Genomic DNA, 126,013 nt, shown 5'->3' on the forward strand with positions numbered 1-126,013 from the left:
GAGGAGTAACGAAGGACTTAAATATCGAAATACGCGTGAACATTGAGAAATAGCTTATTTTCAATTATGCAATGGACTGCTGCTACCCGTCATCTCCTAATTGTTGAAAAAAATATACACCAAATCAAAGTTAATTGATAAAGGAATAAAAAGAGTATAAACAATATAAGCCGAAATGACCATTTGAGGAGTTACGGCGGACCTAAATGCCAAAAATACGCGAAAAAAATGAAGAAATAGCCAATTTTAAATAATAAAATGGCCCATATTTTAAATAATGGAATGGACTGCTGCGACCCTTTAGCAACTAATCAAAGATAAACCATATACCTAATTCGAAAGCTTAGTACTAGAGGAACAAAAAGGTATATAGTCAACATGTTCCGCAACAGATATTAGAGGAGTAACGAGGGACATTAATATCGAAATACGCTTGAACATTAAGAAATAGCTTATTTTGAATAGTGAAATGGATTGCTGCAACCCTTCAGTCCATAATCAAAGCAAAATGTATACACCAAATTAAAGCTTATTGATAGAGGAATAAACTGAGTATAAACGATATGTGCCACAATGACTATTAGAGGGGTTACGGAGGACCTAAATGCCAAAATACTCATGAAAATTTAGAAATATCCAATTTTGAATAATGAAATGGTTATTTTGAATAATTGAATGCACTACTGTGACCCTTCTGCCCCTAATCAAGGCAAAATTCATACACCAAATTAAAGCTCATTGATCAAGGAATAAACTGAGTATAAATGATATGTGCCACAATGACTATTAGAGGGGTTACGGAGGACCTTAAAACCAAAATACGCATGAAAATTAAGAAATAGCCAATTTTGAATAATGAAATGGACTGCTGCGATCCTTTAGCTCCTAATTATAGATATACATTCTACCTCATTCGTAAGCTTATTAATAGAGGAACAAAATGTATATAGTCAATATGTTCCGCAACGTATATTAGAGGAGTAACGAAGGATTTAAATATCGAAATACGCTTGAACATTGAGAAATAGCTTATTTTGAATAAATGAATGGACTGCTGCAACCCTTCAGTCCCTAATTATAGATATACCTTATACCTCATTCGAATGCTGATAAAGAGAGGAACAAAATGAATATAGTTAATATGTTCCACAACGAATATTAGAGGAGTTACAAAGGACTTAAATATCGAAATACGCGTGAGCATTGTGAAATAGCTTATTTTGAATAAGTGAATGGACTGCTTATCCCCTTCAGCTCCTAATTAAGGAAAAAATTATACACCAAATCAAAATTCATTGATAGAGGAATAAACTGAGTATAAACAAGATGAGCCGTATTGACCATTAGAGGGCTCTTGATAAACTTTTGATTGAGGTAGAATGTATATCTGTAATTAGGGACCTAAATGCCAAAATACCTTTAAAAATCAAGAAATAACTCATTTTGAATAATGGAATGGATATTTTGAATAATGTAATAGACCACTGCAACCCTTCAGCCCCTAATTACAGATATACCTTATACCTCATTTTGCAGCTTATTAACAGACGAACGAAAGGTATTAAGTCAATGTGTTTAACAAAGCATATAACAGGAGAAAGGAAGAACATAAATATCGAAGCACTCATGAACATTTAGAAGTAACATATTTTGAAAAATTAAATGGACTGCTCCGACCCACCAGTACCTTATTAAAGAAAAAGTTGTAGACCTTTTGAAAGCTTATTAATATAGCAAACAAATGAATATAAACAACATGTGCCACAATGACCATTAGGGGTGTTACGAAGGATCTAATGCCAAAATGCGCTTGACAATTTAGAAATAACTAATTAATGGATTATTGAGAACCTTCAGTCCTTAAAGGGGCACTAGCTGTCAAATTTATGGTCACCGATTTGACTCAAATTCTCGTATTTGATTTATAACAATGTAAAACATTTATCCAAACTATCAAAAGTCTAAAATAAACAGTTTACAAAGCATGGGGTAGATAATATAAAGGTTCGTTTCGTGTGTATTTTAGTCCAGACGCCATCTAATTAACTATCGATTTGACCTCAGATGACCATATAAGCGAAGTAAACATAAATAAAGATATGAATAGATTAAATCAACACGTGCAATTGGAATTTTATAGGTCTGTTTGATTTGATTTTATTGATTAAAAATAGATTTTTCTCATTGTTTTTAACCGTATAAGAATGATTTTATGTGCATTGAATTAGTAATCAAAGGATTTACCGTAGTTTCACTTTCATTGTTGACATTCTTTTTCTTTAAATAACCATTACACGTACAGTGCATGCGTTGTCAATCTCTAGCTAGGGGTTAAATTGAAGTTCACATGAATACGGACTTAAAGAGGTCGACTCATTCACTTGCAAGTGAATCAGTAATTATCAATGTTTCTTCGCTTAATTTGCCAAATTTGAACCGTTTTGGCTGCAAAAAGCGAATTGTTATTTCACTATTTCACTTTCATTATTGATTGAACAGAAAAAAATCAAACTTTAGATTTTTTATATATCTCGTAGCTAGTGCCCCTTTAATTACAGATATACCTTATACCTCATTCGACAGCTTCTTAACAGAGGAACGAAAGGTATATAGTCAAAAAGATTCATAATGCACGAATTCTATTTTACAAAAATTGCAAGGAAGGGCAGCTAGAATTATTTTAAACGAACACAAAAGTCGTAAACCATCTATTGAACTATTTAAGGATTCTTAAATTATTGGTAAAATTATGACAGTTCTGCAACATCCCCATTTTGAGGGTAATTTCTGCTGGGACCAGACCCAAACATGCGAAAATCTTGCACACTCGTTGACGAGGTTATGAGGGTGAAACGTGGGTGGTTGTGGTTGTGGGAAAAAGTGGGGGGTCGAGGGAAAATGTGTCTTTGTGGAAGAAAGAAACACACACACAAAATAAATCTACAGATAGAATAAACACAATGGATAGTAAGATTACAAATATGTCTGATCATAGATAGAATACGACACAAGAAATGGAAATTCTGAAAAAACTGGCCGCTGTCAAGACCAATCGAGAACAGCGCTGCAGTGACGAGGAAATTCTCAAATGGCGAGAAGTAGGCCAGGACTCACCATTGTATTGTCACAGACATTAAAAATGTTGACACGAAGTTTGGGTGCTGTCGGAATTTCAATGGGAACTAATTGTGCCCCTCTTCTTGCCGACTCGTTTCTTTATTATCATGAGGCTGACTTCATACAGGAACTTCTGAGGAAGATAGATATGAAGCTAGCGATATCCTTTAACTTTTCGTTCCGCTATATAGATGATGTTCTCTCACTAAATAATACAAAATTTGGTGACTTCGTTGAACGAATATATCCCATCAAACTTGAGATAAAGGATACTGCAGATACAGCTAAGTCTGCCTCATATCTTGAATACATCAAGAAATTGACAATGAGGGTTGGTGGAAAAAAAACTTTACGACAAAAGAGATGATTTTAGTTATCCATATGTAAACTGTCCATTTCCTATCATAATTTCCTTGAAAAAGGATTGATACTCACAAGGAAGCTATTAGACCAAGAGTTCCAAATGGTGAAGTTGAAATCATCCTTTCGAAAATTTTACGGACGCCATTACGAGTTGGTTTGAATAACCGTTTCACAGATGATTATCGGATATGTTCCTTATGTCGTAACTACAGACTACCCTTTCCCTTTTCACGAATGTGACCTACTGAATTAGACTATTTACCGGATTTGATATAACATAAGAAACACGACGGGTGCCACATGTAAAGCAGAATGTGCTTACTCGTTCGGAGCAGCTGAGATCACCGCATGTTTTTGGTGGGGTTCGTGTTGCTTAGTCTAGTGTTCTATGTTGTGTCTTCTGTACTATTATTTGTCTGTTTGTCTTTTTATTTTTAGCCATGGAGTTGTCAGTTTGCTTTCAATTTATGAGTTTGACTCTTCCTTTGGTATCTTTCATCCCTCTTTTTTAGGTGTTTACGACACGTTGATTTTTCAGAATCTCCGCGTTAAATTGATTTTCTATAAATTCGACTCTGGTCTGCTGATGACAAGAAGCTAAGTGATTTTATTATAGGAGCATACCGAGGAGGGAAATGTTTTTGAAGGGCCTGTTAGCATCTAAGATCAGACCGGCTCCGTCGTGAATTTGCTGACCACCCTTCCAGTAGAGTCAAGAAGGTGATCCGGGGGTTTGAGGGTTTAATATAGAGACCGTTGCCACTGGGATTCACTGAGCAAACGCATCCACCAAGTTTCAGGTACAATCCAGATCTCAATGACTTATCGACGGCGACACCACCCAGACACCTCTAAGCTCCAACACCCATGGCTGGTAGAATGGTCTTTGCTATCATGGGGAGTGACCTCATTGCTAGCCCTGTCAGCATAGGTAGGAATCCACCTACTCTTTGCATGTTTTCCTTCATTTGGGTGGCACTCAATTCCAGTTTCAGAACACCAGCACCTTTCCGGAGAAGATTGGTAATCTTTTGAACCTGTCTAGAAGTGAGCCACATCTTGTTATCGCTTTGCATGCTTGCATGGGACAAACGAATGGAGACTGGACAAACTTTCTTGACAGCCCGTTGTAGTTTAGCAGCTTCAAACCATGTTCGTGATAAGTCATTTATTTATTAAGAAGATGAAAGAGGACGGTGAGATGTTCCTCCCTGAAATTGATGGGTCTAACGTCTTGATCGGTGAGGTACGTTTGCGTGGGATTGATCGTTTGCAAGGTCACTGGCAAATATACTAGGTTCTTGGGGTTTTCAATGTTCTTCATACCAGGATGGACTGCGGGAAAGGAGACTGCTGGGTAACGTTCCATGAATGATATCAATTTTCACAAGATCGCTGTTAATTCTCATGATATTCACAATGTGTTCATCTTCGGTGTAACCATTTGTAGCACTATCAAAAGTGCAAGGTCGTCGCTCAAATCACAAGACGGTGCTGAGACTGTTTTCATCGTCAAAATCCACTTGATAGCGTCTAGCTAGGGTCAAGGTTGCTCTCAGCGTCGAGCGGTTGGCATCGATGATCATCTTAGTGCTGTGCTTGTTGAGACAGAGTTGTCTTCGAACCACATAATTAATTCCATCTATACCGTACGAGCCAGTGCTTAACACTATGGGAAACCAGGTGGCGCCTTCGTCTGGACAGTACCTGCATGAATATTGGGGATGTAGCAATAGGTTTTACAGGTTCACCAATGCCATCTCGTAGGCCTTGGATTCCTTGAGTTGTACTGGGAGGGAGGGGTTGAATCGGGTAAGGATGCGGCTGTCTAGGGTTGGAATTATCGGCAATTCGCTGCAACAATGTGTTGTCCATTTATTTATGGAAGACCATTGTCACATACTTTTGCTTCCACTTTTCGGTACCGTCATACTGCTCCTTGAGTAGTTTACCCGCCGTCACTACGAACGCATAGACATCGGCGGTGAGACTGTCAAAAAGGAGTTGCAGGTGAATTTTATCCATTTACTTTTAGTACACGACGTTCATCTTCTGACCGTCGGATTGGAACTGTAGGATCCTGTTGGAAATGATAAGTGCAGATGCTTCGGTGTTGGCTGGAACATTACGGGCGAATTCGGCCCGGATCTGAATGTCTACCGTAGATTCTTTGAGACATTCAGACTGATGACTCACATCGATTACAAACAAGGGGTACAAGTCGATGAAATCGGAGGGATTAATACCACCATTACTGAGGAGACTGTCCATGTAGAATTTCTTTCTGAAGTCGAAGGCCTCTTTAAATACTCTGGCGATCCTATTTTCGTTGAAAGCTGCATTATAGTCGACTGCTGGATAACGTTCTGCGTTGGTGGTGGCGTAGATATTTCGCAACCGGCAGTGGTCGAACACGGCTGCATCTTTATTTTTTACCGGTCTGCAAAGCTACGATGTATCTCGGTTTCTCCCGACCGCTCTTGGTAGACAGACGCCAGTGGAACTGTGAGTTTTGGGAAATACCTATAGAATCACACTGTTGCATTATTCGGAAACCACAATCGATCTTACTCTTGCTCTGGATGATCTTGTACAACCGCAGTTTATCTTCAAGGACGGACGCGAGGAACGAACCAAGATATCTTACTCAGGTTGATTTTCGCCACGTCGTTGACGGCAACGGCTCTTAGGATGGCATTAGCGTCTGAGGCACGTACCAGTGACAATTCATAATTGAATACATACACAATCTTGATGTAATCGTCTGCAAAGCCTAAAATGTGTTTCAGAGGGATGGCAAACGAAAACGATTCTTTGTTGGTGGGCTTGGTGTATATCCATGGCGGGCTGCAAATTTAGTGTTCTCAGCCTCGGCATCGGTGGCAGAATACTTATACCACAGTTGGTTGAGACCCTGTGATTTGGAGAAGTCGTCGGGGTAGGTTAGCATTCCCAGCATAGTAGTGGCGATGCCGGGGTAGTTAATATGTTCGATCTGCTGACCAGAAAGCCTTTAACAGATGCTCTTGAAGTGATACATTATACCATTATGGGCGAGGGACAAATAATCGGCACTGGCATATACTAGTAATGTGTTATCATTCTTGAAAAGTCGACCTCCCGCCACGAGATAAATCTCGGCTGGGTGTAGGAACAAATACTGAGTTTCGATGTTGATTCGGATTTCAACGGAATTGTTCAGCTGGGCACCGGTTTGTGGTATGTATTCTCGAACCTGATATTCCTGAAAACTTTCGTCGATGGTCAATCCTTCGGTGATCGTAAGGATGTCAGACATAATGTATTTATTTATAGCGTTGGACGAAGTCGTGGATGGTTTTGATACCAGATCCGGAGATTAGATTGTTCAAACGAAATTTCTCTGCCTTCTTGCGTTGAACTATAAGGGGTTTTACTGCGTTTCCTGCGGTGGGTCACTTTATCATCCACATGGTCGACGGTTTAGGAGGCCCCGTTTTCAACACCTTTCAAGAGGCAGCACTCACAGTCTTACTTCCTATGATTTTGGCGGCAGAGGAAGTAAACATGCGCCAACCCAAACTGGCGATTGTGTCCCCTACTGCCGTAGGCATGCATTAGAGCGTAACTTTTCCTGATTTGCAACATTTATTCATAGGATACTACGATGAAGCGCATTACATTCCTCGATGCTGATATATCAACCCTTTTTCATAGCATCCATAATCCACACAATTTCGTTGCACATACCATTATTTCCTGCTCGGTATGCTGCGACATACAGTTCCAAGCGGTCGAGAAGCTGCTTGAAGTTTGAAGGAATAAACACGGTTTGCAGTCATCTGCCCAACTTATCCTTCTGGTAGATGAAAGACACGATTCCCTTCCAATTGTAACTCGCCTTCGGGGTTCTCAGGAGGGTAAGATTGCGTTGATACATGGGACCGGAACTTTTCAGGATCTCTACATAGTCGTCAAGGTCGTCCATGAAAATATCACCGCCGTCAACGCGGTTGACATGGGTGTGAGGCATCGAATCGTATTGGCAGAGCTTTAGGGTTGAGGAAAGCGCTCCACCTTACCATACTTGTGACAAGAATTCCATGCATCGAAATCACCTCCACCGCTATAGATTTGGTGGGGGATCGCGCGACCGCATTTCCAACGTATACTCCTCTGTTCTACTGGGTCCCACTCAAACTTGCATTTGCAGGGCTGGGGTTCCTCTGTGTCCAGATTTTCTTCATACTTGAGTTCCAGGAAGAAATCTTCAAACTGATCCATTCTTTATCTTATACCTCATAGAACTCATCTAATTGGCATCGGTATTTTCCTGCTGACTTGGGGCTCGTGAGATCGATGATGACAAATCCATAGGTTTCGGTCCATCAACACTTACGCAGAGCGTCGAATTGTGCCTTGGTAAGATCGTTGCAGTGGCAACGACGGATATTATCGATATTCTCGGCATATTTCTGAAAGAGACAATTAAAGTTTGCATTCTCACGGATCGATTGTCGGGACAGTTGGAAGTAATTTGTGCACAGGTAGAAACATTCAACACTATTTTGACAACCGCGAACATAGTAGTCTTTACACGTATTTTGCTTACTCAGCATCAAATCATCAAACACCATAAGGTTTTTGCTGGCGGGATCCAACTCTCGAGGATCTGCCACAATGCTCCCTTGCTCGAAGAAAAAAAGTATCGATTCCACTGGGGCGTCGGGTGTAGGTAAGAGATCCTCCACATTGGTAAACGAATAGAGTGATTTACACTGCATGATGTTTCGAATATCTTCATTCGAAATTCCTTACCCAGTACTCGCCGTATGAGCTGGTAGATGAGTTGGTGAAGCGATTTTCCAAACACATACAACTGATCGTAGTCAAGCCATCCATCTCGCAGGAGACGATTGTTGAGGAGGGTCGTTTTACCACAATCCGATTTTGCAATGATCAACCCTCGGATCGATCGCTGTGTAAGGAGATAGTGGTTGCTTCTTAGGGGTATTATCGCTCTAAGAAAGGTTTTCAACGTCCGTTCTTTAAAGAAAGCAATGATTTGTGTGCAATGTCGAGGGAAGACGGACATTGTTAATCTATGCGAGGCAGTGACCAGCAACGGACGTCGAAGGAATGTTTATCACTGTAAGGTTTGCGGTGCCAAAAAGTCCCAGTTTATCGCTTCCACATGTTCTGAGTTCATGAAGAAGATTATTGACCGGTTGCCTGTAGAAATGCATCTGCCAAAGCAAAATTTTACCAAAGCTCGATTCGGGCTGGGTGTTTAAAAAATGTTTGCTAGACCGATGAAATAGTTGAGAAGTTGCACAAACTCGTTCGACGCAAGTTTCAGAGGCGTCGAGTGGTGGAGTGTGGAATAGATGAAACTTGGGCTGCTGATCTCCTTGACATTAGTGCCTTCTCTCGTGATAACAAGGGATTCAAATTCATTCTGAGCATTATTGACGTGTTCTCCAACTACGGTTGGGTAATACCCCACAAGAACAAGAAAGGTGTGACGGTGCAGGATGCCTTCCAAGCAGTGTTCAAGGAGCGTGTATCCGAGAAATTGAGGACAGAAAAGGGTACCGAGTGCAACAACAAAGATGTACAGCAGCTGCTTCAAAAACATGATATCGACCTCTACTCCACCGAGAATTTCGACCTGTCCACTTTGCTACTTTTCAGGGCAATTAGTTTTTCGGTGAGATCTTTGATTTCCATTTCTATATGATTATACTCCGATTCTAAATCATCGATGTCCTTCATTCCATCCTACAATTGTTGGGTCACCCAACGTTTTGTCATAGCATCCAAACTGTCCTCGGGGTGTCATAGGCTAGTGAAGATTGTCGTGCATATCCAAGCATTCGCCAGATGGATACGCGCTTCCTTGCATGGGATCCAAACTTATCCATTTATTTATAGAGCGAGAAGATTGCCTGTTTCGTCGATTTTCCTTTTGTCAGCAACTTCAACACGTATAGATGACCGAGAGACCTCGTGGAAGGTCTGCATATCATTAGCAATAATAGGAGTCATCTTACAGGTAGTATATACATCTTTATAGGCTATGTTTGGCGGATGTATCTTAATTTTATCCTCAATGGCTTTCCTATCTTCCGATTTTTTCCTGCACCTTTTCCAGCAGTTGATCTTTCAATAGCCTGCTAACCGTCTGGTTAATAATCTCCTTCCTCGTGTGGTGTTTGGGACGACGCTTAAATTTGAAATTAGTCTTCGTGTCAATCAATTCAACCAACTGATCTTTCCTCAACCGGAAGTACCCTCGAATGTGGTTCATTTTGGCATAACCTCGCAGGGCTTTGACAGCTAACTCCAATGTTAGCTATTGGATCCATGTCTTTATCCTAACAATATATAATAACAATTTAGGTCATCCCAAACCACCATCACCAATTCAATGGTTTTAGACCAAATTTTCGGGCCCTAAAAAATCATATCCTAACATTTTCATTCCTACCGTCCTTATCAAAAAATATAAAAGTCGTGGTAATCGTAACCGGTGCATCTGGATTTTTTTCATCCCATAGCTCACGAGACCCATCGGTCTCTCTATTTGCACAGACGGTGGTCAGCTGCTTGTTTAATTTATCACACCCCTACGTGCGAATAGTTCCCCCTTTCCAACACAAGTTTATAATTTTGGCGGACCCAAACTTCGTGTCAACATCTTTAATGTCTTTGGCACACAAGGATGAGTCCTGGCCTACCTCTCGCCATTTGAGAATTTCCTCATCATTGCAGCACTGGTCTCGCTTGGACTTGACAGCGTCCAGTTTTCCAGAATCTCTACCTCTTGCGCCGTATTCTCTCTCTGATCAGACATATTTGTATTCTTGCAATCCATTGTGTTTATTCTATCTGTGGATTTTTTGTGTGTGTGTTTCTTTCTTCCACACATTTTCCCTCATTCTCAACCCCCACTCTTTCCCATCAACCCCAACCACCCACGTTTTTCCTTCAAAACCTCGTCAACTGTCGTGCGAGATTTTCGGATTTTTGGGTCTGGTCCCAGCAGAAATTAACCTCAAAATTGGGGTGTGGCAGAACTCTCATAATCAAATTACTCTAAATCAAATACAGAGTTATACAAATCAATTTTTTCTTTCAGTGGTCCAAAAGTGTGGAATTCACTATCGAGTGAAATTAAAAAATCAAAAAATATATCTGCATTCAAATACTCTTACAAGTCATTATATTTTCAAAAGAGAAATTATAAGTTAAGCCACAAAGTATACTATAGGTAATTATGTTGTTGGTATGTTTTGTTTATATACAGATCTATTGTTTACATGTGTGTACTAGGAGATGAATTGTGTTTTATTCATGTAGTTGGGCATTATCGAAAATTGGTTTATTCTAAATGAGTTAACTCTCTTTGAAAAAATATATTATTATTATTATTTATATGTTCAGCAACGCCTAATAGAAGAGAAAGGAAGTACCTAAATATCGAAAAACGCGTGAATATTTTAGAACAGTCTTATTTTGAATAATGGAATGGACTGCTGCGACCCGTCAACCCATTATTCAATAAGACGTACTAGTATAATGTGTTCTTTAATTAGGGATTGGTGGGTCGCAGCAGTCCATTCAATTATCAAAATATGCTATTTCTAAATTTTACGTGTATTACTCCTCTTATATGCGTAGCAAAACATATATTGACTATATACTTTGTGTTCCTCTATTGATAAGCTTTCGAATGAGGTATAAAATATATCTTTAATAAGGGGCTGAAGGGTCACAACAGTCCATTCCATTATTCACAATATTCATTTCATTACTCAAAATTGGCTATCTCTTAATTTTCAAATGTATTTTTGCATTCAGGTCCTCCTTAACCCCTCTAATGGCCATTGCGGCTCATATTGTTTATACTCAGTGTATTCCTGTATAAATAAGCTTTACTTTGGTGCACAAATATTTCCTTAATCAGGTCCTCCGTAACCCCTCGAATGGCCATTGCGGCTCATATTGTTTATACTCAGTGTATTCCTGTATAAATAAGCTTTACTTTGGTGCACAAATATTTCCTTAATTAGGTTCTCCGTAACCCCTCTAATGGCCATTGCGGCTCATATTGTTTATACTCAATGTATTTCTGTATAAATAAGCTTTACTTTGGTGCTCACATATTTCCTTAATTAGGTCCTCCGTAACCCCTCTAATGGCCATTGCGGCTCATATTGCTTATACTCAGTGCATTCCTGTATAAATAAGCTTTACTTTGGTGCACAAATATTTCCTTAATTAGGGGCTGACGGGTTGCAGAAGTCCATTCCATTATTCAAAATAAGTTATTTCTTAATGTTCACGCGTATTTCGATATATAGGTCCTTCGATTTTCCTGTAATATGTGTTGCGAAACATATCGACTATTTACCTGTTGTTCCTCTCTTCATAAGCGTTCGAATTAGGTATAAGGTATATTTTTCATAAGGGCTAAAGGTTCGCAGCAGTCCATTCCATTATTCAAAATATCCATTTCATTATTCAAAATTGGCTATTTCTTCATTTTCACGCGTTATTTGGCATTTATGTCATCCGTACCCCTCTAATGGTCATTGCGGCACATATCGTTTATACTCAATTTATTTCTCTATCAATAAACTTTGATTTGATGTATAATTTTTTCCTTGATTAGGAGCTGACGGGTAGCAGCAGTCCATTCCATTATTCAAAATAAGCTATATATCAATATTCACGCGAAATTCGATATTTAAGTCCTTCGTTACTCCTCTAATATCCGTTGCGGAACATATTGACTAGATATCTTTTGTTCCTCCCTTCATAAGCTTTCGAATGAGGTATGAGGCATATCTGTAATTAGGGACTGAAGGGTCCTAGCAGTCCATCCCAACATTCAAAATATCGATTTCATTATTCAAAATTGGCTACTTCTTAATTTTCACGACAATTTTGGCATTTAGATCCTCCGTAGCACCTCTAATGGTCATTGCGGCACAAATCGTTTATACTCAGTTTATTCCTTACTCAATAAGCTTTTATTTTGTGTATAATTTTTTCCTTAATAAGCAGCTGACGGGGTGCAGCAGTCCATTGCATTATCTAAAATCAGCTATTTCTTAATGTTCACCCGTATTTCGATATTTAGGTCCTTCGTTACTCCTCTAATATGCGTTGCGGAACATATCGACTATCAAACCTTTGTTCCTCTCTTAATCTGCTTTCGAATTAAGTATAAGGTAAATCTATAATAAGGGGACAAAGGGTTGCAGCAGTCCATTCCATCATTCAAAATATCCATATCATTATTCAAAATTAGCTATTTCTTCATTTTCACGGCGTATTTTGGCATTTAGGTCCTCCATAACCCCTCTAATGGTAATTGGGGCTCATATTGTTTATACTCAGTTTATTCCTCAATCAATAAGCTTTAACTTGGTGCATAAATTTTGCCTTGATTATGGACTGAAGGGTTGCAGCAGTCTATTCCATTATTCAAAATAAGCTATTTCTTAATATTCAAGCGTATTTCGATATTTAGGTTCTTCATTACTCCTCTAATATTCGTTGCGGAACATATTGACTATATACATTTTGTTCCTTTCTTAATACGCTTTCGAATGAGGTATAAGGTATATCTATAATTAGGAGCGAAAGGGTCGCAGCAGTCGATTCCATGATTCAAAATATCCATTTCATTATTCAAAATTGGCTATTTCTCTAACCCCTCTAATGGTCATTTCAGCTCATATCGTTTATACTCAGTTTATTCCTCTATCAATAAGCTTTAATTTGGTGCATACATTTTGCTTTGATTAGGGAATGAAGGGTTGCAGCAGTCTATTCCATTATTCAAAATAAGCTATTTCTTAATGTTCAAGCGTATTTCGATATTTAGGTTCTAATATCCGTTGCGGAACCTATTGACTATATACCTTTTGTTTCTATCGTATGAGGTATAAGGTTTATCTATATTTAGGGGCTAAAGGGTCGCAGCAGTCCATTCCGTTATTCAAAATATCTATTTCATTATTCAAAATTGGCCAGTTCTTAATTTTCACGCGTATTTTGGCATTTAGGTCCTCCGTAACCCCTCTTATGGTCGGGCATTGCGGCACATATAATTATACTCAGTTTATTTCTCTATCAATAAGCTTTAATTTTGTGTATAATTGTTTCCTTAATTAAGAGCTGACGGGTTGCAGCAGTCCATTTTATAATTCAAAATAATTATTCAAAATAAGCTATTTCTCAATGTAAAAATATAAATAAAATAAAAATATAATAACCATTGGTGAAGCCCCTCATAGAAGTATCCAAGTAAAATAAAAAAAATAAAAAGTGTCACCTTAGCGACAATATTTATATATCAGATTCCCAAATAAGATTACCATTTATCGCTGATATAAACTATTCAAAATAATTTTTAATTTTCAAAATGCAGACGCCTACAAATGGATAGATGGGGGCAAAATGTACAGCGGCAACTTTTACATAAATATGAAGGCTGGAAATAATGTTTATGGTATACGTTTATAATAAATATGATATATGTGTTCAGCTTTTACAAAACCAGAACGATGAGTTGGATGTTAACGTTTCTTAATTTTTGTTTTTTGCCTTTAAAATTTAGTTTGACTTTATTGGCTCTTTTTATAACTTAATTTGATTCGAGCGTCTTTGATAAGTCTTTTGTAGACGAAACGCGCGTCAGGCGCAAAAACAAACTTTACACCAGGGTAACTATCTTTGAAGGCTTTATGTAGATACCTTATAAAAATTTCCTGACTCCAGGCTACCAATAATTGATCTTACTCTTAATTTCGGTGTAAAAAGATATCGAAAACCTCCCACATTCCAGACTAGAACAACGTCCATTGAGACACCATGAATTCGGATTCCCTACCGTACCAATACTTAGAACTGAAATCACAAGGCAATATACGATTGTCATGCAAACGATAAAAAAATGAAAACAAAACGTTAAAAGTTACGACCGAGGCGCTTTTCTTGTTCAGGAACGCTCAAAGCTGAATATCTAAGGCCAACAATTAATAAAGAAAGGAAATTGTTGTTGATTAAAACGTTAAAGATGATCGTTAAAGATATATTCATCTACCGACATGATTGCAGAAAGTAACAAATCGTAGAGCAAAACAGAAAAATTTGAAACCAAATGAGATAATACAACGTATACTGAACCATTTTATTGCTTTTATAAAGTCCAAAAAGAACTCTAACCATACTATTTGACCTACTGCGAGTTGGTCGGTTTTTACTTTTACTCCTAAAATATGGGTGCTGGGTAAACCATCAAGTAAAATGGTCATTATCAGAGCCGTGAGTCTTGTTTCAAAACGAGTTCTCTTCTTTTGAGAAATATTTATTTTGTCATCCTATTTTTCACCTCATAGAACTGTCCGTACAGATCTGTGGTTTTATTGTATACATTAACTTTTATGTATCAGCATGTTTTCATTTCATTCTGTTTCGTTTCGTTTCGCAGTTTACAGGTACCCCTCTTTTTGCCCCTTTTCTATTTTTGATATTTTAATGAAAAGTTTAAAAAATCAAACATTCAAAAAGTGAAATCATCAAAATTGCACGTTAGGTTTAGTATTTTTAAAGTTTGATCAAATTTCTAAACTATCAAATTTAAAAATGATATTTAGAATTTTAATATTTTAATTATTTGGTTAAAATTTCTTAAAACTTTTATACAATTTGGAATTTTGATATTTTAAAACTTTGATTAAAATTCTAAAAATCTAAAATTACAAAAGTTTTTAAAACTTTGAATTGATAAGTGTTACACAAACCATTCGGCATATCAATGAACCCCAATAATTCAATTTTTTGTGAAATCAAACAAAGTTTAATTTTGGACCCTTTCATCGGGACCTCAATCCGGACCAATTTAAAAACGGGGCCCCAATCCCAAAACTTAATATACAGTTAGATTCAGCATATTAAAGAACCCCAACAATTCAAGAGTAAAACCTCTTTGAAATTGGTCAAGAAATAAGCAGTTAATATAAAGTACTAGAAAAATATTGTTTTGGCCCCTTTTTGAATCCTAATTACTAAGCAGTGAGGACCCCCCCCCCCCCCCCCCCCCCAATCAATCTCAACCTTCTTTTTTTTTGGTATGGAACCTTGTGGTACAATTTCATTAGGATCCATATACTCACACCAGGTGCACACAAGTTATTGTCTTGAAACTAAAAAAATACTTAATTTGGGCTCCTTTTTATGCCCTTAATTCCTAAACTGTTGGGACCATAACCCTCAAAAATAACACTAACCGTCCTTTTGTGGTTTCAAACCTTGTGTTTAAAATTCATAGAGATCCATCCACTTTTTATAGTCCGGAAACTAAGTGGCTACGGGCAACGCGGACGACGACGACGTGATACCTATATTTGTTTTGCGGTCGTATTTTTTTGCGATCGTATACTGACAAGTGGGGCGAGTTGGTGAATAAGTGGGGCATCTGGCATAATAACACCAGTTTGTAAAAAAGGAAAAGACGGCAAAATAATGGACAGCTATCGGGGTATAACGGTTTCCTCTGTTCTGGGAACACTATTTGAACATGCACTTCTTGAAAAAAATATAGATCCAATCTCGAATGTATCTTCTCAACAATTTGGTTTTACCTCTGGTCTTTCCCCCACCATGGCTGCTCTGTTGATATCTGAGGCACATATGAATGCAAAAAGGATGAAAGAAATTCTCTTCTTGACAGCATTGGATACTCAAAAAGCTTTCGACGTAGTCAACCACAGCATATCCTTCTTGATAAACTCTTTCAAAAAGACATTCCTCCTGAAATTTGGGAAACTATATACGAAATGTACAACGACCTGACTTCAAGGGTTAATTGGAAAGGCCAACATAGCAATAGCTTTCCAATAGCTTTTCCTTTGCAAATATTGGTTTATATCTGGGCACAAATTATGCAGGATGTCCTACGTGCGCAGATGATATCCTACTTTTATCTAACTCTGATGAAGAAATGAAAATCATGATCAATGTAGTAGACTCATATTCGAAAGAACATCAATATAATATCCACCCTGAAAAGAGCGTTCTCATTAAACAAAATGAAAATTCCAAAAACTCTAGGAAATCATCCATATGCTCCTGGTCTCTTGGGGACAAGTCCGTTTCAGAGACAGATAAGTCCTCACATCTAGGTATTATAAGATCATCAAAAAATGAAAATATAATAAATCTGAAAGACCGCATTAGTTTAGCCCGAAGAACATCCTATTCTCTTATGTCAACAGGAGTACATGGCACAAATGGCTTGAATCCAAGGATTTCCTATAGTATTTATAGAATCTACATATTACCCCGTCTGCTCTACAGTCTAGAAGTTTTACCTCTTACGATCAGCCAAATCAACGACTTGGGTGACTTTCATTTACTTAGTATCCTTCTTAAAAAATATTCAGGCTCTACCAACAAGAACAGCTTCGGATGCGGTATTCTCACAACTGGGTGCCCTACCTATAAAGACCATTAAGCCTTCTGCATTCAATCCTAGCGTCTGAAAATCAAAATCTTAGGGATATCTTGTTGCGTCAGTACCGGCTAGAAATTTGCAATGGAACTTTTCTACACAGAACAGAAAATGTCCTGCTTCAATATAGCCTATCAAGCATTGATGAGCTTCTAATATTTCTTCCAACAAAAATTAAATGGAAACAATCCGTCATACATGCTATTAATACATTCTGGAGTAATAAATTTAGATCTTTAAGTAGAGAAAAATCAACTCTGACTAGGGTCTGTGCTGACATTATCAATATAGGAGAAATACATCCAGTTTGGAAAACAGCAACAGAAATTCCGGGAGATACAAAAAAAGCCATAACAAAAGCTAGAATACTAACTGGGACCTACCTTTTACAAGCAACCAAAGCTAAATTTAAAATAGGAAGTGCGGACCCAATCTGCCCGTTTGCAAACTCGAGGAAGAAAACCTTCTACATTTCATAACTAGATGTCCATCTCTGGAAGGGGTCCGTAGGACTTTTTATGCCCCATTAAAACAGGCTGTTATAAATAAAATTGGGATTAATCAGTGGAAAACAAATTTTAGAAATAGGGAAACATTAAGCCAATTAATTGTTGACTGCAGAAAATTAGTGGGTTCTATACTTCCTAACAACAATTTTTTTTAAATATGGTTGAAACAATTTCTAGGAATCTGTGTGATAAATTACATCAACAGAGGTTAACTCAGATCAATTCTCTATCATAATTTAAACATCCATTAATCATCATATGGAATTGAGCTTTCTTTCCATCCTTTTCAGAGCACAAAATAGTGGCGTACATAAAGTTCAGTTAAAAGTGAGAAGTACATATAGAGGACAGTTGAGACATAGATCGATGTACTAAGGAAAACATTGTTATTAACAATAATAAACGTAATATGACAGACAATTGCTGTATCAAAGTGGTAGCTTATGTTCTGAATATAGAGACATGCAGAGGATTAATAGTGTCAGACCACGGTTTTACTAATGTCATAAAGTGAATCAGTGTAATTTTAGATTTTAGACTATTTTTTTAACGAAGTATCAAAGTGAATAACTTTTAATATTGTCCGTCGTCTTTTAATATATGCGTTTTATACTGTGATATAACAAAGTGATTTTAGCTGTATAAGTCCGTGTAATATAAGCCCACTGTGTGTATAATCAAGAAATTGATGTGCTCCTAATAACAGGAGGAAGTTACTGAAAGAAGAAGAAGAAAGAATGAAGAAGTTATTCGTAGACTTGCCCTGTAATGTTGGGTTAACTACGAAAGTATTATAATATCAACATTTTTTCCATGTGGATATTCTGCCAAGTCTTGACTTTTTTAAATAATCATTATGGTTGTGCACCTTATAAGCAGGAGGAAGATACAGAGGAGAAGAAGAAAGGTTTAGCACAGTCAGATAAGTTTCCTTCTCATTTCTATCAGGGCCCCTAGAAACGTGCCACAACAAACTAATTAACCTGAACTAGCTGGACCTCCCAGTTGACCAGAAATAAGTGAATACGAATGCAAGAAAAAGCAATCAGATAGTTTATGAAAGAATGGAAATAAAAGAAGAAAAACCGACAGTCTTCATTGCTATTGAATCAGGGTAAAATTCATACTATTAAAATAACACAGTTTTGCCTGCATTCAGAGAAAATTTCCTGGTGTAAACACAGCCATTTTTGTTAAAGTGTAACGTAAGGGTACCCAAATTGCACCGAGTACCCAAATTGCACCTATTTAGAAAAAATAGCAACAGAAATCTTACAAGATTTCCTAGAGACTAAACAATTTGTATTTTTATGATTTGATACTATGCACGTCTTTCAACATAGGTAAACATATTTAGATATACACAAAACGTTCACAGTATTTATCAACAGATGGACTGTTTACTGAAAAAGCAAAATGTACGAAAACGTCACCATGCGACGTCATCAAAACGTCATCTTTTTAAAATTAACAAATACAATATATTATAAGTATCCATTTCGTAAAATATGAAGAGTAAGCATGGACTAATATCCAATTGTTCAAAATATTTGAAGAAATTAATCAAAAGCTTGGTTATTAGACTTTTGACGGTGTGAATTTAAGCATGGATGCAATTTGGGTACTCCTCATTACAGAATCATGGATAGTTTGGAGGTTGATTCAAACCCATTTTTTTATGACTTAATATGGATTCAAAATTAAACTGGTGTACCTATACAATAAAAAAGGACAGGGCTACAAAATAAACACAGTATGGACATTTTTTTCTTGATCATAAAAAAAGGTAGATGAAAAAACTGTCAAAATAGGTGCAATTTGGGTACCGTCACGTTATAGATGAACCTTTAATAAACCCTCTTGCTGCCAAGTTTTTTTTTCTTGTTTTGTCGCGCCAAAAGCATCTTGACGTTTCTTATCTGTGACATTGCAAAACTTGTGCCTATCTGTAGAACTGTGCTATCCCGCCGTCCATAATTTTTCCCGCGTCAATGTGGCCGTAATTATGAAAACGATGTATAAGTAATTTTACGGAAGTTAAATATGCTCTAAGATTGTCATAAACAATGTTTTTAATACAAGATTATTTAAAAACACAATTTTTAACCTAATGGAAATATTTTTTTTTATCTTTCTTGTCTTAAAATAAAGTGAAAATATTATACCAATTGCTATACTACATTTACATGTAGCTTTAAAGGCGACTTTGTTTTATCTTTGTCAAGTGAAATGTATAAATGATTCTTAACCATAGTAAAATATTTATTCTCGTCTTTTTATTAGGTAATTGGTATAAATACTGTAAAAAAATCTCTCAAATCATTATATAAATGGCAAAACAACGGCACTCAATGAAAATGAAAATAAAAACAAGCATGTACAAATTCATAAAAATAAATAAAATCTCTGAGCAGCTGATCTATGATACTATGAACTACTTCTTGTTGTAAAGTATCAAACGTGTCATATAAAAATTATCATGATTTCAATCCTTGTTTCGGTAGGTGAGGAAATATTTTTTACATAAAAATTATTATCCATATTCATTTTGCTTATTTTTTTATCATGTTTACCATAAGTTTGTTGACCACTTATTGTTCAAAATTTTAGAGAATACAAATTTTAAAAAAACATAGTAAAAACGAGGAAAGAAATTCTCTAAAATGAATTTCTATTGTCTACAAGTGAACCTGAATCAATAATAATTCATTTTTTCATTTACTATGATAAAGTACACACTGTAATTGACATACACGAAATATCTTTAAATTTGTTAATTGATAAATTGTTCTCTTCTCAACGTTCAGTGGCAAATATTTCATGCAATATTAAGGACGTCTGAAATTCAATATACAATAAATCTATTGATCAATGAGTCCTACAAAGTAAAAGATCTGTGGTGAATGCCAGAAAAAAGAGGTTGCCACTGGGAAAGGATATCTATGATATATATGATAGGAATAGAAGTCACTGTGTCTACTACTAATTTAACATCCCCATTTCGAATGAAAATAAACATTTTTAAGGCAGTGCCTCCATGATAAAACAGATTTAAAATGTATTGAAATATCGTATGGCAATACAAGTAGATCGGTTAACATGTGTGTACTTTTACCCAAAAAAATCTCAATTGTGGTATTTGAGCCCTAAATAAATTATCCAGTTCTTTTAAATAAAGCGTGTATGGTGTATTGTGAATGAATATTAATATTTAACGTTATCAAGTATAACAGTTACCTTTTCTATGATTATTTATCAGGGATAAGATTTTTTCTTTATATGAGATATTCTGATTGATAGATGTACAAAAAAAAAAGTAAAACAAATTTCTCGAAAGAATGCAACATTTTTTATGAAAATGACGAACTAGATAATTAGTAAACAACTTAAAATAATTGTTATTATAGTTCTTACAAGCTTATGATCCTGTATCATTTCTTGACATCTGTTTTAAGTATATTTTTAAAGCATTTTATTCAGTTTGCTTCATTCCTGCCAAAATCGCCCTTTTGAAGCTGTATTTTGAACTTGTCAGTGCCCCTGAGTATTGTGACGTTACAATGGACCTTTGACGTTCTACACAATCAACAAGATTTGTGTGTAGAAGCCATAAATGTACCTTTGGCAGCAAGAGGGTTAAATAGTTTGTGTCATGTTTTACAATTCAGAAATTCTTTAAAAAAAAAAATTCTAGCAATGTGTCCAATTGCAAGAGACAGTGCAACAAATGCTATATATGATAAAAGATCAGAAAAAGCCTGAGGCCACTGATGAGTCATCAACACAAGTGCATCATCTGGAGGCTTCAGCTGGCTTATTAACAAAAAATGTATGCTACTTCAGCATTATGGATGTCACACTGAACTCCAAAACATATATACATTTAGTAATTAAATATATAAATGAACCAAAATTTACAAGACCATTAAAGGCCGGAGGTTCCTCACTAGGGACAGGTGTAAAAATGTGCCAGGGTTAAAAAACTAGTTTTGATTTTAAATTGGTCATTAGAAGAGAATATGGATCATGAAACACTTAATGAACAGAATTGAATCCACTCTTCAAATTCTGTTGATGATACATGTATATGTTATAAACTTAATGACTAAATAGCAACTTTTAAAATATGGTGTGAAAATAATGATATGATTCTAGATAATAAAAACTCCAAATCTATGTTAGTTCACATAGGAATTTTCAAAGCATATAAGAAACTTTGAAGATAGAATACAGTGGAATTCTTATACAAAATGTAAACAGTGAACAATTACTTGGCATCATAATTGATGATTGTCTTTCATGGAATCAACAAATAAACAAAGTACAAAAATGTATATATGTATTGTGATTTCAACTAGACTAGGTTTACTAAATCGATTGAAGCATTATATTCCAAAAAAAAGTTTATGTTTATTTTATAATAGATATGTACTTCCTCTCTTTGATTATTGCTGTACAACATGTACAACATGTACAATATGTACAATATGAACAGAAACAAGTAGTCTAAATAATGGTTAAAATTACAAAAAAGACCAGCCAGAATCATTCTTAACAAACCATGTGATACACCGTCAAAAACTGTATTTAACCAATTAGGATGGTTAACTTTTCAAAAAAGAATCACATATATCACAAAGGAGTATTAATGTATAAGTGTGTAAATAGTATTACATCTGATTATCTTTGTCAATTATTTTACAATAACCAAAATGTTTATGCAACATATTCTTTGCGTTCATCTGACAATAAGTCACAATAATTGTCTTTTCATACCTCGTCCAAGAACCAATTTTATGAAAAAAACATTTCAGTATACCGGTTCATTGGAACAGCATTCCTGTAGAAATCAAAAAGATAGAAATGACAGAAAACAACAGTTCAAACAAAGTTATTTTAATTTCTTGTTTAATTCCTAAACTAAAAATGTAATTATCAGATGAAATTTATCTATATTTTAAAAGATTCCATTTATTTGTCTTGTATATATCTGACATTAACAAAATATGTTTTTGAAACGATTCTGTATGTTTTTTTGCCATTTGTTTTGCATAAAAAGTTTTATGTATGTAAATGTATATATTATATTATTGTTATATTTTGAATTATTCAGAGGGCATCAGGGGAGATTAGTATTAAACTTACTGATTTTACCCTCTTTAAATAAAGCATTTATTATTATTACATTAGGATTATGTCATTTCAGTTTGTTAGAATCTGTCCAGGCAATATCAGCAGCTGAAGGATCTTCAGTATTTTCTCTACAAGATGATAAAGGATACACACCTGCTCACTGGGCATGCTTCAGAGGTCATGAAGAAATAGTCCGGTTAATATTAGACAGCAATGGACCTATAGATAAGCCTAGCAACAATGAACTAGGGGCCCATCCAATTCATTGGGCATGTGTGAATGGACATGTAGCAATAGTTGATATTTTACTCCAGGCAGGTGTTTCTGTCAATGTTGTTGACAATAAAGGATGTACACCTATAATTATGGCAGCTCAATATGGCCATACAGTGTTAGTAAGTTTCTTGATGGGAAAAGGTGCCAAGCCACATAATGTAGATGAAGATGGAAACAATGTCTTACACTGGGCTGTGTTTTATGGTAAGAAACAACATTTTTATTTAAAAAAAAACTGATTTGTTTCCCCTGCCCCCTAAAAAAAAACAAGAAAAAGAGACAAAAAAGAAACATGTCACCTGGTTGTTTTAGATTTTGCATATAATCATAGCATGCAATAGATATACTGTGGATTCATCATTATTTGTTAGATGCCAGTTTTCATGGCTTTCGTGGGTACAGTTGAACCACAAATTCAAATGTTCAACGAATTACAAATGTTCCATAGGCTTTGTATAAAGAGATTGGCAGACAACAAAAATCAAATCTCCACGAAAATGCAAGTTTTTCTTAATCAATGAAAATTAATACCCACTAAAATAAATGATTCCATAGTATATAGTTATTCAGCTGATCTGTTATATAATATTCCATCTTCATGCCTTATATACACATGGAAAAAAGTATTGCAACACCTTGATTTTTTAAAACTTGAAAAATCAGCCTCTTTTTTTGGATGAAATATAATAAAATACGTGTATAATATTATCGAAACATAGTTTATGATAACATTGGCATTGAAACGAACAAAAAATGTTTGAAAAAAAATGATTTATATAACCACAATTTTAATAACAAAATGAAGTGTTTTTTGTACAAAAAAATGCATTTTATAACTTTTACTGTAGTCGAACTTTACAATGTCAGACATTTCAAAATTAATCTTCAGATGACTGTTCACATCATGGTTGGTCGTTATACGCCAAAGACTTAGTACTTTGTGCGCAGCCTCCATTCAAACGGATAACCGCATCTAAACGTCTTCTGATTCCTGCCATAAATCGACTAATTTGTTGCTAAGGAAGCAGCAACCATTTCTGATGAAGGGCATTGTTTATTTCATGATGTGTTTGAACTGGGGTGTCCTTTCGCGCATTTTCCGCCCAAAAGTGTCCCAAACATGCTCGATATGGTTCAAATCCTGGCAACGATCGGGCCAAGGAAGATGAACAGAATTCCATTTGAACATTGGATCTTCCTCCACGATGCTAATTTCCAACTTTGACGAGCTCTGCACTACAACTGTGTCTTATCACACGATAACCAGTAGCAATGAGTCGATCTCGAACAGTTCTTGTTAAAAGACTCCTGTATGGCCACCACTCTCTTTTTAGGATTGTCTTGTATGCAATGGGTTTCCTTCTGACCAACCTTCATTATGCTTGATTTTCCCTAGCAAATGGTATAGGGGGTCTTCATTATCTCGGAAGGCCTTTAACAGTGTTTATTGCCTGATTTTTTATTCTCAAAACGACTTATAGTGGAATGGTGATGACCAACAATGCGTGCAGTTGTTAAGCGACACCCCTGCTTCTCTTATGCTGATAATCTGTCATCTTGCTGCAGTTAAGAGTTGTCAAGGACCCATTACAAGGTGTTAATCACTTTACTTTAAAAACTTGGTTATTTAAAGTGTTGAAAACATCTGTTTTGGTGTTTACGGGTACAGTAGCTGCATGCGCAGAAAAAAACTTATCGAGTCGATATTTATTGATTAAACTCAGGTGATACTTAAATAATGTTTAACTAGTTCTATTTTACCAAATTATATCACAAAAAAATAAAGAGTGTTTTTTTAATTTCAATTTCAATTTGGTGTTGTAATACTTTTTTCCATGCGTATATATCATGTACTGTGTTATGATGCTAGATGAAAACTGATGAGGAAAGGTAACACCTGGCAACCTGAAGCTTGATTTTGTCGAGCCTAGGTGTTCAAGTGGTCTAGTGCAACGGGCATATTGCAAGGAGATTTGGTGCCATGATATCCCAGAAGTGATCTAGTGACTAGAGAAAGTTGAATAAGTTCACTTCATCTTAAAGTAACCCGCTAAGCACCGGACATTGTATATGAAGATATATACATTGTAGTTTTGAAGACATGAATTCTTAACACAATCAGCTTATATAAATAATACATAATTATTGCAATGTTGTATTTTAAACTTTTAGGTCATATGGAACTAATGAGATATTTGATCCATTGTGGTCTGAATCCTAAAGAAATAAACAAATATGGACAATCAACATTACACCTTGCTTGCTTGAATAATAACTTGAAAGCTGTTCAGGAATTGCATGTTAAGGTTTGTTATTGTGAAATTCATATTAAATACAATCAAACTGTTTTGTTAATAAATATAAAAAAAGATGTGGTATAATTGCCAATGAGACAAAGCTCCATAAGAGACAAAATGACACAGAAATTAAAAACTATAGGTCATTGTATGGCCTTCAACAATGAGTAAAAATCATACCACTTACTCAGCTGTAAAAGGCCTAGAAATGACAAATGTACAAAACTAGAAAACTAACAACATGAGTTATGTAAAAAAATAATGAATGAAAAACAAAAATGATACACCGCATCAAATGACAACCACCGAATTACAGGCTTCTGGCTTTGGACAGACAGAGACAGAATGTCTACATGTCTGACTGAAATTCTGATAAACACTCCTTGTAATCAAAAGAGTTTAATGCAGCAACTTTTTTGCACATGGGTAAAATTTGGATATTAAGCATGAAGTGTATCCTTGGCATAAATGCTGTTTATTTGTGTAAATAAAGGATTTGTATAGACAAATCTTTGTGTAATCTATTTGCAAATGGAATATTTAAATTTTTTACCATTTTACAGGACTTTCAATTTTTATTTTAAAAAAACAACCTGAAAATTATCACATTAATACAGCAATTGATTATTCTAAACTGATAGAGTATAAACAGTCAAAAATACCAAAAATTTCATTGTTATTATGCTGATCTTACCAATGTCATTGATTCGATTTGTTTATAATCTATCATGGGGATTTTGTTTTAAACTTGGATATAAATTTTCATTAATTACCGGTAGTAATCATGATCAGTGTATAATCAAAGCGCTCTGTTTATAAGAGTAAGTAAGCTTATATATTTTAATTGTTTAAAACTATCTTGAAATTGAATATTCAACCCATAATATAGAATATTTTCATTTTGTTGTGCCTATTTCATAGTCCTTTAAATTCCAAATACTGTGGATTAATTTATTTTCGTGGGTATCAATTTTCGTGGATTGAGGAAAACTTACATTTTCATGGTTTTGCCAATCTTTTCATACAAAGCCTATAGAAAATTTGTAATTCAATGAACATTTGAAAATCTTGGTTAACAAGTATTAACAAAAGCCATGAAAACTGGCCATTGTATACAACGAATAATAATGAATTCACAATAGATCAGTTCTTATCAGAACAACTTGTTTTACAAAATTTATCCAGTAATTTTCAGTTTATGTTGTTTATATTTTATTCTTTAGCATGAGTTAGACATCAATAAAGCAGACACAGATGGAAGGACTCCATTGATGTTAGCGTCTGCTAGCAATAACACAGAAATGGTAGATTATCTACAAAAACAAATAAAGAAAAACAAGTTTTTTTCTAAGATAGATCTAATGTAAGTAGACATTATTTCATGAAATATTTCTTGTTTAATACAAAAAAGGTGAATCTCATCTCATCAAAGTGTTGTTTATACATGTATTTCACAAGTCAAGTGATTTGTTTGTCTGATAAGTGCTTACATTTCCTTTATTGAGTGTTGAATGAACTTACTTATAGATTGAAGGAAATTACAAGTCTGTCTCATACTGAAAGTATTTATGGACTAAGATTTCAGCTACATTATGGAACACTCATTATAATCACCTTTCCCTCCATGTTTTTTTAAATTTAGGTGGATTCATTATCCTTCTCAGTGAATTAATTCTAGTGGATTTTAGCAGTTTTGATGAAATTTTCAATGGAATCAAATTAAATATCCAATACAAACACGGATCCAGCCATTTTAAAAAGGGAGGTTCCCAACTCAGAGTAATGGGGGGTTCCAACTATATGCTCCCATTCAAATTCATTGATCGGCCAAAAAAAAGGGAGGTTCCAACCTCTGGAACCCCACCCCCCTGGATCCGCCACTGCAATAGATTTGTGAGCATTTATCAATAGCATGAAATCAAGTACCTTATGTAATTCTTGTTTACCTAAATCAAAATAATTGTAGGTCACAAAAATAAATGAATCCAAAGTTTATTAAAGTTGAACTAGTTAGAAAGAGAAATCAGTCTTTTTTCAGAGAAGAGATATAGACATTCTCAAACATCCATCTAATGAACATATTTTCATTCAAATTTCTTTAGATTCATTGATTTTCTTACCTTCAACAATTTTGGTATTTTGTGAGCTTGCACTTATGGTTAGGTTTTTAAACACAATACAAAATCCACTTTTGAAAATAGAGGTCTTTGACCTTTAACCCTCTCCCCAGTAGAAAATTAAGAAAAAAAGGAAAAGGTCTGACTTTATTGTGGAAAGATCCTACATTTAACAGGTGCAAAATTCAAAAATGATTTGTCAAAATGTATGTTTAATATCTTTTCGATTTTCTAGACTAGCTATATATTGGAAATCCTTAATTAGTCCAATTTTCTTCTATTCTTGGCCACAAATACATGAATGAAATAAATTACCTAATTCCCAAGGACCATTATCAAGCCAGATGTTCCTTTTTTATTTTGTTTGCTGCTTTCAATGGAATTTTAGTGTGTATACTATAACAATAAGGACAGTTGATGTGAAAACTTTATTTAAAAAATGAGATAACGAATGAACTTTTAGTTTAAACATAATGTACTTTTAGATACATGTAGCAGTGACAACAAATAATACTATTGTTGGTAAGGATTTGTTTTCTAAATAGATTTTTATATATTATACATGTATGTGCTGACAATAATACAGAGCATCTTGATTTCCTTGGCTTCAGAACTGTAAAATCAGTTATTAGTTATAGACTTAAAACTTGCAATATTTGTGAATTTAACTTAATGTTGACAGAATGGCATACCAGGGTACATATTATTTTCATTATTATACATACTGTGGATTCATTATTATTCGTTGGAACTTGGATACCAATTTTTTCATGGATAAAAAAGAACAACAAATTTAATTGTCCAACAAACTACATATTTTCTATGGGGTTGTATGCAGATTTTGGCAAAACCATGAAATCAAATATCAATGAAAATACAGGTTTTCATCAATCCACGAAAATTGGAATCAACGAAATAAATGAATCCACAGTAATGTTTGCTTAAACAAAAGTGCTGTGCATTCTGAAGCCAATGTATCTTCTAGATGTGCTGCATCTGAAGGGATTGTAAAATATTAGACTACTGGTAGTGTTTTATTATTGAATAGTTATTGGTAAGTATATTTGTTATCAATTATATGTTTTTTAATTGATCTTGTATACATTAAATGCTTGATGCTAACTTTGCTGCTGGATTATAATGCATTGCTATTTGGTTTATGCTTTTAATTGATTTGAATTCAAATAACTGCTTAATGGCTGTTTCATTTTATGATATGTTGCACTTTGGGAAGGCACTTTTGGATATTTTTTTTTTATATTTTGAATGCATTTTCACATGCAAAGCAAGGTACAATTTCCACATGGGATTTCAAAGTGCCTTCTTTTTATGAAGATTAAACATGTTTTAATGAAACATTCCTAATTATTTGCTTGCTTGCCATGTTTTTACACTATTGAAATTGTTTTATGTTTGCAAAAAAGTTGACATGTTTTGATGAGTAATGAGTAAGATAGATGCCAACATGATATTTCAAATACAAACAGTATTCCATTTAACTTTTAAGTAGATTGGTGTATTTGTTTTTTGCCCTTACTTATGCAATTGAATTCAATATTTTATTTACGTCTCACCTCATGTATAAAATTACACAATACATTTATAAAAGATACATTTTGTATACATAGGCCAATCTGTACAGATTTTTGAGAGACGATAATCAACTAAAAATCTTAAAAGAACTTGTCTAAGATCATTGTAAACGGGACAATGTAAAATAACATGATATTCATATTCAACAGTATTATGGGGATGTCTGTCAATGCTAAAGTTTTTAAAGGATTGGAATATATTATCATTCAATCACTTCATTCACTGGCAGATCTAGAAATTTTCATAAGTGGGGGCCCACTGACTGCCTAAGGGACGCTGCCATTTATACATTTTGGGAAAATTGTCAGCACAAGATCTTACACAAGTCATTAGGGAGGATATACAATGTATGTTTCTGACACAACCACGATCCAATGTATTGTTACTTTTATACATCCTTCAAAAGAAGTTTCTGGTACACAACTTTTACATGTTAAAATAAAAAAGAAAGTCTTACAATGCTATTTAGACTTTGTTGAAAATTAATTTTTTATTTTGCTATTTAGTACTGTAAATTCAGAAATTATTGCGAGGTTTTTATTATTGCGAATAATGCGACAGAGTTGTAAACGCAATAATTAAAACTCGCATTTTGTAATATCTTAACTAAATTAAGCATGACTTTTCTCAAAATCGTAATAATTAAAATCGCATTTAATTTAAAATGACAAAATCGCAATAATAAATGAACGCAATAATTTCTGAATTTACAGTATTATGATATTTATATATTATAGAAATTGTTTTCAAGTTATAGATTGTACAAAATCAGATTTATACAGGAGGATGCACAAAGTATGTCCAGAATAAATGATTACATTTTATGGAAAAATTGAGAAGATAGTTCTTGTTAAATACTTAATGGAAACAAAATTTAAAATAAATTTGACTTCTGCAGCCAAATTGTTGCTACATAGCATGAAAAATAAAGGAAAAAAAAACAATTAAAAAATTTATCTCCCATCATAAATATTTTGTTTAGACCTAAACCTTTTTCTATGTTAGCAATGAATGTTTTATCTTATATTATTTAATAGAGTTTTTACCCTAAAATAAAGTAGCATGTATGTCCTCATTTGAATGAAATTCTGAAACAAATTAATTTTATCAAAGTTAAAATCTTTACCAATCATTAAAAGTCCAAGATAGCGTTTGCATTTTCCATTTTTCAAAACATTCTGTATTTTGTAATAAATATGATTGGCTATAGTCTTATAAAGTACAGTTTAAAAGTTAATAAATTTATATGCTTCCTTTGCTTATTGGATACTAGCTACTTCAATGGCAATCATATCACAACTTATTTTATTTATATTAAAATGCATTTCGTCATATATACAGTGTTATTGGTTGGATTATGCGTCGTAAAGTTAAAACAAATATATGCATCTTTAAACAAAAAAGGTTCAGTTATGATTTGTGAGTAAAGTTATCTGTTTTCTACAACATGTTTTTAATTACAGATCTTTAGCTTTTAATACACTTGGCAGTGGAAGGAAATCAGTTTTGTTTTTCATGATTAATTTTCTGTGTTGGGGCTATCCAATGTATGTTGGACTGGTAAGTTAAACTATTTAAAAATAGAATGCTTTTATTTATACTTTTATTGTAAGTACATTTTGTATGGAGCATTTAATTCTTACAATACAATTTTTATGCTGCAACCATGAAATTAAAAGTTATATCAAACTTTTCATTTTTTTTTTTTTTTTTTATGCAATGTTTTTTTTAGTTATTGCACGTGAATAGATTAAACATGTTCAAAATGGGGACATTGGAATAAGTTCCTTTATTCATGGTAGAAATTGTAACAGTAATAGTAGATTTACAATATGGTCTTTGAAGGCAAGAAATCAAAAAATAGAAAATAAATTAAAACATTCCTGTATGAAGGGTTGTAATTGGATGGTCCTTCTTGTAGTAACTTTCCTTATAAAAATAAAAGCAGCATAATAGTATATTACCGGTATTTCAAAGTTACAAATACTTTGTATGAGGTAATATTTTCTGATTTTCTATTTTCAGTGTTTACCATATACTTGGTCTGACTTTCCTATGTTACATGTGGTGTTTCTTTTTTTCAACATTGTATTGTGGATTTGTTTGTTCCATGCCAGTACAACAGATCCAGGATATTTACCAAGAAATGTACCAGAGTATGACATGGCCATAAAACAGGTAGGTCTGATTATCAGGATTATTGAAGCATACTTTCATTAGTCATGATAGTGTAAATAGAGAAAGAAAAAATCACACCCCTTCCAACAAAAATAAGATACATTAATTGATAAATAGTTAATTATTTAAAAAAAAAAAAAAGAAGTAATAGGTATTCTTAAATTGAAAATAATGAATATATAGAATAATATAAATATTCAGACTCAGCTTAAAATGTCAAATCTAGAATTCATGTGAAAATAATGATAAGTGACAGAAAGGATATCCAGAGATTTTTCTGTATTATTAACCCTGTAACATAAAATGAATAATCATAAGGGAGGATAGGTTATGTACATGCTACCTCTAGGGTAGAGAGCCATATTCAATTGTCTTGATCTAGAAGATGTAGAGGGGAGTCAAGGGACACACAAAATATCTCTTCTTAACTCTGTGGACAAGTGGTATAAGTAGTCGGACTACTGTATCACTAGCCTGTCAAAACTGAGATTGTGAGTTCAATTCCTGCATGTGGCAGGTGAGCTGAACTTAGACTATAGATTTTCATACTGAAGGTCGTGGATATGTTTGGGCACTTAGGCATCTTCCAGCAATGAAAAGTGACAGCTATGAAATAGCACACAGTGGCGGATCCAGAACTTTTCCTAAGGGGGGGGGGGGGGGGGGGGGGGGGGGGGCCGCTCCAGTCATGCTTCAATGATTCCCTTTATAATCAACCAAATTTTTACCACGAAAGGGGGGGGCCCGGGCCCCCCAGGGCCCCCCATGGATCCGCCTATGGCACAATAGTGTTGAAAGTGGTGTCAAACACCAATCAATCAATCAATATAATTCTTAAAGATTTTTTTTTTACTTTATTTTGCAGCTAGTCATTTGTAGTGATAAAACTGTAGGACAAAATTTACTCTGTACACTGTGCCACACATGTCGTCTCGTTAAGCCACTACGATCCAAACATTGTAGAGTTTGTAACAGATGTGTAAACGTGTTTGATCATCATTGTCCATATATATACAACTGTGTAGGATATAAAAATAGGTAGGTTTGGATATTTATCTTAGCTGCTGTGTTATTAAGTTATTTTTGTATATTTCTTCTGAAAACTTTCTATTGATCTTTGAGTTCTAAATTTACCTTTACAATTTGTCTTGATACAACACCTTAAGACTATATAACTAATAAGTTATTACATCAAATATGGCAGATTATTTCTTTGTTCATTAAATATATTGTGTGTATGATTTTTAAAATAGCACATGAATATTGAAGAGACTTTACATAATGACTTATGGGTAAAATAGGTCTTGTATGTCTATATATATATATATATATATATAACTGCAGTAAATCTGTAGCTAAAAGTTCAAGTTTAGGAGAACTCGGTAGTAATACCATAATGACTCATCAGCATAATTTGAGGTACAATTAACTATTGTTTGGTACATAGTAATAATGGAGAGAGTGAGTCTTTACTTGCTGTTTCCACCTTCAGCAGCATCAACGATTATTTAGGAGAACAACAAGTTTATGAATATGTTACAAAGGCAAGACATATCTCTGTGTTCACAATTGAAGGTATTTATTTCTATACCAATTTTATTCTGTCAATTACTAGAACATAACGTCGAACAAGGTATATATTCTCACAGACATTATATAGTTACAATGTTCACAATGTCGCATCTTTTTCAGGGGATCTTTTGCATTATTTACAACCTGTGTTTCTATAGTTTTGGCTATCAGTTTTAAGTTGAGCCTTCATACTGTCAACAACTATTTGGAATGGAACTGGCTATACAAGTTCTATGTTCTCCTGATGGGATTCTATGCTTTTTCAGCTTTTGGACTTTTTGTACTAGCGGTAAGTTTTATAACAAGTTATGATGGTAAGTTTATGGTAATAAAGTTTCAATCAAATATTTTTAATGAGTTAATCCTCTTTGGAAGTATTAAATCTATATCGGAAATTGCTCTCAAGACTTCAACTCGCTAAGATAACATAAAAAATTTAAAAGAAGAAAATACATTTTAGTTTAGTAATTATTGGCATTTGGACAGATAAAATATGTGCAACACGGGGGACACTGGAACTTTTCTTTTATTGTTTTTTATGTTTTTTTTTATGTTTGTTCACACTGAAATATTCTTTGAAAACAAGTTGTTTTTAGTAATAATGTAATCTGATTGTTTTCTGTGATATTGATAATAAGATGATGAAACTGTCGGTTAAATTCAAACTTTTATATTGCTTTTAAATGTCATTTAAGTTCTAGTTTACACATGTTAGTTTTTGGCAGACACGATTTTTAAAAAATTAACATTTTTCCAAGTGTAACAAAGAATCACACATTAAGGAAGTAAACACAAATACTGAATAAAATGGAAAATGGAAATGTGGAATGTGTCAAAGAGACAACAACCCGACCATAGAACAGGCAACAACAGAAGGTCACCATTAGGTCTTCAATGTAGTGAGAAACTCTCGCACACGGAGGTGTCCTTCAGCTGGCCCCTAAACAAATATCTATACTAGTTCAGTGATAATAGACGTCATACTAAACTCCAAATTATACACAAGAAACTAAAATTAAAAATCACACAAGACTAACAAAGGCCAGAGGCTCTTGACTTGGGACAGGTGCAAAAATTAAGTATTTTTCTGCCTTAGTATTGTATATTTTTTATGTTTGTACTTTCAGATTTATAATGCAGCCATTAATGTGACCACAAATGAAGGTTTAGCTTTTAAAAAGTATGCCTATATGCAGGATAAATTTGGAAGAGTGAAGCGTCCTTTTGACCAGGGTGTTGTCAACAATTTGCTGGATTTTTTTCATTTAAAGAATCTATCTGAAGAAAAAAGTTTAGATCAGATAACAGTGACTTAGTTTTTATCTTCATGAGTATTGTATGTGTGATATGTTTTAACTGTAAAATGTCAAGAACAATTAATTGTCTTTTTGTATGAATACATAAGATGTATAAACAAAGAAAAATCAATGTTAAAGCATCCCATCAAAACTCATATACAAACATTTATAAGATGGGAGGGACACAAATAAAATGCCAAGCTGTTAATTGCCCAAGATAATTTATTATTTTTTCAGCACAGACAGTCAATCCTGATTGATATTTTGTAAATGAACAAAACATTTAAAAAAAAATCATGGATATTGTTCTGTGAACAACACATGTCTGTCTGGCATTGTTTATTTGACTGTGACTGTATTTTGATAGAATATTGATGTGAACAGAGTCGCTAGAATGTATATTTCAATCATGATAATGCTGGCTATTGACAGGATGGTACAATTTTGGAATAATAGTTCATTATCATCACTACCTACCCAATGGAAGTATAAAAAAATGATTTATACAGATTAGTCCAATCATTTTATTCGTTCAATTTTTCTCTAGCATATTTAAAAAAATTATATTTCACACAACTTGGTCCTGCAATCAAAAATGTTAATGCATTGTACTTTTAATATCACCATGACAGTCTAAAATTGTTGTAACATGTAAACTTCAAAATATTAAAAATATTCATGGTATTTTTCTAATTTCAACAGGTCTTATTTTTATCCCCCCGCCATAGCGGAGGGGGCATAAAGTTTTACCCTTGACCATCTGTACATACGTACTTATGTACGTCCAAAAATAGGTTTCCGTTCTATAACTTCAGTTTTCCTCAACCAAATGTTATGAAACTTATACACAATGCCTATTACCACAAAACACAGATCAAATTTGAAATTTAATGGGGTCACTTTAACCTTTCTAGAGTTATGCCCCTTAAAAAATGGAAAAATTGCAACATTTTTAGTTTCCATTCTTTAACTTAAGTTTACCCCTACCAAATGTTATAATACTTATACACAATGCTTATTACCACAAAATATCGATCAAGTTGGAATTTTGATAGTGTCACTCTAATAGTTCTAGAGTTATGCCCTTTATAAATGGACAAATTACAAAAAATTTAGTTTCCGTTCTCTAACTTAAGTTTGCCTCAACCGAAATGTTATTAAACTTATACACAATGCTTATTTCGAGTTAAAATTTTGATAGCGTCACTCTAACGGTTCTAGAGTTATGCCCCTTTATAAATGGAAAAATAACAAAATTTTGAGTTTCCATTCTCTAACTTAAGTTTGTCTTAAAGAAATGTTATGAAACTTATACACAATGCTTATTACCACAAAACTCCAAACATTCCAATTTTTTGGTGGCGTCACTTTGACTGTTCTAGGGTTATGTCCCTTTATAAATGGAAAAAAATGCAAAATTTTTAGTTTATGTTCTGTAACTTTAGTTTGCCTCAACCATACATTATGAAATCTTTACACAATACTTCAATTTCAAATTTGTGTAGCGTCACTTTTATCGTTCTGTCCCTTTATGATGATGTATGACAGCTAGGGCATCATCTTTGTTCATGAGGACACATTTTCCATTTATTTACTATGCTGTCTAGTTTTGGTTATGAACAGGTAATTTATACCATTTAATACTGAAAACTTCAGGAATTTCCTTATATAGATAAAAACATTTGGGAAGATGTGGTATGATTGCCAATGGGAAAATTCCCTACCTTGCTAAACACTAATCTGACTTGACAAATTGTGCATGCTTTAACTTTGTTTATACCTGTTTATTTACTTTTGACTTTACTATTTATCCCTTATTATTTTTATTATCTGTGTGTTAGTATTCAGGTATCACAGATAAAATTTATTCGTTCATTGTGTGTTAATTTGCGTTATTTGATTGAGTTAAGCCTTCCAATTGATACTTTATAGTGTGCTTTACTATGTTGTTATGTTATATTATTGTTCCAGAAAAAGGAGAATGTTTGATACCATTAAAACGTTCAATCCCGCTGCAAATTTGTATCTGTCCTTAGTCAGGAATCTGATGTACAGTAGTTATTGTCTGTTTATGTAGTTCATATGTGTCTTTAGTTTCTACTTTTTATATAGATTAGACCGTTAATTTTCCTGTTTGAATGGTTTTACACTAGTAATTTTGGGGCCCTTTATAGCTTGCTGTTCAGTGTGAGCCAAAGTTCCATGTCGAAGGCCGTACCTTGACCTATAATGGTTTACTTTTATAAATTATTACTTGGATGGAGAGTTGTCTCTTTGGCTCTCATACCACATTTTCCTATATCTATGATATGCATTTCCAAATTTATTTTCTTCTTTAAAAAAGGAAAGTCATGTAAAAATTAAACTTTAGTGAAAATATTTCTTAAAATCATATTTGGAACATCTCTCTGGAGAAAAGCACATCTGGTGCAGCAGTATTGGTACTATTAATCTTTGCTGGTTAACAGTTAGTCTTTGGGGTATCACTAGCCATGCAGCTTGTACCTTGGTTCTGAAATGAAAACACAGATTTTGTTAAGTGAAATTTCTTTAAAAAAATTTGGACATCATTTTGAATTAAAACATCAATCAACATAGCTCTGATCTTTGGCCCTCTTTGGTTTTATTTGTTCTTCAATATAGGTATTTGATTTTGAAATTTTGAACATTTAGTCCTCGATCTTCATTTGAAGAGCTATTTTAAATTATTGAAAAGCGCATCTGGTGAAGTAAAATTGTTTGATCTTTGGCTTATATCTCTATTTTGTACAACTCGAACACAACATTTTATCTATGTTAACAACATGTTAATGGTGATATAGTTTATTATCAGAACAATCAATTTATGCACACAAGTATACACTTACAAAACAGAATAAAGATGCAATCAGAAATTGACTAAATACGGCAATCACTCTTAAATTAAATTAAGAAAACTTCAATCTAGACCAATACATACACTTTTTTACTTGGATTTGCGTTTCACAACAGTTCTCCATTTTCCAAAATTATTGTCCCAAAAATTAAAACTAATTAACAGTAAATATTTAGAATGCCTCGTCAGGTTATAACTTAACTCATGATTGTATAAAAGGTTAAATTTGCAAAATATATAATCATGGCATTGTTCATCAGAACAGGCTCACATAATATAATACATGTATAATTAATATTTCAAACGTAATAATATAAAAATATACTTTTAAATTTCGCATGAAAAGTTGGGAAACATGTGAATTATAGCAAAAACTTTCATCACTTCATTGTTAGAATTTAGGGTAGAAATTCATATCTAAAACTCTCACAAATAAATGATGCAAGTTTTTTTTTTTTTTTTATCTCTTTGCAAATGAAAAATACAAACCAAATGGTTACTATGAAAAATGTTGAACACCTAAATCAGTTACATTAAACCGTTTCTTTTCTTTTAGACTGGATTCTTTTTCTTAGGTTATCAAAATGGGCAGAAAACCTCTCTAGAATCTATTGCACAGAGGACTTGTATGGCAGAACACCTCTCTAGAATATATTGCACAGAGGACTTGTATGGCAGAAAACCTCTCTAGAATATATTGCACAGAGGACTTGTATGGCAGAAAACCTCTCTAGAATATATTGCACAGAGGACTTGTATGGCAGAAAACCTCTCTAGAATCTATTGCACAGAGGACTTGTATGGCAGAAAACCTCTCTAGAATCTATTGCACAGAGGACTTGTATGACAGAAAACCTCTCTAGAATATATTGCACAGAGGACTTGTATGGCAGAAAACCTCTCTAGAATCTATTGCACAGAGGACTTGTATGGCAGAAAACCTCTCTAGAATCTATTGCACAGAGGACTTGTATGGCAGAAAACCTCTCTAGAATATATTGCACAGAGGACTTGTATGGCAGAAAACCACTCTAGAATATATTGCACAGAGGACTTGTATGGCAGAAAACCTCTCTAGAATCTATTGCACAGAGGACTTGTATGGAGGTCTTCATTTCTGCATTCATTAATATGTTGACCTGTTTTCTGTTATCTTTTTATCTTTTGCATCCCTTTATCTCTCTTTTATCTTTATTCTTTATTCTGTTAACCCCATTCAGACCTCAAATAGAGACCACTCCTTCGACCTTCAAGCTTTATGGTTTGTGTCTTTTCCCATATTAATCTTGAAACAATTGGTGTATTTCTTCCATATAAAAACCCTATTCAGATCCTCAAAATAGATCCCTTTCCACCTTCAACCTTGATGGGGTTTTTTTTTTTATTTTATCTTTGCCCATATTTTCTTGTACAAAAAATACTTATTTTGTTATAAATTTATTTAACTACGTTTCAATATTATTTTACAAATATTTTTTCATATTCTATTCAACATAGGAGGCTGATTTTTCAAGTTGTTGCAAAACTTTTTTCCATGTGTATAGAAGAAGCATGGTCTCTATTTCATTAGAACGACATAATAATGATACAGTATTTTTGTGACTGGATTTGTTCTATTTACACTTGGCAATAGTTTATTCGCGTCAATCCTGAGTCTGTCCTAAAACTGATCATGTGGCTATATTAAAAAGAGACAAAAACACCAGAGTCCACCAAAGGAGTATTCAAACTAAAACAAAACGATAACAAACTGACAAGTCCATAGCAAAAAAAGGAAAACGATCAAAATAAAAACAAAACACAACAAAGAAAACTAATTACTTAGCAACACAAAACTTATGAAAGACGAGTGGTATTAGGTGCTCTAGTAGATCCTGCTCCACTCATGTCAATACAAACCCGATGTTAAGTCTGATTCTGTTGATAACATTATGGTTTCTGATAAAGACCACTGGCAACTTCTCCCTTTTCAAAACTTCGTCCCGTTGTTTATAATGCTCTTATAAGCTGTGGTTGAATATAGTATTTTCTAGAATGTGCTGGGAGAAGTAGACAATTAGACAATCCATATATATTGAATAGAAAAAATGCCGTTTCGCGAACTGTCTAAAGAATTAAAGGGAAGTGCATCCACTGTGTTTTCAGAGCTCCTCACCTACATAGTGCAGATAATACAAATTATGATTATCCTTTATATTCCATCTTGCAGTTCTAGCCAATCACCGAAATTTCTGAACTTGGAGCTCATTAGAAGGGAGGAGATGTTCTTTTAGCTTTAAAAATGATAATGGTGCGGTCGTGTCACAATCATCTATCTATCTCTGATATTGAATCATTGCCAAAGCTGCCAAGATCTTGCATTGGCACAAGATTAACCATAAGTTAGATAAAATTGAGAATGGAAATGGGGAATGTGCCAAAGAGACAACAACCCGACCATAGAAAAAAACAACAGCAGAAGGTCACCAACAGGTCTTCAATTAATGTAGCGAAAAATTCCCGCACCCGGAGGCGTCCTTCAGCTGGCCCCTAAACAAATATATACTAGTTCAGTGACAATGAACGCATACTAAATTCCAAATTGTACACAAGAAACTAAAATTAAAATAATACAAGACCAACAAAGGCCAGAGGCTCCTGACTTGGGACAGGCGCAAAAATGCGGCGGGGTTAAACATGTTTGTGAGATCTCAACCCTCCCCCTATACCTCTAGACAATGTAGAAAAGTAAACGCATAACAATACGCACATTAAAATTCAGTTCAAGAGAAGTCCGAGTCTGATGTCAGAAGATGTAACCAAAGAAAATAAACAAAATGACAATAATACATAAATAACAACAGACTACTAGCAGTTAACTGACATGCCAGCTCCAGACTTCAATTAAACTGACTGAAAGATTATGATTTCATCATATGAACATCAGGCACAATCCTTCCCGTTATGGGTTTAGTATCATACCATCATAACATATATGAGAAGAAGAGTTTACTAGAACATTTCAGGAAGGATGTGTTGAAAGTACAATTCCCTCCACCCTTCTTAAGGATTGTATGGTGAATGATTGAGAATGAATCTGAGATGAAGTCACAATTTTGCTATAGTGCATACAAGACAGATCTAACAATAGCTCATATTTTACAGTATAATTGATGTACAGAGAAGGAACAGCAACTCACAGGCATTAAGGAGACCACGAAACCCAATTTGCAGTGTTTTATTTAGGGATGTCTGTCTAACACTAGAAGGAGACTTCTTTGAGAAGGGCTACATGAACATTGCCTTATCATTCCGTATGACTGGGTGCCATAAGCCCTTCTAGAAGATGAAGCATTAAGGAAATATATAGAAAAACATGGGAGTAGTTTGTACGACAGTCTTAATGAAAAGCTTGTTTCCTACAGCTGCAACATAGATCATAATTCAACTGTAACGACAGTAACAACTTTTTTTTCCATAGAACAAGCATTTCACTCTTCCAGCATCCATCAGCTGACAATGCAGTTGAAAAACGTGAGTTATTTCACAGTAAAGACAGCAGGATTAAGGCAGCAACCATTTGATTTTCTGGGGGGGGGGGGGGGCTATGGTTTTTTTTGGAAAAAAAAGTTTGTTTCCAGTTTTTGGAGAAAAAAATAATTTGTTTTTGATTCTGAGAAAAAAAAATTGTTTGTTTCACCCTCAGCTGCCACTATATGTAATGCTAAAATTGAAAGAAAAAAATTGTTTTCGACTTGTCGCGAAAAAAATAGATTGTTTTTCGCCGCAGGCGAAAAAAAAAATTTGTCCAGAAAAAAAACCCATAGCCCCCCCAGAAAATCATATGGTTGCTGCCTAAGAGGGTTCCTGAACTTTCTTATTCTTTTGACCATATATACCATACTTTCATCACGAAAAGGAATCCAACTCCATCAAAAGCCAATTTCCCTTGGGAATTTAACTAAAATAAATGCAAAAGTGATTTGGCTGTTGAGCATTAAGGGCTTGAGAAAAGAAACCGAAAAGAGGCATCTGTTGAAAACGACAATATAACATGGTCGGTGGACCATGCCTCCAAAAAGGTGTCCAGTATTTGGTGTGAGTACTAGTGTATCATCGCTGTAACCTATCGGCTATTACCAAGTCCATTCAGCGGCCACATTACGGCATGTCATTGACGTGATTAAAAAACACGGTTGTATATTTGAATCCATTTCAAACATCTGTTATTGCTACTGATGAGCCAATCTACACATTAACAAAACAAAATGCAGTGACATTGACCCAAAATTATGACGAGGACAAGTTTATTCATTATGTCTTGGGGTTTGCACGTTGAAACGGCAGCATTTAAGACCATTGGTAATCTGCTTGATGATAATTAAGGAATTAACAGGAACCAAGTTTGAGGCAGAGATTGCTTCCTCGGGAACAACGTAATTCTTTTTGTCTGCATCACGTGTCACTTGGACACAGTAAATAACCAGGTTACAGTAAGCACACTCTACAAGCTACTTAAAGAAGCCAATAAGTGTTTACTTACTGTTTAATGTCAGAGGTCAGTGAACAAACTCAGGATGTGCTAAGTATCGTAGACTGGTTCGAAAGACGCAAAACTGAAAGTCCACAATTTCAATTCTGAATCTAATGTTGACAATTGAATTAAAAAAATGCACGATGAGACATGAAGTTATTTGATCCTACACATCATCAGCTGGCTGCAGAATTCCATAACGAAAAATTTATTTTTTCACAAATCTAATTGTGAATTTTCAGCGTTGGATAATGGCCAATTACATGAGCAAGCACATGTTGTTATCAAAGGTGATTGTGGTGCCATTGATGTGTCACTTGGTTAATGTTTCTCAGTATGAATCGGCATCTGAAGCCACGAGTGCCAATGAAAGTACCAGACATCACGAACAGGCAGAACACACACAACATTTCATCGATAAATTACAGAAGCTGTATACTGTTATGAAAGATATGGGCAATCTATAAATGGGAGAGACTGATGACCTTTTTACACTAGGTACATAACAAAATGTGTTGCCAACTTAACTATGCGGTATGGGCTTTGTTCATTGTTGAAGGCCGCACGGTGACCTATAGTTGTTAATTTTTGCCAGACTGACATACATAATAAAATGTTTTAACATACCAAATATAGTTGACCGATTTCATATATAATTAGAAGAAAAAAAACATGAGAAACTGGGAAATGGTTGTGTGCAGTAGAAAATTTATGGGTATGAGATTAACTTAAGTTGGGTCGACTGTATGAGAAGGATATATGACAGAAGGAAACTATGTCAATATATATAATGGAATTTGATGCGACTGTTATACAAGTGAGAGTCAAGTTAAGCTAGCTATAAAACCAGGTTCAATCCCCCATTTTCTACATAAGAAAATGCCTGTACCCTGAAGTCGGGAATATGACAGTTGTTTTGAATTCGATTGATATGTTTGAGCTTTCTATTTTGCCATTTGATATAAGATAAGATAGATAAGATATATTTTATTTCCAATTAAGAGCCCACAAGGGGCATTTAGAGAATACAAGTATAAGGAAAAAGAACATTGATTAGCATAGATACATCATATAATTTACATACCATGACAATCACGATACAATTAGACTGTAAATAATAAAACCCTTGGTCTATAATATATAAATATATTTATATGAGAAATTAATACATCTAACATCATATTGACTTGAATAAATTTTCCAACCGAGCATTAAGAATGATCACAGCTTAAATACATAAATATTTTTTTGCTGATATAATAATTGTTCTTGTAATCCTCGAGAAATCGTGGTACCGTCAACCCTCTATAATATAAACTTGTTTGATAGATTTAACGATGCCGCCGCCGGATCACTATCCTTATATAGAGCTTTCTACTGCTTGACAACGATTATAAATTTCGGAGGTGTACCTTATATGGAGGAAGTTATACAAATATCACGAGTTATCTACCGTAATGGGATTCTCCAATCTAAGAAAGCACAAAACGACCCGCATTCCACAGCGGTCTGTATCCAGTGGTGAATATGTATACAAATCTTTGAAAAATATCAACTACAAGCTATCACAATGAAGGTAACTATCTAAACAGTTTGATGTACTTTAATGGTCAAGCACCAATGAAAATAAAATATTTATATATACCCAAAAGTCGACACTGAAAGAGGTCAAAACAAAAGAGCATTTTGACTTTTTTTGCCATTTTGGTATAATTTTTTCATTTTTGTGTCTGGATAAATTTTATGATTTTCCGATTTCATAATTCTTATCAAGGTATGAAAATGTTTAAATATGCCAACCCTCCCCTTACCATTGACAATACATATATGGCTCTTGTGTAAGGTTTGTCAATTTTATTTAAAATCTGATATCTGATGGGAAAGCAAACTGGGATCAGATTAAAACAGACATAAATATGATAACAAAGGACATCCATAATCATATACACGATATGCCAATAGATAAAACCTGGCAAACCTTCAAGAACGGTGTACAAGCAACAATTGACACCAACGTACCATCTAAAATGATAAAGAAAAAGCACTCTGTCCCATGGTTAAACAGAAAACTGCGCAAAATGCTAAAACGGAAAGCTAGGTTGCACAAACATGCTAGAAAAACTGGAAGTTACAAAGAATATAAACAATTCCAAAAAGACTGCAAACGCCAATTTAGAAAAGCAGAATGGAACTATATTAATGACATCATCAATGCAGGTTTTGAAAAGAATAGTTCTAAACCATTCTGGAACTACATGAAAGCAAAGAAACAAGATAATATAGGAGTAGCACCACTAAAGTCAAATGGAGGCCTTACAAACGACAGCAAAGAAAAGGCAGAAATTCTAAACAACCAATTCAAATCAGTATTCACTAAATTAGATCCGAACTCACAAATACCACCACTAAAGAAAAGATCAACTTCAAATATTTCAAAATTGGACATAACATCAGAAGGAGTACATAAATTATTGAAAAACGTAAATCCATCCAAAGCAATGGGACCAGACGGAATACCAAACACTGTCCTTAAAACATGTGCAGAAGAACTCGCACCAAGTATATCCGCCATCTTTCAAAAATCAATTGACACAGGCACTCTCCCTGAAGATTGGTTAAGTGCAAACATAGCTCCAGTATTTAAGAAGGGGGACGTCCAGGCAGCTGAAAATTACAGACCAGTCTCACTGACCTGTGTATCATGTAAGCTTTTGGAACACATCATCTGTAAACACATCCTTAAACATCTGGAAAAGCACAAAATACTGACAAATTTAAATCATGGATTCAGATCAGGTTACTCTTGTACAACACAGCTCTTAGTCACAACAGAAGACCTACTAAAGAGCTTCGACAGTGGCATTCAACTTGATATGGCTATACTCGACTTTTCAAAGGCTTTTGATACTGTGCCACATAACAAACTTCTGGCAAAACTAAACAGCTTCGGAATAGATGGAAATCTGAACAAATGGTTAGCAGCATTTCTGCAAAAACGATCAATGCGGGTTGTCGTAGAAGGTGAGCACTCAGAATATGCCCACGTAGACTCTGGCGTACCACAAGGCACAGTACTAGGACCGCTGCTTTTTCTATGCCACATCAACGACCTCCCGGAAAGCGTAAAATCTCAAGTTCGTTTATTTGCAGATGACTGCCTACTTTATCGAGAGATCAAAAACACAAAAGACCACCAAACTCTCCAAGAAGATCTAAAAGCTCTGGAAGTATGGGCACTAAATTGGGGAATGAAATTCAACGCAAAAAAATGCTATATAATGAGCTTCAAACAAAAATCAACACACTTCTACCAACTAGACAACCACATACTAGAACAGGTACAAACTAATCCTTACCTAGGTCTTAACATATCTGATGACCTAAAATGGACCAGCCACATAGGGAAAACAACAAGCAAGGCAAGCTGTACACTGGGGTTCCTGAGAAGAAACTTACGCCAGTGCCCCCAAGAGTGCAAAAAACTTGCCTACTTAGCCATGGTTAGATCCGTACTAGAATACGGTGCTGTCATCTGGGACCCATTCACCATCAGGGAAATAGAAAAAATAGAAAGCATACAGAAAAGAGGAGCACGATTCATTCTGCACGACTATAAATCCAGAGACACCGGATGCGTCACAAATATGCTTTCTAAGCTAAAACTGCCACCTCTCCAAGAGCGAAGGAAACATCAGAGGCTGACTATGTTCTACAAAGTGGTTGAGGGATTGGTGCCGGCTATTGATCCAACAGATTATCTACAAAAGACAAGAAATAAACGCCAAGTGAAAGCAAAAAACTTTAGTGACTTCCAATATTCAAACATAGTGGAAAGACAAGAAACCAGAAATAGCAGATCGTATAAATTAATAGACTGCAAAACAGACATTCGTAAGAACTCTTTTTTTCCAAAAACAATAGTTGAGTGGAACCATCTGGACGAGGTAACTGCATGTCAAAAGACAGTTGAGGGTTTCATGGCTGCCCTCCAACGGTTGGACTAACCAACCCGCTCTCCTTCCAGTGCGCATATATCCGCGATCGGATCCTGCACTGTGTAACATACAGATACAGATACAGATGTCTTCCTATCTTATCTTTGTGAAAGTACAAAGAGAAAATACAAACGTGATTAATGTATTCAAACGCGCAAGTGACCAAAGTACATATGAGAAAATCAGTGTCAAGATGACGCATACTAAAGACTAAAGACTATCTTATCAACTCCATGATTTTTATTTTTCAGCAAATATGTACATTTTGATGATAGTATCATACATCCAATTATATGAAACGACTTTGTAGAGGAATGGATTTTACAGTTTGAATTAATTACAGCTTTTTGCTAACTGTACAGAAATTATAATTTGAGAAAGGAGTCTTTATCATAGTCAGTTCAATGCACATGGTCACAAGAAGTATGCTACCCAATAGACCACTTTTGAGTTCATCCGTCACTGGGAAAAACTTGTCAATTATGCACGCCTTTATGACGTCATTTACCAGATAGAAGGGGTGGCCTGTATCCCTGCACTATTACCATTCATCAAGCGTCTTAGTGAGTGCATTGTGCAGGATAAACTAGAAATAAAGTTTGTTTTGTAAGTACTTAATCACAATCCCCTAATGACAGCAGTGCTGATTGTCAATTATAAGAATTTAATTTGCCGACTAATTTGTGCAACATAGCAATGTAGTTTTTCAACCATACACTCAACATTGAACAGAAGTGACGTCATGTCTCTAAATGCACGAATGATGTTCACTAAAACCAGAGTTTTTGATGGAAATGCATTGAACTCGAAAGTTGTCTATTGCTGCAACTTATTGATAAAAATAATTACCAAAGTAAACATTTAAAGTGCCTGATATCACAAGGGTTAAAGACCCAGTTATCTTTCTCACAGGCCAAGTTATAGTATACAGAGGGAAATAATTTTTTTGTCATTTTCATTTTAGCGTGTATTTACATTGACCAACAAAACACTTGGATCCCAGGGTAATCTGATATATAGTTGGCAGAAAACTTTAGGCAATTATTTAGCCACAGCTGGGTAAGTAAAATACTTTATGCAAATTGTATTTTTTTTCTAAAAAAAACTACAAGAGATGAAGAGTAAGCCAAGATCATATGCATAGCTCAAACTTTGTATAAAAACTGGTGCTTCTTTCAGATAAAATATTTTTGTTAAATTGGCTGCACTATAGTTTCAGTTTTTCATAAACATGAAAGAGTCCACTTACAACAAACTAATGTTTGTATGCCCCACCTATGATAGTAGAGGGGCATTATGTTTTCTGGTCTGTGCATTCATTGGTTTGTCAGTCCGTTTGTCTGTCTCGCTTCAGGTTAAAGTTTTTGGTCAATGTAGTTTTTGATGAAGTTGAAGTCCAATCAACTTGAAACTTAGTACACATGTTCCCTATGATATGATCTTTCTTATTTTAATGCCAAATTAGGGTTTTTACCCCAATTTCACAGTCCACTGAACATAGAAAATGTGAATGCTAGTTGGTTATCCGTGTGCTGCAGACACATTCTTGTTTAATGTATTCATTGAAGTACAACATGTCTCTCAGGTTTATTTTCCTATCATACATGTATATATACATGGTATCGATCAAAGATACAAAATGCAATACAAAAATATATAATTTATTTACACTTTGAAATTCAAGCAATACGAATTAAAGAAAAAAAATTCCAAAGACAAAGGACTTCTACATATGTTGCATTTTTTTCTTCTTTCTTTTAATATTTCACTGAAAATCTTTTTCTTTTTCTTTAGAAATGACAATGTTGTTCGTCTGTATGACAGACATGGGGAGCTTAAAGAAGAAATCAACTTACCTGGGTGAGTAGAAAGATTTTCTCCTTTTATTAACAATTTATCAATTAGACCTTTTTAAATAATTTGGTTGAAAAAATGAAAGAAAAATATTTGAGATTCTCATGCAAAATGAATGATTTTATTGCTCATCTCTATATTATAAGACATTGATAATTTTTTATTGATTTGTATTTTTACAGGCAGTGTACTGGAATGGCTTGGGATAAAGATGGTGACTCACTGGCTGTAATTAATGATAAAAATGGTGTTGTTACATTGTGGGATGCCAACACTACCCGTGCCTCACAGATTGACAGTGGATTCAGGTATGCTCAGAAACAAAGAAGATGTGATATGGTTGTCAATCAGACAACTCTCCACAAGAGACCAAATGACACAGAAAATAAGTCTATATTTGTAAAGTTTAAAATGTGTTGTCACACTGACCAACTTTTAACCTTGTGTCTCCTTAGTTTACACTAAAATGTACCAATTTACTCTTCTTAAGATAACTGAATTAACTTTGATAATGTATAATTCTATTCAATACAATTAAGAACATGTGTTTCAATGAGACAGCTATCCAACAACTGAAATGACCTTGCTGGTATTGAGTGTTCCACTCTGAAAATTGATCATGTTGGTGATTGGAGGTGAAAAAAAAAATTGATTTACCAACCTGCCATATATTACATATATATGTAAAAATTCTAATCATGATGTACATTACATATGGAATATATCAAAAGTAAAGAACCCAGAATCATCAGCACATAACACTGAGAGATATTTCTAACTGATTCCTCTTGTGTGCTGTGTTTACATGATAATACACATTTTAAGAATTCACTAACTTATTCAGTCAGTAATCAAATAAAACTCCTGAAATTTTTCGGTTTTCTACCTCATCATTAATTTTACAAATTTGCTGTAACACAGTTACATTCATCCAGAAACCATGTTGTCTTCAACCCAAATTGCATTTAAATTCTTATAAATGTGTTTATTTTACTACCTGTATAAAACTATACTATATTAATGCATTCTCTATTGGTATGATTTCAGAGATACTATGACATTTCTGTTGTGGGCCAAGGCAGGACCTTACTTAGCTGTTGGTACAGCCAAAGGAAATTTACTTATTTATAACCACCAAACATCAAGGTATAATAATGTGTAAAAATTTAATTGCCTTTTTTTAAATGTTATTTATAATATTTAGTTTGAATTTACATTTTTTTTAAAGATTTTGTGGTATTGTCTACTTTTTCTTTTAGATGTTTCAGCCACTGGACCTGTTCAGTTTCTTTTTTATCCTTCTTATCTAAATGGATGTGAAGTCAAAATCATAAGTCATGTTAAGGGTAATAAAGAAACTGAAGACACTGTAAATGGTTTAAAACAACAATAATGTGAAATGTGTTCCCTAGTAGAATTTCTAAAAAGTATTCATATTTTGATTTCTTGAAACCCAGAAATGTTAGCATCAGTTCATGGAAATTACTTCTATAAAACATATTGCTATTTTAGGAAGGTACCCATTCTGGGTAAACATACTAGAAGGATAACATGTGGAGCATGGAGTAATGAGAACCTGCTTTGTCTAGGTAGTGACGATAATTCTGTCACCGTTAGTAATGTAGAGGGCGACACTGTACGACAAACATCACTACGGGCACCACCACAAGATGTGCAGTTCTCTGAAATGAAAGGAGATGAAAGAAGTCAGATTGGCGAGAACACTGTAAGATTGTTTGACTTATTTTTAATTCTGATGCAAATATTTTGTATCAATGGGTCTTTTTGGAATGCAAATATTTTGTATCAATGGTTCTGTTTGGAATGCAAATATTTTGTATCAATGGTTCTGTTTGGAATGCAAATATTTTGTACTGATGGTTCTGTTTGGAAATCAAATATTTTGTATCAATGGTGTTCTTTGGAATGCAAATATTTTGTATCAATGGTTTTGATTGGACAAGAACCTGCATAAAATTCTTTATCTACCTGTCTGTAACTGGAATTTAAAATTTTGCAATGTATTAATATATTATTTCTTTAGTAATTAACCAAAATTTACATTATTCACCTAAAATTTCTTAATGTCAAATTTTACATCATTCTTAATGGTACAAGAACCCTTAAAATGCCTGATTTTATTTAAATGACTGATTTGATTAAAATGCCTGCATTCAAGATTAATGCCAGAAGCATACCTATGATGCTACACTGTTAAGTTTCCAAAGAAGACAATATGGTTTTGCAGAATTTTGGTTATCAAATTTTACACTGAAATGATGACTAAATGACATTGTTAGGTATAGATTTATGAATATTCTTGGTGATCAAGCACATGTAAAAATATTGTGAGTTATATATTTCTGTATATTGTAGGTGAGTGTAGTGATAGGGAAGAAGACATTGTTCTTGTATAACTTAAATGATCCAGATAATCCAATAGAGTTGGCCTTTCAACCAAGATATGGAACCATTGTATCTTATAGATGGTAAGTACTATAGCATTTATGAAAATTAAATAAAAATTTCTACAGTAATTTGCTAACATTCCCATGAAAATTTTAAAATTGTTTGTACGTACATTGAACGACAAATTTATGTGACGTATAAAATTTTCTGACGTCAGACACTCAAATCAATAAATGTGTTCGTAGATAGTAGATGTTTTTGTGTTCTGTTAAATTGTTCCTTTTAAAATTGTTAAACGATGATGACTGATGTACCCATATTTTGACTATTATATTTATTGTGTCTGTTTATTTAACGCATCAATGTAATAATATCGGAAATTGATGAGACTGTCATTAAAGTGAGAGGGTTAGCGCTATAGAACCAGGTTTAATCCACCATTTTCTACATTTGAAAATGCCTGTACCAAGTCAGGAATATGACAGTTTTTGTCCATTCGTTTTTGATGCGTTTTGTTATTTGATTTTGCCATGTGATTATGGACTTTCCCAATTGATCTTCCTCTAAGTTCAGTATTTTTGTGATTTTACTTTTTGCCAATTTTTATTTAATTTATTTTCCTTGTCTAAATAAAATTTTGAGAAATTCCAACTCTGAAAATATATAAAAGTTTCTTATCATATTAAAATTAATTACATTATTGGAGAATTCATACTTGCATGTACATCGATAAAATTAAGAGTATATATATACATTCATATAGTTTTGGTTATTTAGCTAAGTTTTGCTCAGAATGACCCAAATTTGTCTCTGAATAACCTGCTGGCGTCATGCGTCAAATTCTTTTAAAAAATTACATAAAATGTTTTAAATTGAGACGCAAAAGTTTACAGGAACTTATTTGACTTAAAGTAACGGCTGACAAATTTGCATACAAGTGTAAAGATGTCTATTAGAATAAGACACATGGAGTTTTCTCATGTTGTATTGGTTACTTTCAGGTATGGGGATGGTTACATCATGATAGGATTTTCAAATGGTTTCTTTGTAGTGATATCTACACACATGAAGGAAATTGGACAGGTTAGTTTGATTGTCATGGTAACAGTATGAAAGATTAAAAAATATATCATTATTTTTATCATTATTGTGACACCATAATACTACTTTACAACTTCAAACTTTTTGATTGGTTTTCAGTGTTGCATCATGATTGAAAATCTTCAATCAAACTGAGTTTCAGTTCCCCTTATTTAAATAAAATTGTATAAATAAGTTTGATTGCCATTTGCAATATTTTTAAGTTAATTGTGATGTATGTTCACCCAGAAAAAAAGTTAAAATATCTGTTATATTATACATTTTATTAATTTTATGATTGCTTTATGGCATATTGCCACTTTCTATATATTTGAAGCCCTTGCACAATATTGCAATTTTTATGCCCCACCTACGATAGTAGAGGGGCATTATGTTTTCTGGTCTGTGCATCCGTTCGTTCGTCCGTTCGTCCGTCTGTCCCGCTTCAGGTTAAAGTTTTTGGTCGAGGTAGTTTTTGATGAAGTTGAAGTCCAATCGACTTCAAACTTGGTACACATGTTCCCTATGATATGATCTTTCTTATTTTAATGCCAAATAATGAAATTAGAGATTTTACCCCAATTTCACGGTCCACTGAACATAGAAAATGATAGTGCAAGTGGGGCATTCGTGTACTTAGGACACATTCTTGTTTTTTGTAAAATTGTTTTTAAGATCTAACACTTTATTTAATTGATTTTGAATTTACAGTGTGTTGTTAGATCAAATTTATTCATTCAGTGTATATTCACTTGTGTTAAAATGTCCTTTGATTGAGTAAAGCCATTTCAATCGATATTTTATAGCGTTTTTTTGTATGTTGTGATGTTACACTATTATTTCAGATAAGGATGACAGTTGGTACCTATTACTGCATTTGTTTGTATCTGTCCTAAGTCAGAAATCTGATGTTCAGTATTTGTTGTGTTCATGTGGTTCATAAGTGTTTCTCCTTTTTCATATTGATTAACCTGTTGGTTTTCCTATTTGAATAGTTTTACACCAGTTATATTGGGGCACTTTATAGCTTGCTGTTCTGTGGGAGTCAATGCTCCATCTTTGACCTATAATGATTTACTTTTACAAATTGTTACTTGGATGGAGAGATGTCTCTTTGGCACTCATACCACATCTTCTCATACCTTTATGCAGCAATGATTGAGAACTGAAGTTATCTGTATAGATGATGTAAACCACATACCTAGACCACTTGGATCACATGTCAGGCCAATAAAAAGTTTAGTTAAAAATATGTTTGGGCATGAAATATGTAACATAGTTTTTTTTCAGGGAAATTTGACCTGATTGAAGTACAAAGAACATTTCTAGAAAATCACTTGTAACTCATATACTATTCAGTATAACTTACAATCAAGTTTGATTACAGATTGTTCAAAAAAGAATTACGGTTTGATCAAAAGTTATCAAAAAAGAATATTACCTTTTCACTTTTGAATCAGTTTACTGACTAAATACTAGTAGTAAACACCTTTTATATTTTGCAATAGGAACTTTTTCAAGCCAGGAATCACAAGGATAATTTGACATGTATTGGAATATCCACTTCACTAAATAAGGCGGCTTCTTGTGGGGACAATTGGTAAGTATACATTTTTTGAAGCACAACCTTTTTTTTACTGTACTTTAATTCAATTGTTATTATGAAAAAAGAACAAGTCTTGCATTGACTATATTTTAATGCAAAAATTTTACGTAAGCTTTTATGTTACAATTATTTATCTATTCATTGAAAGTAGAAAAATTCAAATTTAAAAGCATTTTTTAAGAAAAAAACTTGAGACCTTATATAATTATATAATTCTTTTTGTATAAATTTAGATTAAACATAAAATTAATGAAATACTGATTTAGTCCAAATATTTTTATGCAGTGTGAAGATCCATGATTTATCTGATTTAAAAGAAATGTTTGCCATCATCCAACTTGATGATGAGCGTGGATTGGACAAAATAGGTTGGACAGATGACGGACAACTCCTAGCCGTCTCATCTAACCGTGGGAATTTACATGTGTATCTTACAAAACTCCCTATGTTGGCCTCCTGTAATCAGACAAGGATTGCTCATCTGACATCACTGTTAGAAGTTACAGTAGAAGATAATATCCAACAGGACCAACCAACGACCATACCTATAGATGTAGAACCATCATTTGTAGGACTTGGACCTTATCATTTGGCTGTTGGAATGAATAACAGAGCATGGTTTTATTTAATGGGAGATGGTGGTATGAAAATATCTCAATTTATATTTTATCTTTTTTTTCAATAGAACTAATTTCTGTTCTTTTGTTCACAGTTAAGGTACAATATGATCTTTTTTGTAACTCATACAACAGTTCTTTGGAAACAAATTGGTAAAGTCACAGACAAGACTAAGTTTTTACAAAAATATGTATTTTTTTTAAAATTTTAATATATTTTTACCTCCCAAATAGTATGATTTAATTTTGAAATATGTATATTTTAGGGATAGAGAAATTAAAAGATCGTGAATACCTTGGTACTGTCCAGTCTGTGTGTCTTAATGCTGATTACGCTGCAGCTAGGTTTGAGGGCAAAGTCCAGCTTCATATGGTAAATATAACATTCCTGATCCAGAAGATTTAGTTTTTACCATGCTATAAAAAAGAAGATGTGGTATGATTGCCAATGAGACAACTATCCACAAAAGACCAAAATGACACAGACATTAACAACTATAGGTCACCGTACGGCCTTCAACAATGAGCAAAACCCATACTGCATAGTTGGAGATGAATTAAACTTGAAATATAATTTTTCAGACAAGAATGACTATGCTAATTTCTTATTTGGTATAACTTTACCTAGGGCTACTAGTGTTCTACTCCAGAATTAAACAAATGATTTTGTACAGAATTAAATAGAAAGATTTGAAGTTGTTTTATTTAATTTCAATCACCATATGAACTGACTATTCCTAGTAACTACATTTCGTGTTGTTGTTGTTTTGATGATTGTAAATGATTTTTACTTTACGTTTCAATTTCCAGATAGAAGGTGAGACCCAAGGAACAACTGATGAGAGAGAAACCAAAATATTCCCAGAGAGAGACCAGGATGACAACAGAATTACATGTCATGCTATTACTCCAGAGTTCCTTATATATGGAACTGATGTAAGTCTGTCTTGTAAATTCTGTAAAGACAAAAGTTTCAGGTTTAAGGGGGTATGGGTGTCTTCCTCCATCTTGGATTGTAAAAAACAGAGAATCAAAGGTCCAGATTTTCCATCAAGTTAGCAAAATTTGATGCAGGAATGCAGATGTTTAATGTACATTTTCATTTAAAAGTACCAATTTATAAAAATATAACTTCTAAATATTGATATTTTTGCAAATGTTAAATATTTTTGGTTGTTTTTTTTTTTTTTAAATTGGCATTTTAAGGGGAGGTAACTCTAAAATAGTGCATTTTCTGAAGGATTCTGTATGGAATTTTCCTATTTTGTATTTTAGCCGGAAAAAACGTACGGTGACCCTATCTTTTCTTTTGATATTCTCAAAGCAGTGTCTGAAAGCTATCTTTTCCTGAAGTATTTAACAATTCTATCATTTTGTTTAGTTTCTAATCACAAAATGGTGTTTTTTCCTGTATAATCCATACAAAATGTGTCATTTTGTCCCGTCCTGTAGCTTGAAAAAATGCGCGGTGACCTATCATTTTTATTATATTTTTCAACATGTATCAATAGATAGAACGTTTTGGCAAAGTATGAACAAATTCTATCATTTTTATTTTAGACTCCCATACCACCTTAATGGAGTAATTTATTATGCTGAAAAATGACTGAAGATATGAAAAATATGGAGTTAATTTTGAAAGAGAACCAAATGTTTCTACACAAAGATTATTTGTTTAATTGAATTGTACAACACCAAAAGTGTTATATCAAGAACTTCATTCGATACATGTCCTTTAATGTCAATTTATGTGAAGAATAGTTCACAGTTTATATAAGTAGAGCTCTTTGAGTTTGTTCACTTGGCCACACACTAATTAATCTTAGTATTTCCTGATTCCAATGAAGTTTTTAAAAGGCTCTTGATATTTAGGTGATTTTTACAATGGTTGGTCCTTCATGCCGATATATTATCCCTTGCTATGGCTTGTGAAATATTTAGACAGAAAGCGCCAAACTGTGGTAAAATTATTATAAAAGATTATTAATTTATCATTGATTTATGTCTTAAACAGGTTTTTTGCATGAATATCAAATTATTTTTCAGAATGGAGGAATAAATTATTTCTACATAGAAGATTGGAACATGGTGAATGAGTTTAGACATATTGTAGGAATAAAGAATATCTTTCCTGACAGTAGCGGCACTAGAGTCATCTTTATTGATAACAAAAGTGATGGATTCGTTTATAATCCTGTAAGTAAGAAGATAGAAATTAAACTGATGTTCATTTTCTAATTTGATAAGCCTTTTTTTTTACATGCTTTAAAACTAAAGAGTTTATCTATAGCAGAATGATATCTAGTTTGAAGAACAATCAGATTGTGAAGTTATATGTACAGTACTTTTTAAAAAAAATCAGTGGCAGATAAACAAATATGAAAAATATTTGAGTACTGCTTTAAAGTTGAATACAATAGGGGTGATTTTGATTTTGAATAACAGGTACAGCTATATATTGTAGTTTCATAAGGATTCAATACCCTGGCAATCTATAGATATATATTGTTAGTATATTTATTTTTTCCAGTTGCAAGGGAAGACTACACTCATAACAGACCTTTAAATCTTATCCATCAACTGTATAGACCTAAAATGAACACTCACCCAATATTTAACAATTTTGACTTTGATATCTTTGCAGGTGAATGACCAAGTTTTGGATATACCAAATTTTCAAACAACAGCAAAAGGTGCATTGTGGGAAAACTGGGCTCCAGATAGAGTAAGTTTTCTTTATAGATTGTATCAGTGTATGATCTTATGATCAATAAGCTCACTTTTTTTTGTTTCGAGCACAATTATCAATAAATTTCGATAAAGTTGAATTACTTAAAAAATACGAACTAGCTTGAAAATATAAATTCTGAGAATGAATTGCCTTTCTGTTGATGATGATACTTATGTTACATTGATTTTATGATAAGAGATAAAGTGTTAATTAAAGGCCTCACAGGTAAATAAATCATGAGAAATTAGAGGGGAACTAGAGAAAATATGAAATATATTTCTAAATCAGTAGAAAAATGTACTTTTAATAACAAATGAAATGCTAGAAGAACTATAACTACATGAATATATCTAATTACAGGGTGTGTTTATCACCTATGATGATGAAAAGATTTATACGTATATGTACAGTAGAGAGAGTATGCATGGTAAGTTGTTTATACCATATTCACACAAGATTTCCTGCATGTAAGCTATACAATCAATACTTTACAGGTTTGTTAACATTCTCTTATGATTTTTTTTGGCCATAAAGACTAACATCGAAATTTTTCTCTCCCAAAAAAGGTACAGCCTCAGTTTTAAGTCCTTGCTATCAACATTTTTTTTAATGTTGAATAATTTTCAAAAACACAGGAACATACCTTGGTACCAAATATAGTGACGAGTTAACAATTTCCTGTATAGAACACTACAAAATACTACCTATAAAACAGGAGTCTGAGACTAGCTGTGATTATTTTTATTTATTGCTGGTTTGTGATAAATTTTGATAAATATTAACAAAATGTTCATGGTTTACACTGGACACTTAAGTTTCTTCTACCAAAAAAATTTAGGTTTCCTTTTACAAATAAACTAAGATATCCTCTTCCAATGAAGCTTAATGCAATGACAACTTTTTAAAGTATAAAATTGATCAAACTCAACAAATATCAGGGATAAGAAAATTTTCTTTTTCATGACTACTTACTGATAAACATTTCCTGATCTGTGAGAATTATGTTATTGATATTTTAGGACCAGTTGTGGAGTTTGTTGGTGAATCAAAGCTTCCCTATGGTAACATACCTATACTAATGTATGGTGGGGAGATAACTCTTCAGTCTCAGAGTGGAAGGTTAGCCACACAAACACTAGATACTCACTCAGCAATAGTTGGTGAAAACATAGAGGACAACTTAGGTCCAGATCAGGTGAGTTAGTGAAAGGGAGGTAATTATTAGTCATATACTGAACAAATTGTCTCAAAACCTTAGATATTTTCATAAAAAAAAGATTGATGATTGAATAAAAAAAGAAAATATCTTCCCAAGAAGCAGACAAGCAGTAGGCACAAAATATGGTTAAGGACATGGCTTTCACACTTGTTAAAGATGGTCCTACATGTATAAAAAATCTTATTTATAATTGTTACACAATGATTTATTGTCGAGCCTTCGACTTTAGTCGAAAAAGCGAGACTAAGCGATCCTACATTCCGGCGGCGGCGGCGGCGTCCATAAATATTCACTCTGTGGTTAATGTTTTTGAAATTTTAATAACTTTCTTAAACTATACTGAATTTCTACCAAACTTGGACAGAAGCTTCTTTATGATCATAAGAAAGTATCCAGAAGTAAATTTTGTAAAAATAAAATTCCATTTTTTCCGTATTTTACTTATAAATGGACTTAGTTTTTCTGCGAGGAAACATTACATTCACTCTGTGGCTAAAGTTTTTAAAATTTTAATAACTTTCATAAACTATCCTTGATTTGTACCAAACTTGGACAGAAGCTTGTTTATGATCATAAGATAGTATCAAGAAGAAAATTTTGTAAAAATAAATTTCTACTTTTCCGTATTTTACTTATAAATGGACTTAGTTTTTTTGCCAGAAACAAAACATTCACTCTGTGGTTTAAGTTTTTAAAATTTTTATAATGTTCTTAAACTATCCTGGATTTCTACCAAACTTGGACAAAAGCTTGTTTCTGATCATAAGATATTATTCAGAAGTAAATTTTGTGAAAAAAAAATTAACTTTTTCCATATTTTACTTATAAATGGACTTAGTTTTTCTTCCAGTTAACATTACCTACAGTCTGCAGTTAAAGTTTATAAAACATTTATTAGATTCATAAACTATCCTGGATTTTTTTACCAAACTTGGAAGCTTCTTTCAATCAAAAGACAGTATCGAGAGGGAAATTTTTATTGATGTTTTTCCTCATTTTTGTTGAGTCTACGATTAACAGCAAAAGTAGGCGAGACACTGGGTTCCGTGGAACCCTTACGAATTTTATTTATATCAATATTGTATTATAAATTTCTTATTTCCAGATAAGATCTGCACTAAAGCAAGGAATTTTACTGAAGAGGTAATTTTCTATTGGAATAGGATATCAGGGATCTCCATGGCCTGTTTAACGATGGAGCCCCGCCATCGTTCAAATGTCTTGCGCCATCGTCAAATGACTCGCGCCATCGTTAAATTGTCTTGCGCCATCGTTAAATTGTCTTCCGCCATCGTTCAAAACTTCATCGTTTTTTGTAGCCCGACGCCATTTTTTTTATCAATTATAATCAAATGCATGTAATTGCATAACCCTTAGGCTTTTTATGTTATAATCCAATACAGTTCTAACGCCTGAGGGATATCCGGATTAAGATCGCTAATTACTTGTACCTGAGCTTGTACAGGTAGATCAACAAACCAAACAGGAGAATACTATCTGAGGATAGACGATCCATTTGTCGAAGTAATCAACTAAGTTTCAGCAAATGATTATGATCATTTAGATTAAATAAATAAATTAATAAATTAATCCAGTTACAAAGAAAACAGTTTAACAAGTCGAACACGTGCTTTATTTTGACTTACGCAATCAGCATCCCCCTTTTTTAAGAAGTACAAAATAAGACGCAAAACAGTAAATATTATTTCATCGTAAATAACTCGAGTACTGCTGTAACGATAATTTAGAATTACTTTAAAAGTTTAAAAGTAAAAGCTTAAATATTTCCTGTAAAGAAATATCGTATCTAAATTCCGAATTCATTTCGTATATTACAATCAAATTGATACATCCGCGTTTCCGGGTCTATTCAGACTCGAAAGATGCATGTTGCACAGCATCAATTTTTCCAGATAGTCATTAAAAACCTTTTCATTTGTCGACGTTTGCTTTACAAATCTCTTTAACCTTTTACATAACCCGTACGAATTGTTTTGTTGTTGCTGCAAATCAGCCATACCGGTAATGGGCTCTGAATTTGACAGTGTCCACGAAAAATAAGCTCCACATTAGATGATTTTTAACCCCCATAACAATTACCAAAAATAAAAGAAATCTGCATGGGGACCTTCATGACAGCTTTTGGTCATTCTCGACTAAGGGGGGGCCATGATGACTTGGCATTTAAATGGTTAAAAACGGCAATAAATGAAAATATTGATACTTCTAATTCTATAATAAAAATTCAAATAAATATAATTTAAATAAGCAATGAATTAGCATTTTCACCATTCCTTGTATGGAGGGATAAAATACTTCCGATCGCGCTACACTGTACAGCGTAGACAAGGTTTGTAATGGTGAAAGTTCCTCCATGGTTCAATTTTCATCCATGGAGATCCCTGGAATATGTTTCATCCATACATAACTATATTTAATGTTACTGTTTTTTATATAAAGCAAAACAAACTTTATAGATTATTTGACATGTATATATTACAACCTTTATGTAAGTTTGAACAATTCTTCTTTTACCCTTTCCTCCATGGATTTTTTTTTTACATACTAGATTCGCATAGGATTTTTTCAATAAAAAAAATTCGTTAAGTTTAAAGTATTGATGCATTGTGAAAACAAATGAATTCAGATATTCTCATGGATATCCTTTTCATATTAGATACAATTTTTTCTAAATCTGATCCAGACATTTCGTAGTCAGAGCATTTCAACTGAGGTACTACACAGGCGTCAAAAGGCGTCATTATGGAGGAAAGGGTTAAATCATCCAGGGGTTGTGAGTTTTAATTGATTAGGATTGTCAGTTCACTACTGAAATTTGGCAGTTCTTTTGAGGCACTCCAGCTTTCTCAACCGATAAAACCTGACTGCCACAAAATTCTGTTAAACACCAATCAATCAAGAAGTCTTCCATACCAGAAATATAGGTCTACACCATTTTCATTTTAATGATTTTTTATTATTGTCCAGTCATGCTAGTATTTATTGTCATTATACAAATTATATACTATTGTCATGTATATTTATCAAATTGAATTTTAGATTTAAGGATTGTTGGACATTCTGTCAGAAACTGAATGACATTGTAGCTTGGATTGATCTGGGAAAAGGAGCTCTAAAGGCTCTAGAGGTGGACTTTGGTATGTTTTACAATATTTTGACATTGGATTTATTTCAGCCCTTCAAGGGACATAAGCTCTCAAATTCATGTTCATTGATTAGACTAAAATTCTCATATTTGATTTATATCATACTAAATGTTTATCAAAATAAATAAAAAAGGCTAAAATAAACAATGAATGGACTTTATAATATGTAGCAGCATTTTATGTGTATTTCAGTCTAGATGCCATCTAAATAACCATCAAGATGACCTCTGAAGGTGTCAATCTGATCATATAACCCGATATAGACATAAATAGAAATATAAATTGCTTGCAAACACATGCAATTTGATTGTTATATGCCTGTTTGATTTCATGTTATTGCTTTAAAAAATGATAATCATTGATTTCACTAGTTTAAGAGTAATTTTTTTTATTGAATCAGTCAACCACTTTCAGTATCTTTATAATCTTTTATGATTAAAGTGTCATTTCTTAATTGAAATATGAGCTAGCTTTTTATTAGCTCAACTGGCCTAAAAGGCCAAGTGAGCTTTTCTCATCACTTGGCATCCGGCGTCTGTCGTCGTCGTCCGTCGTCGTCGTTAACTTTTACAAAAATCTTCTCCTCTGAAACTACTGGGCCAAATTAAACCAAACTTGGCCACAATCATCATTGGAGTATTTAGTTTAAAAAATGTGTCCGGTGACACGGCCAACCATCCAAGATGGCCGCCATGGCTAAAAAAAGAACATAGGGGTAAAATGCAGTTTTTGGCTTATAACTCAAAAACCAAAGCATTTAGAGCAAATCTGACGTGGGGTAGAATTGTTAAACAGGTGAAAATCTATCTGCCCTGAAATTTTCAGATGAATCGGATAACCCGTTGTTGGGTTGCTGCCCCTGAATTAGTAATTTTAAGGAAATTTTGCTGTTTTTGGTTATTATCTTGAATATTATTATAGATAGAGATAAACAGTAAACAGCAATAATGTTCAGCAAAGTAAGATTTACAAATAAGTCGGCATGACTGAAATGGTCAGTTGACCCCTTTAGGAGTTATTGCCCTTTATAGTCAATTTTTAACCATTTTTCGTAAATCTTAGTTATCTTCTCCTCTGAAACTACTTGGCCAAATTAATCCAAACTTGGCCACAATCATCTTTTGGATTAGTAGTTTGAAAAATGTGTCCGGTGACCCCGCCATCAAACCAAGATGGCCGCCATGGCTAAAAATAGAACATGGGGTAAAATGCAGTTTTTGGCTTATAACTCAAAAACCAAAGCATTTAGAGCAATGGGGTAAAATTGTTTATCAGGTCAACATTTATCTGCTCTGAAATTTTTAGATGAATCGGATAACCCGTTGTTGGGTTGCTGACCCTGAATTGTTAGTTTTAAGGAAATTTTGCTGTTTTTGGTCATTATCTTGAATATTATTATTGATAGAGATAAACTGTAAACAACAATAATGTTCAGCAAAGTAAGATTTACAAATAAGTCAACATGACTGAAATGGTCAATTGACCCCCTTAGGAGTTATTGTTCTTTATAGTCAATTTTTAACAATTTTCATAAAATTTGTAAATTTTTACTAACATTTTCCACTGAAACTAATGGGCCAAGTTCATTATAGATAGAGATAATTTTAAGCAGCAAGAATGTTCAGTAAAGTAAGATGTACAAACACATCACCATCACCAAAACACAATTTTGTCATGAATCCATCTGCTTCCTTTAATATTCACATAGACCAAGGTGAGCGACACAGGCTCTTTAGAGCCTCTAGTTTGTTTTAACTTTTTCAGCCATTAGAGTATACAGGGATATTGGAGATGTTGGCATGGTTACATCATTACATCAGTTAAGGGTATGTATTAATTAAGTTATTTTTAATGTTGATGTTAGAACATTGCCACTAGCTAGGTATGAATATGCTGATTAATGTTGTTGATGTTAGAACATTACCACTAGATAGGTATGAATATACTGATTAAGTTCGCATCATCTTTCCTATCGAAATATAAGTTATTTGTTTACACCTTAATTAAATGTTCACTTTAATACCAACATAATGTAGGACACGCAAGGTATGGGTAAAAATTTATGTTTTTGATAGAAATCATGTTTTCTCTCTTAGGCACTGTAAACATAAGACATTGTGCTGCACAATATAAAATATGTCAAAGTTTTAAGGACTGAAACATTCTTTGACTTGAGAGCAGTGGGTACAAATTGTGATCTTTTTAACTATGTGTTCTAAAAAAAGAAAAACCTGTTTGAAATATAGACCTTTTTTTTTTAGAATTTGGAAGATCGTAATCTGTTATCAGGAAACATAGCTATGTTTTTGGGAGAATTCAACCAGGCTCAAGATTTGTTTTTAGCTTCAGGAAAACCACTTGCAGCTCTAGAGGTAGTTTTTGTATTATGTATTATATATTACTCAGTAAAACTATTATGGTGTCAAACACTATAAAACAGGACAGTTATAAAATTAAAGAAAAAAATCAAAAAGGTTTGTTTTGCACAGAGATAAATCTAAACTGTCAGATTGTGCAATTAAATATATGTGTCCTTCATGAATACGAAGTCACATATAGTGTAGTAAATAATGAAGTGTTTCTAACCTTTAAATGGTATTTTAATGGTCACTTTTTTTAAGTTTCCCCATTAATTTGAAAGAATTTTTGTCTAAAGGACACCTCTTCTATTTTCCTTATTTTCCATATTTATTGTGTTTTAATAGTCATTATACTAAAATGGGCAAATTTAATCTTATTTTCTTTCAGATGAGAAGAGACTTGTTACACTGGGACAGTGCTCTACAACTGGCAAAAGCTTTGGCTCCAGAACAGATCCCATACATCTCAAGAGAGTATGCTCAGCAGTTGGAGTTTACTGGTGACTATATGAATGCTCTGTCCCATTATGAGAAGGGTATAACAAGAGAAGAGAAGGACAGGGAACATGATGAAGTGTGTGTTGCTGGGATAGCCAGGATGTCCATTAGAATGGGAGATATCAGAAGGTATTTAGAAACCTTTGTTCTTTTTGTATTTGAACAGTGCTTTAAAAGTAGATCCAGTTCATTTTTAATGAAATCTAATGAAAATTTCAATTTACATAAAAATTTTCTTACAATTAGTTCTTGGAAATCTATGCTTTTAGAATAGAACTGTAGATATTTTAGAGATACTTATCATGGCATTCTTTGACTTGAGAGCAGTGTGAAGATAAAACTTTTTGGTAGCAATGAGAATATGAAACAGTATTTTAATATTATTTGTAAAATAAACTAAATTAAATAAAATTATAAAGTTGAATATTGTATATGACTACAAGATAATGAAAATTATTTCAATTTTTTTTTTAATGCTCATTTAGCTATCTACTCTAAAGAGAGAAAGTACATAGGGTAAGAATAAGCTATAAGGACTTTTTTGCTTGCTCTTTATGGGATAAATTGCTACAAATCAACATACATCCTAAATCATTATCTGTTTATATATTCTCAGAGGTGTTCAAATGGCAATGAAAATGCCTAGTAGGATGTTGAAGAAGGAGTGTGCCGGTATCTTAGAAAGTATGAAGGTATGTATGACATTTGTGTCCATTCATGATTTATGATTGCAGTACTTAAATTCTCTCTTCTGATAGAATTAATTTTTGACTATGCCCCAACTAGAGTCATTATGTTTTTCTGTCTGTGCATCTGTTTGTAGGTCCATCTGTTTGTATGTCCGTCCGTTCGTAGGTCCATCTATCCCTCTTCAGGTTGAAGTTTTTGGTCAAAGTAGTTTTTGAAGCAACTTGTAACTTGGTATTTCCCTATGACATAATTATACTAATTGTAATGCAAATTCAAGTTTTGAACCCAATTTCACGGTCAATTGTACACAGCAAATGATAACCTGATTGGGCAAACATGTACTATGGACACATTCTTGTTTAAAGAAAAATGGCAAAGTTGATGTCATAAATATTTACAATTTTTTTATGTGTGCATAATATTTTCTTTAACTGCATACCACTTCTTTTATTGTCCTTATCGAACTGTTGTTAATTATCACGTTGTGATTGGTTCACAACTGATCCCATACAGACCATAAAGGGTAAATAAAATTCATAGGAGATTCAGCATTCGACCTCACCCCCTATGGATTTTACTAACCCTCTATGGATCTGTAGGGGGTCAATAGTGAACCATATAACTTATATTATCAAATATTTATACATTATACAATTCCGTTATTGTACAATTAAACATTTCAGCAATGGACTGAAGCAGCTACTCTGTATGAACAAGGGGGATATTATGATAAGGCCGCTAGTGTTTACATCAGGGCTAAAAACTGGTGGGTATATCTATTAAGAAATGGCTTTTGTTCATATCTTGTGTAGATTCTGCCAATTATTCTGCCAATTGACAACAATGCATGTATATAGCAACATATGATTGAAGCAGTGCTCCAAAAGTAACGTATGATATTTACGTTGGGGGAAATATTCACCTGCATGCAGTATTTTTATGGTAGTTTTTGTCAAAGTCTATGCATACAGTATTATATTCTGACAATTTTTATAAAAGTCTTATCATTTACTCTGTGTAACTTTAAACAAGAGTAATTATACTTTTTGCAATTGTTATGAGGATATATAGACAATAACTGTTTAGTGTCTTTAAATATCAGCTGTATTTGTACGAGGCTAGGAAACAAGGTGTATGCAAGCTTTTAGCGTGACACTAAACAGTTATTGTCTTTATCCTGCAATTATTTCTGTATTTTATTTGTATTTCGAAAGACACAAAAACACATGTTTTGCATTTATTTTCGAATTGAAACCCCTTAAGGCCCCTGTAGTAATACAATACAGTAATCACACATTCAGCTAAAGACAGGTTCGCAAAAAAAAGAATCTCGAATGGTCAACAATAATACATTGCTCAAGGTGAATAATTATCTATTTTAACATAACAACTAATTTCAACATTAAAAACAAATAACAAAACATTGTCCAATTTGAAACAGGAGTGTACGAGTTGTCCTACGCTTCAGACTCAACATTCACTAAGCATGCATGCTGAAATTGACATCGTTGTTTTTGTTACACAATCATACACATTCAAGTTTTGAAATCAATAGTTATCATCGTAGAAAAGACTGCTGTTCATGTGTGTATGTTATCAGAAAATTGGTGTGATTCTTATTGCTTTAAAGAAATGTTTGAAAACATACAGAACGTATAAAAGTAATACGTCATTGGAATGTGAATGCAATATACAGTCTGAGGTCACACAGGTTCATACAATACTCAGTCCGGCAATGGGCAGAGCTTTAGAGCGATATCTGTATAGTATACAGATACAGCATAGCGATATCTGTAGGGCTGTATCTGTATAGTAGAACACCCAATTGCAGGATAAAATGATTTTAAGACTAGAAGTAATAGAAGTTTACTGTACACTTAGAAGATTGTGAAGGCCAGCAAGTTATAAATAGATATTTTATGTGTAATTTGTAGGAATAAAGTTGGAGATTTGCTTTCCCATGTTACATCACCAAAGATACACATCCAGTACGCCAAGGCCAAGGAAGCAGACGGTCGGTACAAAGAGGCAGCTGAGGCTTACAAGAATGCTAAAGATTGGGATCAGGTTATCAGGTTAGTTTAGACATAAAATAGCACATCATATTTTTCAAAATATAAGCTAAGAAAATTTTGTAATTACATTAAATAAATCTCAACTTTTTGTGTTTCTTGACAATTTCAAATTAATAAATGTAAACATCGATTTATATAGATATACCTGGGTTTTTTTTCAGAATTTTTAAAAATTTAAATTACAATCAGAAAAGTCTTATGAAATAACATGTCCGTCATAAATTTTATCTTCAAAAGATTGTCATTAAATTTGAAATATACATTAGAACCACAATACAAATTTACATTTTATTTTAACTCATGGTCGATGAATTATAAGTTACTTGAATTTTTAATGCATGTTGTATTTTTCAGAATCAATCTGGATTTCCTACAAAACCCTGAGGAAGCTGTGAAATATGTGAGAGAAACTCAGTCAATAGAGGGAGCTAAGATGGTAGCCAAGTAAGTTATTCAGAAACTTCTTATCGCTAATAAAGATCCATATTTAATGACTAGAATATTTTCACCAGTAATTAATAAACCCAAGTAAGATATTTAGCTAGGTACTATCTTATAATATATCTACTTAAAGAGATTTTCTCAATATGCTTTTTTGACACTTTATTTTCTTATAAACTATATATTTGCTTCTATTGACGAAAGTTATGATGCATGAAAAAGTTTATAGTTTCTAATTTATTCCCAATTTAACAGTGTGTGAAAGAAAGTAGAATGTTACACCAATTCACACTTTTATTTTTCAGATTTTTCCAGAAATTGAATGACTATTCATCTGCCATACAATTCTTGGTCATGTCTAAGTGTAATGACGAGGCCTTCCAGTTAGCCCAGGCCCATAATCAGATGGAGACTTATGCTGACATTATTGGTAATAAATATTTGTGTTACATTGTATCAGTAAAAAGTCTTAGTTAATATTCTCAATTTTAAATCAACATCATTTGTAGCATGATGTTTATTTGATGTATTTTTCAATAGAATATTTTGGAAGTCTAATGCAACCAAACAGATGCTTTTGTATTATTTACAGACAGCTCGATTTTCAACATTAAGGGGGCTTGAGGGTATAAATCCGCATTTTTTTTAAATATAGGATTTTGCTATTTTTTTCTATAAATGAACTTTATCATATACTTAAGGTGGCTCGCGGGTCTAAATCAAATTTTATTTTTATATAGGATTTCGCTATATTTTTCTTCAAATGAACTTTATCTTATACTTAGGGACGACATCAAAAGTTCAATGTAGGATAAAAAACTGAATTCACATAGTTTTTTCACTGACCCCCACCCCCTCTTAACTTAATTTGGGGAAAATTGATTTACCAATAGGGATATATGTAAAAATCGATTTTAGATATACAAAACTTGCAGAATTTTACCCCCCCTCCCCAAAAAAAAAACAATTTGATTTAAGATTTTTATCCTACATCGATCTCGTAGAATATATATTGCACTGGCTAGCTCGTGCAATATAAAATTCTACTCGGGACAATATTCCCCAATATTCATGCAATAACCCTATAATGTTGTAATAAATATTGAAATTTTTTGCTGGATTTATTGTACCCTCGAGCCTCTGTTGAAATTTTCTCAACTGACTATTGGCCTTAAATTAAAACTGGTTTTATAATATATAAAACACCATTTGATTTTTCTGATTATTTGTTTACCCCTTTTGTTTACTAATTCTGTTTTATTTTAGGACCTGATGCAACACCTGAAGACTACCAGAGTATTGCCTTACATTTTGAGAATGAAAAGAACCATTTCCTGTCTGGAAAATTCTTTTTATTAAGTGGACAATACAAGAGAGTAAGATATTTGCAGAATTACATTTTTTATAAGAAACTGTTTTTCTATAAAGATTAAAGGCTAAAATTTAAACAGAATGTACTAAGTGAAAGAGAAAGTTTTAATGCTGTCTAACTTTTTATATTTTTGGAAGTCCAAACATTTGACCTTGAATGAATCTGTGAAGGTTAATCCAGAAATTCATGTTGATCACACAGGAACATTATTATGTATGTTTTATTTTAAGATTTTGGGAACAAACTTTTGTGTTGTATAAAAACACATTTTCAGAGACAAAAGTCTTGTTTGACAATTGTTTTTGAAAATACAGCTTTAGAAGTCACAAATTTTTGATAAGTCACATAAAGTAATCAGTAAATGGAAAAATAATTGAGTTTAAAAATATTATTATTCAGGCAATGAAACATTTCCTCAAGTGTAATGGAGAAGATAGCCAAGCTATAGAGTTGGCCATAGAGACAGTAGGACGAGCCAATGATGACAGTTTGACCAGACAGCTGATAGACTTCCTTATGGGAGAGACAGACAACATGCCCAAGGTAAGTGTAACGGAGAAGATAGCCAAGCTATAGAGTTGGCCATAGAGACTGTAGGACGAGCCAATGATGACAGTCTGACCAGACAGCTGATAGACTTCCTTATGGGAGAGACGGACAACATGCCCAAGGTAAGTGTAATGGAGAAGATAGCCAAGCTATAGAGTTGGCCATAGAGACTGTAGGACAAGCCAATGATGACAGTCTGACCAGACAGCTGATAGACTTCCTTATGGGAGAGACAGACAACATGCCCAAGGTAAGTGTAACGGAGAAGATAGCCAAGCTATAGAGTTGGCCATAGAGACTGTAGGACGAGCCAATGATGACAGTCTGACCAGACAGCTGATAGACTTCCTTATGGGAGAGACGGACAACATGCCCAAGGTAAGTGTAACGGAGAAGATAGCCAAGCTATAGAGTTGGCCATAGAGACTGTAGGACGAGCCAATGATGACAGTCTGACCAGACAGCTGATAGACTTCCTTATGGGAGAGACAGACAACATGCCCAAGGTAAGTGTAACGGAGAAGATAGCCAAGCTATAGAGTTGGCCATAGAGACTGTAGGACGAGCCAATGATGACAGTCTGACCAGACAGCTGATAGACTTCCTTATGGGAGAGACAGACAACATGCCCAAGGTAAGTGTAACGGAGAAGATAGCCAAGCTATAGAGTTGGCCATAGAGACTGTAGGACGAGCCAATGATGACAGTTTGACCAGACAGCTGATAGACGCCAATGATGACAGTCTGACCAGACAGCTGATAGACTTCCTTATGGGAGAGACAGACAACATGCCCAAGGTAAGTGTAACGGAGAAGATAGCCAAGCTATAGTGTTGGCCATAGAGACTGTAGGACGAGCCAATGATGACAGTCTGACCAGACAGCTGATAGACTTCCTTATGGGAGAGACTGACAACATGCCCAAGGTAAGTGTAACGGAGAAGATAGCCAAGCTATAGTGTTGGCCATAGAGACTGTAGGACGAGCCAATGATGACAGTTTGACCAGACAGCTGATAGACGCCAATGATGACAGTCTGACCAGACAGCTGATAGACTTCCTTATGGGAGAGACAGACAACATGCCCAAGGTAAGTGTAACGGAGAAGATAGCCAAGCTATAGAGTTGGCCATAGAGACTGTAGGACGAGCCAATGATGACAGTCTGACCAGACAGCTGATAGACTTCCTTATGGGAGAGACTGACAACATGCCAAAGGTAAGTGTCATTATAAAAAAGACTACTGTATTCGGCCATATATAGTCCACACTTATGTATATTCTGCACCCCCTTTTCATAGAGTCATAAACAATGAAATAGTTACATGCCCAAGGTAAGTGTCATTATAAAAAACTCTTCTCCTTCTATTGCAGTTCATTGAAAATGTTTACCCAATTTCAATCTATTATACATGTATTGGTCAAACTTTTCAACCTGTCAGAAATTTTACAAATCCTGATGTAGAAAAAACACAGTTAAGCTGTTAATGTAAGTAGTACAATGGTTTAAAGAAAAGTGTACTTAAAAAGCAGTGTTGTGATTCATCTATTATAGAAGGTACCAATTTTGATGGATACTTGGTTTCAGGCTTTTGCTGAAGTCTGCATACAGAAAATGTATACTTTGTTAACCCTTTGAAATTGTGGTTAAGGTTCACCCAGGAAATCCAAAAAAAAATGGTTTTCCATAGATATAAGTGAATCCACAATACATGATTGAAATTACAACATTTGTCTCAAATGTTCAAGAAAAATATCAACGCCAAACAAAAAGGAAATGAACCAACAGTATTCCTGTACAACGAATTGGTGTTTAAAGTATAATTTTCCTATATTTATATAGGATGCTAAGTACTTGTTCATGCTGTACATGGCATTTAAACATAATTTCCTTGTAGTTGTATAGGATGCCAAGTACTTGTTCAGACTTTTCATGGCATTGAAACATAATTTTCTTCTATTTGTATAGGATGCTAAGTACTTGTTCAGACTGTACATGGCATTAAAACAGTACAGAGAGGCTGCTAGAACTGCTATCATCATAGCCAGGGAGGAACAAAATGCTGGTTGGTATTTTAATATCATATCCATAATTTCATAGAAAATGAAAATAATTTAATGATGAATTCTTTTAAATAATTAAAAGATGTTCAGCTTCTAAGTATACTTTTAATGTGTTATTAACTTATTGTGAGATTTACTTTACAGAACCTCTAGTTGATAATTGTAATGATTTTGTCCCTTGTAAGACTTTGATTAGTTACAACATGCTGCCTACTGTTACATTTGTTGAGCATTTAATATCATAGAAATCTGATAAAAATACTTTAATTCTAACAAGAAGGTGTAATTTTGATTTAGTGAACAAAGCTAAACTAAATGACAATGTTATTATTTTTTAGTGTCAGTTACCTAGTTTATTCTTTTTAATTAACAGGTAACTATAGGAATGCCCATGATGTACTGTTCAGTATGTTCCAGGAACTCAAACAACAGAAAATTAAAATTCCGTCAGAAATGTCGACAAACCTGATGATCCTACATAGCTATATATTAGTCAAGGTATAGAAACAAAAATCTTTGTTAACTCCTAACTTATTGTGCATGTCATCATTGGTTGCTTTATTTATGGTATATTTCTAGACCACAGTTAATACATACATTATGCATGAGTCCTATTCACATCGTAAAACATGCACTTAGGAGAAAACCACAGACCTTCGTTAGGAAAACTGACAATCCTAGTCAATTAAGATTGGAGTTGAGTTCACCCGCACAATTGGTGTTCTAACTCACAACCTCAGTGTTGACTGGCTAGTGATTACAGTAGTAACTACTTATAACACTCAGCCACCGAGGCAATAAAAGAATGGTGTATAATGCTTATAACAGGAAATTCATGCAAGGGTTATGGGAGGATGTGAAAAAAAATCTAAAATATTTTAGATGAATATTTTTATGATTAAAGGTAGTGGTAAATTAAGAAGACATATTTTAAAAGCAAGACTTTAAATTATTTGTGTGGTTTCTGCAAAAATGGGGGTTTTAGAATTCATTTGAAGGGCAATAATTCTTTACAAAAGGTTCAATGACAGTCATGTTAACCTTTTTATACGACCGCAAAAATTTTAATTTTTCGTCGTATATTGCTATCACGTTGGCGTCGTCGTCGTCGTCCGAATACTTTTAGTTTTCGCACTCTAACTTTAGTAAAAGTGAATAGAAATCTATGAAATTTTAACACAAGGTTTATAACCACAAAAGGAAGGTTGGGATTGATTTTGGGAGTTTTGGTCCCAAAATTTTAGGAATTAGGGGCCAAAAAGGGCCCAAATAAGCATTTTCTTGGTTTTCGCACTATAACTTTAGTTTAAGTAAATAGAAATCTATGAAATTTTGACACAAGGTTTATGACCACAAAAGGAAGGTTGGGATTGATTTTGGGAGTTTTAGTTCAAACAGTTTAGGAATTAGGGGCCAAAAAAGGGCCCATATAAGCATTATTCTTGGTTTTCGCACAATAACTTTAGTATAAGTAAATAGAAATTAAGGAAATTTAAACACAAGGTTTATAACCACAAAAGGAAGGTTGGGATTGATTTTGGGAGTTGAGGTCTGAACAGTTTAGGAATTAGGGGCCAAAAAGGGGCCCAAGTAAGCATTATTCTTGGTTTTCCCACCATAACTTTAGTATAAGTAAATAGAAATCTTTGAAATTTAAACACAAGGTTTATGACCATAAAAGGAAGGTTGGGTTTGATTTTGGGAGTTTTGGTCCCAACAGGTTTTTAGGAATAAGGGGCCCAAAGGGTCCAAAATTGAACTTTGTTTGATTTCATCAAAAATTGAATAATTGGGGTTCTTTGATATGCCGGATCTAACTGTGTATGTAGATTCTTAATTTTTGGTCCCGTTTTCCAATTGGTCTACTTTAAGGTCCAAAGGGTCCAAAATTAGACTTAGTTTGATTTTAACAAAAATTGAATACTTGGGGTTCTTTGATATGCTGAATCTAAAAATGTACTTAGATTTTTGATTATGGGCCCAGTTTTCAAGTTGGTCCAAATCGGGGTCCAAAATTAAACTTTGTTTGATTTCATCAAAAATTGAATAATTGGGGTTCTTTGATATGCCAAATCTAACTGTGTATGTAGATTCTTAATTTTTAGTCCCATTTTCAAATTGGTCTACATTAAATACCAAAGGGTCCAAAATTAAACTAAGTTTGATTTTAATAAAAATTGAATTCTTTGGCTTTTTTGATATGCTGAATTTAATCATGTACTTAGATTTTTGATTATGGGCCCAGTTTTCAAGTTGGTTCAAATTAGGATCCAAAATTATTATATTAAGTATTGTGCAATAGCAAGAAATTTTCAATTGCATAGTATTCAGCAATAGCAGGAAATCTTCAATTGCACAGTATTGTGCAATAGCAAAAAATGTTCAATTGCACAGTATTGTGCAATAGCAAGAAATCTTCAATTGCACAGTATTGTGCAATAGCAAATATTTTCAATTGCACAGTATTGCACAATAGCAAGAAATATCTAATTGCACAATATTGTGCAATAGCAAGAAATTTTCAATTGATTGGAGTTATCTTTCTTTGTCCAGAATAGTAGTTGAATCAACTTAAATCATTGTTTTATACAATGCACAATGTATATTCACTTTTACTACCAACTGATAAATTAAAACACACTTTACCATTCAGTGATAACAAGCACTTTTTGTTACATTTTAATATTTTATGATGTATTTAAATGAGTAGTTATTGTTGCAAACTCCATTACAAATTTGAATTGAGATCAGTTTTGAAAAAAGGGAAAGGGGGATGTGAAAAAAAATGGTGGTGGTGGGGGGGGGTGTTTAATTTTTCTCATTTCAGATTTCATAAATAAAAAGAAAATTTCTTCAAACATTTTTTTGAGAGGATTAATATTCAACAGCATAGTGATTGCTCAAAGACAAAAAAATTATTTTAAGTTCATTAGACCACATTCATTCTGTGTCCAAAACCTATGCTGTGTCAACTATTTAATCACAATCCAAATTTAGAGCTGAATCCAGCTTGAATGTTGTGTCCATACTTGCCCCAACCGTTCAGGGTTCAACCTATGCGGTCGTATAAAGCTGCGCCCTGCGGAGCATCTGGTTGCATATTGTATTTTGATGAACCATATATCTCAAAAATATGTTTCAGTAAATGTCTCGATACATGTATATGTCAATTTTATTTCAGATTCACGTGAAAAGAGGTGATCATCTTAAAGGAGGCAGGATGTTGATCAGGGTGGCAAACAATATCAGTAAATTTCCATCTCGTAAGTTCAACTTAATATCATATAAACTGTTATATTCTTTTGAATTCTGCATCAATTTAAACCTTTCCTAAACCATTAGTTATCTTCTGAAGTCTGTTCTTATTTAGTATTGTGTGCTTGGGTTGTTTTCCCATACACCCACAAATCTGGAGTGTAGAAATGTATTGAATACAGTGCATCGTAAGCCTATCTGGCTGGCTGTAATGTAATATTGTATTGATATGTATCTATTGTATATATACAGGTTGCACTATAATAAATCATTCATTCATATAGTGGTTGATTCTGGTTCAGTTCTATGATTATGCTGACCTATACAAACCATATTGTAATTGATATAAAAATCAAGCATCTTAAATGTCAGATTTTACTATATTTTTCTTTTTTTTAAAGAAGAACTGCAGGGCTTTCAGTTTTTGCTGTAAATAGACAATATCCAGATCATTTGTATCAATTTTCAGCAGCTTATTAGAAATATTTACCAAATTTATAACTTTGACTTTGTACCTAATGACAAGATCTTTATAGCAATCACACTGTTTGATGGTGCCTATAACTTAACATTTTAAGAAATTAAGTGTCTAATTTTTTTTAATGAAATATATGTTTATATTTTTCTTAATATTTTCCAGATATTGTCCCTATATTGACATCAACAGTGATAGAATGTCACAGGGCTGGTTTAAAGAATTCTTCATTCAGTTATGCTGCCATGTTGATGCGACCTGAATATAGGAATCAGATAGATCTGAAATATAAGAAGAAAATAGAAGTGATTGTGAGAAAACCAGACAAGACAGAGGAGGAGGAGCCACTAACACCTTGTCCTTACTGTGGATTCCAGATCCCAGAAACTGATCTGCTCTGTCCAGATTGTAAAAATAGCATTCCTTATTGCACTGTAACAGTAAGTATGAAACAATGATATACACATATAGTAAAACCTGTTGAGGAGACCATCTGTATTTAGCATAAAACAATTAAAGGTCCCTCTAGTGCATTTCCTATAAACTGAACCTGCATTAAAAGACCACCTGTCTTATGAGACCACTGTTTTGCTTTTCAATGAGTGGTCTTTCAAAACAGGTTTCACGGTATTTCCCCTTTTACTAGAAACAGTATTTGAAATAAATACCTGATGGAAGAAAACTTCTTGGCTGTTATAAATCTGTCTTTTTTCATTGGTTATTTAGGTGGAATGGAGACAATAGATTTCAGATTTGTATGCCTTAACATCGTAATTTTTATGCCACACCTACGATAGTAGAGGAGCATTATGTTTTCTGGTCTGTGCGTCCGTCCTTCCATCCTTCCGTCTGTCTGTCTGTTCGTTCAGGTTAAAGCTTTTGGTCAAGGTAGTTTTTGATGAAGTTGAAGTCCAATCAACTTCAAAGTTAGTACACATGTTCCCTATGATATGATCTTTCTAATTTAATTGCCAAATTAGACTTTTGACCCCAATTTCACGGTCCACTGAACATAGAAAATAATAGTGCAAGTTTCAGGTTAAAGTTTGTGGTCAAGGTAGTTTTTGATGAAGTTGAAGTCCAATCAACTTCAAACTTAGTACACATGTTCCCTATGATATGATCTTTCTAATTTAATTGCCAAATTAGAGTTTTGACCCCAATTTCACGGTCTACTGAACATAGAAAATGATAATGCGAGTGGAGCATCCATGTACTATGGACACATTCTTGTTTAAATTGTGATGAAATATTTCTGTGTTGTTAGATAAATTGTAGTATACTGTTTATAAGGAGAATGTGTAAGTTTGAAAAACTTTTGTCCTGTACTTGTGCTTTGTTTTGGCATATTGAATATGTTTAAACTAAAAATTTGATTGGTTATCTTGATCTTTCAATTTTGATCAAATTTTGCTTAACTTATATATACTATAGAAATTCATACTGAAAGTTATTGCCTAATATGATTGCTTACTTGAAATAACCAATAATACGTATTATGTATTATTAGCCTTGTTAAACTATTGCTGTATAATATCACACATGACAAATGGCATGTAAGTTTTCATATTACACTTATCTTGAAAAGCAACTGGTACTGTTTTATCAAGCAGTTGTATTTTTTCTACTTTACTAATAAAAAAAAAAGCTCACAATTTCAAAATGCAGATAATTGATTAATAGTACAAATCATAACCAGTATTTCCAGTAGTAAACAACTCCTGTTATATCTTCATATAGTAAAATTTAAGTAAAACAATTTCTGGATATAGGAGAATCATAAATTTTAAATATAAATTCAAAGTAGTGCAAATTTTTTATCGTCTTTTAGGTAAACTTTGGCAAATTACAATATCTACTTACCAAGAATAGACAATTTTCCTAAATCCACAAACAATTGTTACCAAATTGACCATATTGTTACAAATCTAGTATTTAACCTAACCCTTTATTTTTCAGGGACGACATATGTTGAAGGATGATTTAACAGCTTGTCCTAAGTGTGATTTCCCTGCTATATTCTCTGAATTCCTTAGGTAAGAATAAATTTAATGGTATCAGTTTTACTGTCCAGAATTGCATTTATGACAATTAACATCTCTTTAGTGACCCTCGAGGCAAAATTGTTAGAAAATCCAAAACCTTAATCAAATGTTGATGAGCTGATCAATCTGAAAAGGACCAAAAGTATAGCCAACCCTGGACAAAGATTCACAGCTATTAATAGATAGAGAGATTCTTTATCAAAGTTGTACAGTATATGGTCAAAAGTCATTTATATATATTTTATGTACGCTAAATTAAAATTCCCGACAAATATTTTAAACATGAATTTTAACCTGCTTTTCAACCAATAATCAGATATTATTGTAATATTTTTTGTTAACATTTTTATGAAAAATGAAATTTTATATATTTAAAAAATCATGATTTGATTGCACATTTTCATTTTGTCTTCTTGGTTATAAAACTATTCAGTACTCTTGAGTTCAAAGTATGTGTTCAAACACCATATCCAATATATTTATGGGTTTATTTCTTAGTCTGAGTACGGAATCAGGCCTTAAACTTTTTATGACTGCAAGGTACATAGATAATTAGTTGTTTGATTAACTTACAGTGAGTAACATTGTTTATATCCTAGTTTTAATAAGTTTATGATTGGTCTTTTTTTTTTTTTGTAGGCTGTTGGAGACTGAAGAAACTTGTCCTATGTGCTCTGAGAAAGTTTTGAAAGAAAATCTAGAGAAAATCACCGATCCTTCTAAATATCTTAACCCAGAAGAAGGAACAGAATAGAACAAAGACCATGTTGAAGGAAGTCCAGAATGAATAACAATATTCAACATCCCTGGACATAACAAACTGCTTTAGGGATCCTAACAATGGACTTGATTTCAATAATTAATTCTATTTTTGTATTAACATGATCTGCACAAATTGAACTTGTACATGACAAATTCAAGGAAATTTCTTGTTTTTCTCATTTAATGCTGAATTGTAGAGTATCAAGTTATATGACAATAATACATTTTTTACATTCATATTATACATTTTTTATATATTTATTAATTGATATGTTTTACTGAAGATTATCAATTCTTGTTAGAATGTAAATTGTAATATTCCGTCCATGTTAACATGGTTGTTCTACAATAATAAACTTTAGATGTGAAGTGTATTTTATTTTTATTTTGTATTGTACAGTGATTATTTTGTTATTTTGTGGGTAAACAATTTTGTTGATTTCATGTGTATAAATTAACAATGTAAACGAGGTATACATTTTGTAGAAGCTGCTATGCAGACTTTGGTCTCATATTTACAAAATTAATAAATATCACTGAAATTTCATTTTTCCTGAGTTCACTTTAATTGATACCCAGGAAAATAAATGAATCCACAGCAACATTTAAAACAAAGAAACGTGGTAAAATAAAACATTAGAGATAACTGTCCGCATACAATTTTTCATTGTCCAAAGAAGTAGACTCTTGAGACTTATCAACAGAGATATGCTCCACCATAAGTTTGGCGAGACCCCCTCAAAATTCAAACATTTAGTGTCAACTGTGGCATAAGAGCCTACTGTATCTTTTCATTGCTTGTTAACCCTTTAACCCCCAATCCCACATGTAGGCAACACCCATTCTTTGAAGGCCTGTATGACCCTCCATCCTTTTTTCGAAAACCCCAGCCAAACTGTCATGATAGCAGGGACTTCAATCAAGCAGTTCATGGTCCATAAACTCTTCTCAAATGTCTGTTCATGAAAATATGGCACTTTGAAAGCCGTTTTAGAGTTCAAAATCAGAAAAACTTGAAAAGTAACCAAAATCAAGTGGGGGTGGGCATCTTTTGATGGCCACTACGTAACTGGAAGTGACTGTTGATATAAACTATTATTATACATGCATGGTGGTATAGGAACACAACTAGGTATAATATGGCCAATAGGAATCTAGGTCACTGTTTTGTCAAAAATCCATAAAAAACGGACATTTAGGCAGACCTGACTTGACAATAATAATTCCCCAGCAAGATACTCAAGTCCAATATACTCCAAGCTAGCATGAATGGGCTGCTGTAACTATAGGTAATACTTGAATGACAAAGAAACACAGTCTTGTCAGTGTTCACCTCTCAAGGTTGTTTTAATCGGAAAATAGATGGAAAATTACCATTTTTTAGTGGGGGTGGGTTCAAACCCACGAGAAAATATTCCACCTCCGACCCCACCCCCACCCATGCCATCAGCCCCCAAATCCCAATATATAGTTTGATAAATGAGCGTCAGTTACAGCATCAAGAGTCTGCTAATTTGCATATAATTTGCATATGATTGCAAATTTTCGAAAATGCCGGATTTTCCAGAAATGTCTTGGGGCGAATGAGTTAAACTAAAAATATTTTTTCCCGATTTTCAACCTCTAAAGAGTGTTTTGGTCAGTTTTACACCCTAAAAAGACCCTCAATCCCAACAGAAGCCAAATTTAAAAATTTTGATCAAATCATTTAATGAACAACCCCACTTACTGATTCTGTTGTTTAATGCAAAGCTTTTCTCTATCAAATTTTATCAGGAACACTCTAACCTTAAAATAAAAAATATAAAACACATTTTGCCGGTTGAATCTGGAACCTATGTATTGGTGGGTTCTGCAACATGATAAAGAATGTATCAAAACATGCAGTTAAACATGTAAGCACTGAGCACAGGACCTTTGACAACAGATAAAGCTCACCTTATCAACAGAACCACTGCAAGACCTATGACTTGTATAATATTAAAGTTGTCCATTGCTTCTACCACATACTGAATGCCACAGGTGTAACATGTTTCAAATATATAAATTGAGTGATTCGTTTTACAGTTGGAAAATTTTATAGATGCTGGGGCCAGCTGAAGGATGCCTCCGGGTGCGGGAATTTCTCGCTACATTGAAGACCTGTTGGTGACCCTCTGCTGTTGTTTTTTATTTGGTCGGGTTGTTGTCTCTTTGACACATTCCCCATTTCCATTCTCAATTTTATATAACTTTTTTTGGTAAAGGAGTTGATGAAAGGATAAGGAATTGCTTATGTTGCAAAGATTCCAATAATAGCAGTTTTTTCATCAGCTCCTTTTCAAACCACCAAATCCAATTGTTGGACCCAAAAAATTTACTTTGAATGATTTTGGGTAATATTTTGCTTGAATGCAGGTCCTTATGTATTTCTCATCACATTGGCATTCATTTTTTTTTTAACTTTGAGCGATCCTGATCTGTTGTCAAAGATCCTGTAGTTGGTTTGTTGGTCAGGTGAACTATATTTGTTGTCAAAAGTCATGTATTGGTTCTGTTGGTCAGGTGAGCTATATTTGTTGTCAAAGGTCTTGTAGTTGTTTTGTTAGTCAGGTGAACTTTATCTTTTGTCAAATGTCTTGTTGTGGTTCTTTTGATCAGGTGAGCTATATTTGTTGTCAAAGGTCTTGTAATGATTCTCTTGGTCAGGTGAGATATTTTTGATGTCAAAGGTCCATTAGTGGTTCTGTTGTTAAGGTGAGCTATGTTTGTTTTTTGAAGGTCCTGTAGTGGTTCTGTTGGCCAGGTGAGCTATATCTGTTGTCAAAGGTCTTGTAGTGGTTCTGTTGTTCGGTTTAGCTACATCTGTATAGTCAAAGGTCTTGTAATGGTTCTGTTAGTCAGGTGAGCTATATCTGTTGTCAAGGGTCCTGTAGTGGTTCTGTTGGTCAGGTGAGCTATGTGTTCTCAAAGGCCCTGTAGTGGCTTTGACAGTCAGGGGAGATATTTTTGTTGATGAAGGTCCTGTAGTGGTTCTGTTGGTCAGATGACCTATGTGTTGTCAAAGGCCCTGTAGTTGTTTTGTTAGTCAGGCGAACTTTATCAGTTGTCAAATGTCTTGTTTTGGTTCTCTTGTTCAGGTGAGCTATATCTGTTGTCAAAGGTCTGGTAATGGTTCTGTTCTTCAGGTGAGCTTTTTTGTTGTCGACGGTCTTGTTGTGGTTCTCTTATTTAGGTGAGCTATATCTGTTGTCAAAGTTCCTGTAGTGGCTTTGCCAGTCAGGTGAGCTATATGTGTTGTCAAAGGTTCTGTTGTAGTATGTTGGTCAGGTGAGTGCTGTTTGTTGTCAAAGGTCATGTAGTAGCTCTGCTAGTCAGATGAGCTATATGTAGTTGGCATTCAGTACGTGGTAGAAGCAATGGACAACTTTAATATTATACTAAATAACCATCGTTCATGGTACAAAACTATCAAAAACTTTCCCCTTACTAGACATATTCGCTCAAAGAATCACCCTTTAGATAATGTTACTTTCCAAATAATTGAAGTGAACATTGAGTGGGACATCACTGCGAGAAGGACACTTTTGGATCCACCAGTTCCGTACTGTAAAACCTCACCTGATGAGATTAATGAAAAAGAGGAGAAAAGATAAAGAATGATTAAAAATACTGCATCAAACTTTATCTATAATATTGGCCAATGGACATGCAAACCACACATTTCAAATAAAATAAATAATCTTGAAATTTATCAAAACTTTGATATACATGGCAGCAACGTCCATGTGCAAAAGTTTCTTGTCTGCATTCGATTTCACCTTTATATATGCACGCTCGATGAAGCTAATATGTCTAGCGGAATATTGCAAAAAAAAATATTATCGCATCGTAAACATTTTTAGCATTTTAATACTTACAGCGTTTTGAAAAATAAAAATTAGTCAAATATGTTAATATAGTGAATTAAAGGACTTAAAAAGCATTTTGTGGATGCAGAATTCAATTTTACGTATTCAATTATTGTACATATGTGTCTCTCAGAATTCATTTGGATTAGGACCGATTTTCAATTTCGTTATTCAGCGTTCCATTGTTTCATCACAATACATTTCAAGTAACTCAATTATGTGTCAACTATATATTTGTATTATAAAATCATTGTAAGGTGTAAATGGGTTTACAGGCTTCATCTGTCCTTGAAATAAAATAAAACACGTACATTAGTCACTGACATGATCAATGTGCTTTCCTGTTGTTTTTTATTTGTTTTTATATATTTTGAAAACGAAGGGATTTTAAATATTATCAAAAGTTTATGACTATCTAAAGTAAGCACAAAAATCATTAAAAGTACCCTTTTTATATGAAAACGAAAAAGAAAAAGAAATGTGGAGTGTTTGCGAGACAGCATACGACTAAAATAACATAACGGCACCTAGAGGGCAATATATACAGGGCTCAAAAATAGGCATGTATCTATCAAACTAAAGATGTCAAGATTTTTGTCGTTCCGAGAGTTCATAAAGTTGAATGAAGGGTGGTTTTGAACAATATAGGCAGAGTAGTTGATAAGGGTTCTATTCAGTGTCACAAATCAAAACCATGGTTTCAAGCTTAAGATAAAAAGTGTTTTAAGTTGATGATTATACACGTCGAAAGTGAAATAGAACTATGCTTCTCGATCTCTTCATTAAAAGTGTTGACATTTACAGAATAAATGATCACAAAGAGAAAGTTGACAAAATCGTCCTGATTGCAACCTCATTTAGGTACATAATGTATAATTAGAGTAGGGTTTTACAAACTATATATTCAAGTCAGATAATTTTTTTTTTATTACAAACATTATGTCAACAGATTTTTTTTGTCGGAGTATGATTCAGGTCCGAAAAAAAAACAATGAAAGTTGAACAGTTTTTATAAAATTTTAATGAATCATAATTTGTCCTATTTTTTACGTAATGAAAACAGCACTGATTCGTAATTCGAAAAATTTCAACAAAAAGAGCGATATATTTCATATCTATAGTCATTGTTTAATATATGATTCATAATGATTATTCTCAATAAATCTGTATTTCAAATTTTAGCACAAGAAAAGAAACAACGATCAACAAACGGACAAGATGAGGCTGACTTGGTACAGGAACATATATATTAGATATACTGTTCCCAGCTTGGTACAGTTACAAAACACGTGATGGGGTTAGAACCTCCCAAAGTTTACGGGTTTTGGAACTTACACTTTGTCCGCTTTGTCAATAAAGGTTCCGCGTTTACTATTCCCAAAATAGCTATGACATAGGTGGAAATCAAAATGCATGGTTATTGACATTCCTGCAAAATGATCGATCTATAAACAAAATAAACGCTTTTCTATCATCTAGTTTTAAAATACTAATTTAAATACGTATTAGTGCAAGTTAAAGAAGAAGAAAAAACGTATGTAAAAATAAGGAGATGTGTTATGATTGTCAATGAGACAAATACCCACAAAAGTCCAAATGAAGTGGTGTAAGCAATCATAGTCGAGCGTATACTGTCTTCAGCAATGAGAAAATCCCATACTGTATTCATGACTGACTTGTCTGCTATAAAAGGTTCGGATATAAATGACTAATCTCAGTTTATCAGACGATCTAAAGTGGAACATCCTTGTATAGGGAAAATTACTAGCAAACGGTAAACTGTACTGTGGTTTGTTCATTGGTGAAGGCCGTACGGTGACCTATAGTTTTTAATGTCTGTGTCATTTGGTCTCTTGTGGAGAGTTGTCTCATTGGCAATCATATCACATCTTCTTTTTTTTATATGTACTATAGGTTTCCTGAAAAGAAACATACGCCGGCAATACCTCCAGGAGTGCAAAATATATAGCCTATTTTTAACCGCATCACTTGCTGTATGATCCTGTCGAAGGACAGAAGCCTGTAATTCAGTGGCTGTCATTTGCATATACTAGTAGCTGTGATATCATATTTATTTTGGGATTATTATAAAAACAAGCAGAACTCTCCACCAGAGACCAAATGACTTAAATAAAAGTTAAGTACTATAGGTCATCGTACAGCCTTCAACCATGAGCAAAACCCATACTGCATAGTCAGCTACAAACGGCATCCAAACTGAAAATTCAAAACAATCAAAGGAGAAAACTAACGGCCTGGTCAGTCTAATTAAAATATAGAACTCTGTACAGAACAATGAACGAAAAACAAATATGATATACAGCAACAAACAACAACCAGGGACAGGCACATACAAAAAGTGGCGGGTCAAACATGTTTGCTGGCACCCAACCCTCCACCACTCAGTGATGACAAAACACAACAAATGAAGAAACTATTAAAGTCCTTTGAAAAGGGCTTAACTCATCAGATAAATACAAAGTAGAAAAACAAGTAACAAAGAGCGGACGTGGCAGGATACAACAAAAAAGCACTAAGTATATAGATCTGAAAGTGCAAAGCCAATAACAAACTATTAAAAAAAATCATTTATCAAAGACTAATTATCAATCAGCTCACATCCAACATCCAATGGTTTTAGTGTAAAAACGTCATAAACAGCCAGACAAAAAAACATGACCTTGTTCAAAATTTATCTATCGACAGATTGTATACGGACCCGCCACTGCTTTGCTCGAAAATTGTCAATAATATCACATTCCTCTTATTGGAATATGGTGGTGTTTTTGGAACCCATCTTTAATTTAAATGGAGGTCGCCAATGTGATTATCGTAACGTAATGATTTTCTTGCGACGGCAAATATATCGGATTTTACCCAAATTCAGTTGCTTCGAAAAAGGTGAAAAACATATTGTATGAGCAAAAAATTGATGTGTAATTAAAGTTCAGACGTTTATCTTTCTAAATATATAAATATATGTGTATTGCATCAGTGAAATATCGAGTACCAAAAGCGTACAGAAAAGAGGTGCATGCAAGCGTAAGTTGATATTTCTACTAAAGCTGGCACAGAAAAAAAAATAAAACTTGGCAGTGATTTTTCTCAAAGTCGGAAAATTTTACGTTAATTCGTAATTTAAACTTTTCAAATCTCGAAATTTAGACTTTCTTAAATCTTGGAATATCGCCTTTTTTCCGATTTCTCACTTTCTCGATTTCCCGATTAATCGATTTATCGATTCCCCGATTTCTCGCATTCTCGATTGATCGATTTCCCAATTTCTAGATTTAGCGTGAGAGTGAAAGGAAATGAACAGTCGAATTTTTTTTTTAAATATAAAGAGGAAATTTTGAGAAAAGTAAAAAAATCTAGTATAAAAAGTCAAAATTTTGAATTTGAAGTCAAAATTTCAAGATTGAAGAAAGTCAAAATATTAAGTTGAAAATTTCGAGATTTAAAAATAACAAAATTTTAAGTTGAAAATTTCGAGATTTAAAAATAACAAAATTACAATGTGGAAAAAAAAATTCCCTGCCAATTTTATTCAGTTAACTTTTACTATGTACTTTATTGCGCTTCCGTAAATTGAGTGTATTACATAGATACCAAATACAGAACTTTTAAAGAAAAAAAATCCTCTTTGTTAGAGGACGTTAGAGATAACTGTTATATAAATATCCCGATCTGAAGCCTTTTCTCGATTGGCAAGTTGTATCAAGAAATATGAAGCGTTTTGATGACAAATCAACAAAAACATTACTCAGACAAAGATGTGACCCAATTAAATGCACATGCGTACTCAACAAATTGTCAGAAAATCGAGAACCTGTTCAAATGAGGGAAAAGACATCCAAATAATTTAATGTAACTCGGTAAAAATGCATCAATCGTAAATAAGTAAATGAGATCTGGGAAAAGGGATATCTTCTCTAGTTTCTAGTGGAGAAAAAAATGCACATTGTCGCTTATTTTTGCAGACAGGCACTTGTAATTTAGGCGACGACTGTCAATTTCTCCACCATAAACCAGGTGTTGGGTTTCAAAAACAGTTCATAAACGGTTCTTTAGAAGACAAACAAGGTGCGATCTAAGGCATCCCTGACACTATTCATAAACTAGAGTAACATACCATGTTAGGAATACGCAATTAATCGAGATTTACTGTTAAAATTTCTTGGATTTAAAATTTTATATTTTAATGTCCAAATAATGTTCTAAAGCTGCCTTTGTTTATTTCATTTTATTTTATGCATAGACACAAATCATTATTGTTACCTTATGATAATACAGTACTACATTTGTAGTTACCATGTTTTAAAGTATGACATTTTCTGTGCTGGTTGAAAATTTAAACTTTTTGCATGGTCATTAAATAGGCCACTTCATGGTTATTGCAGCCATATTGTAAAGAGTTCAGAATTTTTTTTGGTACATGTGATATAACAAGGAGTATGGGAAAACTCATTCATGTTTCCAAGCGACTATTCCTTTTCAGTGATGAAAAAAATAAGAACATAATATTCTAAATAAAGACTCTAATGTTTGGGATAACAAGTATTAAGATAGAAAATTTATTTGAGAAAAAAATGTCAAAGGGAGATGTAATTTATTGATTCAGCCTTGCTGGAGTGATGATCGGGATAATTCAGATCTGGTTCAGAATTCTAAGTTGAAGACATATGATAAAAATTATGTGTTTATATGACTTGCAGAAACTTTATACCTCATTTTAATAATCAACTGCCAACTTATGATATGTTATTTGTCCTTCAATTTAGAAAAGGTTTGGCAAACAACTTATTTAATTTAGATATATACAATTGCATATAGTTCCTTTGTAAATCAGAATTTATATTACATGTATTAGATTGCCATTTGATATGAAAAAGTGATTTATCAAGTACAAGCAGTTGAGAAGGAATATATGAAAGTGTTTTATCTGTATCTTATATCTTATGTTAGTCATTGAAATTTGAATAAAATATAACCAGAGTTGATTTGTTTTTTTTGAAATTATTTTAAATATGTTTAGTTTTTAAATTGTTTCTCTAGTATGTGCCTTCTTGTAATCTTCAACATATCGAAGTTAAGAAGTATTGTGTAGATGTAGGTGGATTCCCACACTTCTTTGAACAATGTTGAAATAATTTTACTCCCTTTGTTTCATTAGACAAATAAGAGTATTGATACAATACCAGTCATGCCAGTATGGTTTTCAAGTGTCATGATTTACAAACAATTAAACTCAAAGGTGTAAATATTAATTGAAATCAACTCCATTCTAATGCAATTTTAATTGACCAGTTTATATGTCATGACAGTTGATAATTATACTGGATATAACACATCTAACTGAATACACAAAATCTTAACCTGAATAGTGTACCTATTATTTATTTTGATCAACACACTGAAACACTACATAAATTATTCTGTTAATGTAGTGTGAAAGTTGACTGATTAATGAGCATGATGAGGTATGTGGGTTTAAAAAAAAAAAGAAGACTAAAAACAAAATATTTATAAAAATGCCCCCAGATTTATTTCACTTGTACAGTTACATTGATCAGTAATCTATGATGCTTTGATTATTTTGTAGCATTACCAGACTCAATGGGCAGTAATGGAGATCAGTATTTTAATGCTACATTTAGTAGTGAACCACCTGTCCCAGACTTCCAGCCATTTAATGTAGGTATTTTGTTACATTGTGTCTGTTAAATATGGCTTTTATATGAATAAGACAACAAAAAAGCTTGTCAGTTAAAGTTTACAAATGCAAAAAACACGATAAACATCAGAAATTTATGTTCATAGATAGTTGATGGGATATTGTTAACTAGCCCAAAATGAAAAAAGACTAAAAAAGTACACTCATATATAATTGATAAGTTTTTAGTACACATGGATATTGATGTGGTTTTGAAACAATGCCAGAGTAATGATTGTATTGTTTTATCTTTTACTTATACAAAGACAGTTGTTCTAACATCCTTAGAAAGTCTGTTTCTCCTGGGGAGAATCTAATTTTTCACACACCAGTTTCATATTAATGTTAGAATGTTAAGCATCACAAAATGACTACATGAAATATGAACTTATGGGTAATGTCACTTGACAATTTCATTTCAGCAAGTTGAGGCTGGTCAAAATAGGAAAGTGGCTAAATATTCTCTCAATTCTGTTTACAAGATTCCATCTGCTTTGTTTTTTGGTAGAAAGAATTGACATATCTCCAAAAATCCTGCTTGTAAAGACACTTTTTTCAACCTCTATGTTTGAACTTCACAGTTTAGGTGTCTGGCTGAATCCTTTGAATTATTTTTTTAACCATTTTTCAGCGGCAAAGAGGAATGGCAAGAGGACAAAGAAATATGATGGGCCCAGGCCCAATGCCAGGGCCACCTGGTCCACCAGGGCCAGGACCTAGGAATTTTGGTCCACCTGGCCATGGAATGAGACCAAGGATGGACATGCCTAGAATGGATGTTCCTCCAGATCTAAGGGATGGGCCACTACCTGGTCAGATGTATAGTGAAGGTTATGGATCTAGGATTGATAGTCCAAAGTTTGATGGTCTAGGATCAAGAATAGACCAGGGATTAACAAATGATTTTGCAGCTCTCAATCTGCAAATTCCTGGTAGTGGTTTAAAGGTATATTTTATGGCAGATTTCATATATGCTGCATGCTATATTTTTGTTTTTAACAATGGAAGTTCTCAAATGATTTTAATTGGAAAGTAGTATGAACAAAATAAGTTTTTTTAATGATTAGGTTTCTAATTTGTAAATACAAAAACATTTAAATTTAGATTTCAGAAATGCATTTCATTACATTTATTCATTCAGAAAGACATAAACTATTTCTTCTTCTCTATAACAAGCAGTTTTATAATAATCATAAATAATAACACATAAGTTAGATGGCCATGACATTAATAGATATCCTAATTTTGAATAAGCTGAACTTGATACTGTCACATCATTAATACATAAATCTTGAATAACGGTGAAATTATTTCCAGTCACTATTTATTTATGAAAAAAAATGTTAAAATATGAGTTACAAATTTGTATGCATAATATTGATACAGGAAATTGTTTCTATTTTAGGGGTCAAACCCAGGTGCAGATGAATTTGTACCAAAGTCTGCAACATTAACTCATAGTGCTAGTTCTCCTAATTTCTCATCGTTCAACAATGGACCAGTGGGTATGCCACCCATGTCTAATGCTGGACCTCATATGATGGATAATGGTCACATGGGAAATTCCGTGCCTGGAGGTGATATTCCAATGCCTGTTGGAGGACCTATGATGTCCAACACACCTCCACCTGCTCATTTAATGCCATCGGGCATGTCCGGTAAACATTTTAAAAGTTTGTTTTGACCTTAAAAGAGACTGTTTAGTGATTCTTGGAATGCAATTCATGATCATTGTACTTCATTACAAGTTCAGGACGATCTTACTAATTATTTTGAAATATTTTTTTTTTCATTTAAAAAAATAATAATATAAATAAGAAGATCTGGTATGAGTGCTAATTAGACAACTTTCCATCCAAGTCGCGATGTATAAAAAGTTAACGATTACAGGTCAAAATAAGGCCTACAACATAGAGCCTTGGCTCACACCAAGTATAAGTTGATATGGCAGAACTTTAATAGTCTGCTTTATGTATTCAGTATTTTCAAATTTCATCTTTCCAAAATCTTTGATTATTCTGTAACATGATTGAAACTAATATGATTTTTCAAAGATAAATTGTTTGTATATTTTCAGGAGCTGTTTATTCTACAGCCAGTCCTAACAATAGTCCTCATCTGTCTCCAACAAACTCTCCTCTTATGATGAGAAGAACTGGTTCCCCATTAGCTCCCATTAAACCAGGAACACCAAAGAAAAACCAACCAGCCAGCACCATTCAGGTAATGTATACACTTCATTCAGAAATTTTTCATACACTTATTATTGCGATTTTTTAACAATGGTAAAAAAAAATTGTTTAGTTTTGCACTTTCAGTTAATGTTGCATTGAATATTTTTTATCAAAATTTAGTTTTTATAGTTGTGTAATCCTCATGATCCCACTGCCAATTTTCGCAATAGTTAAAACGTCACTAAAATTTCTAATGTTACTGAATATAATTAGTGAATTCAAGCTTGTTAAAATTGAACCTGTCCTCTACAAAAAAAGTTCTCTAAAGAGAACATTGTTTACACATAAATATTATTCAATAGTAATTGAAACATGTTTAAACTTAAACAGAAGACCTGTCTAATCTGAATAAAATATTCTGTCACACATGGATTCTATTTAAACAGTTGTCACTTTAATTTCAACCTCTGTTTATCTCCAGGTCATTTCCTGATTCTTACTCTTGCTGCATGCAATAAAGATAGTGTAATTCAGGATCAGTTGAATGAATATAATTTTTCTTTTTTTAACAGGAAAGTGTTGGTGGAACAACCTATTTCTACAATCCTGAAGATTATACTGTACAAAGGGAGGGCATTGTAAGTAATACAAATTAAAAAAAGATTTTTTTTTAAAACATTTGGGTAAGATCAATGTCAGCAATACTGAATAAGCTGTCGACCTGTTGTCATGGTTGTAGGACAGATATTTTATTTGTATAAAACCATCACTTGGCGTCCGTCGTCGTCGTAGTCCGTCTGTCGTAAACTATTTCAAAGATCTTCTCCTCTGAAACTACAGAACCAATTCAAACCAAACTTCATCTGATTGATTCCTAGGGTATCTAGAATAAAGTTTGTGTTTTAATTCCCATTTCATCAAAAAACATGGCCGCCATGGCTAAAAATAGAACATAGGGGTAAAATGCAGTTTTTAGCTTATAACTCAAAAACCAAAGCATTTAGAGCAAATCTGACATGGGGGTAAAATTGTTTATCAGGTCAAGATCTATCTGCCCTGAAATTTTCAGATGAATCGGACAACCCGTTGTTAGGTTGCTGCCCCTGAATTGGTAATTTTAAGGAAATTTTGCTGTTTTTGGTTATTATCATGAATATTGTTATAGATAGAGATAAACTGTTACAGCTAAAATGTTCAGCAAAGTAAGATTTACAAATAAGTCAACATGACCGAAATGGTCAGTTGACCCCTTTAGAAGTTATGGCCCTTTATAGTCATTTTTTAACCATTTTCCATAAATCTTAGTTATCTTTTACAAAAATCTTCTCCTCTGAAACTACTGGGCCAAATTGAACCAAACTTGGCAACAATCATCATTGGGGTAACTAGTTTAAAAATTGTTTCTGGTGACCCGGCTTACCAACCAAGATGGCCGCCATGGCTAAAAATAGAACATATGGGGTAAAATGCAGTTTTTAGCTTTATCTCAAAAACCAAAGCATTTAGAGTAAATCTGACAGAGGTAAAATTGTTTATCAGGTCAAGATCTATCTGCCCTGAAATTTTCAGATGAATCGGACAACCTGTTGTTGGGTTGCCACCCCTGAATTGGTAATTGTAAGGAAATTTTGCTGTTTTTGGTTATTATCTTGAATATTATTATAGATGTAGATAAACTGTAAACAGCAATAATGTAATGCTTGGGGTATACAATGGTTTTTGTCGAGCCTGCAACTTTTGTTGCAGAAAGCTCGACATAGGGATAGTGATCCGGCGGCGGCTACGGCGGCCGCGTTAGCTAACTTCTTAAAAGGTTTATATTTTAGAAGGTGAAAGACCTGGATGCTTCATACTTTGTATATAGATGCCTCATGTTACGAAGTTTCCGTCAGTCACATGTCCAATGTCCTTGACCTCATTTTCATGGTTCAGTGACCACTTGAAAAAAAAGTTCAGAATTTTTGTAATGTTGAATTCTCTCTTATTATAAGTAATAGGATAACTATATTTGGTATGTGCGTACCTTGCAAGGTCCTCATGCCCGTCAGACAGTTTTCACTTGACCTCGACCTCATTTCATGGATCAGTGAACAAGGTTAAGTTTTGGTGGTCAAGTCCATATCTCAGATACTATAAGCAATAGGGCTAGTATATTTGGTGTATGGAAGGACTGGAAGGTGTACATGTCCAACTGGCAGGTGTCATCTGACCTTGACCTCATTTTCATGGTTCAGTGGTTATAGTTAAGTTTTTGTGTTTTGGTCTGTTTTTCTCATACTTTATGCAATAGGTCTACTATATTTGTTGTATGGAATGATTGTAAGGTGTACATGTCTAACGGGCAGATGTCATCTGACCTTGACCTCATTTTCATGGTTCAGTGGTCAAAGTTAAGTTTTTAAGTTTTGGTCTTTTTATGTAATTTTATATGCCAAAGGTCAGCTATATTTGGTGTATGGAAATATATTATGATCTATATGTCAGTCCCGCAGATTTATTTGACCATGACCTCAATTGCACGGTTCATTGCACAGTGTTAAGTTTTTGTGTTTTGGTCTATTTTTCTTAAACTATAATAAGTAATAGGTCAACTATATTTGTTGTATGGAAGCTTTGTTAGCTGTACATGTCTGCCTGGCATGGTTCATCTGACCTTGACCTCATTTTCATGGTTCATTGGTCTTTGTTTAGCTTCTTGGTTAATGTTAAGTTTATGTGACAGTTGTAATAAAGCTTTATACTTAGGACTATCAACATAATATCAATGATTAGTAAAGAAGGCGAGACATTTCAGTGTGTGCACTCTTGTTTATACTTTCATCATAAATTATATTATGAACACGAGACAAACGAGACATTTCAGTGTGTCCACTCTTGTTTTTGCTTTTGAAGAAGATATGACAGAATCGAAGAACCATTTATATAAATTGAAAACCCAAAATAATCATTGATGGAAGATTTAAGCAAAAAATTTAAGGGGAGCGATTCAGGCTCTTGAGAGCCTCTTGTTTTATGAATAGCCTTATTACAATACATCCAATATTTCACTGTATATAATTATTGAATGATTGGTGTCTGTTTATGCAGTATCAATGCATAAAGTCTATGTAGCTGTGAGAATGTTTATATTTGTGATATATGTATTTTAAATATCAGGTTCTTTCTATTGTAAAATATCAAAAAGTCACAGTAGGAAGTGTTGGTGTGGGACCATATCCAATGAACACACAAAAAAGTAAGATAAGACAAAGGTCAAGGATGGTATGCATTTCAGTGGTGAAAGTGGCAACAACATCTTTAGATATGAAAGACATTAAACATGTATGCTTAAAAAGCAAAAATGATGAAAAATCCTGAAGATATGTATAAATAGAATACTATTCCTGTAGGGATTTAAATTGGTATGTATTTATAGAAATTTGACGCTAAATACATACTTCTATTATCTTTTGCAGCACATACCAAATTTTACCATGTTTCCAAGTATACCTCCACATGTGGCACACATGACAGTAAAGAAAAACATGCCACAATTCTTCATGTGTGATGAACTTAAAATGGTAAGTATTAAGTCCCCTTCATTGAACAATATTTACATTAAATATTTTTTCAGATCATAACATATAACAGTGCTATTAATTCATACTTTTATAATTTTATCCCTTTCAGAATATTGTCAGAATAAAGCAGTTACTTTTCCATTGGACATTGATGTGACAGAAATTATTAAAAATTGACGATGTTCTCTAATGCAACCCTTTGTAAAGTTAAAAGTTACAATAGTAGTTTGTTGTTTTTTAGGACATACTAAACAGGCATTCTATGACATTGGCACAAATAGATCTGCAACAAAACCCAGGTAAGTCCGAATGTCATGTAATGTTTGTATAACTGTATGTAAACTGTGAAACTTGATAAAATACAGAGCTGGGATTTCCAATCCCCTACATCCGTCTATAAAATTTTGGTAAAAATCATGATCCATATATATATTTCATGACAAAATCATAAATTATTTATATATTATGTATATTTCTCAATTCTCAATTAATATTTCTTTATTTTACACAAAATGAATGATAAAACAATATTTACACCTTGGAAAGATAAAGACTTATTTAAACCACAATATTTAAAATGTAGGTGCATGTACAAAACTATCTTGTTTACATATTGTATGCAATAACTCAATATAAACAATTGTGTTTCAGATATCCCAACAGAAGTAGATAATTATCATCATTTGTTTCCATTGGAGCCCCCTCCACCAAGTTCAATGCAGAAATCAAACAGATTTAGTTACCCCACCACTTGTTATAAAGCTATCAATACAAAAGATGGCCTCACATACTGTCTACGTAGAATTCATGGTAAGTTACAATTCACCATATCGTTATTTGTCCGCCATTACTGGACATCACAAATGTTTTGTAAAATTTTGACGTCATAATAGAATATATTATTGTTGCATGAAATCGAGTTTCTCAGATTGAGCTGTGCAGAATTTGAAAAAGCTATAAGGTTTATTAACAGTCATACAATATAAAAACCAATGAGCAATAAAGCTTGCCCCCATAACATCTATGTCATAATCATAGTTAGCTATTATAAACAGTGATATGATATAAACCTTTCAAATGCAAAGCCAACCTCTAATACTGTTTTCATGAAATACACGATTTTATTTTAATGATGAAATTGAAATATCCGCTAAATTGAAAATAATAATATATTTTGAGTGCAGGTAACGACACAAACAAATAGAATCTTGTTTGGACTGTAGTATTATCTTAACCAATCAATTACTGCTAACTAATTAATTCTGCTAGCAGTAAAAAAAAAAAGATAAGCTGATAACAAATGGTTATAAAATAACAAACTTCTTCTATTAAAAGGAGTAAATCAACAAGGTAAGTAAATCACCAAAATTAGATTTCCAAGAAATCTTTTCGAAAGGGACAAATGCAAAAATTAATTCAACCACAGAAATGAGTTGGTTTACAGTGAGACCAAAGAAAACGTATGATAATTGGGATAATCAGCAATTTTGTTGATCTTTTGACAGGTTTTCGATTGTCAAATACTAAGTGTATGATGATAATAGACATGTGGAAGAAAATGTACCATCCTAACATAGTACAGCTTAGAGAAGTTTTTACTACTAAAGCATTTGGTGATAACTGTAAGTATTACTAGCTATTGCTTTGTGATTTGAATTCAAATGTAGACACATATTGCTAAATATCACTGTTATATCTGAAATAATTGAGTATTCCATCTCAACATTTTATTAATGTTTTTATTGTTGTACAGTAACGGCACTTTATCTGTCAGATTAAAGGCAATTTAATGTCTCTATGCCTTGAGTGATTTTCTCTTATTTTCACACTGTTTTTTGCATTGATAAAAAGAAGCTTTTGACTTGAAGAAAAAAACATTGGTTTGTTTTTCCAGAGTTATGGAACTTTATTGAATTTTTCACATGATGTACCATAACTTGATTTGATATATGTCTCAATTTGTTTAAACCATTCTATTTATTTTTGTGATCTATTGGTCAACACTAAATACAAGAAGGAAATATCATGAATTAGTTATTTTAATTTTAAAATTACAGCAATAGTATTTGTGTATGATTTCCATGCCTGTGCGGAGACTTTGATGGGTAGACATTTTAATAATCCTGGATCTATTAATGGTTACAATCAGTCATTTAATATGGATGGAAGTTCAAGGTCATACAACTCCAGTGGAAATGGCAAAGGTCAGTTATGTATTATTTTTACTGTAAAACGTATTTGCTCATGAATAAATACGCAAAAAAAAAAATTGTAGAAAATACCAAGATTCAAACAAAAACTTTTTATTGAAGAAAAAATGACACCATGGACAAAGAAAAAAGAACTAATAAACAGCAATCTTGAATCACTACTTAACAAATAAAATTAACCAACACAAAGTGCTTAAAAGCTATATTTAAATGGATTTAACATAATAAACCATGATAGCCTTAGATAAATCATGTTGTGGCATGCCATTACACATAACTTGCCACTACAAATCAAAAAACTACATTATATCAATATAAATACTGTCTGCCATGGTCACATGGTAACTACCTATCACCATATAATTTCACATATTGCCATGGTAACAAGGAAAGGATGAAATTGAAATTATTCAATATAGGGAAATCTTAAATACATTTTGATAAAAGTTTAAGTTGGACATGTCTGACTGAACTTTTTAACCTGTACACCATATGATTGTAATTGTTTTATGTATTTACTTTGTTAATAGGAGGAGGAGGTGGTGGGGGTGGCAACAACACTCCCCGCCAGCATGCCGGTCTATTGCCTGAAAGTTTGATATGGGCCTATGTTGTACAATTGAGTTCTGCTCTTAGAGCCATACACGCTGCTGGCCTTGCCTGTAGAACTATGGATCCAACCAAAATTCTTATCTACAGCAAGTCTCGGTTACGGTTGAATTGTGTTGGCATCATGGATGTGTTGACATTTGACAATAACCAGGGGAATCCACTAGCAATGATGCAGCATTATCAGGTCAGAAAATTTGTTGAAACTACATAAATTTTTATTATTGCTAATAATTTATTGAAGTACTTTAAGCATGGAAACGATTCCTTAGTTCATGATACCAATATTATGGCTTTTTACATACTAATCATGCAGTGATTTTGCTAGCGCTCGTCAGTTTCTTAATTTATGAAACGGTTTTTCGCATTGACGAAAGTATTTCAAATCAATTTCGTCACTTAAATTTTGAAAGCGTAAAAATATATGTCTGTATGTTTTTGACAAGTTTATGACCCCCTGCAGATAATTAACATTTGGAACAGATGTTTCAAGTTGTGATTACAAGTAATCCGCTTACCGCCATCCGATGGGTCACTAATCCGTTAATTATTAATAAACCTCATAAATGACCATTATAATTATTTTCCCTGAGGAAAATCAGTCAGTCTGCATTTACTAACCCAGGAGTATAGTTTCGTCATTTGATCAAAATTGTTTCCCCCCAAATAGTTCGCATTTGAATTTCAATATTTCTCAAACGATCACAATTTGAAGTTCATTTGTTGTAGATTCGTCATTCGAACATATTTTCGTCATATTTGATATAAATTTTCATCAAAAACTTTTGACAATTTCCATTAAAAATATAGAACTTTATTCAAAACTTTCAGAATATTTTCACGAGTCAAACAGGTGCTTCCTGTACTGTGTGCTATGCATGCCTGAAAGTATTCCTACGACTATTTATAAACACCAAAAACATAAAATACGAAATCATTTAGTATCAATTAAACTAAAGGGACAAATATATATATCTCTTACTAAAAGAATTTCAAACTAAAAATGATAATTGCCTGATGAATCCTGACTCATATTGAACTTATTATCCACTTATCATTTCCAATTTTCATTTCATTTTAAAACCGAAAGTAGTAAACGTGATCTATTGACTATTTTTGATTTGTTTACAACCTCCTTACAGTCATTATAATGGTTCCAAAAAGGATTTTATACAGTTCCAACCAGGGCTTCCAAAAAATATTTGAGCCAGCCGGACATTTCATATCTGATCCCGATTTTAATCCCTTAAAGTCACAAAAGGCAATTATGGTAATCAGATGGCCATTCCAATGATTGACATTACATTAAAAAAAAAAAACGATTTTAAACTTTACTTTGATATGAATTTGATGTTAGGATGTTACTATTAAATTGGCAGTGCATCATTCAAAGTGTGCACATCAGCGTGCTCATATCTGCCATAGACTTTTTATTTGTGCAAAATGACATTGTCAAACTACTTTCGTTTTCAACCAGATGTTGACTTGACAATGGTAAAACATGGACCATAAACGGATACGTAAAATCCGTGTATTTTTACAAAGCACGACTGAGAGAAGAAGCTCTTTCCATGTTATTTTTTCAACAAAATACTTGAATTGAACGTTAGATACAGGTATCATTGATAATTTTAGCATTTTTGAAGAAATGTAGGATGCATTATTATAAATTTCCCACCTGTGCACATGCGCACACGTGTTCTAGTTCATACGACATAGTTCTGACGATTTTTTTATCTAAAACCTTAAATTTTTTCATCAAATCATTTTGATAAACTAATTTCTAATAATTTTAATCTTTAGAACGAAATCAATTAGATACAAACTGCTGAAATGTAAGAAAATATTTGTGATTAAACCGATCAATTTATACGATGTCCGGTACTGACCATAGTTCACCTGTCACCTGAACAGGTAGATTTCAGCTGTCCAACTACTAATTAGCCTTGATTAAAATTAGAAAGTATTGAAGTAGGTGTTGTTTTGATAGTAATTAATCATCATGTCACATTTATGACCGGAAACGTGTTGATGTTAAAGGCAAAAGGTTGGGTCAAAAAGATCGTGAATTATGTAAAATGACCGAAAAAGCCTTGAAAAATAAAAAGTATATGACCGTTTCATGCTTTGCCCAGCCGGACTTTTACCGGACATTATACAAATGACCGGAATATATGACCGTTTTGGAAGCCCTGGTTCCAACTGAGTAGAAATAATATCTAAATATCGATTTAGATGTTTTATATGAAGGATAATGATTATGCAGTGAGATAATCGTTGCAAGTTTAATTTCTGCTGTGATTCCTCGTTTTAAAAAAACGGAATCCAACTTTTGTTGCTCAGGAATGTCCCCTGGAATAAGCTGAAGAGAAGTTGTGAATTAAATTCGGGATCCCATGTCAGCATCTTTCATAATAAGGGCCAATACAGTCAAATCATACAATAACTGCCAAGCATGCCTAGCCCTTAGTCCTTTATAACATGACAAAGTCCAGTGTTTTCCTTTTTTCACTAAGGGAAGGTGGGTGTTTTAAAAAAATCACTTGCAACTGGGTGGTTTTTTTTTTAAATGTCCACCCGTTTTTTTTTTTTTAATTTACTGTCGGTGCACGTGGGGGTCACAAAAATAAAGATTAGTATAATATTCACATTTAATGGAGTTGAACAAACATAAATAGACGTAGTCATATTAATTGTCAAATATTCTTTGATTTGATTTTTTTCAACAATTTATCTCTTTTCTCTCTTCTTTCATTTACAATTTTATGTCCTGTTTCTTGCTTTTGTGCCGTATTTTTGGCCCATAGAACAGTAGTATCCTTCCTCTGTGACTATAAGCCATTTGAAGTCTTGCTCATATTTGTCTTCACTTGCGTGTCTTTTCCGTTGTTTGGTTGATTTTTGTTCAATTTCCACAACTTCAACATTACTATCAATTTTATTTAACTTATTTGGTCTAGTATTTTCTTTATCACCATCGTCATCTGCCTTTCTTGTACCCCGATTGATAAATGAAAACTTTGAAATTTGACGATTGGACGCCATCTTTGTCAATGAAAACAAATCAGCGAGGCGCGATTAGTATTCAAATTTTAACGGTACGGAACCGAAAAAAATCCGAAATTTGAAAAAAAAGCCGACCACCTCCTAAAAACGAAAGGTGGTCGGCTTTCAAAAGAAGGTGGTCGGCACACCCGGCTTAAATGCCAAACACTGAAGTCAAAGATAAAGGAATGGAAAACACTGAAGTCAAAGATAAAGCAAGTACTATACATCCTTGGTCCCTTGCTGTTACACAAAAATAGGTTAAATTAAATGGTGCACAAAAGTGACTAAAACCCTCAAAATCCTAGCTTAAACCCTGATTATGTAGTGTGTTGTTTTCACTTATATGAAAATTGTGTATACAGTTTGAGAATATCCCCTGTATGAATCGTTTATAAAAAGCACCAATATTGGTATAAAAAGCAAACTAATTGTTCTCTGGGCAAATGTAATAACTGATCCAAAAATTTAATCTATGACATATTTGTTTAAATAAAATTTCCCAAAATTACTGTGGTTTCATTAATACTCCTTGGATACCAATGTTCGTGGATTTCATTGGAACAGGTTAACCTCAAATTTAAGTGTTTAACGAAATACAAACTTTCCAAAGGAATGTATACATTTTTTTCCAAAACCACAAATTTTCAAGTTTTCTCAATCCACGAAAATTGGTACCAGAGAAAATAAATGAATTCACAGTATTTAGTTCAACAGTAGAATAAATTAGTTTTAAGAAAAAGTTCAAATATATTTATTGGACACTAACTGATGTATTGTATATTGTTTATTTTCAGCAAGAAGATTTGGTGTTCCTTGGAAAGGTTGTGTTGGCTTTAGGATGTAACAGTATCATGGCCATACAGCGGGACAACTTTACATCTTCCATGGAACTTGTAGCACGCAATTACTCAGCAGATCTCAAAAATTTCTTCGTGTCGGTTTAATTTTCAATTTATTTTGTTATGATATATATATATATATATATAATGGCAGTACACAATGTTTGTGGAAATTCTGTTAATAAACTTATTTCTTATTGCATCAAACTTTCATATATTGGAATAATTTGCATTTTTCTGCAGATTATTCAATTAATTTTTTGAATTTTTTTTAATAACTGTTTCATTAAATTTTAAGAATCTTGTGAAAATTGAATTGTATTCTGAAGACAAGTATAATAGGAGTTACAGATAAATTTTATGTGATGGAAGAACAACCTCAAGACCATAATAACTATATTCAATATTATAATTTTTAATGGAATTTTTGTTTCGCTTTGTAAAATTTTTTGGTTACTGAAAAAATCATTTTACTCTGACGTTTTGAAACATGCACAGAAGCATTAGCATTAAACATTAGATTGATGTACAACACAGAGTTAAATGAGTAAATGTCAGTATGACTCAATCTGTGTTTCATTTGTAGGTATCTGTTAACCAATTCTAACCGACCACGAAGTATTAACGATATTATGCCAATGATTGGTGCCAGATTTTATACACAATTAGACGCAGCTCAGCTTAGAAGTGATGTGATGGATACCGAGTTATCTAAAGTAAATATTGATTAAAAATGTCTTCCTATGTTTCAATATTAAACACTTGGGGACTTGTCTGTTCCAATATTAAACACTTGGGGGCTTGTCTGTTCCAATATTAAACACTTTGGGCTCATCTGTTCCAGTATTAAACACTTTGGAGCTCATCTGTTCCAGTATTAAACACTTGGGAGCTCATCTGTTTCAGTATTAAACACTTGGGAGCCCATCCGTTCCAATATTAAAGTCATTAGAAACGAGTGATTGGTAAAAAATAATGTTCATCCAATTCTTGAACCAATCAGGGGTGTGGAAATGCTATGCCCGACTCGCCCGACTCGTACATTTGAACAACCGGACACGTGATTATTTTTGTCTTGGTTGTCCGTGGACAAGTAAAAAAATATACAAGACAAAGTTCAAATCCAACAAAAACATAAAATTAATTTCAAAACGTATAAAGATGTTTAATTTATGTAAAAGAAACCGGTGTTCAGCAAGTAAAAACATCAATGTTCATGACGATAAATATTATAGGACCACTATTACTTGATACCGGAAATAGATCGATTACCAAAATAAATAAAAATAAGTATGCGAACCCGAGTCGCGTAACATTGCATTGGCTTTTTAGCTCACCTGGCCCGAAGGGCCAAGTGAGCTTTTCTCACCACTTGGCGTCCGTCGTCCGTCGTCGTCGTCGTTAACAATTTACATTTTGAACTTCTTCTAGAGAACCACTGAATGGAATGCAACCAAACATGGCATGAATGTTCCTTATGAGGTGCTGACCAAGTGTTGTTACTTTGTAGCCGATCCATCATCCAAGATGGCCGCCAGCGGGGGATTTAGTTTAACATAGGACGCTATGGGAAATGCATACAAATGACTTCTTTTAGAGAACCACTGAATGGAATGAAACCAAACATGGCATGAATGTTCCTTATGAGGTGCTGACCAAGTGTTGTTACTTTGTTGCTGATCCATCATCCAAGATGGCCGCCAGCCGGGGACTTAGTTTAACATAGGACCCTATGGGAAATGCATACAAATGACTTCTTTTAGAGAACCACTGAATGGAATAAAACCAAACATAGCATGAATTATCCTTATGGGGTGCTGACCAAGTGTTGTTACTTTGTAGCCGATCCATCATCCAAGATGGCCGCCAGCGGGGGACTTAGTTTAACATAGGACCCTATGGGAAATGCATACAAATGACTTCTTCTAGTGAACCACTGAATGGAATGAAACCAAACATGGCATGAATGTTCCTTATGTGGTGCTGACCAAGTGTTGTTACTTTGTAGCCGATCCATCATCAAAGATGGCCCCCAGCAGGGGACTTAGTTTAACATAGGACCCTATGGGAAATGCATACAAATGACTTATTTTAGAGAACCACTGAATGGAATAAAACCAAACATAGCATGAATGTTCCTTATGGGGTGCTGACCAAGTGTTGTTACTTTGTAGCCGATCCATCATCCAAGATGGCCGTCAGCGGGGGACTTAGTTTAACATAGGACCCTATGGGAAATGCATACAAATGACTTCTTTTAGAGAACCACTGAATGGAATGAAACCAAACATGGCATGAATGTTCCTTATGAGGTGCTGACCAAGTGTTGTTACTTTGTTGCTGATCCATCATCCAAGATGGCCACCAGCCGGGGACTTAGTTTAACATAGGACCCTATGGGAAATGCATACAAATGACTTCTTTTAGAGAACCACTGAATGGAATAAAACCAAACATAGCATGAATGTTCCTTATGGGGTGCTGACCAAGTGTTGTTACTTTGTAGCCGATCCGTCATCCAAGATGGCCGCCAGTGGGGGACTTTTGAATGAAATTAAACATGTTCCTTTCCTTATAAATGAGGTTGTGTTGTCACTTTTAGCCAAATTTTATATTTTTTTATATGATTTCAAAAACCCAAGTAGAATCAGGTGAGCGATACAGGCTCTTGAGAGCCTCTAGTTTGGAAGTGTCATTTCTTTAGATTTATTATCGAGATTCAGATTGATAAATACTAAATAAAAAGTTGGGCAGGCAAGACAAAAAGAGTCATGAGTCGTGTTGAAAACTTAAATGCAAATGGAGGACACCGAGTATTTAAAAAAAAAAACAGAAGCGAGAATTTCAGAGATCGTGGATATCAGATTGCCCCTGGCTATCTATGGAAATTCGGAAAATGAATTAAGTTTTTGTCTTATTAATAGATGTAAGGTCAACATTATTTGTTGTCAAAGTGGTGAATAGAAGGGACGCTTTAAAGTCCATCAAGACAATAATAAATAATCAAGAAAAGAACTAGTGTGTCAGTTGAGAGAAACACCACAAAATCAATAGTTTATCTATTATTTAGTTTACATTTCTTCAATAACTGTCCTCAAATTTAGTATGTACCTACTGGCTACAATTTTTATTCAAAAACTGCTGCAAAATTGTCCTTTACATGTCATTTCATTGGTTGGTTTGCTGTTAGGTTTCTGTCCCATTGGTGTTCACCCATTTCCTACTTTCTTAATTTTTTACACATATTTAAACAAATGGATTTCATTTGTTTGTGATGCACAACAGTGCTAAGTAAGAATCATATATTATCTAACCATGCTTACAAGAAATACTTCAATATTTATTGGGATCATCAGGTCAAGTATATTTTTTTCCGGACAAGTAAAATTTTTAGTTTTACTTGCCCAGGGACAAGTGCTAACAACAAATATTTCCACACCCCTGCCAATGCATGTATATATCATAAACTTAGTCCTCTGTGCACGATTTTATCATTTTTTACGCAAATATATCATATAATCGTCAATTTTTTTTCTATCTGTCTGTTATGATTTAACAAATATGGCTACTCATTAAATGCCGTGTTTTGAAGCCGAAGTTTACCGATTGTCACCTTATAGTAAATAATCAACAAAAAGCATGGGCATTTAGCACGTGTTTAACATATACAATCAGGTAATTGTTTATAATAAATGATAGATTCATGCGTATTGCTATCACCGGATTTTTACGAGGAGGGTCACGCTTAGGTCACTATGCATACGGAAAATATGTCGGTGAATTGCTTCCTGGCAGCAAGCAATTAACAATAAGTAAACTTCTTCTAAATGTGGACAAATTAAAGAATTTTCCTCAGAAAAAAGTATATGTACATTAGTTGTACAATGAAAACTATCCATTTAGTTTTAAAAAACATATGCATATTTTTTTTTTAATTTGAGGTTTCATATGACTTTAAACACTTGGGAGCTCATCTGTTCCAATATTAAAAAATATCGTGTAGCAAGATTTATTTCATTTATTTCTGAACAAATGAGAAGAAAAAAATGATAATTTAGCAAAATATTTTACATGTGTAAGCAGAATACATATATTATCCTAATGATGTAGAGTTACCAATTATTTTAGACAGTAATTTTTTTTTCTTTTGTAGTCTGTAGAAAATGGCAGATTATTCCGGTTGTTATGTAAACTGGGTACAATCAACGAGAGGAAAGAGTAAGTTTAAATACACACAAGTTCATAAAAATTGTTTTAAAATATTTTTCTACATTGAAGATGCATACTTCTTTGAAAGGGTAAAGATTGTTTAAATGATATCTACATAATGTCCAGTAGCAGATATAACATGCATATTCACTAGAAAATAAGTGAAACAGATGAAGACTATGATAGAATGTGTTAATTTAGTAAAAAGTTGTTTGTTTTGTTGTATAATACACTTGTAGCAATTGTGACTTAATTAAATAAACGTTAACTGTTTCAGGTTTCAGATGGATCCTCAGTGGTCAGAAACAGGTGACCGATACATGTTGAAACTATATCGTGACTTTTTGTTTCACCAGCATGATGCTAACGGTGCTCCTTGGATTGACATGGCACATATCCTTCAGTCTCTAAACAAGGTAAAAAATATAAAAAGATTGGAATCAGCTTTGCTCAAAGTGAAAAGAATGATAATCTACAAGTACATTTTCTCCCAACATTGCAACAACATTAAAATCAATATATCAACCAAGAAATCTAGCACATTATATCTTTATAAATAAAATCATCACATACAAAGCATTTTAAATAAAATATGAAAATCTTTCCTTGTTAAAAAAAGTCTTGCAAATTTCAATAGTTAGTTATATTAGATTGCAGATTTGTCTTATTCAGTGATTTTGACTAAATCATATGTCTCTGTTATAATTCTCAAGGTATAGTTTGTTTGACTAAATCATATTTCTCTGTTATAATTCTCAAGGTATAGTTTGTTTTGACTAAATCATATGTCTCTGTTATGATTCTCAAGGTATAGTTTGTTTGACTAAATCATATTTCTCTGTTATAATTCTCAAGGTATAGTTTGTTTTGACTAAATCATATGTCTCTGTTATGATTCTCAAGGTATAGTTTGTTTTGACTAAATCATATTTCTCTGTTATAATTCTCATGGTATAGTTTGTTTTGACTAAATCATATTTCTCTGTTATGATTCTCAAGGTATAGTTTGTTTTGACTAAGTTATAATTCTCAAGGTATAGTTTGTTTTGACTAAATCATATTTCTCTGTTATGATTCTCAAGGTATAGTTTGTTTTGACTAAATCATATTTCTCTGTTATTATTCTCAAGGTATAGTTTGTTTTGACTAAATCATATTTCTCTGTTATAATTCTCAAGATATAGTTTGTTTTGACTAAATCATATTTCTCTGTTATAATTCTCAAGGTATAGTTTGTTTTGACTAAATCATATTTCTCTGTTATGATTCTCAAGGTATAGTTTGTTTGACTAAATCATATTTCTCTGTTATAATTCTCAAGGTATAGTTTGTTTTGACTAAATCATATGTCTCTGTTATGATTCTCAAGGTATAGTTTGTTTTGACTAAATCATATGTCTCTGTTATAATTCTCAAGGTATAGTTTGTTTTGACTAAATCACATTTCTCTGTTATAATTCTCAAGGTATAGTTTGTTTTGACTAAATCATATTTCTCTGTTATGATTCTCAAGGTATAATTTTTTTGACTAAATCATATTTCTCTGTTATAATTCTCAAGGTATAATTTGTTTTGACTAAATCATATTTCTCTGTTATGATTCTCAAGGTATAATTTGTTTTGACTAAATCATATTTCTCTGTTATAATTCTCAAGGTATAGTTTGTTTGAAATGGTATGTAGTGTATTCTTGAAGAAAACAAATATGGGACATAACAAATGTAATCTGACTGCTTATAGTTGAAGGATATTTTGGTCATGATAAGCTTGTTGTGATATGTATTGAATCTATATATCTGTAATTTTGACTTAATGATTTTTTTTGTATTATGGTTATCAAACTTAAATTAGCATTTTTAATCTGTGCGAGTTCATTTAAGCAATACTTGAGCTTGAGAAAAATGAAGGATATATAAATTTTGTTTGGAAAAGCATAAAGCAAATAGTACATTCATGACAAACAAAATATTATCAGACTTCTGATATTGGAAAGTATGTTTTTGTTGTGTGTTTAAATGATATTTTAATAAATATATTTTTTCAGTTGGATGGTGGTACACCAGAAAAGATCTGCCTTGTTTCACGTGACGAAAATAGTGTTCTAGTAGTGACATACGCTGAATTAAAACAAAACTTTGAGCGAGCATTCAGTGACTTACTGACAGCTAGTGAATCGCAGAGTAATGCCTTTACGTAGGAATATATTAAGATCTTATTGTTACGGAATATAGATCTCAATACCAGAACAACTTACACATATTTAAACCAGTGTTTTCTGTGAAAATCAATTTCCTTGAAACTGACTGGGATTTTTTTATTCTTGTCAGTATTGAATAATGTTATGTTCATACATTTTATATGTATTTTGTGGATTGTCTTGATTATTTAAAAAAAAGTTTTCCAAACCAAAACAAAAGGAGAAAGAAATTATTGTTAGTATGTGTTCATTCCATCTAAAGGAAAATTTGAATAATCAAAATGTGAATTATTCTTGTAGACATAATGAAATAGACATTGTGTGCAATGACAGTGATTGTACATTGTGAATTAAGATATGGAAAGTGCTTTCTTGTGATATAGACACATTGTTACTATGACAATTTGTTGCTATGACTACAGACTACATGTTTTTGTTACTTGTTGATGTTTGAACAAGGCAGCACATGCTAAAGAAATGGAGTTCCTGCTTAACTTATTTTGACTCCATTCCTAACTTATAAGATTGTTGAATATTTTAAACTATTATTGACTATTTTTGTTCTGTCAAATGACATTTTAATTTGTACAGAATCTATATTAGTAAAAAATGTGTCATAGATTAATAATCTTGACCTAAAAATGAAAAGAAATATTTTGAATATGAATTTTCTACTTTCATAATCATGCAAAGTTGTCTCCACAGTAAAACAAGGGCATTTTTTGTAATTTATTTTTTGTAATCATGTCAAGGTCATAACCTTTCACCTTTCTAAAGAACTGAGAATGTTTAAGGTGATAAGGTTACAACATTACTTTATTTATTTATTTTATTTTGAAAAATTGTTTTGTTATCTTGGCATTCTGGATATGTGGACCATTTTGTTTTCCTACGCTAAGAAATTCACAGACAAAAAAAATTCAAAAAATTCATGCTTAATGAAAATTTTAACATTGGCAATCAATGAGGCTAAAATCAACTCTGTTTTTCTTTGATTTATTTATAAAGTTTTCTTTCAAGGCCATATTAAAGAAACCTTTTGTACCTTATTCCTATTGAACTCTGTATCAGGCATTTATAGTATGTTACATTTTTTTTTCTTTGATAAAAGTATGCTCCAAAATTTGCAAATTTGATCCAGTTGAGACACCAAAATAAAAGTTTCAGTAACATTGAATTGAATGGCCAGTTTTGTTGCAGTCACAATTTTTCTTTTGACCTTAATTGGACAAGTTTTTTTAGGGATAACCATTTACTTCTTTCTAATAATTTTTATTTCTCTTTTTTTATGATTTTGAAGTTAGAAAATTTTAATTCTTGTTTATTTATACAAATTTTTAATGATAACAATGGTTATTTGAGAAATACACAGGATTTTATAATGAAGACATCTTTCTAAATGCTACTAATTGTCTGAATAATTATAGATTATCTGATAGTCAGCATAAGGATAGATTATCGATTGTTTTTCAACTACAGTCTACAATCTCATTGAAAGGTGACAACTTTGAGCTGAGATGTGGTAGTCTAGTTTGAAAGACCATGGATAATATATTTAACTATTTAGGCTATGGTGTTGTTGATGTGTACATTGATAACAGCATTTGTGCCCTTTGTTTTTAAGTGATAAATTTCTATGTCAAGCAAGGAGCATGATATGAAAAAATGATCAAAGAAAAAATCTCAAAACAGCGATAATGATAAATGATTTAAGAATGGTAATTGTAGATTATTGTGATCATCTCAACGAGATTGATTTTCTCGCTTGAGCAGGAACGACGAAAGCGAGAAAGGCAAGTGAGTTGAGATGACCAATGATAATCTGTTTATCGCTATTTTACCTATTAAGAAGTTAGGTTCTAGTGATAATTTTCCATCTGAAGCGAGTAGCAAGATATGAAAAATTATCACAAAAAAAGATCAAAGGAAAAATGCACAAAATAGCAATAAAAATGTTTACTTTGTTGTATGAATAAATGAGAGAGAGACACACTATAATAAGAGAGCAGTTAAACAAAAAAAAGGTCACATGACATCAAAACAGCAGTGCCCATGACTGTAGTTTAGTAATTTGAAAAAATTTCCAGAAAAAAAACCAACACGATAATGACATCAAAATAAAATTTTGAAGATAATTTAAAGTATATACGATGTGATGTAATGTATTAAAACAAGTTTTACTAATGTTAAGTTGAGACCATGTTTCACTTTTCAACTGAAGTTAAATTCTTAAAAAAAAAGAGCTCCTTAACATTGTAAAGTTCTACAGTAACTTGTGTAACATGGAAAAAAGATTTTTTTTAAGAACTATAACTTATTGTAAGACAAGTATTCATACAGCTGCTTTTTTCAGTTGTCTATATCTATACTTAAAGAAAGTTGTCAATCTTTTAAACATTGAACCATTGAGCATGTATCAGGGAAGTTTTTCATTATAAAATCGTGTGTATTATTCTCCCGTCTTCCTGTGATGAGACAAGTTATTGCATGTGATGTACAATTGAACAATGTTAAAACCGTCTATGATGGAAATGACATGTAAAATATTTATACAATAAAATGTGCAATAGTGGGTCGTCTTTCATTTTGCCAGATATCTCAATGGAAGAGTAAAGACTTTTATATGCTACCAATACTCCACTAGATTTAAAAAGATGTGGTAAGAGTGCCAATGAAACAAATCTCCATCCTAGTCACAATTTGTAAAAGTAAACCATTATAGGTCAAAGTAAGACCTTCAACACAAGTTTATTATTTGACAGGATAAATTTAATTTAAACAGTTTTATACAAGTAGGAGCAATGAGCAATTCTTACCACCAAGCAGCCTTGAATGAATTTTGAAAATCACTTTTGATCAAGAGTATCTACAGATTAGTAAATTGTATTGCCATAATACAAATTGTTCAAGGTGGGAGAATAATTTTTCTACCACTTTTGCGCTCAAAGAAAGGTGAACCAGAAATGAATACCATAAAAAGATGCAGTATGATTGCCCATTAGACTACTTCCCATTAGAGACAAAAGGATGAGGATGCAAACCTCTCTCAATGTCGTATAAACAAGTTTTATTCAAACCGACACCATCATACACAACACATATCAGTGGTTGTCATTAGTTGATGTGGTTCATAAATGTTGCTCATTTCTCATTTTTTGTCGAGCCTTAAACTTTTGCCGAAAAAGCGAGACATAGCAACCTACAGTCCGTCGTTGTTGGTGCCCTCCACAAATATTCACTCTGGTTAAAGTTTTAAATTTTTTAAAAACTTTCTCAAACTGGCCTGGATTTGTAACAAATTTGGACAGAAGCTTGTTTATGATCAAAAGCTAGTACCTAGATGAAAATTTCACAAAAAATTTCGTTCCTGTTTTTCTACATTTTACTTAAAAATGGACTTCGTTTTTCATCCAGTTAACATTACATACAGTCTGCAGCTAAAGTTTTAAAAACATTTATTAGATATTAATAAACTATACTAGATTTGTATCAAACTTGGACAGAAGCTACTTACAATCAAAAGATAGTATCTAGAGGAACATTTTTATTAATTTTATCCTCATTTTTGTTGAGCCTGCGACTAACAGTAAAAGTGGGAGAGACACTGGGTTCAACGGAACCCTTACAAATTTCTATATAGTTTAAACCAATGATTTTCCTATTTTAGTGATTATACACTAGTCTTTTTTTGGGCTCTTTATAGCTTACTGCTCAATGTGAGCAAAGGCTCTAGTTTAAACATATTTTATTGTTCAAAATGACAAAAGGATCAGACACAAGTTTTACAACTTAGTAACGTCTTCTCCAAAACAAAAACAAAATATACACAATAATTAATGAACACATCAAATATTTCATACTAACAAATAGTTTAAGAATAAAGACATGAAAACAAAAGGAAACTTTGAAGCGAATCAATGGATTTTAATCGAGTGCATCTTTTTACTGTATAAATACGACACAAACACACCGAATAGTTAGTGGAATTACCTATGCGCAAATTTTGTTCTTGTGGACATAACTTAAATAAGTGTGTGTGTTTTTCTCATAATAAAGCGTGGGATCTTAACATATAATCCAAGTTTACGAAAAGGATGTATGCTGCACAATGGTAAGTATAGATTTGAAACTTATTCTTATATTCTTTCGTTAAAATCCATTGAATCGTTATTGATAACAAAACATAACAGTAAATATTCACCAAGATCATTCGATTATTGTCGTTACATGTATATAGAAATATCTTTAATCACATGTGTTGTAAACAGAATTAAGGTTGTCAATGCAGAGAAAAACGTTTGGTATTTTTTATATACCTTTGAACAGATAAACAAATATTATAATTTTCTTCAGTACTGAAAGCATGATCACCAAATAATAATAAAGCTATAGTAATATTTACATTTAAGACATTAATTTCGTTTAACATCAGATTTCTCTGAGCTGAAAAATTAATACAATATAATAGATAGTGTTCAACATTTTCATTAATAAAACCACATGCACAATATGCATTTTGTATCAAATTTGCTTTGAACAAGTCAGCACGCAGTGCGCTACATCTGTTACGCAGCCTTGTGTGTAAAACAGAATACAAACGATCTCCTAAAGAACCAAATCTCGGAGATTTATTATTTCTATAGTATAGTTTGTGCAAGTTTAATTTAAAAAAGGAAAATGTAGGAATATGTCTTATACTTAAGTCTAAAGAGTTCCACAGTGCAATAGATGACGGAAAATAAGACTGTTGATAAGCTGATAAACGATTTACGGGAATAGTAATATTTTGACTGTTACGCAAATTATAATTACAAATATCTGATACAAAATCCGGAACCAAATCGTGTAAATAATCTGGCGCTTGGTTATTTATAATCTTATAAAACATAGATAATTTTTTAACCTCCCGTCTGACGCTTAATTTTTCCCATCCCGTCTCCAAATAGATACTGTTCCGGCTAGCGTAACTTGTTAATCCCGTAACTATTCGAGCAGCCTCGATTTGGACATTTTCCAACCGATCAGAATTTGTTTGTCCACAGTTATCCCATACTTCTGACGAATACTCCAAAATAGGCCGAATAAAAGTCATATAAATTTTTTCCAAATATTCCCTCTTAAGTCTAAATTTTAGTTTTCGTAAAACATTAAGCTGCTTCGAAGTTTTTTCTATCAGCTTATCAACATGCTTACTCCATTTACAATCACTACTAAATATGACACCAAGATGTTTATGCGTATGAACTGGCTCTAATGTAGTGCCATCAAAATCAAAAGAAAAATTACTTTGTATAGTTTTCATACTGAATATCATAATATCTGTTTTATTTGGGTTAAACTTCACTAGCCATCTGTTTGACCATGCATTTAAATAAACAAGATCTGTGCTGATTAAATTTCTTAAGATGGATTCATTAGGAGCAGTATGACCTATTGAAGTGTCATCTGCAAAAAGCCTCCCAAATCCAGAAAAACCATCAGCTATATCATTAATATATATCAAAAACAATAACGGTCCTAATACCGAACCCTGAGGCACACCGGCGTTTAATTTTCCAAATTTTGAAAGTGAATCTTTTAAGACAACTTTCTGAGATCGGCTACATAGGTAGCTTTTTAACCAACACAGCAAGTCTCCCTTTATACCATATTTTTCAAGTTTGTATAGTAAAGCAAAGGCTCTGTGTTGAAGGCCATACTTTGACCTATAATGGTTTAGTTTTACAAATTGTGAGTTGGATGGAAGATTGTCCCATTGGCATTCAAACCACATCTTCTTATTACAGACATATCACAATAGCACAAAATGTATATAGGAGCAGTTTACAAAACTGGAAACAGCAACTTTTCCCAAAACAAGAAAATTTATATCTACAGAGATCAGAATCTATTGGAATCGGTCTCAAGTCTAGAAAATGAGAAAAATGCATATTCAAGTACTCTTAGTTATAATTTCAATGCGAAACAACAAGGAAGCTTTAAAACCAAGTGTCCAAAGTAATGAAGTTGAAATCATCCCTTTGAAAATTTTAGTCGCCATCATGAGTTATTTGATTTTGACCATAATGGAATATCTGTTTCACAAATGATGTCAATTACCAATCTGCTATTGGGTGATGATTAATTACATAACGCCTACAAATATCGAAGGGAACTTTAGGTTAGCACTCCATCTGTCTGTCCATCTGTCAGTCTGACAAATCAGTTTTCCACACTATTTTTTCTTTGTGCTTGAAGACATTGATTTGATATTTGGTGAATTGTTTAATCATGACATGTGCTAGATCAAGTTCAAATTTTTTTCTAGCCTGATGATTTTGTGCAGAGTTAGGGTCTTTAGAAATCACTAAAATAGTCAGTTTTCAACCCTTTTTTTCTGTCATGCTTGTAGATATTAAGTTGATATTTGTTATATTGTTAACACCATGACAAGTTACAGATCAAGTTAGCATTTTGTTCCAACCCAGGATCTGCTTGCCCTTCTGAAGCACCTGAAATCACCCCCTGTTTCTGTTGGGGGTTCAGATTTTGTTTTCACTGTGTGCAGCTGGAAAAGATCACATTTTCTAGCTTCAAAATATGTGAATATATTTAGGTGCAGAAAAATATCAGAAATATATGATAAGATCAATAAAGTTCACTCTGTCATCTTTCTTGGGGGTTCCCAACTGTGTTGTTATTGATTTTCTTTCTTTTTACACTTAGGTATTCTACTTTTCCAAAACAACTTACAAAACCCAACTTGTATAAAAAGTTTACATTATTAAAATCTAAATTGTATAAAAAGGGTAGGGTAACAGAACCCCAGCAGCTCTCCTATCAATTCAGTGTTGAAGTGGATTATCTGAGATGACAATACATAGTATATATATTATTTAGGGTCTGTAATGTACTGTTCTCGAGTTGTGAGAGGTACTACTCAGCCTAGACGAGTAGGTTTCAAGATACATTCTAATAAAACTATGGATAAAACTATTTCCAATTAAAACTTTGGCTGATTTTTCATATATATATTTTTTTTCACTTTTTGTGTCTTTTGGAAAATGTAGTTTGTGCTGTTTTAGACCCCTCTTCCAAGAACTTTTTTTGGATGCACACATATAAAAATTGTTGTTTGTTGTGCATACCTTGCAAGGTCCTCATGCCCGTCAGACAGTTTTCACTTGACCTTGACCTCATTTCATGGATCAGTCAACAAGGTTAAGTCCATAATTCAGATACTATAAGCAATATGTCTAATATATTTTCGGTGTATGGAAGGACTGTAAGGTGCACATGTCCCAATGGCAGTTGTCATCTGACCTTGACCCCATTTTCATGGTTCAGTGGTTATAGTTAAGTTTTTGTGTTTTGGTCTGTTTTTCTTATACTGTATGCAATAGGTCTACTATATTTGGTGTATGAAATGATTGTAAGGTGTACATGTCTAGCTGTCAGGTGTCATCTGATCTTGACCTAATTTTCATGGTTCAGTGGTTATAGTTTTAAGTTTTTGTGTTTTGGTCTGTTTTTCTTATACTTATGCAATAGGTCTACTATATTTGGTGTATGAAATGATTGTAAGGTGTACATGTCTAGCTGTCCGGTGTCATCTGAACTTCACCTCATTTTCACTGTTCATTGCTCAATGTTTTCAAAGTTTTGTGTTTTGGTCTGTTTTTCATAAACTATAAGCAATAGGTCAATTATATTTGTTGTATGGAAGAATTGTATACTGTACATGTCTGCCAGGCATGGTTCATCTGACATTGACCTCATTTTCATGGTTCATTGGTTCTACTTAGTTTTCATGATTAAATCTGTTTTTAGAAACTATAAGCAATAGGTAAACTATATTTAGTGTATTGCATGATTGTGAGGTGTACATGTATTTCTTGTTTGGTTTATATGACCTTGACCTTATTTTCTTGGATCATGTTAAGTTTATGTGATAGTTGTAGTAGAGCTTTATATTTAGGACTATCAACATAATATCAATGATTAGTAAAGAAGGCGAGACATTTCAGTGTGTGCACTCTTGATTTACTCAACGCAATCATAGGTTTGAAAGTTGTTTCAATTAAGGCTTGTGTATATATAAACAACAATATGGTACCATTTTTATTCAACAACAAACAACTTGTCATGTAACAGTATTACACATAGCTGAGGCACTCAACATTTAACAAATTTAACATAAATGTAGATATTCATAGATTAAGAGAAATCTATATAAACCAAACAAAATAAAATGTGACTGAAACTTTTGTTTCAATTCAATGTGTAAGAATATATTATGCTTATACAATGTACTGATATGATATATGCTATGATTTCTGTGATCTTGATGAATAAATATCATAATTCCCTGACTTTTCAATCAACATTTTTTGGTAAATTGTCAGGTGATGCATTTCCAATTGAAATTGAATGATGTCAAGGTTAAATATTGGAAAAGAGTTCCAAATAATCAGAAAAAAATAAGTGAATGTGTCAGAAAAGAAATTAACATTTATAGGTCAAATAACTGTGATTGATTCTTACATGTTCTCTACAATACGGAATGTCAAAACTATCAGAAAAAGAACAAAATTTATGGAAATTGTGAACCTATTTTTTTAAATTTTGGGAGGGGGAGAGGGGGAGAGTTAAAAGACACCAAAAATATAATTGTTAAAGATTAATGCTGAAACGTCACTTGATAAATTAAATTTAAAATAGAAGACATTTTTCATGATCCCAAACAACGAAAATAAGGAAATTTTTATTTTCCACAAATTTAATTTTTATCAATTCCAATTGCAATATGACAAAATATGTTTCACTTTGGTGAATATTTCATGAACATTGGATGGTTTTGATTCAAATCAATTAAGTGGTGCATTTCTGATTTTTATGGCCCTGCAACGAAGTTGTCGGTGCCATATAGTTTTACCCTTGTCCAAAATTCTGTAATTCCGTCATTCCGTAACAAACCATTATACATGGTTTTTTTCTAAACTCCTTGAGATATTGAGCTGATTTTTGGTATGTGAGTTAACCATGATTAGTTACAGATCAAGTTTAAGTTCCGCTAATTTTTGCCAAAATAAGGGTTTACAACTTTGAAAATTGTTGGAAGTCACAGTTATACAGACTTTTTTTCTATACGCCTTCAGATTCTGGGCTGATTTTTAATATGTGAGACTACAATCATTTTTGTGTCCACATGTGTTATTGAAATTGCAGATTTTTCAACTTTTTAAGATGGGGCCATTGGTGTCGCTTTGACACATCTAGTTTTTATAGTAAATTTCAAAATATCAGCACAATAAATAAAAAAACTTACTTACAATTTTACATGTCTTCAAATCACTTACTAGGAAAATGCTTACAAACGATGTAAATAACATAAAACACCAATAACAACAAAAACTTGTCATGCAAATGCAAATTACGTTTTCTTTTTCTGTTTTTTCATATACTTTGATTGCCAAGTCAGCGCTTTTTCAAATCCATTTCTTCCATTTCTATAGTCTGCTATAGCTTGTTCTATCTCCTCATCAGTTGTCATTACAAATGGCCCTGGAAGAAAAATTGATATTTAAATTCAAATTTGTTCTATCCAATCGTTTGTTGCCACTTTTTGTCAAACATGTTTTGAAAACCACAGTAACACAATATAACATTACGTAAAAAATATTTTGTTTGTAACTACGTTTGTACGTTGTTTAGATGTGAATCATAGTGAATTATGACTTTGATGAAGTAGGCAGTTACAACACTAATACCTGATGTCGTAGATGCATGCAAGAAAATGAAATTTTGTGTGTCCCAAATGCTTTTCCAGATTAACCTTCATCAGGAACACTTAAAATTAAGGAAATGGTTTCATCCACAAATACAATTGATGCTTTAATTATAAATGTAAGTTAAATTTAAGTAATTATTTTTTTATGACTTTTTAAGACCTGTGCTGCAAGGGATTTGTCATGCAGACATTTCAATGCAAAAGACACCAGAATCTTAATATTGCGACCAGTTGTAATTTATAGTTGAATTGTAGTATACATTGAATGTCTATTTCTTTTCCTAAGCATTTACAAATAAACTTAGCAAGACCAATAATAATATAATAATTAAAAGAGGTCTATAGCAGTCTGCACTGTTAGCCACTAGTCCGATGCCCCAGACTAGTCAAATTTGGTTGGGACTAGTAAGTTTTTGCAAAACTTTGTTTGGCCCAAGAAGAAAAATGTCAGAATATTGGTCTTCAGACTAGAAGTTGAAAAAGTTTTGGTGCAGACTGCTAAAGAGCAATATTGAATATTTCTGTATATCAGGGAAAAATCTAGAATATTGAAAGTTTCTGTATATCAGGGATAAATCTAGAATATTGAATGTTTTTACATGTTTGCTACTCTCCTCCTTATTTTGACATTTTCAAGATTAAAGTCCCACAACTATGGAAATACAACTCAGAAAATCAAAAAGAAGCTTGTGGGTCACAAAATGATATTTGCCTTTGGTAAATTTTGTAAGAATTTGTAAAAGCAGCTTGAGTTATCTGTAAATGAGCACAAATGGACACATTGGTGGAAAATGATTTACCAAATTGATCAGTCTTTGACATACAAATGAAATTATCGTTATTCAATATATAGTTTGTTCTTCACCTAAAGGCAAAGTTGTGTTTCTATAAAAAATTCAAAAACATTTACCATGTTTTTTAATTGGTTCCTTTAAAGGCTGTCCTGCAATCAACAGAAAATGAACAACTTCTGAATTCTGAAAATTTAATTCAACACATTTTTATTAAGATACATGTATACACATATGTCCACGAAAAATGAAATATACAATAATTAACAAATTTTCCCCATTTAGATTTTGATAGTTTTTAGTAAAAAATATAAAGGAAAATATTTGTTTTGATGTCACTCTACATCAACCCTTATGAGATGTTCCAGAACTTACACTGGGTAATAAATTAAATTTAGAGGGTAAAGCAAAATATCTGATTTAATCAGATTAATATTTTATCTCTCTTGGTTGTATATTCTATTGTATTTTTCGTTGTTCCAATTCTGTTATTGTGTATACTTTTGGGAAGTTTTTTTTCATTCAAGTTTATGGTACATCTTTAAAAATACTGTTAGTGGGTCATATATGCATTTTTTCTGGTTGGTGGTTTTTAACAATTATATTTTTAATACATGTAGTATCTAATCTCCATTTAAAGTTTTTTTTTTACATCAATGATATGGATAGCAGTATAAAATAAGTTCAATTTTTTAGTAAATGTTAACATGAACAATTATGGTTTATGAGTAACATTTACATAAAACAAAAGGAAATCATTCCAATATTATGAAATACTTTTGAACAACAAAGAATTTATTAAAAACAGAGACTTATCTCCCCTTAACTGTTAACAACGCTGCAGGGTTTATCGTTGTAAACACAAACATGGTCAGTTTACTTTTTTTTTTCTTTAACATCATTTTAAGGAAGTTTCTACTACCCAAGCTATAATTTTCAGTGATGTTATACTATAAACTTTAGAATTAGAATTGCCCTGGGTTTTTTTTTTTTATTATTATTGTGCTATGGTTTTTAACAAACATTTTGGTATAAATTGTCTTCCAGTAGTAAATATAATATTTTACCATATTTTCCACTCTAACATGATCACCATTCTGTTCTAACACCACTGTATGATGAGGTTCATACTCTACAGCACTGTCTTCCTTACCTTATAATCAGAAAGAAAAGGTCATGGATATATATACATCTATAATTATTTGTTATCATTATACAGCTAAGGACACCAGGAATAAATCAATGTTCTCAAAATTAAAAAAACAATATTACCGAGACTTAACTAAATTATTTTATCATCAACTTTTCAATATACCCTGAGAAAATCATTTACAACAAAACTGGTCCATACCTATACAAACTTTTCCTGACAATGTATAAATAAAAGCATTCCATTCTGTAGGGATTGGTTGGTTTAACACAGCTCCTTTATCCAACTTGAAGTCTAAATACATTGTAGGAGTTCTAGTAAATACACTTGACTGGAATACAATATAAAAATTCAATTAGAATACAATTTACTAATTTACTAAAACAACATGTGGAAAAGAAATCTTCAGTAAATCATCTTTAAATCTGAAATAGGAATATTAAGTGTCGCTTTATTTTTCCCTTCCCTTTTCCTTAACAAATGGCTACTGCCTCAAACAACAAATTAAGTAGGTTTTTGTGAGAACTTTTTGAAAACTATTTACATATACATGTAAATGTTACTTGATTGTTTATAAAACAAAATATGACAAATGTTATAAATGGAATAAGGACCAAATTTCTGGATTTTTGTGTTGATCTCGTTTTGGGATTATTAATTTTCCTGAACATCTGTTTCTGTATCTCATGGTTGGCACTATTTTCATATTTGCTGTTCATTCATTTATTAATTTTTGTTGTCATTTGCAGCATCTTTAAATACCACAGAAAACACTCAATCTGAAGTATATAAGTCAGTAAACCAAACACAAACCTTAATTCCTAATGATTCACCAGCTATGACCTTGACAAGAACACCATTTTGTTTTGTCCTTGGGATATCTTTGTCTTTCAAGTCTTGGTATGTAGGAGGTATCATTTTATCTTTATGAGCTAGATTAACCCACAACTGTAGATGTTCTGTTATACCTTTCTTCAGTATTTCGCTGTGGACAATTCCTCTACCTGCTGTCATCCACTAAAACATAAAAATTTAATAAGATACATAGCTTTTTAAATGAGAATTTCAAGTGAATTGAGAACATGACGCCTACTTAAAAATTTCCCCATGAATTTCATGTGAATTTGACCCCAAAAAATATAGCATTTCTCATGATTTTCATTAAATTTGATAATTTACATGTTATCTTAATTAATCTATTTTAAAAATTTATGTGAGATTCATGCACATTAATTTAAATGCACATAGAATTGATGTGAGTAAAAAATATGTGTAAAACTACTCCAAACTAAAATTATATTGAAATATTTTTTTCATAATATGCATATATCAGTCTCCTACCTGAACATCACCATCATCTAGTGTACCTTTGTTTCCACAGAAATCTTCATGTTGTACACCCCCCTTTATTATGTAGCTCACCTACAATAAATATGATAAATTAAGGGGCTGTCCTGAACTTGCATTGAGGTGTGAGCTTCTGGTCTGTTTTATAGAGTACATAAAAAAGTGCTGTCCATCTTCTAAAGGTTTTGTTGATTGCATCTATTGATTATGTGTGATCAGTTTTAGAATAAACCATAACAATTCCTTTCCATTAGAATGTTGAACCTGATTAAACACCTCTGGATTAATACTGTAGCTGATGGACTGTAGTCTTCTGTCTCACTACGGTCACCCATGAAAGGGGAAGTTGATCAGTGTCTGTAAGGGCTTGAACTATCCAAGTTATACATGTAATATACATGTACAAAAAACTTAGATATTTTCAATAAAACTGAGAATGAAAAGGGGGAATATGTCAAAGAGACAACAACCCGACAGAAAACAGCCAAAGGCCACCAAATAGGTCTTCAACACAGCAAGGAAATCCCACATCAGGAGGAGTATTTCAGCTGGCCATGATTTGTTGGAAATTAGCTGTTGTCTCCAGAAGCCATTTGTTCATTTACATATTTTCCAAATAAATAAATGTGTTAGGTTTGTCTCTATAAAGTAACATTTATAATTTGTGCATAATTCTGATTCAGCAATATTCAGAAGTGAGTGTTATGCATCAACTTACAGTTTCAAATCCTCTGTGTGGATGATCAGGGAACCCTCCTTTCCCATCACCTTTGAACTCATCTAACATCAAGAATGGATCTAAGTTTGGTATCTAAAATTATATATAGACATTTATTCATGTATTTTCATACTAATAGTTCTTTTTTTGTTTATTATGTCCAATGGTATCACTCGATTTTGTAAAATTTATAATCTTTTAGAAACCCAATTCAACAATTAAAAAAAGATGGTGAAACTCTTTTCACTCTGGAATTATTATACTAACATATATATATGATATATTATGTCCCAGATTCACTGCCAGGTTTTTTTCAAGATACATTCTACCATTGGTTTTGATACAAATCTAATAGGTGTTTAGCAACTATCAAATCCACATAAAACTCATTCTAAAAAGTTTATGATGAGATTTTATAAAATAAACTCAAACTTTGATAAGGTCAACCATATTGAAGCTTTAAAAGGATATGGAACTTATCATTTCAAAGAATCAACTCTATTTCAAAATTCATGATATTGATGCCTTTTCAATGGAAAAAATGATTTTTCAATGCAGATACCTTTACATCACATTGTCCTATGTGGTGCCATTCCCACCAAATGATCCAAGGTCAACTTGGCCAGTTTATTCATGATCATTCATAAAAATTGAAATTGTATCAAAAAAAGGTTCTTTTAGCACACAAACTATTATTGGCAATAACATAAACATTTATTGCGAACCCAATTGAACCTTTCCATAGATTCACCTGATAGTTACATGTTCATGTCCATTTATTTCTAGTTTAAACTCCTGTCTGGGCACCAGAGATGTGTGTGAGAGGGTGAAAATTACCCTTCTGATGTACTGATATTTTTAGCACCACGAGTGAGAATCGAACTCGACCTTCAGCACTGTAGCCATCGGTCTTAACCACTAGACCACGAACTCACATACTATACAAATGAATGTAAACACTGATTCAAACATTAATAAAAGTTGATTTCTGAAAAAAATCAACATTATTCCTATTTCGAAAAAAAAAATTGATAAAAAAAACCTAAAAATGATGATGTTTATATATTAAGGCCTTCTTAAAAGTATTCTATAATTCTATAACTAAACAAAAAATAAAAAATGCAAATTTTCATACGAACAATATTTTTTTTTTTAAAACAAACTTTTTATGATTAAATTATTATTTATTTTGAACAGATTGAAAATTAATAAACATCAAATCACAGGGATTTTTTTTTATGTGAAACATGTAATTTCCATCAATTTAGCAGATAAACTTTTTACTCTGGTAGATTAATCAATTAGTGATAGATTTCTCTTAGAAGAAATTTAAAGGTCTGAGTGAATAAACTACACAGAGAACAATACCTGTTGTATTTGTTCAATGGGACAATAGAACTGCCAAAAGTTTAAATGGACAGGTAGTTATCAGGTGAATCTATGGAAAGGTTCAATTGGGTTCGCAATAATACAAAGGAAATAAAAAAAATCCTAACATTTTATGATATTTGACCCAAAAGTTTAATTTGTGTTTGCAATAATCAGTATAATGGCTGTATATAATGTTCATGATTGATTGGCAAGTACACCTGGAACACATTTGAGAAAGTTTACGCCCTATGGATGTTGTGAACACACATTTGAATTAATTGGCCAACTGAGGGCCACCTCCTGGTGAGTTGAAGACCCATTGGTGGCCTTCATCTGTTATCTGCTCATTGGTCAGGTTGTTATTCTTTGACAGAATCCAAATTTCCATTTTCTATTATAATTTGGTGTCAATTGCTCTCAGCATGTAAACTATTTTATTGGGTTGTTAAATTAAAAGTGAATTACCTCCCTTCTTCCAATACTCCTCCTAACTCTAGCACCAACTCCTTCATCCTGCTCCACACTGACTACAGATTTCCTGACACTACGGGCTGACATACCAGTACACACAATTTTCTTTTTGCCTCTAAAATGTATCAATAATTGCAAACTAATGTTTGATCATGTTTCTAATTTCAAATATTAAATCTTATAATTTTTACCAGTTCATTTTTCTCAGTGTTGCCGTTTCAAACTAGGATTGTGTATGCACTCCATCACTAATTCATACAGAAGTTAAATCACTAGTAAAAAAATTACTCGAAGATGTAAATTTATCTTTCCGTAGATCTATATGGTAAAGATATATATGCTCCATGATTGTTTTCTGTTTAGTAATATTTGTAAGGATGACGAATCACAAATGGAAGTTTTTAACGACCTTGACTGGCTATACAGCCCTTGCACGGTCGGTGGATGACGAATTATTATGGAAGTGTTTAACGACCTTGACTGGATATATTTTAGCCAATCAGATTAATTAAAATGTATAGTGTCATGGTGATTAGGAATTAACTCCTCCCCATATTAGATTCAGTGATGACAATATTTATTATTAGGAGTTTGAGTGAAACATTTTTAAAATAAGTAGTATTAAAGAATTATATGTAGTTTTCAATTTTGACTAAAAAACGAATCCAGTTGTCTAAAATATAATAATTATCAACTGAAGCTATAAAACAGATAAAGAAGATAAATAAATGAACTTTGTTGATAACTGTAGTGCCAGTAAGACTTACTGGCACTACAGTTATCAACAAAGTTAAGAAATGTCCTTCATTGAAAAGTTTTACGGAAAAAGAAAAGCATCCTGTTGATAACTGTAGTGCCACTAATAAATGTGATTCATTGAAAAGTTTTACGGAAAAAGAAAAGCATCCATTAAAAATTAGGAGAGCTAGTTCATTATGGTTGACATATTCCAAATATACTTGTGTCACAAGAATGATTTTTCATTAAATTTTTGGTAACATGAGAATTATATAAATTTTTACACTAAAAATTAGGCACCATTCAGGCGAATTTGTACAAAGATAAATCATAGAAAGTTTTTTTTTTTATTAAATTTGTGTTTAATTTTCACATAACTCACTAGATAAACAGATTTGTATAAAGATTGATTCTTGAAATATGTCTATAAAATATGTTGAACTTTTATATAGTTTTTTTAGTGCAAGTCAAATTTGATTTAATTTTTTTATGTGACGTATCTCGTTTAATCAGAAATTAAAAAAAGTGAATATATATATTACATAAACTTGTTTTTAGAACACAATTGTTGTTTTTGTGTTTTTTATTGTTCCCCAAATATAGTCTCTCTTGTTGACAGCAATTTACTTGCCATTATTGTTCATACCGTTATCAAATTTATTTATCCATGTTTAATAAATTAAGTTGCAAGTATGCGGATTAAATAACATTTAAAAAAAAAATGGGATGAAATTTTAGAGGAAAGCATGATTTGGTCCAGCAAAAAAATGTTGAAAATTAGACTTTGGAAGCTGTCAGAAGATTTCAATTCTAAGTTTCATGTTGATTTGACGTCAACTTCACCAAAACCTACCCTTATTAAAAATCTTAACTTGAAACTGGACATATGAATGAGTGAACGAATGAACAACAGGAGGAATAACAGAAGAGAAAATAAATGCATCTCTACCATGGGACAGGATTACAGTAACAGATCGTAATTTTTTACAGTTATACTTGGCCTAGTAAGAGGATTTAAAACAAATATGATAAGTTGTTTGTAACTTTTTTTTCCATTTAACAGGTCGAGAACTCTTATGGCCTTGAAAAACTGACCAATCCAGTCAATGAACTACATTGCATTGTGGGCTACTGCGAGTAAACTACTGCTTAACACACGTAAAATTACTGGGAAAACAGTCAACTAAGGGGGGGGGGCTAGGATGAAATTTGAAAAAAATAGGCAGGACAGGAGTTTTGAGTAAAAAAAAAAGGCAGGATGAGACTTGCTAAAAAAAAAGTCAGGACGACAATTTAGGTAAAAAAAAGTCAGGATAAACTAAAAAAAAAAAAAAGGCAGAACCGAACAGAGTGAAAAATAAAAAGGCAGGACAGAGATTACAGCTAAAAAAAAATGCAGGACAAAATTTTTCCTCCTAGCCCCCCATAAAAATCAAATGGTAGCTCCCTAATATGTTGTCTGAATTTGCATGCTCAGATTAAAAAAAATATTGTTTACTGGCTTTATGATTCAACTTTCGTTTTCGCATTGCAAAAGTAGTTGAACTTGTTTTGTGCATTGTTATGAATTGAAACTGCATTAATTCCACGACATGAAACAGTGAAATATCCAATGAAATGACCACTGACATCAGGCGCGTAGCTACGTTTACGTCAAAACGCCCGGGCGTACACTTGATTTTTGATAAAAAGATATTTTAATCTAAATAGAATTAAAAGAACACGTAAAAACACATACCCAATACAATGCTTTCTCCAATGACTTGCAAGTTCGACTATAAGTAACGAAATTTCCCTTTTTTTCAAATTACATATTTGTTAATTTCCTGTCAAAGTCAAAAATATTTGAATTCTAATCACTCTTGCTTCCTTTAAAACAATTCATTTTCTGCTGACATTCGATATGTGGTTTGCAATTTTTTTCGAGCCTGTGACATCGCAGCGATTCTAAACGTCGACTTCTTCAATAACAAGGTTCGGTTTCGGTTAAAAAAAATATCTCAATATCAAATGTCAACCCTTCGTGAAATTTCATGGAAGTTGGACTGAAACTGTTTATGATAAAAAAAAAAAAAAAAAAAAAAAAAAAAAAAGTATCCAGAGCATGAGGATGAAATAATGAGAATTTACCCCGCATTTCACTGATAACAGGATTTTATTTCAGTTAATACAAGTGGATACAGTGTGGGGTTAGTTTGTAACACGTCAATTACTTTGTCAAACCTTCTTTGAATTTTATGGAAGTATGGACAGAAACGTTTTAATGGTTACTAGTATTATCTAAAGCAAAATTTTGAAAGTATTTTTTTTCTTTCATTTTTCAGGATTATATTGACAGACAGACTTATTATTCCGCAATTAACAAGACAGTCTAGAATATTTTTTACATGATTAATATTTATAAACCTTCATAGATAGTAATGAAACTTTGCCAGTTCAAGAATAAATTGCATCACATGTAAATAAACAACAAGAGTGCACATGTTGAAATGTCTCGCCTTCTTTACTTATCATCGATATTATGTTGATAGACCAAATATAAAGCTTTATTTCAACTGTCACATAAACTCAACATTAACCAAGAAACAAAACATTGATGAATGAACCATGAAAATGAGGTCACGGTCAGATGAACCATGCCAGATTGACATGTACAGCTAACAATTCTTCAATACAACAAATATGGATGACTTTAAAATATTGCTTATACATTCAGAAAAACAGACCAAAACTCAAGAACTGAACACTGAAGAATAAGCCGTAAAAATTAGGTCAAGGTCAAATAAAACTTGGGTAATAGACATATAGATCATAAAATATTTCCATACACCAAATATAGTTGAACTAATGCATAAAGTATTAGAAAAATAGACCAAAATTCAAAAACTTAACTTTGACCACTGAACCATGAAAATGAGGTCAAGGTCAGATGACTCCTGCCAGCTGGATATGTACACTGTACAATCATTCCATACACCAAATATAGAAGACCTATTGCATACAGTATAAGAAAAACAGACCAAAACACAAAACTTAATGGAAATGTTGTTAACCGTGCCCAGAAATTTAGAAATGATCCATGTAAACTTGTCGCTCCTTTAAAAAAACTTATTCTAAAAGGTTACCTATTCAACACCGTAATAAGATCATTGAATATTGTTTTTATTGGAATAAATATTGATTTTGTTATCAGTAGATTAAAAGCTAACTAAATTTTACTAGTATGTTATATATATACATATTAATGGATCTACAATATGTCGATACCTGTAACTTGGCATTGCACAAGGTCATGTTTTTCTCTGGCTGTTTATGCTGTCTTTACACTAAATCCATTGGATGTTGGATGTGTACTGATTGATAGTTTAGTCTTAGACGCATGATTTTTTTATTAGTTGTTAGCAGCTTTGAACTAGCTGTTAGATAACTGCGAGTACTCTCAGATCTGTTCATTGTGTCGGGATGTATAAGTACCCGGCCACGTTCACTTATATTTTTGTCCATCTGATGAGTTAAGCCTTTTTAAACTGATTTTGATAGTTCGCTCTTATGTTGTACTGTTATACCTCTGTCCCAGGTTAGGGGAGGGTTGGGATCCCGCTAACATGTTTAACCGCGCCACATTATTTATGTATGTGGCTGTCCCAAGTCAGGAGCCTGTATATTCAGTGGTTGTCGTTTGTATATGTCTTATGTTCACTTATATTTTTGTCCATCTGATGAGTTAAGCCTTTTTAAACTGATTTTGATAGTTCGCTCTTATGTTGTACTGTTATACCTCTGTCCCAGGTTAGGGGAGGGTTGGGATCCCGCTAACATGTTTAACCGCGCCACATTATTTATGTATGTGGCTGTCCCAAGTCAGGAGCCTGTATATTCAGTGGTTGTCGTTTGTATATGTGTCACATATTTGTTTTTCGTTCATTTTTTACATAAATAAGGCCATTAGTTTTCTCGTTTGAATTGTTTTACATTGTCTTATCGGGGCCTTTTATAGCTGACTATGCAGTATGGGCTTTGCTCATTGTTGAAGGCCGTACGGTGACCTATAGTTGTTAATGTCTGTGTCATTTTGGTCTTTTGTGGATAGTTGTCTCATTGGCAATCATACCACATCTTCTTTTTTATATTTGACCACTGCACCATGAAAATGAGGTGAAGGTCAGATGACACCTGTCTGTTAGACATGTACATCTTACTATCATTCCATACACCAAATATAGTAGACCTATTGCATATAGTATGAGAAAAACAGACCAAAACACAAAAACTTAACTATAAGCACTGAACCATGAAAATGAGGTGAAGGTCAGATGACACCTGCCAGTTGGACATGTACACCTTACAGTCTTTCCATACACGGAATATACTAGACCTATTGCTTATAGTATCTGAGATATGGACTTGACCACCAAACTTAAATTTGTTCTCTGATCCATGAATTGAGGTCGAGGCCAAGTTAAAACTGTCTGTGGAGCATGAGGACCTTGCAAGGTATGCACATACCAAATATAGTTATCCAATTACTTATAATAAGAGAGAATTTAACATTTAACAGTAGTCACTGAACCATGAAAATGAGGTCAATGACATTGGAC

General features: G+C 33.0%; 4 protein-coding genes across 12 annotated transcripts in view; 3 read left to right on the forward strand and 1 right to left on the reverse strand.

The window, feature by feature from the left end:
- The first annotated feature begins 18,428 nt into the window (after nt 1-18,428).
- LOC139485217 (uncharacterized) lies at nt 18,429-34,659 on the forward strand. The gene is made up of 9 exons (XM_071269498.1): nt 18,429-18,610; nt 22,703-23,109; nt 25,078-25,211; nt 26,426-26,565; nt 30,376-30,472; nt 30,938-31,090; nt 31,956-32,128; nt 32,783-32,951; nt 33,790-34,659. The coding sequence occupies exons 1-9, from the start codon at nt 18,561-18,563 to the stop codon at nt 33,976-33,978; spliced, it is 1,512 nt and encodes a 503-aa protein (XP_071125599.1). The 5' UTR covers nt 18,429-18,560; the 3' UTR covers nt 33,979-34,659.
- Nucleotides 34,660-42,807: 8,148 nt separating this feature from the next.
- Nucleotides 42,808-76,985, forward strand: LOC139485207 (WD repeat-containing protein 19-like). The gene is made up of 34 exons (XM_071269482.1): nt 42,808-42,924; nt 46,308-46,402; nt 47,138-47,203; nt 47,380-47,505; nt 48,245-48,343; nt 48,710-48,923; nt 49,574-49,686; nt 50,608-50,689; nt 52,195-52,286; nt 52,578-52,933; nt 53,176-53,282; nt 53,720-53,845; nt 54,956-55,105; nt 55,554-55,634; nt 56,001-56,067; nt 56,660-56,835; nt 57,965-58,002; nt 59,920-60,017; nt 61,791-61,852; nt 62,288-62,398; nt 62,775-63,013; nt 63,501-63,576; nt 64,258-64,340; nt 65,509-65,649; nt 66,004-66,093; nt 66,396-66,520; nt 67,357-67,466; nt 67,862-68,005; nt 69,980-70,076; nt 70,448-70,572; nt 73,256-73,337; nt 73,970-74,244; nt 75,764-75,840; nt 76,489-76,985. The coding sequence occupies exons 1-34, from the start codon at nt 42,919-42,921 to the stop codon at nt 76,601-76,603; spliced, it is 4,044 nt and encodes a 1,347-aa protein (XP_071125583.1). The 5' UTR covers nt 42,808-42,918; the 3' UTR covers nt 76,604-76,985.
- A 7,278-nt stretch (nt 76,986-84,263) lies between these two features.
- LOC139485213 (PAN2-PAN3 deadenylation complex subunit pan3-like) lies at nt 84,264-107,632 on the forward strand. 3 transcript variants are annotated; one of them, XM_071269492.1, is made up of 17 exons: nt 84,264-84,376; nt 86,104-86,195; nt 86,846-87,160; nt 87,620-87,872; nt 88,292-88,437; nt 88,961-89,026; nt 91,844-91,948; nt 92,190-92,247; nt 92,600-92,758; nt 93,454-93,570; nt 94,006-94,152; nt 94,689-94,954; nt 98,610-98,749; nt 99,241-99,370; nt 102,808-102,872; nt 103,141-103,279; nt 104,908-107,632. In XM_071269492.1, exons 2-17 carry the CDS (start codon nt 86,118-86,120, stop codon nt 105,058-105,060), a joined length of 2,337 nt encoding a protein of 778 aa, XP_071125593.1. In that variant the 5' UTR covers nt 84,264-84,376; nt 86,104-86,117; the 3' UTR covers nt 105,061-107,632. The 3 variants fall into 3 exon arrangements, with proteins under 3 accessions (XP_071125593.1, XP_071125595.1, XP_071125594.1); XM_071269494.1 differs by having other exon boundaries at nt 94,692-94,954; XM_071269493.1 differs by having other exon boundaries at nt 84,264-84,368.
- Nucleotides 107,633-113,147: 5,515 nt separating this feature from the next.
- LOC139485198 (pirin-like) overlaps nt 113,148-126,013 on the reverse strand; it is a 15,931-nt gene continuing 3,065 nt past the window's right edge. For 2 of the 7 annotated variants that reach the window (XM_071269455.1, XM_071269457.1), the window contains exons 2-9: nt 120,672-120,792; nt 118,836-118,928; nt 118,112-118,192; nt 117,584-117,787; nt 116,972-117,101; nt 116,688-116,773; nt 115,740-115,806; nt 113,148-114,603 (exon numbers count right to left, since the gene is read on the reverse strand). In XM_071269455.1, the coding sequence (XP_071125556.1) occupies nt 114,473-114,603; nt 115,740-115,806; nt 116,688-116,773; nt 116,972-117,101; nt 117,584-117,787; nt 118,112-118,192; nt 118,836-118,928; nt 120,672-120,764 (885 nt within the window). In that variant the 5' untranslated portion in view covers nt 120,765-120,792 and the 3' untranslated portion in view covers nt 113,148-114,472. Of the gene's footprint in view, nt 114,604-115,739; nt 115,807-116,687; nt 116,774-116,971; nt 117,102-117,583; nt 117,788-118,111; nt 118,193-118,835; nt 118,929-119,102; nt 119,198-120,671; nt 120,793-120,868; nt 121,038-121,086; nt 121,106-123,153; nt 123,279-126,013 lie in introns of those variants that run through there. The other 5 variants (XM_071269456.1, XM_071269458.1, XM_071269461.1 and 2 more) reach the window with 5 other exon arrangements.

This window comes from Mytilus edulis, chromosome 8 (genome assembly GCF_963676685.1).
Source record: "Mytilus edulis chromosome 8, xbMytEdul2.2, whole genome shotgun sequence".
Lineage (NCBI taxonomy): Eukaryota > Metazoa > Mollusca > Bivalvia > Mytilida > Mytilidae > Mytilus > Mytilus edulis.

Bases quoted from the DNA above. Each gene is read 5' to 3' on its own strand.
- LOC139485217 (XM_071269498.1), top strand. From the start codon at position 18,561: ATGGAAATAAAAGAAGAAAAACCGACAGTCTTCATTGCTATTGAATCA. The intron at 25,212-26,425 runs GTTTGTTATTGT...TTTATTCTTTAG, and splicing joins TTCAGGAATTGCATGTTAAG to CATGAGTTAGACATCAATAA. The intron at 32,129-32,782 runs GTAGGTTTGGAT...CATCTTTTTCAG, and splicing joins TGTGTAGGATATAAAAATAG to GGGATCTTTTGCATTATTTA.
- LOC139485213 (XM_071269492.1), top strand. From the start codon at position 86,118: ATGGGCAGTAATGGAGATCAGTATTTTAATGCTACATTTAGTAGTGAA. The intron at 89,027-91,843 runs GTAAGTAATACA...TATCTTTTGCAG, and splicing joins CTGTACAAAGGGAGGGCATT to CACATACCAAATTTTACCAT. The intron at 92,248-92,599 runs GTAAGTCCGAAT...ATTGTGTTTCAG, and splicing joins AGATCTGCAACAAAACCCAG to ATATCCCAACAGAAGTAGAT.
- LOC139485207 (XM_071269482.1), top strand. The intron at 55,635-56,000 runs GTAAGTTTTCTT...ATCTAATTACAG, and splicing joins AAAACTGGGCTCCAGATAGA to GGTGTGTTTATCACCTATGA. The intron at 70,573-73,255 runs GTATAGAAACAA...ATTTTATTTCAG, and splicing joins ATAGCTATATATTAGTCAAG to ATTCACGTGAAAAGAGGTGA.